This window comes from Plectropomus leopardus, chromosome 15, assembly GCF_008729295.1.
Source record: "Plectropomus leopardus isolate mb chromosome 15, YSFRI_Pleo_2.0, whole genome shotgun sequence".
Lineage (NCBI taxonomy): Eukaryota > Metazoa > Chordata > Actinopteri > Perciformes > Serranidae > Plectropomus > Plectropomus leopardus.
In genome coordinates this window covers 19,960,176-20,102,198 of record NC_056477.1, presented here as the reverse complement: position 1 = coordinate 20,102,198, position 142,023 = coordinate 19,960,176, and the positions used below count along the sequence as shown (strand labels likewise).

At 40.3% G+C, this 142,023-nt stretch overlaps 6 protein-coding genes across 14 annotated transcripts in view; 3 read left to right on the top strand and 3 right to left on the bottom strand.

Moving 5' to 3' along the window:
* Nucleotides 1–3,869: 3,869 nt before the first annotated feature.
* Nucleotides 3,870–11,890, top strand: slc29a3 (solute carrier family 29 member 3). Of its 2 annotated transcripts, XM_042502496.1 has the most exons (7): nt 3,870–3,998; nt 5,505–5,613; nt 5,703–6,142; nt 6,612–6,694; nt 7,002–7,228; nt 9,232–9,394; nt 10,540–11,890. In XM_042502496.1, the coding sequence occupies exons 3-7, from the start codon at nt 5,819–5,821 to the stop codon at nt 11,168–11,170; spliced, it is 1,428 nt and encodes a 475-aa protein (XP_042358430.1). In that variant the 5' UTR covers nt 3,870–3,998; nt 5,505–5,613; nt 5,703–5,818; the 3' UTR covers nt 11,171–11,890. The 2 variants fall into 2 exon arrangements, with proteins under 2 accessions (XP_042358430.1, XP_042358431.1); XM_042502497.1 differs by having other exon boundaries at nt 5,505–6,142.
* Nucleotides 11,891–26,253: 14,363 nt separating this feature from the next.
* On the bottom strand, nt 26,254–40,901 carry LOC121954246 (prosaposin). 2 transcript variants are annotated; one of them, XM_042501596.1, is made up of 15 exons: nt 40,742–40,901; nt 36,982–37,115; nt 36,785–36,859; nt 36,291–36,416; nt 34,846–35,061; nt 34,618–34,758; nt 34,465–34,521; nt 34,100–34,105; nt 33,275–33,460; nt 33,081–33,173; nt 32,769–32,952; nt 31,996–32,159; nt 31,836–31,916; nt 31,512–31,619; nt 26,254–27,077 (listed from the first exon to the last, which is right to left on the bottom strand). In XM_042501596.1, exons 1-15 carry the CDS (start codon nt 40,884–40,886, stop codon nt 27,042–27,044), a joined length of 1,752 nt encoding a protein of 583 aa, XP_042357530.1. In that variant the 5' UTR covers nt 40,887–40,901; the 3' UTR covers nt 26,254–27,041. The 2 variants fall into 2 exon arrangements, with proteins under 2 accessions (XP_042357530.1, XP_042357531.1); XM_042501597.1 differs by lacking the exon at nt 34,100–34,105.
* Nucleotides 40,902–42,732: 1,831 nt separating this feature from the next.
* On the bottom strand, nt 42,733–46,188 carry mrps6 (mitochondrial ribosomal protein S6). 2 transcript variants are annotated; one of them, XM_042501806.1, is made up of 3 exons: nt 46,126–46,188; nt 44,800–45,230; nt 42,733–42,849 (listed from the first exon to the last, which is right to left on the bottom strand). In XM_042501806.1, the coding sequence occupies exon 2, from the start codon at nt 45,156–45,158 to the stop codon at nt 44,826–44,828; it is 333 nt and encodes a 110-aa protein (XP_042357740.1). In that variant the 5' UTR covers nt 45,159–45,230; nt 46,126–46,188; the 3' UTR covers nt 42,733–42,849; nt 44,800–44,825. The 2 variants fall into 2 exon arrangements, with proteins under 2 accessions (XP_042357740.1, XP_042357741.1); XM_042501807.1 differs by lacking the exon at nt 46,126–46,188 and having other exon boundaries at nt 44,820–45,486.
* Nucleotides 46,010–53,102, top strand: nolc1 (nucleolar and coiled-body phosphoprotein 1). Of its 2 annotated transcripts, XM_042501804.1 has the most exons (15): nt 46,010–46,028; nt 46,227–46,353; nt 46,632–46,687; nt 47,419–47,582; nt 47,699–47,814; nt 47,916–48,024; nt 48,139–48,266; nt 48,373–48,493; nt 48,597–48,722; nt 48,801–48,875; nt 48,973–49,308; nt 49,527–51,020; nt 51,198–51,325; nt 51,411–51,494; nt 51,988–53,102. In XM_042501804.1, the coding sequence occupies exons 2-15, from the start codon at nt 46,243–46,245 to the stop codon at nt 52,144–52,146; spliced, it is 3,207 nt and encodes a 1,068-aa protein (XP_042357738.1). In that variant the 5' UTR covers nt 46,010–46,028; nt 46,227–46,242; the 3' UTR covers nt 52,147–53,102. The 2 variants fall into 2 exon arrangements, with proteins under 2 accessions (XP_042357738.1, XP_042357739.1); XM_042501805.1 differs by lacking the exon at nt 46,010–46,028 and having other exon boundaries at nt 46,179–46,353; nt 47,702–47,814.
* Nucleotides 53,103–58,299: 5,197 nt separating this feature from the next.
* micu1 (mitochondrial calcium uptake 1) lies at nt 58,300–98,880 on the bottom strand. Of its 4 annotated transcripts, XM_042502741.1 has the most exons (14): nt 98,769–98,880; nt 92,390–92,554; nt 90,977–91,169; nt 87,899–88,061; nt 83,643–83,686; nt 79,251–79,262; nt 72,419–72,424; nt 71,559–71,673; nt 69,024–69,106; nt 68,273–68,473; nt 65,223–65,360; nt 63,171–63,279; nt 60,178–60,267; nt 58,300–59,192 (listed from the first exon to the last, which is right to left on the bottom strand). In XM_042502741.1, the coding sequence occupies exons 2-14, from the start codon at nt 92,551–92,553 to the stop codon at nt 59,032–59,034; spliced, it is 1,479 nt and encodes a 492-aa protein (XP_042358675.1). In that variant the 5' UTR covers nt 92,554; nt 98,769–98,880; the 3' UTR covers nt 58,300–59,031. The 4 variants fall into 4 exon arrangements, with proteins under 4 accessions (XP_042358675.1, XP_042358676.1, XP_042358677.1 ...); XM_042502742.1 differs by lacking the exon at nt 72,419–72,424; XM_042502743.1 differs by lacking the exon at nt 79,251–79,262.
* A 9,800-nt stretch (nt 98,881–108,680) lies between these two features.
* mcu (mitochondrial calcium uniporter) overlaps nt 108,681–142,023 on the top strand; it is a 72,042-nt gene continuing 38,699 nt past the window's right edge. The window contains exons 1-2 of one of the 2 annotated variants that reach the window (XM_042502823.1): nt 108,681–108,842; nt 141,302–141,412. In XM_042502823.1, the coding sequence (XP_042358757.1) occupies nt 108,726–108,842; nt 141,302–141,412 (228 nt within the window). In that variant the 5' untranslated portion in view covers nt 108,681–108,725. Of the gene's footprint in view, nt 108,843–141,298; nt 141,413–142,023 lie in introns of both variants that reach the window. The other variant, XM_042502822.1, reaches the window with a different exon arrangement.

Here is a 142,023-nt window from a genome sequence, read left to right as displayed (position 1 = left end):
TGCATTATCAATATTGTTCTGTCAGTTACTGTTAGACGGGAATTGAAATGCTTTCATCTGTAACTTTGTCATTACTTAAGTTCTCTGTGTTACTGAATCCTTTTTATCCCTTGAAGCAAAAAAAAAAGTGTTCATATCATTGAAACCACAAAAACCAAAACACAGGCAGTATCCCTCCTCTTCAGCAGTGAGTCATGTCACTGTTTTGTGTGAATGAACTGAAAACATAAGTGTGTGTGTGTGTGTTTGTGTGTGTTGTGCGAGTGGGTATGTGTGGGCAGGTGGATGTGCGCGTACAGTACGTGCACACGCTTAAGATCTGTCATTTCTCTTTGTAAGTGCTATGCAAGTACTAAAGAAAAGCGAAGCATTTTGACTTCTTTTGTTTCCTGGAAGAGTAATTCTATTTTTTCAGATCAGGGCATTGACAGGGTTTTGATTTTGTATCCTAAAGTGGTTTAAGAGAGGTTTAACATTTTTCAGTTCTGGAGGGATGTATGGGAATTCTTTGTCTGGATCGGAAGTATTGGATCACTGACCAAGAAAAAAAAAAGAAAAAAAAGCACATGTGGGAGAACTAAACAAAGTATGGTGCAATGGCTACAAAATAAGTTATGAGTAACATCATGAACTCATGCCCTGCAGGTCTTTGCCCGCGAGGAAATATCTGAACACGACCAGGTCAGAACTTTGGATCCCTGAACACTGCAGGACTATTTTTCTTTCCTCAAATCTTGTTACAGAGACTGGCTGGCTGTAGACTACAGTGTTTATTCGTCCAGATCTCTCGAGTATCTGTTGGATCTTTGGCCATAGCTCTGGATAATTTATGCTGGAGCTGGACTGGATTCCACCTCGCTCCCATCAAAGAGAAAAATTTAGCCTTTGTTCAAGACGTCAGACATTTTTATGAAAAAAAAAAGACAAAACAACAAAATGGATTCAGTGACATTATTTTATCTCTGTAAAGAACCAATTGTAAATAAACGTCTAGCCTTCTTACCTGTAACTAAATATAATTTTTATGCAATAAATTATATTTCTTAGTTTAACAAAAGTGTGTTTTGTTGTTATTGGATTAGAAGTTATCGTAACATGAGAGCAGCTTGCATAAACTCCATATAGAAACTCGCAGGCTTCTTTGGAGCTTCTTGGCACCACGTAAATAAATGGCATCTGTGTTTTTATCAATTACACCCCATTTTCACAGAAAATACAGAGCTACTCAACCTGCCCCTCTTTTCCCTCACACCTCATTGGAAAATTCCCTTTAGGTCCATTTAGCTTTGAAAGCTTTTAACTGGCAGGCTGTCCAGCCCTCAAATTAACAAGGTTTTAGAGACACTAATAGTGTCCTTTAAGGATTGACTCTGGGCGCTCAGATCGAGCTTTCTAACTTCGGCTTTTTTCTTACGAGTGCAGGATATGTGGGGATTTGTCAGATTAGGCTCTTTTATTGAGAACAAATGTCCCAGTGCTAAAGTGAAAGTACACTGCAGTATGGTCTTAATGGTGAGAAACACTTTGCACCTGTTTCATTAGATGCACCGCTAATTGAGGACTGATATGCCACTTTTCAATGCATGACTTAATCGAACCTTTTACAAAGAATTAAGCGGTTGTACAAGTGTAAAAGCTAACTGCGGCTTCAGCCTAATGACTCACCTCTGCACAAGATGTTTTTGTCACTTTGTATGGAGTATATCAGCAGTGAAAATAATGTTATTTTGAAGGTGTCTAAAAGCTATTCTGAGGACATGCTACATTTGATGCCAGTGCATACACATACATTACAACAGACATTCTTCTGCCTTATGAAATGAAAATTGGAATTTTTACACCTTTACAGAAAAAAAATATATATATGTGTGACCACAGACATAAAGTATCTGACGTTTACATTACAACGCTATGGAAGAGTGTTGTGAAAAAATACACAAGTACTAATGAATTTTTAAATAGTAATATGCAGAATACGCGCATGGAGTATTTGATTTTAGAATCATGAAGGAAAAACGACAACAACAAACAAACATTTTTTGATTATATTACATGTCCAGATTGTTCCCGCGCAATTAGATCTTTCGTTGCCAGGGGGAAACAGCAGCTCAGCAGCTGTGAGTTAGACATGCTCCACTTTTAGACAGACTCATTTGATAATGATTAGTTGAATCCAGTGGTGTCCACTTATGTGTCACAGAGAGACAAGAGACTGAGGGCTTTCAGTCCAATCAGAGACACAAAGCCACCTGGTGTCACCCTGGACTGTAAAGTGGATTTTTCGTCTTTTGTCTTCTTGCAGGAGTTAAAATTGTCTTCACTTTCCAAAGAAGTGCTACAAGTGACTAGATTTGCTGCCTGATGGTGCCCTCTCGTGGTAAATATGATGAGTAACCAACACTTCTCAACAAAAGCCAGAACACACACAATTGTACAGTGCCATAAACATAAATTCTTCTTTTTGAATAAGTGGGAAATATTTGTAATATGAACAAAGTTCTAAATGATTATTAGTTTTAATAAACTAATAATAATAATAATAATAATGATGATAATACATTGGATTTATATAGCGACTTTCTTGAACTCAAGGTCGCTTTACAAACAAAACAACAACAAAATGATCAAATGATCAAATTGAAAGAGGGAGTACACAACAACAAATGAGACTGATACCTCTAAATAGCAGCCCTACTCCAGCATATGTACTTTATACTGATATTCATTAATATGCTGTGTCTCTTAAAATAAACATTAATTACATTACAAAGTAGTCTGTTGACAGTGTAATCATTTACATGCGATATCGCAAGGCTAGGTCTACTGTATAAATGAGCACAATTTTTTATGGTTGATCAAGGAAATGCAATTGTTATTTTTGCATTTACTGAGGCATTTATTTAATTCATTTCAACAATGGGCATTAAGTAGACATAATTATAATTTATTTCTAAAAATAATGCCCTATATTACATATGGAACTAATAATTTATTTGGAAGTCATATATAATAATTTTCAGCTTCCACATTTTGTCATCAGATATCAATACAGAGTAAACAAAATATATGCTGTATATGCTACAAATTGTATGCTATAGATTATATGTTTCAATATAATATATATAGAATTATAATGATATATTCAATTAGGCGTAGTTGTTTGTTTGTTATTGTTGTTTTTTTGTTTAATATTATTAATTAGGCTACATCTGTACATTCAAAGCAGAGTTTTTATTGCAACCACGTGGGGTTTTTGTCTTTGGTTTCAAAAAAGTGAACAAGTAACATCTGTTATAAATGATGCGTACTGTAAAATTTGGAATTATTTGGGCAAACCATATCTCCAACTGATTAGATTTGATCTAATTTGATTTGTAGATTGGTCTATGTGTTTTTATTTTAGAATCATATAGGGCCGTCAAATTGTAAAAGGTAATTATTAAAATCTGAATGAGAGAAAATGAAGAATAAAATAAGAAAAAACTAATTAATAAAACTAGAAAATCTGAACACGAATATAATCCTATAACGCTGGAAATCGGATAAAAGAAAAAAAAATAAGAAAAGAAAAGAAAAGGAAAAAAAGTAGCTCTTCAGGTCACTTACGACATGACTTCCGTTATGTGTTTTTGCTTTCAGAACAATAGCGGGTATTACTTTTTACTGTTAAGATCTTATGTAGATTTCAAAATAATTCTTAAACCTTGCCTGGAATTGTGTAATAATGTGTATGTCGTAAATGCATTCAACGATTTTACCAAGAAAATATACGTTTTGAATCAATTTTGTGTAGATATTTGAAGATGGTGCTTTTATTCTGAAGGATTCATACCGGAAGTCTGTCAGTTGTTGCTTTCAGAGGAGGAAGGTTGTTTGTCAGCGGACCAGAAATGAAGTTTGCTGTGAGATGGATGTTTGGGTCAGTGTTACACTGAGTCAGTGTTACAACATGTTGCAGAGAAGATAGAGGCAACAGCCACGGAGTCTCCAACAGTGAGGTATGTTTGTCTTTTGTTTCATGAGCCAAACATTTGGCACAGGTCGAGTTGATTAGCCAACTGCTAAGTTTTTGGAGCTAACCGCTAACGTTTAGCTGCTCACAGCAGTGCCTACACTAAACAAATAAAACTTGACGTATACGAAGACTACGGCAGAATGAGCAAACACAATGTTATGATGAGTAGTGAAAAAAGTTGGGGACACCAGCTGTCTGTAGAGAGGAGTACTTTGAATGAAACTGCTCAGTGTAGTCTGCAGTTCCAGTCCGTGTAATTGCCTTTTCTCGGGTAAGCATCATGTGAATACTGGTTCCTCATTAGTGGCACACATGACGCTTTTTAGGATGCAAGGTCAGCTTTGTTCTGTCGTGTCAGCAGTCTGAATTTAACGTCCTTAAACAGTTTAAGTAATGACTTCGCATTGTGCAAGCAGTAGGCGAAAGCGTGCTTTTCTATTTCTGTCAGTTGCAGCTCTCATCTCATGACTGCTCCTGTATGCGTTATTGACTGCTTATTTCTGTCATGTGAGGTTGTAGTTTGCAGAATACATGCAGGTGTGAGATGAAACTGAAATCATTGGTAAAAAATTGGGTCAAGCATCCACATGCATTAAAGAGTAACTAAACACCTGAACACCTTGTATTCAGGTGAAGAACAATATATTTGGGTATTTAGTTGTGTTGTCGATTGATTTAGGTCCATCACTTGACATTTGAGAGCAAAGTATTAAAATTCTACATATTGTGTTATGTATATGCATAGTGACTGCCCTCCATAAGTTGACACCTGGCTATTGCAATTGCATTTTGTTATTGGCTGATCCTGGAAGCATGGAGCCTGCTTTCATCACCAACCAAGCCGCCCTGTTGCCGCCCTGTCACTGTGATCTTACCAACTTTGTTTGTGTGCCGGGGCAGGGAGGTTCTGTGGATTGAGAGGCGGCACGATTGGGTGACTGGGCGTGTTTTAACCCCCTGCCAGCCATACTTATTTTAGAGACTTTTGTAACATTCCAGGGAGGAAGCACTCAAACCAGAAGTGGGGGTTTAGTTACTCTTTAAGAAAAGAACTGTGATTAATGTTGAGTTACTTAATGTGATGAAGCACTTAACTGAGAGGAATCCCACTTTGTGTGGGAACTGCTGTGCCTGACTCCCGTTATGTAAGTCCAGGACTGATCCCTGGTGTGGGAGAGCAGCAGGTTCACATCCACACACTGCTGCCAAATAGTAAATGATTACAGGGCCCCGATTAATATTGTTGGTGCAGTAGTGGCACAGCGAGAAAAGGACAATGTGTTCATGTCACATTCCACGTCCTCTGAATCATGATGATGAGTCATTTTCAACTTGTTTACCTTTCTGTCCCTATTGAGATAGCAATTTGTCGTGTTTTGTGTTTTGTGCTGCAACAAGCCGCTGTTTTGTGTCCTGCATTTGGAAAATAACTGTCAATATGCCCAGAACTGAAAGATAATCCTCAGGGTTAAATGTGATTGCACTGCAGCATCACAGGATCTGGAAAATTGGACTGATCTCTACCAGCTACAGAGATCTCTCCAGACTATGGATTCACAACAGTCACTCTTTTTCTTTCTTGACAAGCACAAGTAAACGTAAGTGTCATCCAAAACCCCACTCATTGCAATAACTTTATTATTTGGCAGTGATTTAACTTGTTTGTTTTTCTTCTTCTCCTTCACAGCTCTTTATTTATCGCTTCCGTCTTCTGTTTATTTAACACATCTTTTACTGTCATTTCTACTACTACCCTCCCTTTTCTCTCTCTGCCTGTGACTATCCTGTGCTCTGTCTGTGAGCATGGACGGCACAGAGCCTGTGCAGCCCAGTCTCAACTCCTCCTATGTTCCGTCTGCTTTTGGCAACCACCAAGTATCCGAGGATGAGGAGAGCGAGGACCAGAGTCCCTCTTCATCACTCCTACCCAAACATTCCTCAGTGCCTCTGGCTGTGCGTTACAGCCCAGAGGACTCTTACTGTTTTGTGTACATCATCTTCTTTCTGATGGGCATCGGCTCCCTGCTGCCCTGGAACTTCTTCATAACAGCCAAACACTACTGGCTCTACAAACTGAGTAACAACACACATGACAGCAGCAATAAGGAGCAACGTTCAGACCTCAGTGTGAGTGAGAGGGACACTAAATACAACTACTATATGTATTGTGTGTGGGTGTACTCAGGAAGAAGCATATTTGTGCCATTCTGCATGCCTTTCATAGAAGTGTGACGGTCCTGTGACCGATGTGAGAACTGAGTTTTCTTTTGACATGGACAGAAATCCATTGCAGCAAAATTATACATGCCAAAGGCTCAACCAAGATAAAAACAGAGTCAGAGTAGTCACGTAGATCTGCATCCAAATGATTTATTTGTTTCACGAATGGATGAATTCTGTGGATTTCTGCTATTCTGAGATTAATGTGTGATTTGTTTTGACTTAGAAACCATAGCAAAGATAAGGAAGGAGTGTGTTTGACCTTCTTATTTCGTTCCCATCTCCTTTCACTTCCTCTTATTTTGTTTCCTCTTATTTTTGTTTTCTCATATTCAAGTGAATTGAAATGTTTTGTTTTTTCTCCAACTATTTACAGGACTACTTTGAAAGTTATTTGGCCATTGCCTCTACAGTGCCGTCTGTACTGTGTCTGATCCTCAACTATGTCCTAGTTAACAGGTTAATTCCCCACACACACACACACACACACACACACACACACACACACATACACAAAACACTCTTTTCAGATGTTTTTCTTTGTCTCTTTTTCTTTTTCTTATCTTTGGCTTTCTGAGCACCATTGCTGCAGCAGAATACATTTTATATTCATTTATATGGATAATAGATTACTGTTACATTTCTTCAACAGAACAGCACCAAAAGTCTTCTGTTTTGTTGATCAACTGATTTTTGATCAATTGTGTGTGTGTGTGTGTGTGTGTGTGTGTGTGTGTGTGCGCGTGTGCGTGCGCGGTGTTGGCAGGTTGTCTTCAAACGTACGGATCCTGTCGTCTCTTTTTGTGATCCTGGTGGTGTTTGTGGTGACCACGGTGCTGGTGAAGGTAGATGTGTCAGACTGCAGGACTGAGTTCTTTGTTGGCACATTGGCCAGCGTGGCCATCGTCAGCGGAGCCTCCAACCTCTTCTCAGGCAGCGTGTTTGGGATCAGCGGACATTTCCCCATGAGGATTTCTCAGGCACTTATATCAGGTACAGTAGTCATGAAGATCATGAATGTCACATGTTTACAGTATTTGTTGTATTTGTACAGAATCATTTTACAAATACCTTTTTCTGTTGTCTTGAAATGTAACGTGCTATTTAGCAGCTGAAAAATAAGGTTGACAAATGAATTAACTTGTAATCATGACTATTTGTGTCTTACCACCACCGTTAGGTGTGTGTGACATAATGATGGCATCTGTCTGCCTCTGTGTCGGCACACGCTGGTGAACACAAGAACGCACTAAAGAAATGTTGAACTCGATTGACAGGTTCCCCTTGTAGAACAGCTGGTCCCGTTTTTGGATCTTATTTTGGAGCACCTTGTTACATATATTTGCATATTATTAAAAAAAATCCCTGATGTAGCTGAAAATACTTTAGATCCCTATGCTTTAAGATTGACTGCATCACCCTCTGTATTTATATTATGTCAGAACAGTATGGCCAGAGGCATAAATACAGTTTCAAGAAATGAATGGCTTTAATTATATAACTAAAATGGAAGTCCCTGTTAATCTATCTGTCCTTTGATTTTCTCAACAACCATTTACCTGATCAAATTCACACTTTGCTGGACTTATGTAGTAGTTGCACATTATATACACATTGTATAGTGTATCGAGAAGGGACCCCTATTAACTGTTACCCCGTAGAACAGCTTGCTGGGTACAGCTTGCTCTCTGATGCTTGCTACAGTACATTCAATAGCAAATGAACAGATGAAGACGGAGACTGGAGATGTAAGATTGTAGCAAACTCAGTCATGTCAAGCATCAACTTTGTAACACTCAGAATGAACCCTTTCGCACCTGGAAATAGTCTGGTCCCTAATAGCTAGCTGTTTGCAAATGATATGTATCTGTGGGTTTTTTTTAATCTGCTCATATTGGACTCTTTTTTTCCTTTTTTCATAATAGTGTGATCACCACAACTCACATGGAATCTGATACTGTTCCTCATTCATTCATTCATTCATTTGTGGTTGTAAATCAGATACAGGACTGATTTTTTTTTAACAGAACCTCAGTTGGAATAGTCATATCTTAACTCATTCGATATTTACGTCTCTCTAAATCGACATTCTTCACAATTTTGCACTAGCAGGAGTCACAGGTGCAGACAGATATGGTTAAATGTAGCCCCTGACATCCTCAAAATTTGGATGAAATCTCTGTCAGTGAAGCCATTCATGAGCCATTTGTGTCATTATCCAAACCACTCCTGGCTGGGACTCTGCACCTAAAAACACCTCCATACAGAGGTAGCTCTCCTCATCCTTATCTATATTATCATCTGTTCAGGAATTCACCGGCTTCCACTGCACATCAGCTTATAAACGAAACCCCAAACGCTGACTTCAAGTACTTACTTCTGCACGACAGCGTGCTGCACATGTCTTAGCTTTTGTTCTTTTGCACATACAGGTCATTTAAGGACAGTGACCAGTTCACTAGAATCTGATATTGGCCATATGTAACTAGTACTGTGAACAGCCATAATTGTATCTGAGCAATAAATCTGAACTTTGCACGGAGGCTTACGGTGTGAATGTAGCGTATGTCGTGGCAGGTGTATTGCTTAGGTCCCAAGTAAACACAGTGTGGAGTGTGAAGTTGTTTGGAGAGCGGTTCTCAAGAAAGCCGCAAGCAAAGAACCAAAAAGGTACTTTTTGAAGGTTTACTGCACTAGTTGACCTCATTAACACAAGTTGTTATTCTTGTCCTCTGCAGAAAAGGAATAAGCTGGTACTGATATGTATGAACTCATGGGCCTTAAATAAGGGTTGGAAGTTGTTTAATAATATAATATTAAGAGTAAATATTCCGTTACTCGGTCAAGTCTAGGGAAGGTTTGTTGCATGTTGTCTTCATCCCTCCCTCCAAAAAGCAAAACGAGATGGATTTATAGTTATATTTAATATATAGGGGTAAGTGTCTTTTGTTAACTGACTGCACTGACCAAGTGAACCAACCAATTTTTTTTTTCAGGCCAGGCCATGGGAGGCACACTGAGTGCAGTAGCATCAATACTGGACCTGGCACTGGCAAACGATGTGGCAGACAGCGCACTGGCCTATTTCCTCACAGCTGATGTCTTCATCCTGCTCTGCATCATCACGTATCTGCTGCTGCCCAAGCTGGCATACTCAAGGTCAGTAGCAGCCAAAGGTATTCTGTTTCCCATACAGATACTTAGGCTAAACCAGGGCTGTGGTCACCTATTAAACAGTCAGGGAGCACCATTTTCAGTGTATGCCTTCTGCGGCACAACCCTCCAGTAAGATCTGAGATCTTACTGGAGGGTTGTGCCGCAGAAGGCATTTCTCCCGAGGGAAATCTTTTAAAACTTTACAGCTTAACTAACTTTTTATAAAGCATTTTGAAGCATTCTTCGTATTTTTATTACATACTATACTATGATATTTCGATCACATTGCTATGACATACTATACTATGACTTTTTAAAAGACATTTTACTGACATACTATGCAGTGACTTTTTTTAAATCACATTGTTTTGTAATACTTAACCATGACTTTTAACTAACATTTTTTATTACATACTGTACTATGACTTTTTTTAATCACATATTTATGACACACTATAAGATTGCATTTTTAAAAACATTTTAATGACATCCTATACAATGACTTTTTTAATCAAATATTTATGACATACTAAACTAATAAGAAATAAGACATTTAAGAAATACTATCCAATAACTTTTTTAATCACATTTTATGATATATAACCATAGATGACTTGTAGCACATTTGTATGACACACCATTCTATGGTTTTTTTTTAAAACTATTTTACGACGTAAGGTGTTTTGGAATATTTCTATGACATACTATACTATGACGTTTTAAATCCCATTTTTGACATACTTAACTATGCCTTTTTTAATCATATTTCTATGACATACTAAACTATGATTTTTTTGTCACATCTGTATAATAAAAAGGTTATAGTATAGTATGTCATAAAAATGCTTTAAAAATGCATTTGTATGTAGGTGATGGCAACACATTTTCTCATTCTGTAAAATATTCTTTCATGTGAATCTAAATGCCATAGATTACAGTTTAGAAATACACAGTATCTGCTACAGTGTCATTCCTTCTACTACCACTAGATAGTGCCAAAACTATAATAAAATCCAAAACCCATCTCCAACACAGTGGGATTAAATGAATAATTTCTATAAATATTCATAACTTACCTTTTTACTTTACTGTTAGATTCAGGTCGGTTTATTTAAAAGTAATTTTATAGGTTCACCTGTTTTCTCTAGACACTACATGCTGGCAGGAATGTGCACCAGTTCAGGAGTGATGAGTGAGGGCGGATCAGCAGGAGGCACAGGAAGCAGAGTCTCTGTCCCTCCTCTGCAGCCTATCCTTAGGAAGACATGGGTGCTTGGCCTGAGCGTCTTCTACGTCTTCTTCATCTCTATCATGGTGTTCCCTGCAGTATCCTCAGGGATCCAGTCAGTCAACAAAGACAGCGGCAGCCCCTGGACAACCACTTACTTTGTGCCTCTAACCAGTTTCTTCCTATATAACCTAGCAGACTTCTGCGGCAGGCAGGCCACAGCCTGGCTGCAGGTCCCTGGACCCACCAGTCGAGTCCTGCCTGTGCTGGTAGTGTGTCGCTCCGTCATGGTGCCATTTCTGATGTTCTGTAACTACCAGCCAAGGGACCACCTCCACACTGTGTTATTTGCCCATGACGCGTACCCTGTGGTCTTCAACTGCCTGCTCGGCCTCACAAATGGCTACCTAGGCACTCTGCCAATGATCTATGGCCCTAAGGTGGTACCTCGAGAGCTGGCAGAGGCCACAGGAGTGGTCATGTCCTTCTTCCTCACTCTGGGACTGGCTGTGGGATCTGCTTTCTCCGTGCTTATTGTGCACTGCATCTGACCAGACTGTTAAACAACAACCTAGTCACTCACAGTGGTGTACTTGAGCTATACAGCAGACGGCAGCTGGACAGTAAGAAGTATCTACCAGAACCTCAAAGCACTGTGATGCCAAAGCCAGTTGACTGACATGAGGGAAAAGTGCTGATAAGCTTCTTACTTCCACTCTTAACCAAAAAGCCTTAAATACTTCATACCTCACACTAATGTGTATTATGTTTACACTGATGTGGCTGTGTTTGCCATGACTTGTTTTCTACATAAATAAGATGGGGAAGTGGCTTTGGGGAAAACATATCAATCAGTGCAGTCCATAAGAGACACCTCAATTAACTGTTTTCTTTCATATAGCAATATAGCAAATACACATTTTGCACAAATGTATCTGTTTCAAAGGGTAAAAAATTGTGTTACATAAATTGTTATGCAGAGAGTGTGAAATGCATTTTAGTTAAAAGGTTATAAAATAAGCAGATAAAAAGAAGCACCGCATTTCAGTGAGGGACACAGATGGCAAACGGGGCAAACATGTCACTGATTAGTGTTAGCTTTCTCTAGACTTTAACTTTGTAAGCTGAGCATTGCTGGTAACTAATGTAATTTCTGTCATAATTTTTTAAATGCAGATTTCAGCTGCAGTAAATTGAAAGTGATGGACATTAAGTAGCTACTGGAACCTTTCAAACATCTGTTTAAATAAATTAAATCTACAAACTGTAAATGTCTACAAACTGTCTGTAAATTAAGTATTTAGATTTCAAATTGTAAGCTGCATTTTTGCATGTTGGCCTACAAGTATTAATCATTTTATAACAAAGAAATAAATGGCATTAATGACATCGTAGTGTAGTACATTGTAAACATCTGATAAAAATAAAATATAGAATGTCAGAAAAATGTAATTTGAAAAAGTCATACTATAGTATGTCATAAAAATGGGATTAAAAAGTAATAGTATGGTATGTTTTATAAATGACCTTAAAAAGGACACAGCAAAGTGGGTTATAAAAACAAGATAGAGAGTAATATGTCACAAAGATGTCATTCAAAAATGTGAAAAGGTAATTGCAACTGTTATAAAAGTGATGAAAAATTAATAGTATAGTGTCATGAAACATACAATAAAAAGTCAGTATAGTATAGCATAAAACTGATTTAAAGACAGTCATAATTTAGTATGCCATAAAAATGTGATTTTAAAAAGTCAGTGTAATGTGTCAAAAAAATGTTTTAAAATCATTCTGGACGACATACTATACTATGAATTTTTTCATGCCATTTTGGACGACATACTAAACTATTACTTTCTATCACTATCACTAATATTTGATATTTTGAAAAAAAACTAAACTTTGAATTCTACTTTGGACAATATATTATATAATGACAACTAGAACTTTTTGCGCTATTTTGGATGAAATCCCATTGTTATGGAATTCCTTTTGAATGTCAAAAAAAAAACCAAAACACTGGTGAGCTGTAGCCACACTAACTGAAAGTACTGAAAAAAGTTAAAATTACACTCAGTCACACGGTCGAAAAAACAATGTGCTCCCGTGCTTCATGCAGCTCTATGCTCAGCTGTACTGCAAGATTGCAAGAAGTGTCCAATCAAAATTCTACATGCATACATTTTTATCCTTTTACATTTTTATATATAACTATGTTCTATACAATGTATAAAAAATAACTTTTAGGAATTGTAAATTAATTTATTTTCATATTGTGACTCTTACATACCTGGCCCCTAATTCTTAAGGAGGAAGATTAAGCAATTATTAAACTAACTCAAATGTGAAGAACATTCAGGCAAAATATATTACAGTATCAAATTCACTTAAAGTCAGGTAAAGTGACAATTAAAATGTCTTCTGAGTTTGTCACATCACAGAAAGATGTGTTATTAAACACCTGACCAAATTTGAATGACCAAAAACAATCACCAAGTATGTAAAAGAAGGTCTCAAAATCATGAAAAAATGCACAGTATTCCCTGATCTGAAACGCTGGGGATAGCGGAGACCACACCCAATTGCGGGACTATGCTAATGATGCTTCTCATTTTTATACTGCTACATTATCAGGGGTGGGATTATGCTCAGTACAGCTCCACTGCATCATCAAGCTGTGGTTTTAGGCCCGCTCAAAAAATCTTAAAACAAGAAAATGGTGAAAAAACTGTCAACCGTCTAACTCCACAATTCAGTACTATATAGTAAAAAGTCTTTGCAACATGTTTTCAACAATCAGTTTCCAACATTTAGAATGTGCTTTGAAACAAATCTCAGAATTCACTTTTCCCGGACTTTAAACGCCTTTGAATCAATTATCTATTTTAAAGTCTTTATCAGCCCTTTTATCCACATTTTCATCAAGTGGTCCTCTTATGTTCATATTGCTTCTTGCAGCAAGCACAGTTTATTTGCAGGTGTCTCCAGGGTGCTGGTTTTGTTCTGCAGTTTCGCTCGGCGTACCATTCCACTGGAGTCAGGTAAGATTTAGATGATCCCTCCCATTATTTAATTATTTCATGGGGTGCTAGCACCACATCTCCAGGCTTAAGGTTTCTTGTGTAGCTTTGCCATTTTTGGCGTTCCTGGAGGAGAGGCAAATATTCACAAGTCCATCTGGTCCAGAATATATCAACAAGGTACTGCACTTGTCTCAAACGTCTCCTACCATACTAATCATCCTTGTTGAAGGTCCCCAGTGGCATGCTGGGCTGTACTTTCATCAGCAACAAATGGATGGGTGTGAAAGGCCCTATTATCATGTGGACCGTCTGATGGGCTTGTGATCGCTCGGCCGTTAATGAAACTTTCAACCTCACACATGAGAGTTTGAAGGCTGTCGTCTGTGAGGGTCTGTTCTTTCATTAGTGCACCAAAGATCCTCTGTACAATACGGATTTGCCGCTCCCAAACCCCTCCTTGATGGTAAACAGCTGGGCTATTGAAAATCCCTGTTATGCCTTTCTTCTGCAAAGCCTTTTCAATTTGTGAGTGGTTCAGGTTTTTAATAGCCTCTCACAGCTCCTTTTCTGCACCAACAAAATTTTTGCAGTTATCAGAGTGCATGATGGTGTCCTGGTGTTTTCTGCTTATGATGCTCAAGCCGGGAGCTCACCCCTCCTCCCCCTCAAGTGATCATTGAGACAGCCTGATTGGTATGTGTGCCTTATGGCGATTTATGCAATTTGCCCTACCTCGCACTTCTAGTCTGCTAAATTAAGCTATTATGTGAAATGGACATGGACATGGACAGGGACAGTATTTTTGTTACTCTCATATTTAATATTTACTGGGGTTAAATTCCCCACAGTGACATTGTCAGTCATCAACCTTTTCCAAAATTTCCCACCTTCTTTTGTTTTTCCTATCGCAACAACTGTATCAAATGATTTCTGTTTCTGCAGCCATCAACTGTTCCAAAGTAAGTGTTTTGTTTTCCGTAGCAGATTTGTACTTTTCCATGTGTTGTTGTGCGAGTACCCTCTGCTTCTCTGGATCTTTTTCAGACTGACTGATGGAGCATCGTAACTCTTTTCTCTTGTCTTTGAGCTGAATCAGTGTTTCCTTGACTCTCAGCATCCAAGCATCTGTTGTCTGCTCCAACTATAGTAATACTGCAGCAGTTTGTTAACAGGGTCAGACCTTTCTTCAGCTGTGATGGTGTTCACAGTGATGTTCTTGACTTCTGGATCATTTTGTTGATTTTGAGTCATGTTATCTGGTCCCTGTGGCCATTCAGTCTCTGGCTGTAACAGAAACTTATCCATGTTTCACTTTGCATCAAGTACTCAACTTTCATGCCTCTGGTGGCTTAATCTGCAGAATTCTGTGATGTTCTGACATACTTCCACTGCTGTGGTTTAGTTGCCTCTAGTATCAGGTTAATCCTGCTTGCTGCAAAGGTTTTGCAACAAGCTGTCTCGCGATTGGGACTTGTATCTCGCAGCATCTTGTCCACTTTCACTGCAACTAACTGCGGCAGTTAATTCGAGTCCTGGGGCCATTCTCGACTTCCCCATCATGAAGCAACAATGGGTTCTTCCTTGTTCATTCACTGACACAAGGTAAGAAGCTGTGCCATAGGCGTTCTCACTCGCATCAGAAAAATTATGCAACCTTGCTTCGACTGTGCGTCCAAATCCCTCAGGTTTAACACATCTATTTATGCTGAAGCCTGAGTGGTGAGTGAGATCTTCCAGCCACTTACACCATTGATGTGCTTCTCGGCCACTAACTTCTTCATCCCATCCTTGCTTTTCTTTGCACAGGTCCCTCAGAAGAAGCTTGGTGGGAAGCACAATTGGTGCCAGTTGTAGATGGAGTTTACAACAGAAAGCAAACCTCTTCTTGTCATTGTCTTGTCCTAAAGCTTGATACTATATGTGAATGTATCATTCTCTGTGCACCATTGTACGCCAAGGGCTCGTTCAATGTGTAGGGAATCATGAGTGAGATCAAGGTCTTGACTGTTTATTATGTGCCACGGTTCCATCGCCTTTGAGTTGTTGGCTCCTATGAGAAGGCCTACATCAGAGTCAATGTTTTTGTAAGATTACATTGTTCAAATATGGCCATTGTTGACTGGGGATATTTTCTCTCTGAACAGGGATGTTACTGTGTGTCTAGACTTTGTGTGACTGAATGTATGTTGTCTCATCCAGGCCACACACATCCAGATCTGAGAGCATGTAACTGGTTATCAACTTCTTTTTTTCATGATGTTGGACAACATACTATGAAGTTTCTTCGTGATTTTGGATGACATACTATAATATGACGTTTTGGTCATTTTTTCGACATGCTATATTTTGATATTTTGGGCCTTTTTTTTGACAGTCTGTACTATGACGTGTCTTGACATGCTATACTATATGGTTTTTAGCTGTTTTTTGGACATGTCATACTGTGACATTTTTCGCCATACTATACTATAATGTTTTTGGTCATTTTTTCGACACGCTATATTATGATGTTTTTGGCGTTTTTTTCGACATTCTATACTATGTCATGTCTTAACAAGCCATTTTATGTGTTTTTCAGCTTTTTTTTTTTTTTAAAGCATTCTATGCTATGCTATGGTATGTCGCACTTATGTAATTTTTGGTTGTTTTTTCAACATGCTAAATTATTGTTTTGAGGCCATTTTTGCAACATTCTATGCTTTGGTGTGTCTTGGCAGGCTATCTTATGCAGCTGTCATATGTTTTTGAGACATGTCATATTATGACATTTTTTGCCATACTGTAGTATGGCATTTTCGGTTGTTTTTTTGACTTGCTATATTATTGTGTTTTGGCCCATTTTTGCAACATTCCATGCTATGGCATGCCTCGGCAGGCCATTTAGGCAGTTTCAGCTGTTTTTGGGACATGTCATATTTTGAAATTTTTCACCATACTGCAGCCCTGCGTCCACATATGAGGACATTACATTTTGGGTTTCCTGCACCTTATACTTCATTGTACTTATCTTAGACCTGTTGTCATCATTTGTCGTCACTTTTCTGTGCCATCTGGTGGTGGCAAAAGCGAATTACACTGATTAGTTTAAAAACAAGATGGTGGCCATTTCAGCCAAGTCATTCTGCAGTCGGTCGCGACACAAAAGTGGACAAATTTTATGGTTGGAACTTGTTATTTATGCTATAGTGTTTGTACTTTGATATGGCATGCAAATTTGCCAAATGTTTGCAATATTAACCCGCTAGGATGCTGCTAATTACGAAGTACTCATTTGAAGACATTGGGACTTTATTATCATTCATGCAAAGTGAAGTTGTAAAAGTAAGGAAATAGTAGTAGAAAGATTGCTGAATGCAATAGCAGGAGACATCTCTGAGGTGGATGATTTGTCTGATTGTGATACTGATGATCTTGATGTGGATAAAGATTATATTCCACATGATTCACCAGAGTCGGATGAGCAGAGCAGTGATGATAGTGACAGTGAGCCACAACTCCGTCCATGTGCATCTAATTCAGAGAGATCCAGAGGGCGTGCGTGTAAACGTCAGCATGTTGACAATGATGGTGAAGCAGGAGCCAGTGAACATGGTGACCATGATGGTGAATGTGATGACACTGTGTCACTGTGAGAGACCTAGATCTGATGAGCCAAGCCCTTGCAAAGATGGACGTGGAGAGTGCTGGAAGTCTGATACATTTACTCCAGGCTTGAAATGCTGCATGAACGAGAAGATTGGCAGCCGCCTGACTGTATGGCACATTGACACAGAGTTGATTAAATACATTGCTGACTGCACAAATGCTATGTCACTAGCTAACAGAGGTAGCTATCTCAACACTTCAGCTGATTAGATTTTTAATTTTTTTGGAGCATCAATTTTGATGTCTCGCATGCCTTACCCACAAGCAAGGATGTTCTGGTCCAGTTCCTTACGAATCCCTGCCATTTGTGACATCATCACCGGTGACATATTTTTCAAACTGAGGAAAAGTTGGAAAGTAGTTGTTGATGATGACATTTCGGAAGACATGAGGAAAACTGACAGATCCTGGAAGACGAGGCCTTTCATGGATCGCATTCTCAAAGGCTGCTTGCTTCAATTGATGAACAGACAATGCCATTGACAAGAGCCTGTCCATTTCGACAGTATGTGCCACTAAAGCCCAATCCTGTTGGCATGAAGAACTTTGTGCTGGCTTCAGTGGATGGCGTTGTGCTGTACTTGAAGTGTATCAAAGTGCAAATGCATTCACAGGTTCAGGCAGCGGGCAAACTGGGTTTGGGAGCCTTGGTCGTCAATCATCTGACTAAAATGCTGCATCCTGGTACAAAAGTGTATTTTGATCGATTCTTCACAACCATGAAAGCTGTGGATCACATGCAAGAGAAGCAGGTGTACCTGACTGGTACAGTAATGAAGAACGGGGTCACCAAAGCACTGCAGGGGCTACCAAGTGGCCAAACCATGAAACAGCAAGGAAGAGGTGCCATAGCATCAGTTACCAGAGGAGATGGAAAGGTGTGTAGTAAAGCAGTATGACAACAAACCAATCTTGTTGCTTTCCACTGTTCATGCTGAACAGCCAGAAGACACCTGCCAGCGATGGTTCAAGAAAGACAAACAATATGTGACTGTCACACAACCAAGTATTGTGCACGAGTACAACTCCAAGATGGGTGGGATGGACTTAGTAGACAGAATGATGATCAGTTACTACGGAATGAGCAACCGAACCAAGAAGTGGACAATTCTGATGCTGATGCACTTCACTGATCTCGCTCTAGCCAGCAGTTGGTTACTATATCACCACGACAACACTGAATGCGGTACACCAAGAAAGGGCATAATGCAGTTCCTCGAGTTTCTTATGACAGTGGCTCAGGCATTCTTGGCCAAGTGTGACACTGATGCCGAACATGTACAGGAAGAGAATGCACACCTTTCGCCAAAAGGGAAAAAAAAAAATTGGGCAACTCCAGTACCCCATCTCTCAGTCGGCACAACCTTGGTGCACATCTTCCAGAGATGGTCAACCCGAAAAACCCAATGCGTTGCAAAGAAACAAGGCTGCACTGGGAGATCTCATGTGCGGTGTTTGGCACGGTGTGTGTACCTGTGCTTGCAAAGTGAACGCAACTGTTATGCAGCATTTCATACACGCTAGTAAGTGTGACAGACTGTTCCTACAGACGAAAAGGACATTCCTAGTTTTAAGTATGGAAGAAGGAAATGAGTTACAAAACAATGATATGTTGTTTTAGATATGTTAAATTGTTTGCAATTTTCAGGTGGTGAAATGAACAGTTTTATACTTGGTACACTGGTAACTTTGACATGTAATGTGTTCCTATTTTTTCAAACTGAATGCAACTGTTTTGCATCTCTTCACACAGGCCAAAAAATGTGACATACTTCCTGTGTCCAAAGGGACTTTCCTAGTATGGAACAAAAAAATCATATAGTTATAAAATGTTGAACAAATGTTGCATTATTTGCAATGTTCAGGCTTTGAAATAAACAGTTTTATACTTTGTTAAACACTGTTGATTTTATTGTATTACACAAAAATGGATAAAAATGGATAAAAATGATGTCCTCAGATGAGGACATAATTAAAACAAACAAACAAACAAAAAACTTCCTATTCAGAGACAATGCTTAGTTTTTAGACTTATTTGGTCCTACTAATCCCACATGGCTTGGAGAAATTAAAAATGAATATCAAACAAAAGTTTGATTCTCAGGAGGATAGTATTGCATTTTTGGTCGTTTTTTTGACATGCTATAGCATGGTGTTTGGGGACGTTTTTGCAACATTCTATGCTATAGCGTGTCTCGGCATTGCTATTTTGGGCAGTTTTCAGCTGTTTTTGGGACATGCTATATTTGACATTTTTCGCCATACTATAGTATGGCATTTTCGGTTGTTTTTTCGAAATGCTATATTATGGCATTTTTCGCTGATTTTGCAATATTCATGTCTCGGCATGCTATTTAAGGCAGTTTTCAGCTTTTTTCAGCTGTTTTGGGGACATGTCATATTGTGACACTTTTCGCCATACTATACCTTTTTTTTGACATGCTATATAGTGGTGTTTTTGGCCCTTTTTGAGACTTTCTATGCTATGGCGTGTGCCCGCATGCTCTTTTAGGTGGTTTAATGCTGTTTTGAGGTGTTTTTGGTACATGTCATATTTTGACATTTTTAACATTACTATAGCGTGGCATTTTCGGTCGTTTTTCGACGTGCCAAATTGTATTTTTGGCCCTTTTTGCAACTTTCTATGCTATGGCATGTCTGAACAGGATATTCTGGGCAGTTTCCGGCTATTTTTGGGACATGTTAAAGTTTGACATTTTGACAATACTATAGTATGGCATTTTTCGGTTGTCATTTTTTTTTATGTGCCATATTATGGTGTTTTTGGCCCTTTTTGCAACTTTTTATATTATGGTGTGTCTTGGCAGGTTATTCTCGGCAGTTTCCAGCTGTTTTTGGGACGTGTCAAATTTCCCAATTCAATCAGCCACTTTATGAAGCAGTCAAAATTTGACCTCTTTTCGAGTCACTATACTATTGCCTTTTTGGCCATTTTTTTGACATGTTAAATTATGAGGTTTTTGGCCTTTTTTGACCTTTATTCCCACTTTGTATTCTATTACGCAGCTCTACAAGCTTTTCTGTGTCATTTTCAGCTATTTTTTGGAGCAATCAAAATTTGACTTTTTTCGACATACTATACTATTGCCTTCTTGGCCAATTTTTTGACATCCTCATTTATGAGGTTTTTGACTATTTACTGCCTTTGTTCCCACTTTGTATACTATGACACGTCTCTACAAGCTATTCTATGTCGTTTTCAGCCATTTTTAAGAGCGGTCAAAATTTGACTTTTTTCGACATACTATATTATTGCCTTCTTGACCAATTTTTTGACAACCAAAATTATGAGGTTTTTGACCTTTTTCTGCTTTAATTCCCACTTTATATACTATATCGCGTCTCTACAAGCTATTCTATGTTGTTTTCAGCCATTTTTAGGAGCGGTCAAAATTTGATTTTTTTGACATACTATACTATTGCCTTCTTGGCCAATTTTTTGACATCCTAATTCATGAGGTTTTTGACTGTTTACTGCCTTTGTTCCCACTTTATATACTATGATACGTCTCTACAAACTATTCTATGTTGTTTTCAGCCATTTTTAAGAGCGGTCAAAATGTGACCTTTTTCGACATACTATACTATTGCCTTCTTGGCCAATTTTTTGACATCCAAAATTATGAGGTTTTTGACCTTTTTCAGCCTTGATTCCCACTTTGTATACTATGACGCGACTCTAAGAGCGATTGTAGGTCGTTTTCAGCCATTTTCATGGGGCAGTCAAAATTTGCTTTTTTCGACATACTATACTATTGCCTTTATGGCCAATTTTTTGATATCCTGATTTCTGAGGTTTTTGACCATTTTCTGTCTTCGTTCCCACTTTGTACACTATAACGTGTCTCTACAAGCTATCCTATGTTGTTTTCAGCCATTTTTAAGAGCGGTCAAAATTTGATTTTTTTCGACATACTATACTATTGCCTGCTTGACCAATTTTTTGACATCCAAAATTATGAGGTTTTTGACCGTTTTCTGCCTTGATTCCCACTTTATATACTATATTGCGTCTCTACAAGCTATTCTATGTTGTTTTCAGCCATTTTTAGGAGCAGTCAAATTTTGCCTTTTTCAACATACTATACTATTGCCTTCATGGCCAATTATTTGACATCCTAATTTATGAGGTTTTTGATTGTTTTCTGTCTTTGTTCCCACTTTGTACACTATAACGTGTCTCTACAAGCTATCCTATGTTGTTTTCAGCCATTTTCAAGAGCTGTCAAAATTTGACTTTTTTTTCGACATACTATACTATTGCCTTTTTGACCAGTTTTTTGACATCCAAAATTATGGGGTTTTTGACCTTTTTCAGCCTTGATTCCCACTTTGTATACTATGACACGTCTATACAAGCTATTCTATGTCGTTTTCAGCCATTTTTAAGAGCGGTCAAAATTTGACTTTTTTCGACATACTATACTATTGCCTTCTTGGCAAATTTTTTGACATCCAAAATTATGAGGTTTTTGACCTTTTTCAGCCTTGATTCCCACTTTGTATACTATGACGCAACTCTACAAGCGATTCTATGTCGTTTTCAGCCATTGTCACGGGGCAGTCAAAATTTGACTTTTTCGACATACTATACTATTGCCTTCTTGGCCAATTTTTTGACATCCTAATTTATGAGGTTTTTGACCTTTTTCTGCCTTGATTCCCACTTTATATACTATGACGTGTCTCTACAAGCTATTCTATGTCGTTTTCAGCCATTTTTAAGAGTGGTCAAAATTTGACTTTTTTCGACATACTATACTATTGCCTTCTTGGCCAATTTTTTGAAGTCCTGATTTCTGAGGTTTTTGACCATATTCTGTCTTCGTTCCCATTTTGTATACTATGACACGTCTCTACAAGCTATTCTTTGTTGTTTTCAGCCATTTTTAAGAGCGGTCAAAATTTGACTTTTTTCGACATACTATACTATTGCCTTCTTGGCCAATTTTTTGACATCCTAAATTTATGAGGTTTTTGACCGTTTTCTGCCTTGATTCCCACTTTGTATACTATATCACGTCTCTACAAGCTATTCTATGTCGTTTTCAGCCACTTTCATGGGGCAGTCAAAATTTCCCCTTTTCGACATACTATACTATTGCCTTCATGGCCAATTTTTTTAAGTCCCTATTTCTGAGGTTTTTGACCATATTCTGCCTTGATTCCCACTTTATATACTATATCATGTCTCTAAAAGCTATTCTATGTTGTTTTCAGGCATTTTTAGGAGCGGTCAAAATTTGCCTTTTTCGACATACTATACTATTGCCTTCTTGGCCAATTTTTTGACATCCTAATTTATGAGGTTTTTGACCGTTTTCTGCCTTAATTCCCACTTTATTTACTATGACGCGTCTCTACAAGCTATTCTTTGTTGTTTTCAGCCATTTTTAAGAGCGGTCAAAATTTGACTTTTTTCGACATACTATACCATTGCCTTCTTGGCCAATTTTTTGACATCCAAAATTATGAGGTTTTTGACCTTTTTCTGCCTTGATTCCCACTTTATATACTATATCACGTCTCTACAAGCTATACTATGTTGTTTTCAGCCATTTTTAGGAGCAGTCAAAATTTGCCTTTTTCGACATACTATACTATTGCCTTCTTGACCAATTTTTTGACATCCAAAATTATGAGGTTTTTGACTTTTTTCAGCCTTGATTCCCACTTTGTATACTATGACGCAACTCTACAAGCTATTCTATGTCGTTTTCAGCCACTTTTAAGAGCGGTCAAAATTTGACTTTTTTCGACATACTATACTATTGCCTTCTTGACCAATTTTTTGACATCCTAATTTATGAGGTTTTTGACTGTTTACTGCCTTTGTTCCCACTTTGTATACTATGACACGTCTCTTCAAGGTATTCTATGTTGTTTTCAGCCATTTTTAGGAGCGGTCAAAATTTCCCTTTTTCGACATACTATACTATTGCCTTCTTGGCCATTTTTTTGACATCCTAAATTGTTAGGTTTTTGGCCATTTTCGGCCTTTATTCAAACTTTGTATACTATGACGCATCCTTACAAGCTATTCTATGTCGTTTTCAGCCATTTTTAAGAGCGGTCAAAATTTGACTTGTTTCCACACACTGTGCTATTGCCGTCTTGGCCATGTTTTTGACCTGTTATGTTGACAAGAATGAACTAGGAGCTGAATCAAATGCACGACACATGAGATCAAACTATCAAAATATAAATTTATTACAGGCAAAGAAAATAGTCTTTCACAAGAAGGCAAAATCAAAATCATTCTGAAGAGGCTGCAAAAGTAACAACAAAAAATCACTCTGATGAGGAATAAAGAGAACAAGAGTTCAACAAAGTATCAAACAAAACAAGGTACTTGACCTGATCAATACGAAGTAGCGAGCAACAAACAAAAAGTGACTTGAACAGGGAAATTCTCTGATTGACAAGACAAAACGAACTGGCACAGGACAAAGGGAGACGCTGACTATATATACAGAAGGTAAGCGGAAACAGGTGGAGACAATCAGGGTGGGGCCGACAATCACACTGGCGGAAAAACACACAAAGGGAGGAAGTAAGTAACCTGAAATGAGAGGAACGTTAGGATTTCAATGTAAAACAGGACATCACAAGACAATATAAACACATGACAAAAAGCAAATCAATATAACTTCCTTGACATGACATATATTATGAGGTTTTTGACAGTTTTTGGCCTTTATTCCAACTTTGTATACTATGACTCTAGACTGTAGACTTGTAGAGTCTGTTTACTGCCTTAATTCCCACTTTGTATACTATGACACGTCTCTACAAGCTATTGTATGTCGTTTTCAGCCACTTTCATGGGGCAGTCAAAATTTGACTTTTTCGACATACTATACTATTGCCTTCTTGGCCAATTTTTTGACATCCTAAATTATGAGGTTTTTGACCTTTTTCTGCCTTGATTCCCACTTTATATACTATATCACGTCTCTACAAGCTATTCTATGTCGTTTTCAGCCACTTTCATGGGGCAGTCAAAATTTCCCTTTTTCGACATACTATACTATTGCCTTCATGGCCAATTTTTTGACATCCTAAAGCATGAGGTTTTTGACCTTTTTCTGCCTTGATTCCCACTTTATATACTATATCATGTCTCTACAAGTTATTCTTTTTTGTTTTAAGCTATTTTTAAGAGCAGTCAAAATTTGACTTTTTTCGACATACTATACTATTGCCTTCTTGGCCAATTTTTTGACATCCTAAATTATGAGGTTTTTGACCTTTTTCTGCCTTGATTCCCATTTTATATACTATGACGCGTTTCTACAAGCTATTCTATGTCGTTTTCAGCCATTTTTAAGAGCGGTCAAAATTTGACTTTTTTCGACATACTATACTATTGCCTTCTTGGCCAATGTTTTGACATCCTTATTTATGAGGTTTTTGACTGTTTACTGCCTTGATTCCCACTTTATATACTATATCGCGTCTCTACAAGCTATTCTATGTTGTTTTCAACCATTTTTAGGAGCAGTCAAAATTTGACTTTTTTCGACATACTATACTATTGCCTTCTTGGCCAATTTTTTGACATCCTAAATTATGAGGTTTTTGACCGTTTTGTGCCTTGATTCCCACTTTATATACTATATCATGTCTCTACAAGCTATTCTTTGTTGTTTTAAGCTATTTTTAAGAGCGGTCAAAATTTGACTTTTTTCGACATACTATACTATTGCCTTCTTGGCCAATTTTTTGACATCCTAAGTTATGAGGTTTTTGACCTTTTTCTGCCTTGATTCCCACTTTATATACTTTGAAAACAACATAGAATAGCTTGTAGAGACGCGTCAACCATTTTTAGGAGTAGTCAAAATTTGCCTTTTTCGACATAACATACTATTGCCTTCTTGGCCATTTTTTGACATCCTAATTTATGAGGTTTTTGACCATTGTCGGCCTTTATTCCAACTTTTTATACTATGATGCATCTCTACAAGGTATTCTATGTCGTTTTCAGCCATTTTTAGGAGCAGTCAAATTTTGACTTTTTCGACATACTATATTATTGCCTTTGTGGTCAATTTTTTTGACATCCTAAATTATGAGGTTATTCACGTTTTTGCGGCCTTGATTCCCACTTTGTATACTATGACGCGTCTCTACAATCTATTCTATGTCAATTTAAGCCATTTTTAAGAGCGGTCAAAATTTGACTTTTTTCGACATACTATTGCCTTTGTGGCCATTTTTTTGACATCCTTTTTTGTGTTTTTTTTTTTTTTTTTTTTTTTTTTTGCAACTTTCTATGTTATGGCGTGTCTTGGCAGGCCAGTCTCTGCAGTTTCCAGCTGGTTTTGGGACATGCCAAATTTTTGCAATGCTATAGTATTGCTTTTTCGGTCATTTTTTCTAACATGACAAATTATGGTGTTTTTGGTCTTTTTTGCAACTTTCTATGCTATGGCGTGTTTTGGCAGGCTAGTCTAGGCAGTTTCCAGCTGTTTTAGGGGCATGTCAAATTTTGGCAATACTGGCAATACTATAGTATAGCTTTTTTGTCACGTTTTCAACATTCTTTAATATGGTGTTTCTAGCCCTTTTTGCGCCAAGACATGCCATAGCATAGAAAGTTGCAGTTTCCAGCTGTTTTTTGGGACAAATCTGACATGTCAAATTTGACATTTTTTTTGCCATACTATAGCCTTGCATTTCGGTCATTTTTTCGATGTGCCAAATTAACAGATGAAAACACCTTCATATAGCATGTCGAAAAAACAACCAGAAATGCCAGCTTTAGTATGTTGAAAAATGTCGAAATATGACATGTCCCCAAAACAGCTGAAAAACACATAAAATAGTGTGCAACGTTCTATGTTATCACTTGTCTTGGCAGTTTTTAAGTTTTTAATGACAAGCTTGATAAGGATATGGCCCTAAATTCAATTTACAACAAAGGAAAAAAATATACCATGTGGATTGGGATCACTTTAATTGTTAAAAATTTACAGATCAAGTGACAGTTGGCTCAGGGATTGAGGCAGACAACAAATGAATTTAAGATGCTCTCTGTACATTAGAAACAGTGACGTACAAACAGCTGGAAGAGTGCAAACAATTGGAGGCGAGTGGGAGGTACACTCTGAGACCAATTACCTCCATATCAGCTCCTTAAAACTACAACAGATTTTCTCTCTACAAAACAAAGGAAATAGAAGGATCTGACATACTGCTATAAGTAATGGCAGCAATTTTTAAACTGAGCAATTTCTGCTATTTGCAAGTAGTTCCTCCAGGGAGAAGGAATCAAATCCAGGTAGGGGGGTCGGGGGGGATTTATGCTGACACAGCAGCTATCTGATGCCGTGTCAGCATAATACAACATGTGAAACTTTGTGTTCTTACATAAACCACACCTAGCAAGCAACAAAGGTAAGTACAAATCAAATAATGCAAATCTGCACAAAGCCCAATGATGCTTTGTAACTTCTGCTCAGTAAAGCGGTAACAGGCTGAGCTGCAGGCTGAGCTGCAGGCCGCTACACACCTCATCACTCCTCCCCTGCCCCACCCCCCAAGAAAAAAAACAGTCCAGTCCCTTTCCACCATGACATCATTCAAAATATCAATGTTAATTTAAACAAACTGCAGTCATTGAAGTCCATTAAAAAAGGAAACGGGACAAAAATTAAAAGTGGGAAGCAGCACTACAGTATTTTTTTTCTTTTAATTCCCTACAAGTCAGTTTGTGCTTCCTCTTCCTCTATACCCACACATGGCGTCTACAGTGAGTCACAGCCTAAAAATCAGAAACAAGTGGTTAGACAGGTCTCTCAAAGCAAACCTGGACATAAATCAGCTTTAAAGAATCAATCAGTGGAGGGTAATCATCTATTGATGGCAATGCAGACTCACAGCTTTAAAAATGTGAGTCTTTCACCGACAAAATGACTTTATATCAATTTCTTACCCCATGTAATGTTGAATTTGTGAAGGAAATTTGGTTTCTCACATGCATCCATGGTGAACAAACAGTATTTACTATATAACATATATAACATAACATTTACACATATTAGTAGCACGCCTGGGCAAGCGCATACGTTTGAAATATTGCCCGTGCTTTCCATTGAGTTAGCTAAGCACGCTACTCGTCGCTGCATGAAAATGGTTTTGCGGAACCATTTAATAGTTCCGTTTTAGCCAAAACGCAAGTGTTGAGGAGGTATTTAGCATACAACTGGATAAATGAGATTTGGATTATAATTGTAAAGTTATGTGAGAGTTTGCCAATGCATGTTTTGCTGCACAAAACTATTCCATTAGCGGCTAGCATGCACTGGCTCCGATGGCTACCTTGGGTTGTTCACTATACTACTCCAACGTGAGAGCAAGCAAACAATAGTTGCATATTTGTATTAAACAGCCAAATACAATTCGACTGACAATTTTAAAGCAAGTACAGTTTGAATTCTTGGCACAGTTTTGTTGTTGTTAAACGTGACCCCTTTTTACTCCAATTTATAAAGAATTTTCTCAGTTTTTGGACTCTTGGTTCACCATGAAGTCATGCAAGAAAAACAAAGCTTTCCTTAAATATAGCATGACACAGGGGCAGTAACTGATTTACAAATGATCATTTTGTGGATTAAATACTGCTTTTAAAAGATGTTAATATTCTATTAGAGATTTACACTCACCGGCCACTTTATTAGGTACACCTGTTCAACTGCTTGTTAATGCAAATATCTGATCAGTCAATCGCATGGCAGCAACTCAACGCATTTAGGCATGTAGACATGGTCAGGACAATCTGCTCAAGTTCAAACTCGGCATCAGAATCAGGAAGAAAAGGGATTTGAGTGACTTTAAACATGGCATAGTTGTTGGTGCCAGATGGGCTTGTCTGAGTTTTTCAGCAACTGCTGATCTACTGGTATTTTCACGCACAATCATCTCTAGGGGTCACAGAGAAAGGTACGAAAAAGAGAAAATGCGGAAAAATCTGTAATTTTTGGGGCAAAAATGCTGATGCTGAATGCTGAAAATGTTGATGCCAGAGGTCAGAGGAGAACTGGTTCAAGCTGATGGAAAGGCAACAGTAACTCAAATAACCACCCATCACAACCATGTTAGAAACATTTATGAGAAACTGCTTCAACAAAGAGCTGATAACGCAGTTATGCAACATAATGGTTGACAACTCTGAAAGTAAAAGACAGGAGCGGAAGCGAGATTTACAAGACGAAAACTCATGTAGTGAGTGGAGTCACATATGGTTAAAAGGACGTACTCAGACCATCAGCGCTCAACTAAGATTAATACAATTTAATTGGATAATAAGAGCAATGTCCTCAAAGGTTCATTATACCATTGCTTGTGGTGTGAGGAGATTTAAACATTTTGGGAGTCTGGTGTTAAAGTATGTCTCACAGATTACTTCTTGTCCTAATGTCCTAAGATATGTATTTTTGGAATTTACCCAGCCAGCTGTTCTCTAATCTAGTAGAGACAGAAATATGGTTGACCTACATATGTCTCCTACAAGCCAGGTGCTCTATTGCCATGTGCTGGAGGAGTGTAAAATGTCTCACTCTTGGCCACTGGTTAAAAAAAAACTTAACATCAAGTTTGGCTCTTGAGAAACTAACTTATATAGTTAGAAAGAAAGCCCATGAGTTGATAGCATTTGGAAGAGGTTTTTATTATTTGTCAGAAATGGGGATGTTAAAGAGGCATTAGACGAATGAGGTAACGCTGAATATGTCAATTTACTGTGAGGAATATGTAGTGTATAAACCCTGATTGATGGTGTATTCGTGTACTTTTTTTATTTAATTGTACTGCAGTTTCTTTTGTTTGTTTTTTAAGTTATTTATTCATTTATTAATGGCCTTCTGCATGTCAAATTTGTGTTCTCTCTCTCAATAGTTTTTATCATCATTATCATTATCATTATTATTGTTTTTATTTATTTTTTGGTCACTGCCATATATTTCCTTCTGGCAAAGTTCAGTTGTTTGCACATTGTAGAAAGCCAATCATCTCAAGGCCAGTCATCTCAGGTAACGATAGCTTCAGTGAATCAGTTTTTAAATACACTGATTACTTTCTTAAACCTATCTTGTCATCCCTCACAGCCTACATTCAGGATACCACAGCTGTCCTGAATAAAACTGAAGAATTAGGCAACACAGGATCAAATACCATACTGGCTACTATGGATGTCGAGTCACTTTACACTACTATAGAACATAAAGAAGGTCTGACAGCACTTAAATACTAGAGACAGAATATCCTCCTACACATTTTATCCTATCTTTGACGGAGTGAGGATTTTATGAATTGATATTGAATTGGCAAAAAACATATTGCAATGCATTGATGAATCGATTTTTTTACCCAGCCCTACAAGCTAAAGGTTGTGCTATGCAGGCCTGTATATGGGTAAGTGGAAAATGACTTTTGACCGTATGCATCCATTCCTGAGCAAGATAATGTACTGGGGTCGATATATTGATGATATAATTTTACTGTGGACAGGGTCAGAGGAGGAACTGCTGCCTTTCCATCAGTATTTCAGTAGTACAAATAAGAACATCAGACTTTCTCCAGAATACATCAAAAATCTTGACTCACTTCCTGGATTTGGAAATATATAAAGACAAAGATGTTTTTCTGCACTCTACTATCTTTAAGAAAATTACTTCATGTGATACTACAATCCATGCAAAAAGTTGCCATCCTAAAAACCTTAAAGAAAACATGGCCAATGCCAAAGACTTAGGAGAATTTTTGGGGATTAAGGGGACTTTGACCAAAAAACTGAAGAAATGGAGTGTCATTTCATTCAAAGAGGCTATGACAAGAAAGTTGTTCAACGGGCTAAAAGTAAAGCTAAAGGTCTAGAACGACAGACCATACTACAAAAAGGGACATCCAGACAGGCATCAGAGAGTTTTTCTCTACAAAATTTAGCACAGAGGCTAATCAGGTCAAAAAAATTATCAGACAGAACTAGAATATTTTACAGTGTGATACCTCATTGCAAAACATCTTCTCAGAGCCTCCCAATTTTAGCTTTAAACACTCACCTACTCTGAGAGATAAAGCTTGTGCATAGCCATTCGCCTGCTGACCTTAAAACCACCTGGCTCCCCACAAACCCCATTGATGTTTCATTGTTGAAAAATGAAACAGCAATGTTGATGTCCAATGTTATAGCTTCCTTGACACCCATGGTGATAGAAATTATGGAATACGGCACTTCATTAATTGCAAAACGACATTTGTCATTTACAAACTGGAATGTCCTCGTGTTTTTATTTTATTTTATATTGGAAAAACTAAACGTGGACTACAGGATAGACTCTCAGAGCACAAACACGCCATAAGAACAAAAAAATGATGACTATCCTGAGGCGAGACATTTCAAGGAACAAAACAACAACAACATATCCATCCTAAGGCTGTCGGTATTGATCATATCCCGGAAACAATCCGTAGAGGAAACAGGCTCAAACAACTCAAGCAACAGGAAAGCTTTTGGATCTTTAATTTAAGAGCTTCTCACTATCGCACCATCTTGGCCTTAATGAGGATCTTACTTTGTGTGTATATTTAGTATATATATATATTGGAGATTTTTGTATTGATACAAACACATACCGTATGATAAAATATTCATTTTCTCTTTTTTTTTTTTTTTTAAAACCTTTTTCATCTTCACAACCAGTTGCCCCTTGCTGACCTTTGGTATTTTTTTTTAATTTTTCTGAGAGGGAGGAGCGAAGTGAGTACAATCTCAGACTGGTGGACTCTGATTTCTGAATGCTTTCACCTGCCTGATAGATTTACCCTTTCAGTATAAATTTATGTCGTCACAGTTTTGTCTGTAAGTACCTGAAGAAGGCTAGACGCCGAAATGTGTTGGGAGTATCTATTGATTTTAATCTAGTTCTACTTTTAGAACCTGCAAATGCAATACGGGCATTTTAACTTACTGCTTTAAGACGAGTGCCTTGGCTCCTTTCTGTTTTTTCTGTTTGTACATCGTATTGTATGTTCAAATGTATAACCGCTTAAAACTAATAAATACATGTTTAAAAAAAAGAGGGAAAAAAAAGGAGTGGGTCCAACCCGCTACTAGCAAGGTGTACCTAATGAAGTGGCCGAAGAATGTATATTCCCATAATAGAGCACGTCTGGATGTCAAATTGAATGAACTACTCACATCGCATCGAGTTGCTGTCTCCATGTTCTTGCACCAGTATTCAGGCCCCAGGCTGCACTGCTCGGTCCCCAGCAGCCTGTGCACAGCCTCAGGACAGGCTCCCACTTTCTGTTGCACAAAAAAACACAACTTAGATACTAGACTGGACTGCATGCTTGTAGAGAAAACCAAATATCCCAGTTGCTGTTTATGACAAATAATTTATGACAAAAATAAGTGAACTCATGCTTTTTTGCACTACCAAAAAAACTTGAATGTCTTAACAAGATAAAATGTTCACTTAATTTATTTTGCTATTTAATTCAGAATTAATTTACTCCTTACCATGCACACAAAGTCTGGGTCGAGCATCTGGAGAAGAAGCTGGATGAGCATTGGTTCATACTGTTGGACCATCTGGTCACACTGTTGACAGACACACAGAGGTTAATACGAGGCTGAGGAGAGGCAAAAAATTACACAAGGTCAACCTACAACTCCTCACCTCAGTCTGCATAGAGTCAGGCAGGAAGCTGCATGCTTTCCTCACAGCTTCCTCAATCTCTGCCTCTGTTGCGTTCTTCTCAAGCATTTCATCAATGTAATGAACAGCCAGCTTGCACACCTGGCAGAAGCCACCGGCCTTAAAGCGAGCCTGGTCGAGTGCAGCTAGGAAAAAAAACAACGGTATAGTGTGTCATAAGTCACATGTGGATACACATCTTTAGCTTCACAGAAGCAACTAAAACAAGACAATATAAAAGACCTCTCAGCTAACAGAGTAAATTGTACTTTTTAGAAAGTTTGACTTTAGAGATCACACATACATGACATGGCCTGCTTCTTATAAGGTCAACTAAACAATAAGCAGCAGCTGTGAATAGGCAGCTCACATTTAACACCGCAATAAAATGAAACAAAGAGAACATAATTTAATAGCAAAACATAACTGTGGTTAAAGTAAAATGAAGCACATTATGTTGCAAGATTTTGGCTTGAGAGTGCCTCCAATAGTGTGATAGTTTATTTTCTTTATAGAGAAATTCAGCTCACATATTCTGAGCTTTCTGCAGTTTCAACCAGAAATATCTTAGCTTACTTTTACTGCAAACATTCAGGATAAATTCCTGTGTAATCTTGCTCATGTAACCACAAGTTAATGTCAAATTAAACTATAAATTTGTAACATTTCTAATATGACTTTTGCAAGGCATCTTCAGCATGTCTTCAGCAAAGTGATCATTTGCATTCAGTGTGCTTTGAAGGGTACAAACTTACGGACAAATGTACGTCTGGCATCATTGCAGAGTGCCAACACCGTGCAGACGGTCTTGGGGTCAGCCTGCTGCACCAGCAGCTCAATGATGGCCTGGCCGTAGGTCTCAACCAGGTCCTTACACTCGTCACGCACGGAAGATGGCAGATATGTGCACACCTTCTCCACAGCTTTAACCACCTCCTCCTGAGACAGAAACAAATGGATCAGCCTTACATCAGAGCTGACTATCTGCACCAACCGTACGTTGGCAGCAGTTTCGTGGAATGTATTTTTATGGCCATATTGGGTATATCATGAAGTACACATCCCACCTCTGTTGTCTGATCCTCCAACATAGACTCCAACTGTTTCATCACAAACTCACAAATGGTACATTTTGGGGAATCACGGACACGCACCATGGGCTAGAACACAAGAGGCAATGTCTTATGTTTTTGTAAGTACAGTATTGTACATGCACATCACCAGTACTGATGAGAGAACTCAGGGGCCCACTATGACTTACCTTTGCGGACTTGTCAGCGACAGACTCAACCTTAGTGGCAGGGACAAGCTTGAGAGCAGGTACAGCCTTTGCAGCGGGTACAGCCTTGGCAGCGGGTACAGTCTTGGCAGGCAGCAGCTTCAGCATGGGAATGGACTTCTTCATTTCCTTACAGAAGCCAGCGAGGGCACAGATTTGCTTGGGTTGCTGAGAACAGAAACGGACAGTTAATTTAAAACAGCTTATAGTCCACGAAACATGCCACATTGCATGCTGTTAGCATAAACTGTGTGTCTGTAATCTGCATACTATTCCACAACATAGCCACCCATGCAATATGCAGAAGTTTCTAAAAAAAAAGTCATCAAACACAGCTTTCTTTTACAAGAACCAAACACACTGCACCACACGCCCATACTGGCAACAAATGTTCACCTCTGCAGCTCTCAGGCATCTAAAAAGATCAGCTATAGTGTTCAACAGCCATACAAAGCACAATAAAGGTGGTGCTTTTTTGTAGAGGATAGCTACTTCAATGTTAGTAAAGACTGGTAAATCTATTTGTTTAAACTAGCATCCAAGCATACTTTAATAAATGACAGCACTGTATACTCATTTGATGTGAAGAAAGAGGAAATAATCTCAATGTGGCTCTTCACTGAAGTGTTTCAACAGCTATTTAAGTGTCAAGTTATTAGCCACACAAGCAGAGAATTCAATTTAAATAAAATAGTCTCGGTTTTATTTACATTATCATTTACATGCATCTTTGCAGGGTGAGGTGAGCAGCACAAGAAGCAAGAGCTAAGGGTTAGAATGCTACAGGTTGAACACAGAAAGACCTACCTGTTCCTGGGGAGCAGCACACAAAACCCAGAGAAAACAGAGCAGGGATACATGAATGGAGGGAGAAAAGTAAAGGAAGAAATACAGGGCAAAAAAGGAAAACAGAAATTTAAAAATAAATGAAAAGATAGACAGAAAGCAGTTTAAAGATATGAATAAACTGAAGTAAGCAGGCCACGTGGTGCTGCAAGACCAAACATGGGCTTAGCACTAACAGAAACATACAAATTATAAGACTCATTAGTTTTGATGATTAAGCTCGTCATTTAGTATTAGAGGATAATGACCACTGACTATGCAAACACAAAAAAGGTTTTCCTGAACTTCTCTTCAATCAGGCACATGATGACAGAGGTTACACTCACCATGGACATGAGCTGCTGAACGACAACAGAACCGTACTCCCCAACATACTGCTTGCACTGCAAGGAAGGAAAAACAGTTCATATACACCATTTTTGTTTGTTTGTTAAACAAAGAAAAATATGCAACATTCTCCACTCATGTGAGGCTCTCACCAAATCAGCCATGCCCGGTCCCAACAGGTCGCACTCTTTCTCAATAGTCTCAATGAGAGAGTCGACAAATGAGGAGTTTTCCTTGGCTTGTTCTTGAGCATCAGCCAGGAACTTGATACAGTCCTGGCACACATCAATATCCTACAGTGAAAGAAAGATTCAGAGCCAGATGAAGGCAACATTCATCAGATACATGTGGAGGACACAGAGGGGGATTTGACAATATACCTGCTTTGGAGTCTCTTGTTTTAGGCCCTCCTTCTTGGGGATATTCTGAGGATAGAGCAGCTGGGGCACATTAAGGAGGAAGGGAGACACCTGCTGGGTGAGGTCCACCTGAGGGATTTCATTGGACATGAGCTGCTCCCTGGCATGAACCTTAGCCAGGGCTGCCTGCTGAGACTGACACAGCCCCATGGCAGCACAAACCACCGCAGGATCGTCCTAAAAAAACAAACAAACAAAAAAAAAAACAACACACAACTTTAAGTTACTGCCTCATTTTATAGTCACTTTACAGTCAGCGCTTTATTAAAAGTCTTGTGTACATGTTAGCTGTAAGCAGAGGTAAATAGCCCCGACCTTTAAAGCATGGATGACACACACCGTTTAAACCTTTAAGAAATCTAACTTAAACACAACATCTAGAGGTCATGTGCCTTCTAAAGAGCTGTCTCTCTAATTCCCAAAGTCGCTGTAGCAGGTGAGAGTTGAAACAAAGAAAACACCAAACGCTCTCAGTCATGAGGTTTAGTGTTACACAATGATGACTCTGTTCCCATTTAGACTTGGACTCACTTCCCTATCAATAGCGCTTATTCAGCTTGCTGCACTTGGCTCGCAGCCACTTCTCTTTTCCATTTTGACACTGAGGGGCAGATGGACCATTCAGAGACTTGGATGAAGCCGAATGATAAACTGATCAGAAACCAAACTCCAAAATGCTTTAATAAGTTCTTCAGCAAAAGCAATCAATTGGGGTACTAAACGCAAACTGAATAACGGCATCATTAAAATGCAAACGTCTGAAATGCCTGAACAGTTTTTTCCTACTAGGTGGATTTCCATAGCGAATAATATACATGTACGCCTAATGGAGACAAGTCAATTTTAAAAAAAAAACTCCTATTTTACGCTTGTATGAGGTGGTTTTTCAGATGACTTGAAAAAGCATTATTTTGCAAAAAAGCAACGGAAACACTTTTTTGCTTTTGTAGGTCACATTATGCTATGGCTATGTGCTTGTCAGTAGTAATTGGCTCCCTCGGGCATTATACAGCACGCGGTACAAGAAGCGATACAGCGTCGCATAACGCTTCAAAAGCTGAGTGGATCATCCAGAAGTTTTGAAGACATAAATTCTCTGTGAAATTGTGGACTATCAACACCCAGAAATCTCTCATAGGTGGCCACTTCCAAGTATAAGGGGCTCGCCTTTCCATCGCTCGCATAACACGCCTGTCACCTTCGATTGGAAATAATGACAGCTAGCCTGGTGGCTGCAACAGAAATAAACCTGCTAATGTTTTGAACATCACTCAATGGCAACACAGTCATCTCACAAATGTGTTTTATAGACATTTCGAGAATATCTCTTAAGTTTTGGACTTCAGCCACAGCTTTTCAATCTATAACCAGGCTAAGACTTGGACAAACAGGGTGATGGTGCTCACCAGCTCTCCTTTAATGATTCCCATGAGGATGGGGTAGTATTCATCCACCAACTCCTTGCACTCAGCAGTCAAACCTTGATCGGGGATGAGCTGGCAGGCCTTCTCCAGGTACCCAAGAACCTCAGTCTGCAATCAGAGACATACCCGACATCAGTCTTCCAAAAGGAGTGGTGCAAAGTCTGGATTTAGTTTATGGCGAATCATTCAGTTGTCTCAACACACATGAAAATACTAGCTGTGACCAGCAGCTTTAAAGCTCCTTCTTGTAGTTTGGCTGGCCTACAAAAAAATCCCCACCCTTTGGAAGTCAGTTTCCATTGATCCTAGGAAGCTAAAATTTACCATGGAGGTCAGTTAAGTGTGTGTGTGTGTGTGTGTGTGTGTGTGTGTGTGTGTGTGTTAATGCCAATTTGCTAAAAGATGGCATGGCAGTTGGGTATGCATGGCTGTACGTGGTCACGGCTATTGCGAATTTCCACCCTATTTAACCTTACCTCAGTGTCATTGTCCTTCAGTAGTTGGTCCACAACAGTCAACACCTCTTTACACAAGTCGCATGGCACTGATTTCTGAAACCAGACAATTGGACGTGTAAATAAAATGCCCCACCCAAAGTGTAGGGAATCTCTACAACACAAATAAGAAATGTACAAAAGCTTGAGCATGTGCCAAAATGCCAAATGAGTCTCACCATCTGGGGTTGGCTCCAGACGTTCTGCTGGCAGTGAGACACCGCTCCGCACAGAGACGCCGTCTTTACATTCTGACACCAGTAGGGGGGGCCACGAGCACACTGCTCAGTGCCCAGTAGAGGGGTCGCTACAGCTGTAAAATAGACAAAAAGTCAAACGGCATACCTTTTTGAGACCTGAGACCTGAGTTCCAGTGGATGCACAGAAAAAAGGGAAGTGAGTGTGAGTAAGTGCTGCAAGAGTGACTATTATTATCATAGGTTTCACTTCCTTGGCAGAATTCTGGTTTTAATCATCCCACAACAACATTTTTTCAGATGGAGGTCACCAAAATGACATCATATTAAATAGGGGTCTGCGACTAAATGTGTATCCATTAAGGTTCAGAACTGCAGATCTTGAACTAGCTCTTTATCAATAAATTGCAGGCAAGTCTCATCTACCACATGTTCTAATAAACCCTCCTGGTTATGCCAGATGAGGAAACTCAAGACTGACCGACTTCCTTAAAGCACTTAAGGTGGGATTTGTTAGGAATTCACTTTCAGCAGTGACGCTGCCCTGCAAGATTGATTTTAAAAACAACTCTGTGGAAAAGGTCAACCTAAAGCTTGTCAGCTGATATGTAAGATGTTCTGTAGATGTTTTTTGTTTAAAGTGAACCTGTTTTAGTAAAAAAAAAAAAAAAAACTACCCTGAGTAGTCTGGAAGTAGTAGTAGTAAATGTGAACTATTTGGCACTGAAGACCTCAAATATATTGAAACTGACTCAGCATAGTTGGGGTTGAATAGGACTAACAATATCTGTAACTTTCTAGTTTCAGAAAGGTTAACTTTGACCAAAAGTGCACCGACATCAAGGGCCAAGATAATCAGTTAGTATGTTTACATGATGTTAGGAAATTATTGTTAGTCTGACTAAAGCTGTACTAAATACATGTAAACATGTTAGGCAGACTTCGAGAAATTTGATTTAGAACAACTTTTAGTCAGACTAACATACCCAGATTATGGGATTGGAAATCAATTTTCTCTGTCATGTATATGCCTCAGACGGACCTTATACTAGTTTAAACACTCTGAACATTGTGGGTATAAACTTTTCTACTTGTATTACCGCCAAATATGAAGAAAAAAAAAACCATTGGCTCAAATTGCTAAGTCAAATTAAAAAATGCCTCTAAATCTGGCAACATTTCCCACCACCAACCAGCCAAAACCAGCCAAGCAGAGACCAACAGACCGAAAGGGAGAGATGAAGGGGAAATCCCTCAATCAAAACATCAATGCAAAAAATTCAGCTCATGTTTATACTTCTCCATTTTACAGAAGCAGAAAAAATGACATGGGAAAGAACCGAACAGTCAAAAGCACTGTTTCCTGTTTTCACTACCTCTATCTTAAACTCTGCTTGAGAGTGAGACAGACTGTACAGGGGGCTAGAAAATAGTTACATTTAATTGCCATATTTTTGTGAGTGAGAAAAACTGCAGTTGTTATTATGACTAAGATGTTGTTTTGATTAACCTGTTTTAATATGAAATACAAGCACACTTAAACAACAGTTGACTCAGAATATAAACAAGTGCACTGAGTTATCCACAAACTGTGAACCCCTCCTGCTTATCATTCATGGAGTTACAGCGCAGGCAGAACAGTCCCACCCTCCACTTGAGTCACATGAGCAGTCAAACAGAAATAACAAGCTGCCCTCAAGCAGACAGACTGTACCAACAAAGAGGCCTTCTCTGCACATTATTTTTGCACTGCAGTAAACTGTTTACAGCTAACAAGGCAATACGCAGCACGGGAAATTATGTGTTACATATTTGTATTGGCTTTGTACAATATTCACAGCAGAAAAGCAGGTCATCCTTTAGACAACAACGTTTTTGTTTTATGAGATGTCCTCAAAAGCAGGCAGAGACATGTACAGGCCCGTGTTTGCTCCACTTTCTGTGACCGTGATTCTAAAAATGAAAACTTCTCATAATGTCAGTGAAAAACAACACATGACACAGCGAAGCACAAAAGACTTTAAATAAGATTCATATTACATTGCTCAACAGTAAGTGGCCTGCGAAGCAGTTTCAATATAGCAGGCTGCACGTGTATACATAAAACTTAATGAACAATATGCTTGATCAAAGACCCTCTAGTCCAGTATGAACCATCAAGACCACTCAGGTCATCTGGTGCAGGTCTGCTCTGTGTTCCAAAAGTCAGAACTAAACACGGAGAATCAGCATTCAGTTTCTATGCTCCGTATATCTGGAACAAACTACCGCAAAATATCAGGTCTGCTGGAGAGAGTCTGACTTCTTTAAGTCAAGGTTAAAGACTCACCTGTTCACTGCTGCCTTTGACTAAAAGGCTTTTTACTTTTTAAATTTTATATTTTACTTCGAAGCTCTGCACTGCAACTCTTATTTCAATATATGTGTTTTTATATTTTTGGGTTTTATCTGTTGTTTTCCCACTTGCTGTTTTTAATCACCTTTTACATGCTTCTTTTATAATGTTTTAAATATGTTTCCTTTCCCCCTGTTGTTGTATTTCAATGTTCTGTGTGAAGCACCTTGAATTGCCTTGTTGCTGAAACGTGCTATACAAATAAATTTGCCTTGCCTTGATCCTTGAGCTTAAAAGAATGTGGAGGTGCAAAGAGGACACTACATTAGTATTTTTTGACCTCAAGTCAGACTGAAGATAAGCACTAAACACACAAAGCACAAATACCATGACTTGAAGAAACCAATATTGCCAATGGACTGCAGTAAACCACAGCCTGTGCTCTGATAAGAGACAAAGTTGGGCCATTCAGTTCAGATCCATACTTCAAATGCCACAGAGCAAAGACAACAATATGTATGTAGCTGTATAAATAGCCTCGTGGTCTTTAAGTTATACATTGCTTCATGGCACTTAGCTAACTGTTGGATTCACTGACCCAGTTTTGTCTGAACATAAAGATAAGCTAGCCAGGCTGTAAACAGCAAAAGTACATGTGAAGACAATTACAGGAACCACTAACCTACAATGTGAGGATCAAAAACTGAAAGTTGCACTGACCATGAACTAAAAAACGAAATGAAAGTCGCCGCTTTAGAGGCTCCTAACTGAACTTCCTCATGAAAGCACACAAAATGTCAACAAAGCTCCACATAGTTACAGTATTTGGTCAAAACAGGCAAATTAGGGCGGAACAGCTCTGAATAATGAGACATGCGTTTTCATGATTTAAGTCTAAAGCGACATAAACACGCACATTATCTCTACAGTGTTAAGTCAGCTGCTTAAGTAGCCAGCTTTCTGAATCTACAAGAACAAATACTTTTAGCATATGGGCTAGTGTTTTTTAAAATACGACACCAGCTAGCCGACGCTAGCTAGCGTTAGCAGGCTATCTAATTGTGTTAGCCGAATCGTTACGGGCCAACAACAGCGCCCGAAATCTTCAAAGGCGAACAAAAAACACAAACAGGACTCATTTACACATTCAGCACATTCATAGCAAATTAGTGTAACGAGGACACTCAGTTTCTGTTCATAAATTAACATTGTTTAAATCGGCGTTAGCTGCTACAGTTAGCTAATATGTTGCTGTTTACCAAAGCAAACGCCGCTTGAAACGCTTCCGTGTTTTCATGTTGAAACGCTCTTGGTCGGTTACACAACTATAACAGGACCGCTGTCTGAAGCGTGTCACAAACAATATACAAAACACATTTCGTTTATCTCATTGCTTGCTGATATTACCTGAAGACACGAAGAGCAGCGCTAGGAGCAGCATGACTCCGCTGTTTTCAGGTGGCTTTTCGGTCTGTTTGTGTGTGTCGGCGCGGGTGGAGCTGTCTTCACAGCGGCGATCACTGCAATGCAGGCGGAGGAGCTGCTGATGCATTTATCATGTCTCACTGTCAGCTGACAAGACATGTGACTCCGCCTCGGCGTGACTGATGTGATCATAAAGATCAAAACCTACTTGGAAGAAATTCAAATAGACGTATATTACCAGGAGTGTGAAATAGGGGAGATTTTTTTTAATAGTTGTGCATTGGTTAGTGTTCTTTGATACTATAAACTTTGGGTTAACTGTTATGCAGCCCTGCTTTTCCACTGAACACTTTTACCTGTGCTGGTTTACCTATTTTAATGTTTTTTTTTCCTCTCAAGATCTAAATAGAAAGACGAAATCAACAATAACTAATGCTAATTTCTACCCAATGAATGAAAACTGTTTCTTTAAACTGCCCCTGGCCCACAGTGGTGGATGAAGTACCTGAAGGTCATACTTGAGTAATAGTGATCTTTTACCAAAAAATGACCTTGGTAGAAGTTAGAGTGACAAACTAGATTAGTTTAGTAAAAGTGTTAAACTACCCAATACTCACTGTTCTTAAGAATGAAAGGACTTGTATGTAATTCAGTACTGAAAGTAAAAGTAAATGCTGGTAATAAAGAAAGCAGTCTCTAGTTTTTCTTAATATGTATACAGTGTTGGGGAGTATCTAATTACATGTAAGTAGTTACAGCAATAAATTACAAAATAAGTGTAACCAGTTACAGTTACTAAGAAACAAATATTTAATTATATTAGTTACTAATCAAAATGGTGGTGATAACAAAGGGGTTAAAATGACCAAAAAAAATCTTGATTCTGTTGCTTTACACATTTTTGCTGTGCAGGAATGCCTTCTTTTGGCATATTTTTGGATAACACGGGCCAGCAATGGTGTTGACACAAATTCGAGTGTAACATTTTTGCACGTGTGTTTTTAAGTCTTTTCACATTTATCGCTCTGTCTAAAACATTTGATAGAAAAGTAATCAAATGTAATACAACAACATTACTTTGATGAAGTAATTAAAATAGTTATCTAACTAATTACATTTTTAAAAGGGTAACTAGTGATCTGTAACCCATTTCATTTCAAAAGCAACATTCCCAACACTGCATGTACACCACCTTTAAAATGGAGTGCACACTTAGATAAAAACAAGGTCTTCTCCACAACTTAAAGGATTTTAGGAAAACCGTTGAGCTCCAGGGCTGACAACACTGCAGTGGAGCAGTCACCAGACAGTTACCTGTCACACACCTTTATCTCTATGATTAATTACTTGCCCGCTCTGCTGTGAGATACCATTTTTCTGCTTCCAGCATACTTAAATACTTTCACTCCAATACACAGAAATGTATTGGAGTCAAAGTATACAGTTTATGTAAGAAGTGGAGTAAAAGGGAAGTTGACAGAAATATAAAAACCTGCATTAAGCACAGATTGTTCCCAAAATACTTATTTATTACACCGCAGACAGCCCATGAATGCATGTTGTGATTACAGTGAGATTGTGGCCAAAAGAAGGTGGATCAGCTTACACAAATGTCATTTCAGTCAAGAGAAACAAGCCAGAGAAAGTCCCTGAAAAACACTGGCAACCTTGATCCCTTAAAATAATGGAGCAGTTGTTTAATTTGATCCTATGAGGACAACTCACCCCGGTTTAGAAGCTTAGCAGCAATGTATTAGTTCTTTATTACTTACAGCGTTTTCTCAGAGGGCCGCAATCAAGTTTGCATTGTTACTCAACCACAAAAAAAAAATAAAAAATCAGAACTGCGTAAACCGTGCCTGTGTTTGGAAGGAAAATATGAACTGAAACTGCAAACACATGATCAACATCATGTAGAAAAGCACAATGTGTTGAATGTAAAAATAAAAAAGACGTCAAGAAAAAGTTGCAACTAAGACAGAAAAAGTAGTTTATTCATGACATAACATCCAAATGTAGGTTAGAAACTATGGAAAAGGTCAGAGGGGAAGCCTCACACTGTACATCTTCTGGATATGAGCCGTGGAAACCTGTAAAACAAAGAGAACAGCCATTACATGGTGTTAAATTACAGCACAGTCAGCACAGCATGATCTCCATAAACAGAAGGTACAGGACACTGACTGCATAAACACATATACTGAAGTCACTGTAAGGTTACACCATGATCAGCATGACCGATACTGAATTCTTGAGGATGATAACAATATCAATATTTGAGGGTTATTTTTATCATAGGCACATACCAATAACATTTTTGAGAAGAGTTTCTACAGTTGTTTCAGAATGAAATGTGACGAAGATATTAACTCAGCATTACATTTTAAAGTTTCTCAATAAAAAGTGTTTTATAATGGCAACATAAAGTCTAAATTAACATGTTTTTGGCATTTCTGAACTGCAACTTCTTGCTAAATAGCCCATGATTTATCTATGAATCTCTCTTACATTCACCTGATAACTACAATGAGGCCAGCACCTTCAAATCTTACGCTGTTGTGCAAGTTCGTTACATCTAAGGGCTATTTACATAAGCAGTTTACTTCATCTCAAAGGTACCTTTCAGCAGAGACAAGACTGTGCCTTTCACGTCCTATTAAATCCAAGCTGACTTCCAAATAGGTTTTAAGAAGACAAAGGTATGAACCTTAAAAAACCCCTAAATAAAAACAGAATGCAATTGCATGCAAATCCTTGTTGACACTGTTGTAAAAAAACTTGCCTCCAAAAAGTTGGGACAGGAGCATGTTTACCTACATGTTACATCACATTTTCTTTTAACAACAGCATTTGGGAACAAAGGACACTGACTGTTGGAGTTTTGAAAATAATATACTTTCCTATTCTTGATCAATATATGACTTCAGTTTCTCCACACACCGGGATCTCCATTGTCAAATTTGTGTATCGATGCACCACACATTTTTAACAGGAGTAAGGTCTAAATGCAGGCAGGCCAGTCTAGGGCCCGGACTCTTCTACTACGAAGCCACACTGTTGTGAGGTGCAGGATGTGACTTGGCATCATCTTGCTGGGATAAGCGGAACAGACATCGTCTGGATGGCAGCATATTTTGCACCAAAACCTGTGTTTACCTTTCAGCAATCATCATACCTTCACTGATGTGCAAGTTACCCATGATGCCATTGGCACCAGCACCCACCCATACCATCACAGATGCTTTTGAACTTTGAACACAGAGATGACTGGCTACAAAAATTGACAGAAAATTCACAAATTCCAATTAACGTTTGCACGCAGTAGAAACTTGGATGTCACAGCCTCACAGACGTAATGAGTTTTTTGATCATCTTGATTTTATTCAGATTAATGCTGACGCCTTTTTTTTTTCTTTAGGAATTACTTTGAGCTCAGTCTTAACCTGTGAAATTAATGCGTCATTTTACTAAAGATATAATTAATTAGATGATGAAAATAGTCATTAATTTCAGTTTTATAATCTAGGGTCGACAGATTAGCAGCCTGGCTGATTATTGGGGCCGATATTTGTCATTTTGCTGATCATCTGTATCTGCATTTTACTTTAATAATCACAGATAAGATTAATTAATTAAAAAGTGCCAAAAAATATCAGCAAGGGAGAAACTTTTATGATGTAGAACCTTAAGGAGCCATTTTTATTCATATTTTCACTTGACTTTATTTTTAAAAAGTTGCTAGGAACTTGTATATGATGTTGAATATTTCAGTTAAAGGCATTAAAACAATTATTTTAAATTTTTTTTTGTAAATGTATATTGGTTCCACATGTCAGTTATTGGTCTCATTAACTACTCATAATTGGTATCGGCCCTGAAAAACCCTCTATCGGTCGAGCCCTGCTTAAATCCATCCATGGAAAAGTTAAATGTGTAGACCCTACTTTTGGCAACTTGTGCACGAGAACATCGCTCCTGCTCCAGCTGTGGGTTTTCATTTTTAAACAGATACATTGTTGGCATTGATTCATCTGGCTCACCTGCATCATTCATTCCTTACATTCAGTCACTGCTGGGGGCCACAGCAGTTAGTCCTGGAAACCGCGTCGTCCTTCTTGAGCACAGTGGGCCTCACCACGTCCACATCACGGTGCAGATGATCCAGAAAGCCTGTGATGATGCTGGGGGCCGCGTAGAAGTCGAACAGAAAGTAAGTCCCTCGACTGTGTTTCTCATTGTGTTTGTTCATCTTGTAGGGCAGCGTCCTCTCCCCCAGGTTCTCCAGGTCCCTCACCACCGCGCCCCGCTCCATCAGAGTCTCCACCGTCCGCCGGACAGCAGCCGCTGTCTCCGGCCGCTGCATCACCTTCAGGATCAGGGCCAGCTCGTAGCGAGGCATGGCTCCAGAGAAGAAATCCTCTATTCACACTCTTAATTCAGCCGGCGGTGAGTCGATGTCATTGCCAGTCAGCTAAAAGACGACCATGTTATGACACGAGGGACAAGAAAGGTCTTTAGTGATGACGTAAAAAACATGCGCCTATGTTGATAACGATATGGCTGACAAAGTATGAAAAATAAGACCGTAAATAACATGGTGCTACTCAAAAAGTACTACTAAACTAACGACTTTTCATTTTAAACGTATTTTGCCTACTAATAAAATCCGCTGGAGTAAAGCGAGCCTCCATTCCGAAAAAGAGTCTAACTAGCCGCCTTCTTTAGTTGTTCGTGTATATTATAGGCATTACGGTACGAGCGTGTGAGGCCCGACTTCAAAATAAAAGCTCCGTTCTGCTGAATCCCATTTAACTTTTAAGTCCAAATCTGAATTTACGGTGAAGACAGCTCAGATGTGAGGTTTTGATGCGCTGTAATTTTTAAATCCACATCAGAGAGTCCTGTTACACACTGGTGTCATCTGATATCACTCTGAAACAAATTTGTTCCTTGGCAACAGGTTGTTTCCTTATCATTTGAATCTGAATCTATAGTGAAGACTGCACAAACATGAGATTTCAGTGTGCTCTAATGGTTTTTTCTTAAATCCACATCAGATTGTCCTGGAACTGTTTGGGTGACACACCGGGGTGGTGTGCTATGCAGACCGACTTGTTGAATGAATGTCAGCAGAATTAACCTTTTACTTTGAAGGCAGCCCTCACACGCTTTTACCGTAATTCCTATCATACACATAAACCACTAAACACGTCGGCGGCTAGCAATACTTCTACGTCTTCTTCGGAGAGGAGGCTAGCTTGACCGAGAGGTAAATATTTTAACTAACCTCCTAGTGCCACCTGTCGGAATTTTCTTTCAAGCTGTAACTTTCATGTTTGCGTGGACTTATTTTGGGGTAGATTTACCTTTTCTGAAGTGTATCTTCTCAAACACATGTTAACGTCATCTTAATACGCCAGTGCGCATGCCCACAAGTGACGGTTCCGTCCACTTCCTTGTCTTCCAGAAGGAGCGTGGTGAAGATGGCGGCGGAAAAGTCGATGCCGAGTGATCTCTATAAATGCGTTTATTCGTTTCTGCTCGAGAACAAGTTCACCAAAGCGGCTCAGCAGTTTCTGAAACAGACTAAAGTGGTAAGTAGCTCAGCTTGTATGCTCGACAGTCAGTGTGTCGGGCTCTCATGCTCCTGAATTTATGAAGACAGACTGCACAAGGAGTGAGGCTGTTTCCATGTAACGTGCAGGCGCCGGTCAGGTTAGCACGTGTAGGGGTACACGTGTGTCAGCTGCCACTTGTTTATATAATAAATAGTTATCAGCTAATATATTGTGAATGGAGCTCACACGGTGTGTTGCGTCGTAGTAAATTGCAGTTTATTGGTTAAGTTGGCGCTTCGCTTGTTTTTCTACAGACTCCACAAGATGAAAATGAGGAAACCCTCGTCAACATCTACAACTTCTGGGTGAAGTGAGTTGCTTTTTGTTTTTCCCTTTATGCTAAGGCTTGTGTTTATACTGAAGTCAATAAACTTGAATATATAAACAAGGCATATTTTGGGCTGTTTTCCATTTTCAAATAATGTCACTACAAATGTGTTTCTACGTTCTCGATGCCTCAATGCAAAAATGTAAAAATTTACTTAACATTGTTTAGCACGTACTGTAAGCCATTTGTGAAACAGTTTGTTTGCATATATCTAAATAGAAACTCGCAGTTTTCCTCGGCAGATAGATCGGTGCTTTAACTGGCGACACAATCACGTGACAAAACTGATCCGCAAACCCTTAAATTTGTTATTGGCTGTGTGGGCTTACCAAGTTTACAGTTGTTTAAATACAAATAAATGTGTTTTAAAACCCATCTGCCATTTTGGCCAACACTTGCAAGTGTGTGTGTGTGTGTGTGTGTGTGTGTGTGTGTGTGTATGTATGTGGCCAATCAGTGTGCATTTTCCCTGTAACAAGATATATAATTCAGCTCCAGGATCACTACTGTCCAAGTATCTCGGGGTTTATTGCTCTTTCAGCAGCAGTAGCTGCTCTTATAATTGTCTCTTGTTGAAATCAGGACATTTGTCTCTTTAGTTCAGCTTGAGAGGAAATAGTTTAAAAGTAGAATCTTGCTGTTTATTTTGTAAATGACAGGTGAATTGTTTTTAGGGAGTTTTCTCCTTTTAATATCACTTTGGCTCTTCCTAGGTCTCCTGAAGCCAGAAAACGAAAAGTGTCTCCTAACGAGGCTGAAGGTACAAACGGCCCATCAGCCAAGAAAGCAAAAACCAGTACAGAGAGCTCCAGCAGCGAAGAGTCAAGCAGCGAGGATGAAGAGGCTGTTACAAAACCAACTAAGGCAGCCCCTGCAGGTAATATAAATATATTTACCACAGAGAACAGATAAAAGGGGTTGAATTTTATCATTAATGACCTCTCCTGAAACCTTCCACAGCATTATCAGATTACATTTCTCTGTTGTTTTTAGCAGTCAAGGTGGTGCCTGCTAAAGCAGCAGCAGCAGCTCCTAAAGCTGCATCCAGCAGCAGTGAAGACTCCAGTGACTCAGAGGAGGAGAAGGCCCCTACTAAGGCTCCTGCAAAGGTGGAAACATCCAAATGAAATGTTCATCCCAGATCTACTCATTTGGGCAAGGCTTTGTTTGTGGGTTTAAGTCATTATTTAAATGTAGTTTCTGCATATAGGCCCCTGTGAAGTCGCCGGCTGCACCTGCTGCTGGGAGGAAGAAAGACAGCAGCTCTAGCAGTGAAGAGTCTGATTCTGAGGACGAGCAGCCGGCCAAAGCATCTGCAAGTGAGTTTAGAGCCAGAAGGCGTTGATATTCTGTACTGCAACTATCTTTAATTGTTCACTAAAGCTGAGATGAGAATGAAAACGTGTCTTATCTTAATTCCCTCTCAATAATAGAAGCCAAGGCTGGTGCTGTCACAACACCCAAAACAGCTGTTCCTGCCAAAGGTGCAGCTCAGAAAAAGCAAGAGAGCAGCAGTAGTGAAGATAGCTCCTCAGATTCTGAAGACGAAGAACCAGCCAAGGTGAGCAAAATTATCCGGCCACATTTAATATTGATTAAATATCAGTCAAATATTGTTTGTACGAGTAAAAAATGTGCACACTATAATGCGTCACATGTCCTGATAGGCTCCAGCCAAACCAGCTCCAGCCAAAGCTCCCCCAGTAAAGACGGCTGCAGCTGCTGCTGAATCAAGCAGCGAAGACTCATCTGAAGATGAGGCTCCTCCCAGCAAAAAACCCAAAGCAGGTGATGTCAATAGCAAATGATCACCTGATCCCAAGTGGTTAGAATATTATACAGAGGCTCTGTTATATGTTCTGATGCTGATGAGTTTCCTTTGTCTTGACAGGAGCGTACAGCGCAGTCCCACCTCCTGCATCAGTCCAGAAAGCTCCACCTGCACCAGCAGCCAGCAAGGCCCAGGACAGCGAGTCCTCAGACAGCAGTGATGAGGAGGAAGAGAAGAAAGTAGCTGGTAAGGGGTGGCCTCCTTTCTGAATTTGAAGTATCAGTGTTTTTAATGACATGTCTAACAAATTTGGAATCTTCACAGCAAAACCTGCAGCGGCAAAAACTGCTGTCGCCAAACCTGCTGCAAAGAAGCAGGAGTCCAGCTCTGAAAGCTCAGGTAATCATCACAATCCCTGTCTGGATTTTTTTTTTACTCTGCACGATCCAAATGCCAAACGTGACAAATAATTTTCTCCATCTTCATGTCTTGCCAGATTCAAGCTCAGATGAAGAGGAGGCAAAGAAGCCTGCGGTCAAAGCCGCCCCGGTCAAAGCTGCACCAGCCAAGGCTGCACCTGCTAAAGAGGAAGATTCAGACTCATCAAGTTCAGATGACGAAGAGGAGGCAAAGAAACCTGCAGCGAAGGTAAATCCTGCCAAGGCTGCTCCAGCTAAACCTGCTGCCGCTAAAGCCACAGCTGCTAAAGAAGACTCCTCAGAGGAGGACTCCAGTTCAGAAGAAGAAGAGGAGAAGACGACAAAGAAGCCCGCGGCTAAGCCTGCACCTGCTAAGACTGCCCCAGCTAAAAAAGACGAGTCCTCGAGCTCAGGTAAGAGACAACGGATTTTGAGCATGGGATCCCAGCATTTCTGTGAAAGTGATATATTGTATTTTTGCAAAAGCTTGAATTTGCATTAATTTGTGTACATTTTTACTGGATTTACTGCAGTGTTACCTAATGAACTGGCCACTGACCGTACATTAATGTGTCTTTTTGCAAAACTTTCAAAGTCTTTTCTTTTCCGTTGCCATTCTTCTCACATTCAGAAAGCAGCTCTGAAGATGATGCTCCAGCAAAACCTGCCGCTAAAACTGCCCCACCAAAGCCTGCCGCTGCTCCTAAACGCCCAGCTAAGGCAGCAGAGAGCAGCTCGGATTCAGAGGACTCCTCTGAGGACGAGGAAGAACAAGTTAAAGCCAAACCTGCGGCTAAACCAGCTACCCCGGCTTCAAAGCCTGCTACCCCCGCAGCAAAGCCTCCTGCAGCGAAGCCTCCTGCAGCAGCAGAGAGCAGCTCAGACTCTGACTCATCCGAGGATGAGGAGGAACCAGCTAAGGCTAAGCCTACAGCAGCTAAACCAGCCACACCAGCTGCAAAGCCCACTACTCCTGCAGCAAAGCCTGCTGCTGCAGCAGAGAGCAGCTCAGACTCTGACTCGTCTTCTGAAGACGAAGAACCAGCAGTCAAGGCTAAACCTGCTGCAGCTAAGCCAGCTAAGCCAGCCTCAAAGCCTGCTACTCCTGCAGCAAAGCCTGCTGCTGCAGCAGAGAGCAGCTCAGACTCCGACTCGTCCTCTGAGGATGAAGCAGTGAAAGCCAAGCCAGCAGCAGCTAAACCAGCAACCCTGGTCACAAAGCCTGCTGCCAAACCTGCTGCAAAGCCTGCTGCTGCAGCAGAGAGTAGCTCAGACTCCGACTCTTCTGAGGATGAGGAAGAACCAGCGAAGGCTAAGCCAACAGCAGCAGCAAAACCAGCCACACCAGCTGCAAAGCCCACTACTCCTGTTGCAAAGCTTGCTGCTGCAGCAGAGAGCAGCTTAGACTCTGACTCATCTTCTGAAGACGAAGAACCAGCAGTCAAGGCTAAAGCTGCTGCAGCTAAACCAGCTAAGCCAGCCTCAAAGCCTGCTACTCCTGCAGCAAAGCCTGCTGCTGCAGCAGAGAGCAGCTCGGACTCTGACTCGTCCTCTGAGGATGACGACGAACCAGTGAAAGCCAAGCCAGCAGCAGCAGCAGCTAAAGCAGCTACACCAGTTACAAAGCCTGCCGCAAAGGCTGCGGCAGCAGCAGACAGCAGCTCTGACTCGGACAGCTCAGACTCTGAGAGTGAGGCAGCCAAACCTGCAGTCAAGAAACAAGCAGCAGCAGTGACCCCTGCTGGCACACCCACAGCCAAAAAGGCAGCTGCAGCTTCAACAAAGAAGGCTGAGAGCAGCTCCGAGTCTTCAGACAGCTCTGACTCAGAGACCGAAACAAAGTCCACTCCTGCAAAGCCTGCGGTCACCAATGGCAAAGCAGCAACACCCAAAGCAGCAACACCCAAAGCAGCGGCAGCCAAGACTCCAGCAGAGTCGTCATCCAGCGACAGCAGCTCCGACGAGGAAGAGGCCAGTAAAAGCAAACCTGCTACACCTGCCGCAACGCCCAAGGTGACCCCAGCAGCTAAAGCTAAAGAGAGCAGCAGCTCGTCAGACAGTTCATCAGATGAGGAGGAAGCACCAAAAAAAGCAGCCACAGCGCCCACCACCCCTGTCACAAACGGTAAGTCTTAAATACCGAACATGATCCGTCCAACAGCTGATATACAAGAGAAGTTTATACCCAACCTTTATCGGTCTTTTAAATGCGGTGTAGTTTCATGCATATTAGGTTTATAGAATACTCTCATTGTTTACTTATATCAGCACACTTAACTGTTTTTCCCTGTGATTCATGCAGGCACAATCAGAAAGAGAAAAAGAGATGAGGAGTCGTCAGAAAGTGAAGAGGAAGAGGCAGCAGATAAGACACCGAAAAACAAGAAAGCAGTTAAGACGCCACAGACATTTCCTAAAGCCAATAAGAAGGTAAGACACTGGAACTTTGTCTTAAGCCTGAGTTTTGTGAGGAGAAAAGAGACAACATTTAACAGGAATTACTTGTGTGTTTCAGTCCTCCAACATACCGTTCCGTAGAATAAGAGAGGAGGAAGTAGCAGTGGATCCCCGTCTTGCAGATAACTCTTTTGAGGCGAAGGTAAGTTCAGAATCCACTGCAGGCTTCCTGCAGATCCTTCTATGGTCTTACGAGGCATTGCATCCTTTAATCTAAAAATAAAGCCTTAATTGGTATTAAAATATCTTGTCTTAAAAAAATGCTGAGACATTGGAAGAAGGATTTTTTTTTCTGACTTTGCAGTGTTAAATCTAAAAATAATTGACCAAATCCCTTTTCCAAAACATTTCATGATGAGAATTAAAGCAGTTGAATAATCCACATACAGAGTGAGATACACAAAATCAGTCATAAAAATCATCAGTAGTTAAAGTATTTCCTAACTTTTTCACTGAATGTTACAATAAACATTTGGACAAAATCATTCTTAACTGGATGTAAAAAATGTTGATTCATGTTTTTTTTTTTGTTTTTTTTTTTCAGTTTGGGTCTTGTAAAATTGGTCCTAAATTTATCCTTTGCCGAGGTGACACAAAACACTCTCTGACGTGCTCATTTGTCTTTGATATTTCAGTTCGGAGCCGAGGGGGACTGGGGCCAGAAAGCCAACGACGTGCTCAAGTTCACAAAAGGTAAATCATTCCGCCACGAAAAGACGAAGAAGAAGAGGGGAAGCTACCGCGGCGGAGCCATCTCCACCACAATCAACTCTATTAAGTTTGACAGTGACTGAGGACATTCCCTCTCTGGTCCCTCCCTCCTGAACTTTACTGCACCTGTGTGATCAGGACTACCGGTTGTCTGCATCCTCCCCCTGTAAACAGTTTCTCTATCACCACGACTCAGCAGCAGCAGCACGCTGACAGAGGAATTTGACCCATAGAGCTGAGCTGGCACGTTTTAGTTAGCTGCCCTTAGTTTGTAATGGAGAGCATTCGTTTGATCTGTGATCTGAAGCAGCAGTTTGTGACGCTGTGGCAGCAGGAGAGAGATGTTCCCAAACTGCGAAAGGTTGACATCCATTACCACTTATAGCCACTAGGTGGCTGCAGGTCACCTGTTAATGGTAAAACGCCAATGTGTATTAGGCCCCCTTTTTCTTGGTCTTTTTTTACTTGTGCTCTACTCTCAAATGACAAAGGTGTCGTCATTTCTTTCTAATCCTTTTTCCCTCATTTATCTATGTATGTATGGCAACCATCCATCCCTGCAGGGTCTTTATAATGCATTAAAAAGGCTGATTCTTTTTTTTTCTTTTTATGCATAACATGGATTCTTCAAGTCTGTTTGGTTTGTCGATTTTTATTTGGCCACAATTAAAAGTGGGGAGGGTGTGTACTCTGTTTTTTTCTCTTTACATTACATAAACATCTGGAGGGTAGAACTGAGTTTTATACTGTGTATTTATTAAGTTTTATTCCATATCAATGTTTAGGACCTCAGATGGGTTATTTTTGTCCTGCGATCCTGAAGCCATCTTGCTTTAATAAAATCATTGTTTCTTCTGCTGTGAGGATAGCCCTGTCACACCCTAATGCTCATTAGTGGTGTTGAATTTATTAATCACCAATAGAACTAAGAGCCATGTTTGTTTCAGTTGTTTGAATTTACTGTACAAACTTTGTTATTTTGTATTAATTCTTGTCACTGTAATTAAAGGCCTAAAAGATTAAATGTGGGTGTGATGAATCACTGCTTTGCGGCTGTTTTTTTTTTTTTGTTTTGGTCTTATTTTTAAATGATACCGACAGATACTCTTAATTTGTCCTCAGTTTCTCATTGAGCTGTGTTTGACTTATGGATGAAGGAGGAGGAGAACCACTGGCTTTTTCCTACTATTGTAACGAACATGCATATCTGCAGGCATTAACTCTAAATATGGAACAATAGCCCAGGAAAGATGTAAAGTCCATCATGTACCAGGGTTTTTTTTCCTGAAAAAAGGTCCAGTGTGAAGCACTGATGGTGCAGAGCTGGAACTTCTCCTGCATGCCAAGTGTATAGCAGAACTACAGTGACCAATGTGAATGACCCAATCTAGAGACAGTGTTTGATATGTGGGCTCTGACAAACAACATGGACGAGGACTTGCTCCATAGGTAGACAGTCTAAGGTAACAAAAACATAATTCCTATTTTCAGGTGATTTTGAATAAAGAAATAGTAATATCATATTCCATTTCTGCCAATAGATGTCCCTAAATCTTACACACTTGACTTAAAATACATTAGGAAATCAGTCTGTCTATGGAACCGAGCTCTTCCTCTGGAGGGGTATGCAGACAATGATTTGAGCACTCTTGAAACTCTCATCACAACCACTAGATGGCAGTCAGGTATCTCTGCACTGACCCTCGGTTGTAAATGTGAAACTCACTGTACAGCATGTGAACTGACAGCATATTGCTTGCCATGGGACAGTTCTGAGGGCGGCTGCTATGTCTAGGAATTACACTCTACCCACTGTGACGGATCTTCTGTCTCACAATAAACAAGAGAGAAACGAGGCCTGTCAAGAGTCGCAGGTGGAGCAATGACAGCCGAAGGTCAATCTTTTAAAGTAACACTCCACAGCTGCACTCGCATGAAATTGGTAAACGTGGCCAGACATTACAAACAGAATGGTCAAAATGCAACAGATGCTGAGATCCTGACTTTTTGCCAAAAAACTGCATCCTGCACTTTGCATTATGCAAGCTCAAGGAGTGATAAGCCTGATGACATCACTATGACATCACCACAGCTATTTTGTCAGATTTTAGAAAATTGATCTAGAACTACAGAAGACAGATATCTTCTCTGATCAGGCAGCGCTCACTGTGATGGGTAAATTGATAATTATGTGTCCGTCTAACTCCAGTCACTGTCCATTAGCTTCTACATGCTCTCAGCTCCGAATTATCAGGCTTTTCCCTTTATCTTTCCATAATGTTGAGTGTAACTGCCCATACTAAGAAGCCTTTCCAGAGAAATGAAAGACGTTTTAATGTCTGGATACATGGATGGATTACATAATGGGTCAACTGGACACAGACCCGGAGGCCTGAAAATGTCAATTCAGTTAACACATACTGATCAGGATGAGACCTTTAGAGACACAAAATAACTACTCAAATGGCAAAAACAACTAAAAGTGAGACAATGCAACCAAAATGATGCAAAAAAAAATCACTAACAACAAACAAAATAATCTCAGAAAACCAAAACAACTGCAGACACAGAACGCCTACGATGCAGAAATCGATAAAAAAAAAACACAAAATGGCTACAAGACAGAGAGCGACCAAAAAAGACTAACATAAAAAGAGGAAAAATCACCACAGATTCTGTGTGATTTTTACAGTCCTATGCAGGAGAGGTTTTGGGACCTTTTACATGTCTGTGCCCAGCAGGAGACATACTTTCTCATAATCTGCTCATGTCTGGTCTGCTGCATCAGGCAACAACGACCAACAGCAATCAATAGGAGTCTTTACCCAATATCTGACCAGCTTAAGAATGAAAAGAGTAAAAAAAGACAAAGAGAAAGGTCAGGTTACAGTGGAAGAAAGAAACATCCCAGAGCAAGCGAGCATCTGACTCCACATCTTCTGTTAGAGTGAGAGCTGATGATCACATAAAACGCTCCACTTGTCAACTGGCAGCTTTATAATATGAGTCTGATCAGTTGATGTCACCTTTGAGCGTAATCTCTTCAATACTGCCCCAATCAAGTTTGGTCTTTTGTACAGTCATTGCTTGTATTTTATGAATTATGAAAAGCTTTCTTGCAACTGGTACTTTTCCTCAAACATTCACTGGAAGAAAACGAACCCCAATTCCTCCAGTGTTCAGACTCATCTTTTAGAACAAGTGATCTTTATTTTAAACAGCAACAGTCTATTTTATTGATTTTAGAGACATAACTTCCCTCAGTAACCGCCTTCTTTAAGCAGCATTGATAATGGTAATCTCTGTTTTAAAAGAGACGCATAATTAGTACGCCCCATCTGGATGGGTTCGCCTCTTAACTTGTGTAAAATAGTCTGTGTAACTATAGATATGATTACATATCATAAATATTCATGATCACATTAATCACAGCTTTGCCAACTATACACCATAACATTCAGCCTCGATCGCCCGTAAACACGTTTTGCCATTACGTCGATGACACTGAGTTATGGTTCCCACAAAAACCAGTCCAACCAGCTTTGCCTCTCAAAAACTGAATCCCGAATGTCCTCAGAACATTTTTCTGTGGTGAGCCTGAAATGACTCCCAGCTCTTACAAAGCAAGGATAGGCAGTTTTCCATGCAGTCAGTAACACCTGATGGTTCTTGACAGTGACCGTAGCAAATTGCTGGACTGAATCAGAAAAGTCAGTTAGAAAAGTCAGCCTCTTGCTTTCAGTGTGTACTCATTGTAGCAGATTGGATCTACAAATATTACTCAAGCTTCAGCAACTGAAACCTGTTCCCCATAGCCCTCCTCTTAAAACCGTATGGAGAAACAACTAACTTGATCAACTCTGTCCTTACGTTGCTGCAATAAGATTTATTATTTTTGCATTAACTTATTATACATGACAGATGGCACATGACATATGGCCTAATTGAGCAAACAGTCGCTGCATTCAGTGTGAAGAAAAAGCTTAATTCCTATGCACACCCAACGAACAGCGCATGCCTTGTCCATATTGTTTATGTATCTGCACTCTGAGGAAATGTTGTGTACATTTCTGTGCCTACACATAAAGAGCTGTTGACATTGGAGGGAGGTCTGCAGTCACTCCAAATATAGCCCCCTTTCCAAAGTCTGACAACAGTTAACCATTGGGCGTTGCTTCAGTGCTCACCAAGCAGGGGGATTTGACAGAGCGTGCTTGCTTGGGGTTTATACGGCTGAGTTGATGAGAAGGGGGGGCTGCAGTGCAGCTACTGAAGAGCTGTTACCGGGCAATTTTTCAGTGCAGATGGAACTGTTGTTGAGAGACTCGATGCAGTTGGAGGCGATGTTGCTGGCAGCGTGTTGGATTCTACAAAGACACTACAAACCGCAGGAGCCTTTAGGACGTGAGAGCAGAGGAAACCAGTGCTTTGCTTTGCTGCTTTTAGTGCTGAATTAAATAGTTGAGTGATCAACTGAGAGAAAATGAATCAACATTGTTTAGAAAGCTGAGGAACATTGACTGGTTTCAACCACTTCCTCCATTTTATATCACTGAAAATGTGTTTTCTTTGGGTTTTGGAGTGTTAATTGAATATAACCACGGGTGGATTATGAGATTGCGAGCCCATGCCTACGTAGGAGAAAGACACAGACTTCATGGTGATTTTGCCTTATTTTGTGTGTCTGTCTTTATCTCAGGGTCATTGGGGTCCTTTTTAGGGTTGTTTTATGTGTGCTTGTAGTTATTTTGTGTCATTTTGAGGTCATATGTGTCTTTTTTTGGGCTGTGTATTGTGTCTTTTATGTCATTTTATCTTTTTGATGACATTTTGTGATCTTAGTTGTCTTTTCTGATTATTTTGTGTGTCTTTGTAGTTAGTTTGTGTCTTTTTGAGGTTATTTGTTGTTATTTTGTGATTGTATTGTGTCTTTGTGGTCATTTTAAGCCTTTTTGGGGTCGTTTTTGGTGCCTTTGTAGTCATTTTGTATCTTTTTATGGTTGTTTTGTTTCTAGTTTCTAGTTTAATTTGTTTTTTAATGTTCATTTTGTGTCTTTTTGATGAAATTTGGTGTCTTTTGTTTTGTTTTTCTGTGTCTGCATAGACATTTTGTCTGTTTGAGGTCATTTTTTAGGTCCACAAGTAATCAATGCAATACACAACTGTGACATTTTGAAGGCAGGCCTTGGACCAGTGCCCAGAAGACCCGTTGGTGATACATCTATGATTATAACAAAAGATTTGGCTGTGTTTTTCACAATTTTCTATCTGTGAGCAACTATTAAACAATTAATCAGTTAATAAAAAAGTAATCAACAGGTTCACGTCAGTGAACATGCCTGTTAATGTAGTGATGGAACCGCTGGTGGACAAGGGCCCTAAAGCCTCCTCAGTCAAAGTATTGAGAATGAGTCACCTGTCCAAAGAAAACCATGAGTCTCAATTTTGGTCATCTTTAATTTTTCTGAGAAGCCAAATGATTAGCTGTTTCATTATGGGACATCATAACATGCATAAACATTTAAACCCCATTGGATTAGTTTAAAGAAATTCGTTTTCACAAATATGACAAGGTTGTTTTTAGCTCACAATGTTTTGTGAATGCAGGGTCAGTTTAAAGGTGAGTGTTGTGAGGTTAATACAACAGGGAGGATATTCTGTTAATCATTTGACGATTCATGTGATTGCAACTACAGACGTAAGCTCTGAAACAAACATGCCAGTAAGGAATACTGATGAGAAGCCCTTCAACCTAATCTCCTGCCTAGCAATCACTTCAGAGTACCACCTCCGTCTGTCAGTGGCAGCGTGTGGAAGAGAGCAAGCCAGCTCGTTTCAGGCCAATGCAGCACAGTGTGTGTACCAAGAGGCTGCAGGACAATCTTTTAATGGCCAGCAGAGGCCGAGCGCTGCCCATCCTGTCCATTTCAATTAGACAAAACTGCTGACCACTCTTGCAAACACACACACACGCACACACACATTAGCATCTTCTTCCTTTGGCACGCACTCAAAGCAGCTGCATACAATCAGCCTGTGCAGTTTTGATTCGAAATGTTAGAACCCATTTTCATTACACACGACAAATGACTTCCTTGGTGCCCCATAGATTAGTCTCGCTAATCCCCCGCTGTGCTTTTCTCCGAGTCAAAGAGTGAAAATGAGAACATGGCAGGACAACAATCCAACTTATGAGTCAAGCAGAACACAGGCGCGCATAAATAAAGCTTAATCAGTTTTACGTTATTAAAAACATCTTTAATAGAGCATTTCTTTTAACATCCATCTTATATAAAGTGTTTCAGTGGGCAAAAATAATTAGGAGAATACACACTTTGAAGAGAACATTGTAGGGCAAGACAAGCATCACTGATCTTTCACGGGACAAAGCAGTAAAGACGCAGCTAGGGCTTGCAGAATGAATGAAGAGGTGCTAACAAGATCACACTCTTGCTCGCTGTTCCACTAAAAGAAATAACTAAAGGTCTGTTATCAGTATAGAACAGACATATTGCGGCATTGCTTCAGCTGCAGGTCAGATAAGATTGATTTTGCTTCTTTTCTTGCCTTTTGCACTAAAACATGTTAAATGCAGGTATAACTTGCTGTTTTTTAGCATTTGAAAAAGTTACCAGCTGCATTCCTCTACAGAATATGGCAAAATAAACTTGTGCATTTTAAAATATACAAACACCCATCATGCCTTGGACAGGCAGGCTAAAGAAGCCTTTCAGGCCCAATGCGCTGCGTCAGCATGCTTCAGTCGCTATATCGACAGTTTGAGTTACAGCGACATGCGTTAATGAATGATGATGCCCCTCAGAGCTGCAGTCCTAATGAGTTTATTGCATTAATTGCCTCTTTAAATTGTCGAGACCTGTTGAAGGAGAACGTCTTTGATGCTACTGGTGTTGTTGCTTTATTCACACTGTCTTTCTCTCTAGCTCACACGTCACCTCCTGTCTGTATTATGTCTTTGGTGTGGCAAAGTCCCAAGCGGTATCCTGGGCACACTTCCACATGGCGCGCACCAGCCGAGTGAAACCCATGTCCTTGGGTTTCTCCAGCCCACGCATGAGCCGCTGCTTCATAATGGCTATGAATTCCCGATTACTGAGCTCTCCGTTCCCTGAGGGAGACAGATATGGGGGGAGGAAGGAGAGAATGGGCAACGGACAGGAGAAAGATGACGAAATAATAGAGGAAGAGTGAGTAAGAGGAGATGACTTCTATTTATTTATGATTTGCGCCTGTCACTTAAACAGATAGTTCTGATTTTTTTTTTAAATTGGCTTATATGGGGTCTTTATGCATCTTCAGCTTATTACATATAGTAGATGTCAGTCAGCATGTCCTGAGTTTGGAGAAGCAGGCAGGAGTCCGACATGGAAGCTAAGCAATGTACCGTTGTGAAGGGGTAAGCAGCAAAACATATTTTAGCCACCTAAAAATGTCCAATCTAAAACAATATCAGTTTAAATGTACGCTATACCGAGAGTATCCCCACCTCTTTATCTTTCTGGAGGACAGCACATTGCAACTGGGAAACCATTAACAGCCTAATTTCCCTATGTATGCTCTTTTCAAAGCCAGACTCAACTGATCAAAACAGTCTTTTTAACTCGCCGGACACAGAAGCTGCCGGTCTACCGCTGCTTCAGTCAGTAAGTTAGTTTGTGTTATTGTGTGACTTTGGCCTTTAAAAGTCTTAGTTCATTTTCACCAAAGTCACATAATAACACAAATTAACTAACTGATTGAAGTAGCTGTAGACCAGCAGCTCCTGTGTTCAGCGATGTTAAATCACTGATTTTATCAATGGAGTCTGCCTTTGAAGAGAGTGATATAACAGCCTTATCTTCCATTGGAAATTACTGTCTGACGTTAATGTAAAGCAGTGAAAATACTCTCAACATAGTGTACACTTAAACTGATTTTGATATTTTTATGTTGGACTTTTCCTCATAGGCTAAAATACATTTAGTTGCTGACCCCTTCACAGCAGTAGATTGTTAAGCCTTCATTTTAGACTCCATGCAGACAGACATCTACTGTACAACCCCACTTAAGGCGTTATTTGTATTTTCCATAAATATAGTAAGCCAGGTAATTACCATCGCAGTCGAACAGAGCGAACACCACATCACACACGTGATCCGACAGCTCCACTTTGGCCACAGTGCGAGCCACCTGCCTCATGGTAACTGAGAGACAGAGGGAGGGAACCACAGAGAGAGAAATTCACCTTTTATGGAAGAGAGTAACAGAGGTGCGAGTCACACGGGCCAGCTCATAAATGGCTCATGTGGAGGACACTGTGCGAGTCAAACTGCTTGGGATCGATAGCAGTCAGGACTCCCATTCACCAGGCGAGACTATCTGATAGAGAAAGAGAAAGAGCGGGGCCGAGAGGAGGAGGAGCAGACGGCATCAGTCTAACCAGCTGAAAGGAATGAGAAAAAGATGGAAGGTGGGAGCCTCAGGGGTCATTTTGGAAAACAAATAGATAATAAAAGGATGAAAACCTCCAAAGTCTCAACCACAATGATTGATTATCAGGCTTCAAAGAGGCACACAAGCAGAGGAGCAAAGTTACAGAAAAACAGAGGAGAATGAGAAAGAGGAGAGAGCACAGATGAAAAGAATAATATCTCGAAAAATCTCCCTGCAAATGGCAACGGAGAGAAAAAAAACCAGATGAATCACTCCACCAAGAATCTCATTAGTGGTCTTCTTTTCTACCTTTAACAATGTGCAGCTCTAGATAACACACCCACATATGAGAAACTGCACTAAAGGGTGTGAAATCATCAGATTTGAGAGCGAGATGAAAGAGATGAGAGACAGACAAAAAAAAATGTAAGAGAAGAAAAGAATACATGTGCTCCTTAAGGCTTGAAGAGGAGGGAGATGGATTCACTGCACTGGACAACAGGAGGATGGAGATAATTTGCAGACGCATGCCTGGCAACTCTCCACGAACCCACAGCAGCCTGATGTTTCCAAAACCCCTCCACAACACACTCACAAACACACCAACACACATGCATGGCTTGTTACTGTTATTGCCGCTTAAACCGTACGCTAGAAACAAGCACCTTGGGGTAGATCCTGCGCTCCCTTACAGCAGGAGCCGTTTCATCAGTGAATCAGAACTAATGGATGTGCTGACAGAAAACATATGGAGGCCTACTGAAGGGATGAATCATAGCGATAAATGAAGAAAATATTGACTCATCAAACAATTTGCCATATCATAAAAGCTACAGGTCCTAGCGGCTTTTGCTGCACTCACATTAAATTGACTTTCATTGTTGGGATCTGACAGACAAATTAATTCAGTAAGAACGAATGTGTTGAGGACGATAAAGAAAATGGGTCAATTTAATGAATGATTTGACGCTACCTAATTGGTCTCTTTTGAATAATAATTCTTGAAGAGCGAGCCTGCAGGGTCAAACACAGTCAACTGTCTGTCTAAAATCGTAATGCTTAAGACTTTTTCATGAAATCAAACCCCATTTATGATACCATTAATGGTCGGCATATTTCTTACAATAGTCATACAAATTATTTACATTTAGTAATCGCCTCTTCATACAGAGAAACTTATCTGACGTGAACTTTGATCATTAAGTTTAGCCCATGTCTCATCTGCTAAAATGATGGGAACAGAGTTTAGAAACCTATACTGCAGCCGGCCACCAGGACGCGATTGAGATATTCTGTCTTCATTTTTGAGACACTGGAATGTCGTTGATCTGTATTATACAATATATGTGAAGAATCCACAGTGTCTTGAAAAAATATCAAACAGGGACATATGTGAATGTCACCATGCAAATTAATAGTAATTGTACGAATGTATGACTCATGGCTGGTGATGTTTTTGTATTTTTGAAGACCTTTAGGGCTTTAACTGTCTGCGTGCAGGCATGTAAAGAAGCTCCGGGGTGTCTGAAGGTTTACATTCTGTAAGACGAAGACCTTGTATTTGTGTAGACTCCAGTGTTTTACAGGTTGCACAAAGACTTACACAACAATTGTTTAGACTCATCCAGGATACTGTGATTACACACGCTTCTGTATGACAAATGTAGTCATGTATTGTATTATTTAATCAAAATGAAGAGTGACTAAGGTTAGGTTAGCGTTAACTGTGATTAGTTATCAACAACAGATCTATAAACTTTTTTTCCTTTTTTTTTTTTTTTTACATTTTTAGACAGCAGATCAGTTTTTGATGTAACAAGGGAGTAAGGGAACAAGACAGAGCAGCCACGGTGAGCTGTTAGATGAAAAACTGCAGGTGACCTGCTGAGCACCTCCAGCTCCTCAGCACAATAATCAGCTTTAACAGGGTTGCATGGAAAATTGCTACTGCATAGTGTGCAGCATGAAACAGATGATGGAAAAAGGCAGATTATTAGCTGACGTCTTATTTAAACAGCAGGAGTTTGTTTAGCTGTACTGTAAACAGTTCCAGCTCCTCTGCTGTATTTCTGACAAAGTGGCTGCTCAGTGTGTGTTTGCTGTAGCATTACATCGCACTTGCTGTTACCACGATAATCACAGGTGTTCCCACATCAACAGGACTAAAATCATACGGATTACAAGTTTAACGTCTTCCATTAGGCTACTTAGGAAGTGTTGGTTAAACCTTCCAGTCACCAGCTTACAGACGATATATACACTTCTGATGCTTCAAAAGAAAAAAGAGCAACCATGTAATGATGGGTCAGCCCAGTCCCAAATTTACACTCCCTCCCCCTGTGATGATGCTGCCATGTGTCAGTGAGCATCAGTAGCCAGCAAAGTGAGCTCTCCTGTGTGCATGATCATGGTTCTTGGATTTAAGCATGCATTCTCCTGCTGGCCTGGAGGAAGAGGCAGTAGATACATGGGTGGATGGACAAATAGATGATGAATGGCTTAAGCAAGGTTTGGGAGCAAAGCCAGGCAAAAGGAGATGTGGGAAGTGAATCTGGCTGGCAGAGTGTTAACAGCTCTGAGAGACAGAGGATCAAAGTGACAGCAGTTGAGTCTACAGGGGAGTAATTAACAGGAAACAGAGAGCATCAGAGGAAAAGGGCAAATGTGGGTGTACCTTTGTCTATGGAGGCTCCAGCCATGTGGTAGAAACTTAGCGCCGTGTCCACGTCATTCACGTTCTTTAGGAAAGTAAAGAAATTCTCAACCTCTTCAAAGGTGATGCCCTGCACAGGATGGGGAAATTCACAAAATGAGTCAGGGTGAGAAACTCTGACAAATCGGAAACAAATCATTCCTGCAGGCTTTACCTGAGCCGTCAGAGCACCGCAATCGTGAAAAATAAGCCAAACATTGTCATGACAAGAGCTGCGATTTCACAATGACATTTTTAGAGCAGCTCAACAGAGAGGGAGGGCAGAAGCAGTCGACATACACGAATGAACAGTATGCTGAGGACGGACAGAGGAACAGACGGTCTAAGACACACATGCACATATGAACAGACTCACAGTCAGACAGCTGCCACACCGCTGATGAGCTCATTTGCAAAGAAAAGTGAGCAGCTGGTCCCAGGCTGTAAATAACACTTTTCTCATTTACATTGCAGGTTATGCCAATGCTGAGAGACAGACAGCAGCATGGAAAAAGAGGCGCTAAACAGCAAAAGGGGGAAAGAGAAAGAGAGATGCTTACTGCGGTTCAATTCCTCAGAGAGACACAACTCAGCAGCACCAGTCTCATCTTTTTCTCATGCCTGGGAGGAACAGCAGCTTCCCTGCTTTTTCTTTTCTTTTCTTTTCTCTGCTAAACACTGCATTTAACCATCAAATGTGCCTCATCATAGCTCACGTGATGCTTACTTTCTTTGAAGGGGAGAAAAAGGGTAACTGTATTTTTGCTGTGACACTTCTAGGTATATGATATGCAGGGCTGTGACTTCAGTCAGCTGACTGATGGGGGTTATTACAGTGAAGTACAACCTGCACGAAACCACAGCTCAAGCAAAACACTGGAAATGGAAAAAATACGGGCATATACTGAAGAGCCCTTTTAAATCTTGAATATTTTTACATTTTTCCTCTGTTTGTCTGTCCCAGCAGGGCTGTTTTACTTGCTGAGAGCAAGGTGGTGGTGTTGGCTGAAAGGATGTCTACAGGAATGAAAGTCAAAACTGTTTTTGTAAAACTAGATAAACCACCACACGGTTGTATGCCTCCACGCACCAGTCAAGTTGCACTTACAGTTTACATCAAATTTTGTGAAAACATGGCTGCTTCATACGCAGGAGATCTATACAATCAACAGTTTTAAGATGGAAACCAAAGATTCTTGAGTTATGGCCAAAACACTGAAGTCAGTGTAACCTTGACCTTTGACCACCAAAAATAAATCAGTACATCCTCGGGTCTATTTGAACACTGCTGCCAAATCTGAAGTAATTCCTTCAAGGTGTTCTTGACATATCACATTCACAAGAATGAGACTGATGAGGTCACAGTGACCTTCACCTCCAACCACAAAAATCTAATCAGCTCATTGGTAAGTCCTAGTGAAAGTTTGTGTCAAATATGAAGAATTTCCCACTAGGTTTTCTTGTTTACTGCTATTGCCAGTGCAGAGGCATAAAAAAAAGAACATGCATCTGCAGTAAACTAAAAAAAGTATACAGAGTAAAATATATGAACTGTATAAGGAGTTGTGTATTGAAAGATGAGCTACTGAGAAGGACAAAGCCTGAAACAATCAGAGTATGAAGCTGTCGAGACACTGACAGGAAAGAGGTTTATCAAAGAAGCTCAAAGAGAGTTGGAGTAATTATGCCCTCCTGCTGAGCACTGGCCGCTCTGTATTTGGTCACCACAAACAGAGATAATGGAAGGTAAAAGAGTCGGAGAGAGTGAGCTTCTGTCAGGTGGATAACGTCAGGCTCTGAATGTGCCGTCCTCTCCCAGTGATGTATTACCTCTCATCCAGTCTCTCTCACACACTTGCAACATCCCAGCACAATCTCCTTTCCCCTGAGGCACACACCGTCTGTCACACGTTCTCGCATGTAGGTCAATTAGTTAAAACACTCCACGCCAACAAATCTAGCACCATATATAACCACAGAGCACCAATCACTTATGTCAGAGTTCTATGAATAAGTGCACTCAGATTTATCTACCTGTGCATCCTTAAACATCTTCTTCAAACCCTTCTGCATCTGCTTGAGTTTACGAGACTGGACGCCGCTATAGGCCAGCAGCATGCCCCCAAACTGTCGCTCGGTGATTCTGTCGTTCACAGGGTCGTTCCTTTCGAACTGCAGGGAGGAGAGAGACACATAAACATTGAGTGCTGCGCAGAGGGACAAACAAATGAATAAGAGAAGGAGGGCATGGGCAGATGAGAAACAGTAAATACTGGCGCCGAGCTTCAAGTTGAATCATGCTTGGAGCTGACGTTTGTGACATTAAATTTGCATGTGCATTTTTTTACAATGTTCCACTACAGCATGCCTCAACAGCAGTGGGCCTTGGCTGTGTCAGGTCAATCCAGTCGATTTATGTCTGTGGCTGTTCTGACAGCCATGCAGCTCCCTCCCTCCTTTCTCTCTGAACGCGCCTACGTCTCAAAATGTTCATTAATCGTACTTGTGAGAGGCAGCTCATGACTAAGCCAAAATAAGCCTGTAGTTAAGAATTCAGGGGTGACCTGACCATTCATGCACCCGTGGAGGATCTACCTTTTGTGAGGTGAAGTTGCATTTAATTTGGCAATGTGCAGGTAGCATACAGTAGGTTTTCTAGGTTTTTTTTCTGCTGAAAACAGCTGCCTACTGCTGCCAGAAACAACTCTCAGGGTTCCCACACTTCAGGGACCTGACAATTCACAATGTAGAACATGAAAAGAACTGTATAGTACTTAACTCCAATTGTTCATTTAGTCGTTATCAGCAGACACGAAGCAGTAGAGCTCCCAGAGTGTGAAAGCCAATAGTTTGGTTGGCCCTTTGGTTAAGAATGCTCCATACCTTCAAGCTACCATGCTCTACTTTCAGAGCAGTTTGACAAAACCAAAGTGCACATTAGTGCTCCAAGTAAAAATGGAGCAAAGCCCATTTTAATTGCTCAAATTAAAAAATGCAGTAGAATTTAAATGTTTTAGTGGGGCATAGGTATAGAAACTTACAGATTCCTGACAATACATGTTAAATCACAGTGCCAAACTCATTTTCTTGCCCCATTTACCAGGTGTTTTTCACACACATAAGACTGAAACTCTATACGAACCTGAGACTAAACATGGGCAGAAAATGAAGAAACATACATTATGGCATTGACGCATAACTACACAGAGCAGAGCTACATTACTTTAACAGCTACAGAAATAAATTTGCAGTTATGTTACATTATTACATTACTTGGAAGGTTATTTATAGAAGATCACTATAGGATTTTTTTCTAACAAGATTGTAGTTTTCCATGACCACAGGAACCCTGAATACCATGAGAGTGATGAGAGTCAACCAAGAGATTTAAGTTTTGGGCTGGACACGCTTTAAGACAATAGCTCTGGTTCTATTCTAACATTTCTGTAACCATACATTGACAAACAGGCTTGATAGGGACAAGTATCATGCATTCCTGTGTTCTTAAAATGTATACATAATGCTCTAAAACCAGAGAGATATTCATCAAAAAAGAAGTATAAATGAGTTACAGAGAAAGTAAGTGAGCATCCTGCAAAAAGAAATAGCTACAGCTGGTAGAATGTGGCCTGGGGTGAGATGCAGGCTCAGCAAACAAAGAGAGGACTGAGGGCAAGCACATGAGACTTCAGGAATTGAATTACCCATGTTGGTGTCAGCCTTATCTGTGGTGTTATGATTTCCCTCTCTGAGCATGGTGGTATCATTAAGACCTGACAGATAGCGTTTTCTTTCTGGCAGATGCTCTGACTCTGAGTCCTATTCTTGGAGCCTCAGACGACGGCACCCATTAAGGTTCAGTGTATCAGCGAGACATTGCCCACGATAATTAAATAGATTAGAATAACCATATGCTCAACAACACTGATCAGTTGCCTCTAATGTAGAGGCATGGAGATGGGAGAGGGGGCTGGTGTCATTCGGAGGAGATAGAAGATGGCTTTTATGCTTAACTGTCACAGGTTTCAGACAGTGACACTGACCAACGCTGACAGACAATCCACACAGCGCTTTTGTCATCCTCTGCTCTTGTTTTCCTTGTATTGTGCATAACGCTCGCCATCACTCACATCCTCTTTTCCCCTGGCTCGAGAACATTTTTGGTTTATTTGTATGTGGGACTCAATGGAGCAGGGACAGTAATATTTACTTCCTCAGAGTCTGCTGTCTATCGTCCCTGAATAGGTGTAGCAGAGAATGAGATATACAAGTTACAGCAAAACCATAGCGTCCAAATTAATCTACCATAACTGTACATAATAGTACAGTTAAGATATATCAATATCAATATAGCAATATATTGATAATATATCTATATTGTGATATGAGACTACATGTTGTCTTAGATTTTGGATATACGCCTTTACCTATTAGCACCTGGGCCACACTGCATGCATGAACAGCGCGTGACGGCTATTTCATTGATCTGCTCCGGCTCGCAAACTTTCAGTGTTCACACTGTTGTTGCTGCCAGAGCTGCCTGCTGCTGTAACTACTGTATTTTTCACTAATAAAGCTGATACTTGACATATTAAGCCGTGCAACCACTGTATTGTTGATGCAAGTCATCATGCAAATATTTCACAAAAAAAAACTCTTGTATTAACAACTGAAGGGATTCTGTTGATATAAACGTTATCAGAGGGCTTTTGCTTTGAAATGGTAACAGGGAAGGTTTAGTAAAACAATATATATATATTCAATATATCTTCATGTCAGTGACAGATAAAAATATTAAAAACTGCAGTACAAGGTGGTACAACGTCAATATAATGATCAAAAGACCAATTTCATAGTCCATTCCTGGGTTTCCATAATTATATCCACCTTACTGATGATTAATTCTGTTAAATATTGTTAAAGCACCAAGAGTCAACCGTGCAATATCGTTGCACTATCAATATCAAACTATTTGGTCAAAAATATTGTGTTGTTTCATTTTCTCCTCATTGCCCAGTACAATAAACCAGTAGATGAAAATTCTCACACTCTTCCTCCGCTCATTCACTTTCCTCTTTTATTACCTCTAGTTTGAGCACATCATGCTGCAGTTTCCTCTGAAACTCCAGAAAGCTGCCAATGGTGAGTTTTCCCTTTAGGTCTTCTCCAAAGAAGTAGGTGGTGAGAGCAGAGCTGCAGCCGGCTGTCTTTAGGGTGTTTCCTGTGGTGGAGCGGTCACGGTGTCGCATGCCCATACTGGTCTGGGAGCGAATGATGCTCTGGACCTGAGGATGGAGAGGGTCCCATGTCAGCCAGGAGACTAGGCATCAGAAGTAGTTGTGACTATTTATTCTATTGAGTATGTAAATCAATTAAAAGTCTAGTAAAAAAAATAAAATACAGAGCAATTTACTTGGTTACTTTATTTTACAATTAAATACAAGAAGGATCTTAATTTGTTATCTTACTTACAAGATTTTTATTTAAACCTCTATCCGAATAAAACTGTATGTAATACTGTATATTATTAACCTTATCAGATCCAGTGGTGAAGAAAATGATATATCACAGAGTGCAGAGTACAGCACTTATATGTTCCCGCTGAGAAAATGTCACAGTAGTGTACATCAACTCAGGGACCTACCTTTAGTGCCTGCCAGTACGTGTTACTTACTGGTTACTGTAATGCAATCAGTCGCTACTGTAGATGCAGCATGGTTCAAATGTGTGGGCTGGCTGTTTTAACCTTATGTCTCCTTCAATATGTCGACTGTGGGCGTTTTTGTGAGTGACTTCTGTATGCAGAAACGTGCTGCTGACAGATCTCAGTCTTACTTGTTCAAACTCCTCCAGATCCACCTCTCCATCACCGTTCAGATCAAACATCTTGAAAGCAATCTCAAAGTTCCTCTGGGGGGCTGGACACCACAGGAAACAAAAAAACACATTCTGAAATCAATACAACACAATATGGAAACGACGCGTCACACTGGATCGACCCCGCTTTCATCTTGCCCACCAGTGGTGCAACACAGGACACATAAGATGATCTTTTTGCCATCAAACTGCACAATGATCAGAGCCTGCACTGTCTAATGAGATCTACTGCGATGCTACATTTGCATTAATGATTTTTTAAACCTGTGTACACTTTCTGCAAATGGCCTTTGCTGTACATCTGTTCAAAACACCCACTTCACTTTAATGGCCACATGACCAGAGTCAGTGACATTTGTTCTTGGTACAGCAGGATAACGAGGGTCAGTTCACAGTGTCAGCACCCACAGTCTGATGATGACAGAATGAAGATGGGAAACGGCTGGTAAAACAGTGCCTACATTCAGAGCTTTACATACAAACACAATCTGTCTTTAGTTAATAGGAACATATTGACATTTTTTTTCCTCACTATACAATATGCATACTTACAGAAGAAACATATGGCTTCTGTTCAGTTCTTAATGCAAATGCATGTTTTGCATATCAGATATATGGGCTATACATTCATAAAATTACATTATTGAAAATCCTGCATACCCTTCATATTGATACACATGTCTACATCTCAAGTGTAGCACTTATAAATTAATGTAACCATTTGTGCCATTATATTTAAGTTTTTTGGTACATTTTCCATCATGCATGCTCTCAGCTAACTATCACACAGCTGCTGAAATCTATAGTTTCTATCTGGACTGTGTAATTTATCAAAATATTATCTGAATCATAATATGGTCAAGTGCTATATCCAAAACACAGGAAATTCATTTTCTTGACAAAGGTAAAATGTATTGACCATTAGAAATGAATCATTGTTCAAAAATTATGGTGCAGGATACACAATAATCTTTGAGAGATGTCCACTGAGCCCTAGATTATTTGTTTTAAGCAATGGATCAGTCTTAATAGGAGGAGACAAACACATTAGAAGTTGTGTAAAAACTACTTTCATGATCAGCAGACAGATTCTTCTCAGAGGATGGAAGTCTGAAGGGGTTCTCTCAGTCCTAGACTGGGCTATAAATATGGCGAGAGTGGCAGCATTTTAAAAGGTGTCACAAAAAAGATGTGGAGATCGCACGCTAGTATTTAGTGTCTTAATCTATGCATTGACAAATGTGTATTTGTTTTGCAGGAGTTTATTTTTGGAATTTTGATTCTTTTTAAATATCCGTGTCCACTGCATACAGTAGAATGTGTTTATTTCGACAACTATGGCCAATTGTGCATGTAACGATAATCTGAGTGGTTCTCTCATACATTCTCTTTTGAAAAAAAAACACATATCCATCATTTTATCATTATCTTTTTCAGTAAAAAGGAAATGCAAAAATAACCATCCCCGCTAAAAAAAAAAAAAAAGCATAATACAATCACAATACCCGTCAAAAATAGTCCAGATATAATTGTTTTTCACATACTGTGCAGCCCTAGCTTCTACATGTCGCACCTTTTTGGACAGAGGCAATTGTTTGTGTACAAGAGACTAAAATTCCTACACTGTTTATGTGATGAAAAACTGAGCCAGCAATAATATTTACATTCTTCATTATAGTATAACCTATAGTTTGTTTTCAATGCTTCATTTTTACTATTGCATACTACTATGAACATTTATTTCTTTGGAAACCCAACTCCTTTCAGGGAAATATTAAAGATTAATCTAGTGTTATCTGACAAAGGATTCAAAATGTACAAAAACAGTAAATATGCACAACTATGAGGCCCTGAACCAATGTGTGCGTCTGTTAGGCAAAATATGTCCTCCTTTGTACTATTTTTGCCGTGTTAAATGGATTGAAACCAACCATAAGGCATGCTGCCCTGTCTGCTTAAAAATGACTTGTCCTTGAAAACGTCCCCCAGAGACTTTCTCCATATGAACGGATTATAATAAATGGTCGCGCTAAGCTTGGGGATATGAATTTACTAGGCACTGGAGAGGAAAGAGTCAAGAGTTTCATTATCATGAACTCTGACACATTTAGAAGGAAGAATTTTGTGTGAGATTTACTCCCTGTATCCACCACCAATGCCAGATCCAGCGAAAGCAAACTGATTCTGTGAAACATCTCAGAGGCTGCTAGCTTGTAAGACACACAATATTAACTTTGACAGTACTGGAGATCATTCTGAACAGACTGCAAGCAACACAACCTGGCTAATAATAATAATATCATATTGGAAAATCACTTTGTGACTTAACTGATGCAGTAAAAAAAATCTGTGAGCAGAGAAGACAAGAAGAGATCTTTTTTGGGGATTTGATTTATGATCAGTGTGTATGATTTGGGATTGAATGGGGTGATATTATTATTATAAGATCCATTAGGTTTCTGTAGAGTCTGTACAGGTCAAGGATGTACTTACTAGACAGCACAGTGGTGAGGAAGATGTAGTCGGAGAAGGAGATAAGGCCACATTCTCCCAGTGTGTAAAATATGCTGTCCTCATCTGCAAACTTCTCCCTCTCCTGGGCAATCTTCTGCTCATTTAGGTCACAACAATAGAGGGAAGATGTTATGTTAAAACATTTCACATGAGTCAACAAAAGCCTTATGGCTTCTACAGCTGTCCCAGGTGTGGCTTTGTGTGTGTGCAAGCAAGTAGGTGTGTGTGTGTGTGGGTGTAACTCAATCAGAGACTGGCTGTGCTCAAATACAGTACACACATACTGTACTTCCACACACACGTTAAAAATAGTCCTGGTACATAAGGATGACTATGGATAGACGGTTTATCACAATAACAGTCATGCAAATGCTGCATACACATGAAGCCGTACAGGCAGGTGAGGGTGGTAGTGACAAGCAATTAGTGGGTAGTCAGTTCTAGTACAAAACACATTTTCCACCAGAGGCCGTACTCACAGTGTGAAATTGACAGAAAGAGAAGAAAAACATCACCAGAGACTGTAGCACAAACACACACTATTGATTAACCATGTCTGTAACACAGCCTGAATGTATTAATCGTTTTAAAACAAAGTGAATTTAGCTCTCCCTTTCATACACACAAACACACACTTAACTGACAGTTTTCTGTTAGCATGTGTATATTCACAGCATTGCATGAAAGAGTGACTTTATCACATGCACACTACACACTCAGTGATAGAGACTTGAAAGACAGCGCCCGCAGGACGCTCCACCAAACAGAGTGGACAGACGGACAGAGCATGCCTAGAGAGGGGAGGGGGGCTGGGCCACACTGAGCCCACGCTGAGTTACCTCCGTCTGTAAGAGGTCCAATTCAGAGGAGGAAGGAGGAGAAACAACTGTTAGAGAACAGCGTGGCCTCTGCTGTCTTTAGCAGGGCCTTGAACAACAAAGACACACATGTGCATTCATATTTTTGCACGCACACACACACACACAAACAGAAAGGATCTTTCTCAGAACAAGATCACTGGGGGATACCACTCAAATTAAGAATTCAATTATGTCTTACTGTCTCTGCAGTCTGTAAGCAACGGCTGTGATTTCACTCAAATACAAAATGATGAAGCTCCAAAACAAGACTGTTTTAACAATCTTTTATACCTTTTGTCTGTATTGTGACTGGAGCGGTATGCTGAGTGCACACTGCAAATTAAAGCGTATCCCTTATTCTTGCTTACAAGAGAAACAGACTTGAAATAATAATAATTGAAACTGAAATTTGGTGGCACCCCCCTACATAGCATAACATTACACAATTCTTTCAAGTTCTTTCCCCATAAACCGACTCCCTCCTCATGATAAACAGATGGCTGTTCAAGTCAATTGGTATAAGCTTATGAAATATATCACTGTCCCCAATTCGTGTCTGTCTTGACTCTTACACATCACTGATGCAAGTGTAGAAAATAGTGGTTTCTACTGTAACATTTATTATTGATGGCATCTACATTTACAGTATAAGGGGAGAAGGGAGTGGGAGAGAGAGGGGGAGGTGAAAGAGAGAAAAAAGGTTATTTTTGGAGCAGTGCTGCTGGTTCAGAGACAGAGATAACAGAAGGCAAACTTTTCATTCTTGGTGCCATAAGCATTAAGGTGTTTGCGTGTGTATAAGCGTAAGTAAATACCAACAAGGAAAAGGTGTATAGAAAGAATAAAGAGTAAAGAGGGCAAGTGAGAGTGGGCTACAGTAACAGAGGCTGGTATTTGCCATCGAGTTTGAAACTGTGACACATGCAGAAAGCCCTCTAAGCATGATGAGGTGAGCCAGAGTCCCAATGCCAGTCCACAAAACAGAAAACACACAAAACTGCACAAGTGTGTATTTCAACGGGCAGGCACATACTCACACCCACACACAGGCAGCTACACAACTACACACAGGAGAGACATAAACACACTGGGCCTCATTATAATGATCAGAACAGAGGCACAGAGCACATTAGGCATAATAACTCTTTTTTTTCCAGTGTCCTGAGTCAAGGACAAAAAACACCCCCTCAGAATGCCAAAATGACATTCAAGGAAAACAGTGGTCAAAGAGTTGAAACAAACAGCATTTCTGACTGATAAAAGAGGGGATCTCAGAGTGTGTCTTGGCATAATAACCAATAAACTCCCAAACATGGAGCTTTTAGTCGACTCTGATGCAACGTGTCCCCGTCAGGAGAGAACAAGGTCCTCTCTTTTCGGATTCCTCTCTGCAGCCACAGACTCCTCTGCTGAACTGATAGTATAGCTTTCGCTCTCTCACATACACAATGTGCTATCATACTGTACATCTTTCCAACAAATGTATGATGTAACAGTGTGCACTCTCTCAAGCAGACACAGAGGGATAGCAGTGTGTATATCGAGCTGTGCTGTGGGTTTCACCTCGGCTTTTAAGCCCTCTCTGTGGAGCCTGTGGCTCTGCTGTAAAACCATGTCCTATCTATCCCTTCTTCCTCCATTTTTCCGTCAGTGGTGCAAGCCTCAGCTTTCTACTGAAGCTGTGCATCAGATGTTCTAGCGACAAGCCATTCAACAGCTCAAAAATGCATATGATTCAGATTAGTGGTAAAAAAAAAAAAACAAAAACATTTCACCTACAAAAGATTCCTATTAGATTACTCAATTTCCCAAACTCTGAGTCTCATCAGTTACGTCTTTCATCAGTTTTTATTCATCCACCCAGAGGACATTATGCCTATAAAATATGCTGCTGCAATCACTAAAAGGATCTCAACTTCATTGGACTCTGTATTTTACACCCATCCTAGATTTTTCCCAAAGCACTGATCTTCAAATGACTGTAAATCTAATTGCTGCAGCACTCAAGTTAATTAACAGCTAACTCCTCGTCTGTCAGCGTGTGTCTGTTGATCAGTGTCAACTTCATAGCTGTCTCTGTATGTGAGCATGATTTCTCTTTAAATCTCTGCCTTGAGCCTGCTCATGTGTTCATACATGTCTGCATGTGTCAGCTACGCTATGGCTAAGTCCGCAGGCTGTGTCCAGATGATGGACTGAACAACCCAACTAGCCTGTGAGCTGAGGCAGAAACACGGTCCTGACAGAGCTGCTGGCTGAACGGCGCTGACGGCGGAGCGGTCAAATGTACTGCTGTCATATACACACACAGACAGGGTTAAGGGGTTTGGTCGGGGCTAATCTCTCTAGTGCACCAGGCGAAAGAGCAGCCCAATAGCTACCCTGGCCAAATTTAAACTAGCCGAGGCTTAAAGAGTCCAACAAATGAGACCCATACAAGTCTAGCACAGCCAGCGGCATGCATGCAAAGGGGCTGAATCTCTCTCTGCTCATTTCACACGAGTGCCTAAGAGAGACTTTCTAAGCACACCATTAAGAAATGACACACTTAAAAACTTGGACTGCATAAATAGCTCTTTAGGATTATGAAGCAACTGATGCCAGATGTATGCAGCACTGCTGAGGTACAGCTACCCGGCTAACCTTGGCTAGGTTGCTCATTAACGTTATTGCTAGAAAAATACTATATGGGCTTAGCTGACCAACTGGGGCCTTGGTGGGGCAGATGTGGGATCAGCAGCACGTCCACTTATCATGAGTGCATGTGAATGGTTGACTGAGTAGCAGGTGGCACCTTGTATGGTTGCCACGACCACCAATGAATGAAAGTGTGTGTGAATGGGTGATTGTGACATGTAAAGTACAAGCACTTTGAGTGGCCGGAAGACTAGAAAGGCACTCCTGAAATGCAAGTCCATTTATTACAACCATTTACAAAATTCACTAGTGCACATGATCCATGATACTAACCAAATTATTATGACAAATGGTATTGATTTAGCCAACAATAACTGATGTAACAGTGTAAAGCAAAGGTGTATAACTAACGATTGCTTTGTATCGTCACGAACAATGCAAGGCGACGGCGGCTAACTAATTTACTAATTGTAACATCAGCTAAGATTAGCCAGCTGACCTAAAAATATGCTGCATGGATCAGTTGCTTTGTCACATCAGCTAATACAGACATTTTAGAATGAAAAAGCTAGTGTGTATTATAGATCCAAAAAAAGAATTTTTGTGTTGGCTGTCTTCTACTTCAAAAACAGATATAGAGTATGATCAGCTTCACATGATTACATCCCCCAAATGACACTGATGGACTGATCATGAGAAGTTATACATTTCCAGCATCAATTTAACAAACTATGATGCAATCTTATGACATAGATACTAAAATATGTCATGTGCCACCCCTCCGTTTTCACTTCGTTATTTATGCTGCTCCGCCAGCACTTTGTGTGGCCATAAGGCTTGGCGTAGGAGCTGAGGGCAGCTTAGACTTGGCCCTATAATTCCACTGTACCAGCTGCAGTGCTTTGTTATTGATTAGATCTGTGACCCTGTCCAACACTGCAGCTGCAGACACCCTGATAACAGCAGAGAGGAAAAGAAGAGGGAAGCGGATGATGAAAGAAGGGGATATAAGCCAAATAGATTGCGTTAAACCTTTAAAATATTAATTATCACACAAAAGACACAATGACTCCTCTCAGATAATGTCATATGACTCTCCTCTGAGTGCCACAACAAAGTGATGAATTTATGGGTCCAGGCTGAGTACTGCCACTGAAGATGAAAAGCTCAAGCTGGAGAGAGAGGAAATTTGCCCCTACTCTCTTTGTCTAGGTATTCATGTGAGTGGCGAGTGTGTTTTTGCTTGAGCGATGCCCATCCCCAAGCGACCTCTCATCTTTTGCACAGGTGAGTCTCGCTAGAACTCGGTGTACTGGAGCGCTACACCAGTGGGGATATACTGATTTGAAAAAGAGAGATGTGCACAGTGTGACAGACGGACAGCGCAGAGTCAGTAAAAGAGCGGGGGGAAGGGGGCGAGACAAATGCATTAAAAATGGATCAGTACCTTTATGCCGCTTTGTGTGATGGGGTAGCTCTGGGGTTATTGTCACTTTGACAGGTACAATGAAAGACATGGGTTTCAGGGGAAAGGGAATTCAGAGTGACCTGCTTGAGGGTAAAGTCAACCCGGGTCTGCACCTGACATTTCTGAATGGTGGCTGAAAGCTCTCAAAGTGTGCAAGTACAGAAAACCAAACACACACAACATGATTCAACACAACCTCTTTCCTTCTCTGCTTTGAACACCTCAGAAAACAAACACATAACCAAAATGACCACCATATTGGTCAAGAGTGAGCATTTTTCTCCTTGTATATTGCTGATACCTTGGGACCAAAAAAAAAAACATCTAGGTGGGCAGGCGGGTGTGTGGGTGGAGAGAACACTGATGTATTAGCTTTCCACCTCTAGTCCCAGGGGTAACTGCAGAGCAGGTGTACTGTTAATAACTTGTAATTATTCTGAGAGCGCCATCAGAATAATGGACCCTGGTGTGGAACGCTCAATAAACAAATTTCAGTCGCCGAGGACTGGCAGCTGTCTCACAAGAGTCGAGGAGAAAAGGAATTAGCTGACCACACGTGCAGACAGCCCAACCTCAAATACTGTAGGTTAGGAAAGAAGAGAGAGAGAGAGAAAGTGTGTGTGAGCTTTTATAGAGCAAATATTGACAGAAATGGCACAGAAAGCATGTGAGAATTGAAGACAGTGTGAAAAGATAGAGAAATAGAGCAGTGACAGTCCAAACAGCGTCCCCTCTGAGTTTCCTGTGAAATAAAAGAGTGAACATGACAACAGTTGGTGTGACAAGAGGCTCGTTTCCACCGCAGCAGCCCCTTCCGCACTCCCTCTGAGTGACAGGTGTGTCACTTGAGGCTGGTCACACGGCAGATGCTGCTGCTGTGGAGGGCATGTAGGCACAGTTTGGATACATTTTTAGATGTCCTGCCTTCATTGACTCTGAACCATGCTCTACAGAAAATCATGCAGCACTGACATCCGAACATCCAGAGGATGGATTTGTGAAGGCTATCAAGCACATCAATACAGCCTCGATGTTAGCTAACAGAGCCATTTCTTGGGTCCAAAACCACCCTGTGAGGCCACCATGCGCAGAGAGGGGGCGCCACCACCAGCTACTTTCTCCGTGAGACACAGGCAAAAGAGCAGTGCATGCTGGGAAAAACGCCAGAGTGCCAAAGCATGTGGAAAGCTAGAGCTGATATTTCTTAGAAGGGATGAAGGAGAAAAGGTGTGTTTAGAAAGCAAGACAGAGGGAGTGCAGGGGAACAGCACTGCTATGATTTGGCATTGACCAATACAAGTTCCGTATAAATGACACATTTTAACTGCTCTTTGCATCTCAGCTTTGCAAGACTTGACTCTTAAAATGCAACTACAAATTTATTTGAACTTTACTTTGAGGCACTGACTAGTGTGTAAATTATGTAGCAGTGCTGCAGTGTTTAATAATCCCTGTAGAGGCAAAGTATAAAGTCTCCACTTTCAATAATTCAGCAGGTAAGGCATGGCACGCAGCTGCCTCCATCAAAACTATACAAAGGGCAGTTGGGAGGTCTTTAAAATAATGTCCAATAACAATACAGAGTTCAAGTTTGCATAAGAGTGCACACAAAATGGGGTGCGTGCCTACTTCGGTTTCTGACACTCCCAGCCATCATTATGTGCTCAGGTTGTAACCTGCCCTTTGCTGCGCTTGGCTTATCTTCACGTCATCCTGACTGATGGAGGCATTCAGACCTGTTTAAAGGCCAAATCATTTAGTAGATAAAGCTTATAGGTCAAGGCTCGTTTATCATCAACATAAATGTGTATATCAGAAGCATTTGAATCGCAAAAGGTTTCTCCAGTGCAGTCTGGTGAAACATTTTGGAGCATTACTGGGAACTAGGAAATGCTCAAATGAACAAAGTCATACACATTTATGTAACTGATGTAAGTGTCCTTGTATATGAAATTGACAGATAAGGCAGAGTGGCGTTTACTCCTCCAAATCTGTTATTTTCCATATAAGGACATCTTAGAGTGTATTATTGTGCTTATAGCATGGCCACTTTACCACAGGCAATAAAAGAAGTTGTACAAAAATCATTAACTTCCTCTAAAATTTGTTCAAAAATGGCTGACAATGAAAGTGCACCTTTGCACTGTGGTAAAACTGTTCACCAGCCAATCAGAAACTCTCCATGGCCATGATATTTTCCTCCCTAGTATATGAGTAAAAACAGTGATGGTGCCTTATTGCACTTCCATCCCCATACTGCTCGACTTCCCCCATCAGGCTGTGTTCATCACCTACTGCACGTATACCCTGTGAGAAAAAAGCTCGATGTAAATTCAATATTTTATCACCAGTCTACTGATTTCTTATTAGAAATAATACATTTTAATGCACACTTTGGCTACTGTCCTACCCGCAGTGGTCGCAAACTTAACTGAGGCCGTGACTCCACTTTCACACTTGCGGAAGCTGAGATGTGGTAAATACAGGAAAACTACTTACGAAGCTGTTCCCCTGGACTAACAACAGTGAATAGCTATGCCCTCCATATTACTAAAGAGAAGTGAGAGAGTGAGTAATAGAGAGATAGAAAGCAAGTAAGAGACAGAATAAAGAGGAGAAATGAGAAGGAGGGAGGAGGTAAAGGCTACCAAGTGCAGTTTTTTTTTCATTCAGGTGCACACATGCTGCTCGGCACACACCCCATACCTGCCAGAAGTCCTGCAGAGAGGGAGGGGCAGAACGGGAAGGAGAGGAGGAGAGAAAGAGGAAGAGGGACGGGGAAGATGTGGGTGAAGAATAGGGATCAGAATATGGAATGATTGGGGGAAGGAGACAGAGAGAAAGTAGGGATTTTGGGAGAAGGGGAGTTGAGGATGATGATTATTCACGAGGAAGGGAAGAGAGAGAAAATGGAGGGATTACTCCTTATGAGAATGAGAGAGGATGGCTGATAAATGCACGAAAGAATAATCAACAGTTCACAATGGCAACGTCAGGTCACATCAACATAAGATTACGGCAGCAGAGAGCACATGATCAGGGTAGGAGAAGAAAACACAGAAAGGGAGAGAGGTGTAATGAAACAATTGCTTGAGCAAACAAACAATGCCATTTAAGGGCATCTAAAATAACTGTGTTCCCGTGGACAGGAAAATTAAAATAAAACAAACAGAGTGAGTCAACATGAACAACAGTTGTAAAACAACCCTACATAGCATGTAATGCTTACATACAGACTGAACCTGGAACAAATTAGTGTCAGCAGGAGGGGGCAGGGATAGGGAATAGTGAGAGGTCTATAACACTTTAAAACACTCTTCCATTTAACTGTCTGTATTGATATGTTTCTTTGTTTTGTAATGTGTGAGTTTATGTGTTTATTCAATGACCTGTTCTTGTTTTGTCCTTAATTTCGTTTGATATGTTCTAGGTGTGTATGGTGAATATTATGACAGAAATTGGGAATATTCATGTGGAAAATGAAGTTTTTTTGATAAAATTGAAAAATAGGGGATAGGATTTGATGAGTATTCACTTCCTCCTCCTTCTTTTTGGACACGAAACACTTGCGTTGTTGACTGAATATGTCTGATGGGCATTCTGGTGTTGTTTTTCTTACATTTATTTTATTCTCACATTTTATTTGGAATATTTAAAAATAAAGATCCACCTATACATGTGTGACAAGTCTCTGTTGGCTTGGCTATTTTTAAATAAAACTATGGTCAGTGAGACAGAGAGGTCTTTTAAGAGAGCTCTCATGTTACTCTCACACAATACTGTACACCTCTCTGCTATTGACCTTCATTGCAGTTTACCACCCAACCCCCACCTAAAATGATCCCCTTGTACTCCACCATAACCTCCATAAACTTCATGATTTACACACTACATGTGCAGGTATTGCACTACTATACTTGCAGTGGCCATTTTATCTAGCTTTAATTATATGCAGGTTTCATGAGAACTGGATTTCATGGCTTCTTGACAGGACACAATTATGGTTTATTCCTCCTCCAACGAGCAAGGGGTGCCCATTAATCCAATGAGGAGAAGGCACGTGTCTCTGGGCAAAAAAACGGGTTGGGTAGAGCTAGGGAGGGAGGGGAGCTCTCAGGTCGCTCTGGCCAATGCAGGGAAATCTCAAGGGACAATGAAAGCTAAATACAGTATCAGAGAAAAGCATGTGTCCAGAGATTTGCCTGGTAAATAAAGGAAGCATGTGGCCTGCAGATAGGGACGACATTTACATAAGTAAACAAGGGGCCATAAAGGAAGAGTGTTCCATTTTGATTTTAGGTCGCCACCGAATTTCATATTTACTCTTGATTAATGTATAGCCCAAGCACTTTTGGTTAATATGCTTCTGAAATATGGATGAATAAAAGTTCTGGGGACTCTCACAAAACATAAGGCTTAGAAAAATCACTACGGAGTTGCTGAAGGCAGTAAAAACGGGAAGTTATGACAAAGCCTCAATGACTTACAAAATGGAGACGAGGTACAGACTTACTCATCATCATACCAGCCTGAGGGCTGATGGATTTTTCTAATGAGGTTAGAGATGACAATCATCACACTTACGATTAGCTAATTCTAAATGAATGAGGTTGGTTGGCTACTGGGCGTGAGAGATGCTCTCTGGGATCATTGAGAGGGCAGTAATGGTCACAAATCAATAGCAAGGAAAGCAGTAATGAAAATAATGATGGCGGTGATTTATTTTGATGGTCTCTGTTTTCCTGACTGTGAGCAGAGAAGTGTTAACATTTAGAGCACAGAGACCAGCTCCTTTTAAAGTCCGTTTTTGGCTGGGGATTACTGCTTTCCTTAATGAAAATAATGATGGCGGTGATTTATTTTGATGGTCTCTGTTTTCCTGACTGTGAGCAGAGAAGTGTTAACATTTAGAGCACAGAGACCAGCTCCTTTTAAAGTCCGTTTTTTGGCTATGTACATGTCCCTCTTAATGATTAAGTGTGGAGCTGCTCTGTTAAAGAGCAAAACAACTCTGAGCTGGGTTGCGTAGGTTGAAATAAATATATTTAAACCTTATTTCAGAACTTTTAGGGCTCGAACAATATTTGTAAGCAAGGTATTCAAATAATCTGCTTTAGCCTCAATTACTGTGACTGTAAAACAATATGATTTGCCAGTCAAGACAGAAAGCAGGAGCTACTGCGTATACATGAGAAAACAAAAACAGTAAAAAAAAAAAAAAAAAAAAATCTTTTCAACTCAATTTTTTCATCTTTGGGCTTCAATTTTTTCAAAACATGCACTGTAGATGTTTTGAGTCATTCATAATTTTTTTTCCTAAAACTAGTGCCTGCAATGGAAGTATCTCAGTGTGACACCAGCTTGTGCACAAGATAACAACAAAAATGCACCGACAAACTACAAAGTGGACCCAGAAATACCAGCTAGCTCTCACAGCTGTGTTTCTGACAGTTTCATTTGGATTTTTCTATTAATTTTCTGAACCCTTTGCTGACAGAATGTAATGGTATTTTTTATTTGCTCCATCATCTCTTCCCATATGCCATTTATTTATAATACTGTAACCTCTATGCCCCTGATGAGTATTTGTTTATGTCTGTGACACTGAGTTATCATCTCAGTTTATACATCATTCCAGTTCTATTTATCCATTTCTTCGATGTAATTTCAGCCTGAAAGATGAGTGAATATGGCAGGTTTTTTTTTAATTTATATTGCATTTCACAGATGTTATTCATAGATATTTATTTTATAGATATTATTCAGTGCTGCTACATAATGTTACAAGAATTGATGTTCAGCAAAAGATACTACTACAATAAACAAAAGCAGAAGCTGCATAATATTTATTACCTATATTTGGATAATTTACATGAGAGTATACATATAAAGTTAAGTCAGTTTACATCAGTTTATGTTTTTTTTAGAGATATTATTTCTGACTTTTATTTTCACCTCCAGTTCCGTCGCTACTGCACTGAATTTAAATCATACCTTTCAAAACCTCACTTATAATTCCTTCTCTGTGTGTGAATATTTAAAATCCAAAGCATGACCAGATAAAACCTTTACTGTATTCTGGGGATTATAAGGCCTAATTATCAAGTGCAGACCGTCGTTTGCTTAAAGGTGGATTTTAACTGAATGTTAAGCTTTTACTTGGGACAACTTCCTGATGAAAAAAAGTCCATCTGTGTACTCTGGAAGAGTAAGTAGTAACTGGAATATTATAATATTATTGCTGCAAAAACATGTTATTGTTTTTCTAATGTCATTTTTGTCATTTAAACGGAGCAATGTGTAGGACTTGGAAAAATGTACTGACAGAAATGGAATATAAAATTCATAATGATGTTTTTATTAGTGTATTATCCCCTGAAACTATAAACCACTGTGCTTTTGTTAGCTTACAATGAGCCCTTCATATCTGGGGAGCAGGTCCTCTTCCAGTACCACAGAATGAACAAACCAAACACTGGCTCTAGAAAGGGCATTTGGCATTTTTACATTAAAAGAAGGCTACTGTAGGCTCTACTACAAGTTTTGAAAGGGAGGGTTGAGGGTAGGGTTATTCACTTGTTTGCAGTCTCCAGCCTCACTGCTACATGCCAGCAAATCCTACACACTGGTCCTTTAAGGTGCACAAACATATTCCTGTTCACCTCTGTGGTATTGGGTTAGTGGCAAAAGTTTCTAAGGTAGTTATATTAAAACTTTGGCACATAAAACTTAAATTGTCTTCATGGTTGGACACCTCTATGAGTAATTTGAGTGGTAAGTGAGAAAATGTGTTGGGGTGTATGTTGTATTTTGGTTAAAATTATTCTTTATTGGCACTGGTCATTCTGAGGAATAAGCCCCTCTGGTAGACTGGGAAAAGAAATTAGTTCTAATAATGTTATTAAAATGCTTTTGGGGGATGTGTGATCTTCATTTTTTACAGAATATTTATGAAATCCAACAGTTACTTTAAACTAAATTTATGAACCAGGGATGAAACATTTCTAAAATATAATTATAAAAACTCCCTGCAGCTGACCTCCATGATTGCTAAATTGACCCTCTATCCTCTTTACCACCCAGACGCCCACTTCTTACCTTCCCATCATAGCGCTTCAGGATAAACTGATCCAGGCCAAGATCTGAAAAAGAAAAAGGAGAAAGACAATAAGGATACAGAGACAACCAGATCAGGAGACAAATGTTATAACAAATGAGAAGTGAGGCAGACTAGTTGCACAGCAGGGGCATCAAGATTTATGCCTTGCATGAAGCACAGCAAATGTATTTACTTGGTGTTATTACTGAACCTTTCATAATCACTGACATATGCTCAAGATTAATAATAGTCATTAATAACTAATTTCCATTTTGCAAATTCTTTCAAATAAACAATCATCAGCTTTCAGCTTCGACTCTTCTGATCATCAGTTAGATACAAGTTCCCACCATCAGAGGATGATCAACGATACACAGTGTTTATATCTGTATACATGGCTGCCTGACATGAGTATCTTAAAGTGTTGGGTTGGTTACTTACACATTAAGTTCTGACTCTGAGTTAAGGACACGTATGGATAAGCTGAAAATAAATAGTCTTCACTGTGCACTTGTCTATTGTCCCCATCTGTCTTGCTGTTATTTCTGTGCAACTTTTGTTCATACAAAAAGGCATCAGTTCATTTTGCGGCTGAATACAATTGGGCTCCCTGCCAAAATGATATGAAATGGTATGAAATTACATAAAATATGATTTTCCCCACTTTCTGCTCGACTTAATCAAATATGCTTCAAACATGAGTTATGAGTTTTGCGTGACAAAGACGATCCCACCACCAAACCAATGTAATTCAAAATAATAAACTGTTTCTGTCATTATTTTGCAAACTCTTGTATGAGGCAGTTCTAATCTGTTACCTGAAGCATGATGCGATAAAACACAATATGAAATACTCCCAGAGTTGCGCAGGCTCTTGATATCGCATTCAATGACTAGTAGCACTGACCTCCTGTAGCAGTCTCATTAAATCAGATTAACTTTGAGGGTGATGGTTAGAGTTTAATCTCATTAAACTGACCATGGCTTCATCAGCATTACAGAAAACCTCATCACCTCAGACCTCTGAAAATAGCCTACCACCTTCTTCTGCTGAGTCAATAATCCTTTAACTAACACAATCAGCTGAGATTCCTGATTCAGGGGCTGGACTGCTGGGCTAAAGCTCACATCTCTGAATCAAATACCAGGCAAACAAGGTCAATCCCATCATAAATGCACCTGGAAAAGGCAACCTTGTATTAACCAAATTTGAAAGGACACAACTAGTCTATCCAGTGTACTTTACTATTCCACATTTTCTTTTAAAGGTAATATCATGAAATTAAAATTCAACTTAACGAGTGTAAAATGAAGGACCACTTGAAATCACCATAAGTATTTGTCTCTTACCACGTTTCCATCAAAATTAGCATGTGTAGACTGTTTTTTTAAACGCAGGTGAACCTGCTAAATATGTCCTTTCTCATTGCCAGTAGACCAGGGCTGTGTTAACGGCTCTGCAGCAGACAAATATTGCTTTCTGTGTGTGTGTGTGTGTGTGTGTGTGTGTGTGTGTGTGTGTGTGTGTTTTCTGTGTCACATTCAATGTTAACGTTACAGCTCAGTAAACAGCAGGAGGCAGCAAGGAGGACAGTGAAAACTTTACGGTAGTTACTGCAAACAAAATACCATAAACTTGAATATTAAAATATGTAAGTACTCTCTGATGGACAAAATATGTTATTACGTCACAGTTTCTAAATTACCTCAGATTTTACTTGACATTTCTTTACCGATATACCTTGATTTTATAGCCCTCACTTATTGAGCGTGTCTTTCAAACTCAGTGCAGACTAATTTGGAACAACATTTGAGCGCTGCTTGGGCAGAGACAGATGGTATTTTGTGTCAACCTGTCAAAACATCTCACCTGTAAAGGAGCTAAAATTAACACAACACCGAGTGTTGTGTTTCTATCAATGCCGATTGGAGCTTGATCCGATAAATACCCCTGCCTACTGCAGAATCATTTGTGTACGCGTCATTGTTGAATGCCAATTGTAAGCTTTCCCATTACATAAAAAAGCCAGATGTTAGCAGGTCTTTAGAGAAGTGGGAAAGGAGCATCTGTGAGGCTGAACAGTCGGATTTGGAGATGGTATGTTGCCAGGATCCAGCATATGACGTGGGATGCTGTTCACTTGTACTATCTATGTTTCTATATATTCACCTAACCTGTCAAAGCAGACAATTCTAAAAAAAAAAAAAAAGGTAGGCTTAAACAATCTTATGACTTTTTTATCAGGTCCATAGCTTATTCATCGTTTGTACAGAGCATCAAAACAACAAAAGCAGACTAATCAGCAGCTGAGACTTCCTCATTATTTTTTAATTGACCAGGGAGTCTGTTAGTTAACCCTTTGGAAGAGAAAGTGAAGTGGCTGCCTGTGAAGCAAATTGCAGTTTCTTTTGTCTTTTTCATCCACTTTGCTGAACCTTCTCTTATCCAACAGAGCTCAGCTCATCATTACTTAAACTCCAGTTTGGAGCAGCTAAAGGCGGGATAAAGAAAGGAAGAGATGGGGAATCATGAAGTGGGTAGGAGAGGTACTGGGTCTAAGAATGGAAGGTTAGCAGGGGCCAAGACAGGGCAAGTCCAGAGCAAGGTTAACAGATTGAAGTGCTGAGGTGAGCAGAAAAGGCAGCGCGGACGTGACAGGCCCAGCTAAGTCCTTATTAAGAATTAACTGCAGGCTTGCCTCCTTTACTGTGGATGAATGTGCAGGATGTAATAGTGTGTCCTTACACACAATAGTGTTTCCTTATACACTTAGCATTCAACCACAAGTATGCTAATATACTTGTGATACAATAAAATGTCACACAAATTTAAACAAATTTACCGTTGATTGACAGATATAGACGAGACGGGTGCTGAAACATGTCTATGCCAAGTTAAGCTCAGAGCTTTCCAAACCCTCCCATTGGCTGAAGATCAAATATCTCTCACTGGCTCCATGTGTGACGCCTGAGATCTGCTCTGGTTTGAACCTGTTAATTGATGCGCCAACTGCTGTGTCGCACATCTCCCAGCTCAGCGTGATCGGGCAGTCACACACACACCCCCTGACTGCCTCCCCGCCTCCCCTCATACTTGCGAACATAGTCAGGGGGATCATTATGCCATGGCTGTCATAAGTCCGGAGCTGCCGAGCGTGTGCTAAGTGTCCCTGTAGCTGGATGGAGCACGGAGTGGGGGTTTATGTTAAGTAATGCTCTACCAGTGGAGTAATATGATCTCAGCAAGGTTGCTAGAGAGTATTTGGGGTCAAAATCCTGAAGGAAAAGCAGAATTGCTGCCCCTAGCAGTTGTATGCCTCTGACAACCAGTCACATTATACTTATAGTTTTGCATCCTTGTGTGTGAAAAAAAATGTGTGCTTCCCAAACATCCCCCCCCAGCAGCACAGAAAATCTATATAATCAGCACAGTTTCAAGATGGACACCCAAGATTAATGTCACCAAATAAAAATATCTGGCAATTTGTCTCCCCTTCTGTTCCTGAGCTATGGAATTGTATAATGGCCTGAAAAGTGTTTTTTGGAGAACATAATTATCTCACAGTGAGGCTGACCTTTGACCTTTTCCTATTAGACATTTGTATGATATTTTTTCATAGTTAGCATATGAATTCTTGAGTTATGGCCAAAACATGTTTATGAGGTCACAGTGACCTTGACCTTCAACCTCAGAACTCTAATCAGTTCATTCTTGAATCAAAGTGGACGTCTGTGCCAAATTTGAGGAAACTCTCTTGAGGCCTTCTTGAGATAATGCATTCACGAAAATGAGACAGATGCAAGGTCACGATGACTTCATCATTTTACCACCAAAATCAAATCAGTTCACTATTGAATCCAAGTGAACATTTGTGACAGATTAAAAAAAATGCTTCTAGGTTTTCTTATGTTTACAAGAATAAGACAGCAAAGGTCACACTGAGCTTGACCTTTGACTTCCAAATTCTAACTAGTTTATTCTTGAATACGAGTGGACGTTTGTGCCAAATTTGAAGAAATTTCTTCAAGGCCTTTTTGAGATATCACGTTAACAAGAATGAACAGACGTAGGATGGACATCAGAAAACATATTGCCTCCAGCCATGGTTATCACCGGCGGAGAGGCATAATTACTTGACTCTAGAGAAGCAGACTCAAGGAATAAAGAAAACCGAGTGAAAATCATAAATAAAGAACTGGAGCATGCCAGAAGAAGACTAAACAAAGGTGCTGGAAGGAAAGACAAGAGACTCACTCTCAGGCTGCTTCTCGTTAGGTGTGATGGAGCGGATGAAGTCCTGGGGCGTCATGTAAACCTCAGCGTCTCCGTGCTCACCGATGACTTTCAGCGTGGCAAAGTAGCGAAAGATCTTGTCTGGAGTCGAGTAGGCTCTAATCCTGTTCTCGTACTCCATCACCTGCCGACCAGACAGGAACCAAAATTAATGACACAAAATTTCACGAATTAGGCACAAGCACCACTAACATACCTAAACATCTACCAAATCAAAGACCCATTGATACTACAACCCTGTGTGAAGCAAGGTAAGTGATCTGAGGGAGAGTTAAGAGAGTGCGGAGAGGGCGAAGGAGTGACCAGAATAAAGAAGCAGGTGGTGGCAGGAAAACAAGTTGACGAGCCTGATGGGGAAGTATATTAACCTCCTGACTCAACTGTCACATAATCAAAACAGGAAATAGTGTATCAGCATCAGTCTGACTGGCTGGTTAACATGAAGGAAAAGCGTAAGGCTGACAGCATGGCTTCAATGACTTACCGAGGTCCAACATTTTTTTAAAACGACAAAAAAATTTAATTTATTCAACTCTGTTACACACATTAGTCACGTCAATGTTTGTCTTGACACTTTTCACCATTTGCTTTTCAGCAGAAAGTTTCAAACAGATGCAGCATAACTGGGAAATTGACAGAGCGGTGTCTGTTTGGGAGCTGTGCTCAACCGCACACTAATCCACACAGACTGTTATTCCATGTGACACTGACGAATTGTGTACACTGCACAAACTCCCTGTGGAAAAAGTAAAATGTGTTTTACAGCCTCAACTTTTTGAAGCCGTTATCCACTTCAATCTGACAACACAAAGTAAGAGAGAGATGCACAGACTTTGATCAAAGTGGATTCTCTTTTTGGGCCTGTAGCTATGTTTATGTGCCTCTGTGTTGGTTCCCTCTCTTTAGCAATCCTTATTGATCTTTAGGGAAATCACCAGGAGCAGATCCCCCCCAGAGGAGGCAACCATCAGTATATGGATGAGAGGTTATAGGACAGCTGCGTTGAAATGCCGTGGAGCCTGACTGATGTAAAGCCCGGGATACACCGTCATCTCTCTCCAGATCTCATCACCTCAGATTTACAGGCTACTGATCTCAGCATCACCCACACTGATGGAGACTCAAGCCCATTCTTCTGAGCTTTCAGCCGTTTATGCCCTGTCTTTCCATTACAAAAATTGCACATATACAACCAGGAGGGTGAAATTCAAGTCACATTAGTTATTTATTCTTTTTTTTTCCCTCAGGTTTTCAAAGATTGTTGTGCAACATCTGAGACAAGAGTGGGAAATCACTTTAAAAGTAAGAAGGTGAAGGCACTGAATTTTAAAGCACACATTAGGGTGAAAATTCCCTCTTGCTGCATAATTTTGAGTTATTATTCAGACAGCCCCCATCAACTCTGAAAAAAAGTAATGACAAAACATATGAAAGGACCAAAAACTAAAATAAATGTCATAAAGCAGGCTTGGCTTTTCAGTACTGTCCAAAAATACAAACACTCTTCTTTCTATTAAACTGATAAGGGGATGCTGAATTGAGGCGAGGTCAGTCTCTGCTGGTGGAACAGGCAGCTGAGCTGAGAAAGATGGAGACTGGGATGGGTGGGGCTAACTTAACAGGACTGTAACAGTTCACCAGCAATGGCAGAGAGAGACTGCAGGAAAGAAACAGCATATTTTCCACATATAACTTGGTAAATGGAGGGTTTATTTCAACCAAACCAGAGTTGCTGATTGTTGGACAGTGCAAGACTAACCAAGACGGTTTTGGAAGGTTTTATTTTGTTTCTGTCATGTTTGAATGATGTGTCTTTTATGATGAGTTAACAAGACAAGTTCAGTCTTAGTTCAGTGACTGAGGAAAACGCAGATTCAGAAGATGCATGTTGTAGTTTTCTTCTAAGTAAGGACAATATCTGTAATATTTCCCCTTATTAACATTTTTGTTAATTTACTGGACTAAGAGCTGTTGGAACATAGAAAAGTCACAACTTAAAAACACATCTCCCAGTTGAAACTACGAGGAGGGGGGACGCCACCACCAGGGTTGGAAATTAACCAGCCACTGTTGAGCCACTGAAAAGATCAAATCTAACTGCCACTTATATATTTTACCAGCATTGGAATGGTGGCAGGCTAATTTCCAATCCTGGCCACCACACACACCTGTGCCAGTTATATGCAATCGCTGGTTGTTGGGTACATTGTAGGTGAGACAATGTTGTACCTGCTACAATGACCTCTATTGCCAGCTCATCCTTTTATTTACCATGTACCGTCATATACTGTATGCCCAAGTGAAATGTCAGGAAGGTATGAAAAACCACCTAAGTCCAAATCTTCACCAACATTAAACCATCAATATTTCAGGGCAGTCACAGTCCAAAGCAGTGATGCACAAACTTGGACATTTGCACACATACACACACAATATTTACTTCAGACAGCACGCTTTATCAAACGTAGACTTTATTTGTCATAGTGAGTCAGCTGGCACAAACAACCTATTTTTACCAACGCACTAGTGAATCCTGTGCTGCTAAAAACGGTTTGCTCCCTAGACGTCTATATGCTTTCAGCAGACAGAGGCTGCTGCTGAGTTAAGAGTAACTGCACAATTTTTAAATCTTCACCCAAAAGTCAGATGTACTATTGCATCACATTTTCTTTATAAAAAAATTACATTGAACATTCAAACGTCCTCCTCTTTCCTCCTCCCTGGTCCTCCAACAAAATATATTCAGAACTACAAACTGTGCTGGCATCGCATCAGATATCCTTTGGTCTTCCTCTGCTTGTTCTTTTGTCATCTGCTGCCTAATTAACACCAATAAAATCTTAGAGGTGGTGCATTTTGTTTATGACAACAGTAATGCATGCTGATTACCTCTGTGTGACTCAGTAAAATATTCTGTCAAAAATATACTTGCGTTTGCATATTGGACATTGATTGGGAGGGCGTTCAAAACACCATTCTGGGGGTGAATTAAAATACTGGACTCACTGAACGGCTGAATGTTTATTGCTTATTGATTACCTTGCGGTCACGGAATCCAGAGCGCGGCTTCTTTTTTTTCCCCTCACCACCTTCACTTGCTTCTTCGTCTCCACTGCTGGCCTCCACAGACTTTTCTGACTCTGTCTCAGAATCTGCATCCTTCACGAAATCTGCCCCCTCTCCGGCTGGCTGCTCAGAGTGTCGAACGGAAGGCCCTGCATCCGCATATGCTCTAATTTGCAACAAAGAAACAGATTAGAAACAGATTTACACCTGAGAGTCATTTCTATGTTATTTATAAAGCAGGTTAAGAATTGCAATATCTCTCTGTGCTCTGCTCTAGCATCAAGTAGAACTGGGGAAGTGTGTAGCTGACTATGATTTAGATTGTATGGACTGTGGCTATGATGCTAAACAGTCTAAACAGAGAAAAAGAATGAGAGAGATTATGTACTGTGCTGTGCTTTGCTTGTCTGTGCAATGCGGAGAGGTTCACCGAGGCAAACCCCCACTTGACCATTTTTCTGACTAAATTGAAAATTGGAATAATAATAATAAATAGCTGGGTCTGTCTAGAGCAGGCTGAATAATTCAGTTTAACGAGACACAAGGAGAATGAAGCCTGGGGTGAAGGCCTGGAACAGTCTCGTCCCATCAGTCTCAAATACCCTGAGGCACCATCCATCACTCTGCCTCCTGCAGCACAGTCACTCTGTCCCCATAGAGCCCTCACGTCAACACCCTCTCCAGCACTTCACCCTAACTAAACAACAGCCTCCTTAGTAATGGATAGCGATAAAAACATTGCAACACCCTTGGGGTGGTGGCTTGGCATGTCAACAGAAATGCAGGTAAGCAACTTCATGGGGTGGTTTCCCTTACAGTTGTGTAATGTTGTAGAATTGAAGTTGGCGTGCGCTCAAAAGTCGAACTGCCGTCAAATTCTGCACCGCAAGCAATTCTTAGTTTACTGAATGTAGATCAATGCCTGTCCATTTAATGGGGACCACGCCAGACAAACCAGCTTGCAAGTCATTGTGTTAAAAGAAGCTATCGTCTAAAGAGAGACACAAGTCATCATGTGCCGCTCAAGGGGGATCATCTTTGATGTGGTAGGAAAACAAGAAAAATATAGATGAAAAGAAACGTGGAAAATGAAAACCCAGACTGATAAAAGCAAAACCGTGTTTGGGGGTGGTGAACAATTTGTGTGATACTTTGAAATGTTTCATGGCAAGCAATCAAAGACAAACTTCTCTTTGAAAATTAGACTAACATGTTTTGCAGTTGATGGTTATTTTTATGTGTATGACTGAATTCTTTGTGTTTTCATGTTTGCAAACCAGCTTGCCTTAAAATGCCCCTTGACAAACAAAATCAAGTATTTTTAAATTCAAACAGAAGACCATTATCATGTTTTAGGAGCACACTGGTGCACTACTGGGCCCTTACCTTTTCCAGAGCAGCCCAGTAGTAGCAGACACACCAGTTACTCCAGCCAGGGCTGCCAACATCAGCCTCCTCCGGCCAGACCCTCGCACTGCTCCACTGTGGTAGCGCCGGGACAACTGCACTAGCCCCACAGAAACTGCGGACAATTGCCGCAAGCGGAACATCCTGCAGAGACAAAAGGAATAAAGATGTGGTGAAACAGCTGAGACTCTTATGGTGGCCTACACAGGGCTTTATTGCACAAAGGAGCACATATCGTCTGAATGTAACATAGAGGCATGCACACTGCTACCACTGTATTAAGCACATTCCTTTTCCAGTCATAAGCCATGGATTTCTTAGGTAAGGATTTGGAGAATCTGACCAAAAAACTAATTAACACTCATCTCAAGAGGCAAAGCTTAGAACAATAGCAGTGCACCTTTGGGATCTGTCCTCATACTGCACTGCAGGCAAGCTGTACCTTCAACAGCCAATGCAGAAATGTCCTGGAATCCTCACACACCTCAATTAATAAACAACAGAGAGCAAGGCTAAAACTAATTGCCACCAGCAAAGCTAAGCTCCAGAACTTCATTTTCAACCAGACTGTTGCTTCGTTCATCTGTGTCATGGAAAGATGATTAACAATTAAGCAAGGGGCTACTGGTGTGTATCCGTAGCTCCCGTGTGTGCAGAAAGCATGGGACAGAGGAGTTCATCCCACTGAGGCCTGACGCTGCCACCTGTCGATATCCTATTAACAATTCAGACACCGATTGTCAAACTGATTGAGTAGATTGACAGAAGAAGAAATGGCATATGCTAATTTGGTGTGTTCGGGAGCCCATGACTGTTGGGACTGAGGGCAACAGCAAGCCTGCGTGCGCATTATTTCTATGGAGACTGGTGCTAAAAGACTGGTGCCAAAGATATTATTGACATCAGTAAGAGACAAGCCTATCCAGTGCAACAGAACAACCTGAGCTTCAACTTGAATGAAAGTCGATGATAGCAGAAAAAATCTTCAAGAGGAAAAACCCACTAAATTAAGAATTCCAATACGTTATTTTTATTGCCTAGGAAAGTTCAATCAATATTTGTGAACATGAGCTACTCTCTCTCAAAGGCAGAGAGGAGAGAAGTCTCCAACTTGTGATGTAAACAAGTTTGAGGTCTGCAGCTGCTCTGTAGACAATGAATAAGAACCTGATTTTTTAGACCCACAGTTTTTTTTCTCATTTATACCCTAATGAGCTTTATTCTATCCTAGTGTTAAAAGCGTTAAAACTGAAAATCTACTTAAATACTTAGCACATTCACCCTGGCTGCTCTCAATGTCATCTATAACATCTTTCCCAAATCACTGTCTATAGAGCAGCTCTTTACTTTATACTTGATGGCATCACCAATTTGAGTTTTATAGCACTCTATTCTTTGGATTTGGGAGAGTTGTTAATGTTTACATATATTTTTGGATTGTCTTGGACCATAGGAATAAAATACATGAATTTTAAAAGTGGACATTGTTCCCTTTTATGCCATTGTACTGTGCCAATGACTGCGCTCATATGCTTAAAAGGAATACATTCCACATTTTGTTTGACCTCTACTTCATGCTCTTATGTGGTCTAAACACACTTGTAAGTTGCTTGGATAAGAGCCTCTGCCAAATGAGTGTGATATAAAGTACCAAACAATTTGAACAAGACGTCCCATCTGTAAATAACTAAAAGAAAAATGATAAGAATTGAAGCCATGAAATAATTTCTCAAATACTGACCATAGATGTAAAATAGATGTAAAAGAAATGTATTTTGAGGTTTTATGTTCACCTGTAAAGACCTTTTCCTCTAAATACAGCTTAAATATACAAGAAGCAAACGGGCAAACAAAAAGCACAGATTTGTTTTTCTTGGTTTGTTTGAGTCCAAGCTGCCAGCTGAGGACCGCCCATCTAGGCTAGTATAATTCATGTCTTCCCGAGCCTTCAAAATATGTCAACTGTGCTGAAATTAATCATTTTCAAAGTGAGAGTTACCCATGATCTGTAAAATCCCCAGTTGGGGGGCTTGGAGCTTGTACAGAAAATAGATTTTTCACAGCTGAGACACACCAATGCTCTCTTTCTTCTCATCAGCCTGTGAGGACTTTTTTTGGCTGAGAAGGGGACACTGGGAATCTAAAAGCTATCTTGAATCAAAAGTAGTATGCCACACCATAGCTACAACTCCCTTATCTGTATCCCTTTGCAGAGTACTGAAAGGGACCTTTTTGGTACAGTTTGGCACCCCAGTACCTTTGGTGGAGACTCTTTTGAATACCTTACATTTAGGGTTTGGCTATGTGGAGACTATCAAATATTGCAAAATTTTTTATATTGAGTCTCATATCACCATTACGAATCTTCCCAACAACCAACAGGGATCTACGATATCTGATTTCTTGCCGATATCCCATATATAACAACTCATTTTGCCTATAACCAGTATTAATATGTCTTTGCCAATTCCAATACTTCATTTTAAAGCCAATATCCGCCGATATCGACTACATGCAGATAATTTTGTGCATCCTACTAATTTCCCTGACATTCAAATAGAAAAAAAAATTTGGGTTGGTTGACTGGTCTAAAAGTAAGAAAACATTCAGAAAACAGTTAGAATTGAGCACAAATTATTCTAAAACGATAAAACAAAAGTCCTTAAATGCTCGGTATATTACTTGAGCCATTTAAATCATATTTTAAATGCTGCTGAAATCTGTATCACTTTACGCCCAACTTTATGCAAACAATAACAACTCAAATAACATTTTTTAAAACAATATCCTTTACAAAAAAGTTGTTGTTTTTTTTAAAAACGTGCCTGATTATTACCACAACATTTTCAATAGGTGAATGAAATCACACAAAAATCACACAGACTGGCATTTCTGGAGCTGACTACCAAGGGCAGCAACGTTCAATCAACTAATTGCGCACATCCCTATTCAGGGTATCGATATAACATCAGTATATTACAAAGCTCTACTTGCATTCAAAAACTTACAAATGCAGGAACACACACTCCAATCGACAATGGTTTAAGGAAATTTAGGAACTAGTATGTGATGCTATTACAACAACAAAAGCAAACATTAACAAAGCATTGATGTAAGTGTGATGGAGCTCTTGACTACTGAGGTTTTAGCAATGAGAACAGTACACAACAAAGTACAGAACATTTTGTCACTGCTGGGTAATGGACAGAGAAAATATCACTGGTGATTTTAAGGTCACTGATGGACATCGTTTTGTTCATTTAGGTGTGTTTGGTAAAAGCTTTCCCAAGCTGCTTGTGAGAGATGTGCCCTTTAAAAACAGTTATCATCAAGTCATTTGCAGCTACGTTTTCTTGCCTTTGTTCTACATCCATAAAGCAAGGTGCTACGTTATAAGTAGTAACACTGACAAATTTAAAACATCATCCAGCAGTTTATACGTATAATGCCTTGTGGTTGTCAGGGTCTTCTGATCTAACTCTCTTGACAGGTTTTTAGTCATTGTTATCAAGATGAATGATAAATGATTGTCCAAAATTAATCAGCTCGCTGAACGCTACAAAGCATACATCAACCACTACATCAAACCCCTGCCAATTATATTTACCATCCGGTGCTGCCTCCATGTTTGAATAAAACATGAAAGCTGCATCAGCACGTCTCAGGTTGTATCCTTTCACAGTGAGCCAAGTGTTTAGAGACATTCATTTTTCTTATTTTAAAGCATTCAGTCCAGCCAGTCCCACAGCACAATCCAGAATTACATTCAGTCCTTTTAAATCTGGTGACAAGGCACACTGGGACCTGAAACTGACCTGGGACCTGGTAAATCAATATTGCCTCTGGTCATCAACATTGTCCATCACCTGAAAAGTGACATGTTGAGATGCCCACAAGAGAAACGCAAGTATTTATGTTTTGTGACCACTACTCAATACTTGAATGATCCCATCCTATAAAAACAAAAGGGGACAGAAAAGGAGTGGGCAGTGTCACCTCCACAGCCTGGGGCACTAAAAATAATGTTTAATGCCCTCAGTTGAAACTTGAGATGCGTTCCTCTCAAACAATAGTAAACTCAGCAGTTTCAAAGTGCTAAACTTTGCAGGTCCTCTGTTGCTCAGGGATGTTTTCTGCCTCTGAGCAGTAAATATAAACAGGGAGGATTACTGTCAGGAGTACCAGGAGCACAGATGAAGAAAAGTCTGCATGTCCACTAGGGATGAGGGGAAAAAATTGTTTCAGTATATTGTATCCCAATATGTTGCACGGCAATATTGTATTGATACATGGAAAACATATCAATTATCATTTTATTGCAGATACAAATTAAACTTTTGGTAGACTACTAGCATATCGAAATTAATTTTTTTTTCAATCCACGACATATATGTAGCTACAGTAAAAATGATTAAAGTGGGATGGACAGACTGAAAAATGCATCTTATTAGATAAAAGCACATGTTGAAGTTTTTTTTGTTAATTTGCAATTGAAAAAAGGTAATAAATCCCAGTATATTGTAATATATGTTATCGGAATACTCAGCAATTCCAAAACATTTAAAATCATAAAAGTATTGTATTAGGACCTAAGTACTGTTAGTTTCTGAACTGGGGGGCTTTGGTGATTCATAATCCTCATGTCCACCCCTTGGTTTCCCATGAAAACAACAGCCACCAATTTGTTAAAAAGGGTTGAAAAAACTACCAGTTTCATTTAAAAATGCTTTTAAAATTATCATTAAAAACCATGTTTTACTAGCACACTTTTAAGAACTCACTGTATATACTACACATTAACCAAAGTTAACAAAATTCTTGCAGATGCAGGAGCAGCAGCGTAGGTTTGTTTGCTATTTTGTTTAAAGAGTGATGTGCAGCAAGCAAATCCAGTGATGTATACTCATTTCTTGTCCCCATGCAGTGATACAAACACTGAAGCATTTCAAAGACATGCTATATTTAATTTAAATGCACATTTGATATGGCTATTACATTTTTAAATAAGGTATTGGCTATGTCAGTATTTTAATTTTTGTTTACGCAAATAAAAAGTCTATTGGGCCGCTCATATTATTTGCAGTTTTCAAACTTTGTGAAATGATTTCAGCTTGTCTATCAATACATTTTAGACATTTTTGTAACATTTTAACAATATTGTGATAACAATGTGATAATTTTGGTTACTATAATCGTGATATGACAATTTCATACCATCAGATTGAATAGATTTTTAAGCTGGTCTATAAATGGCTTTTGACTTATGACAGCTTTCTTATGAGTTGAATCATTACTTTGAGGTACCATTTTAAAAAAAATAAGCAATGTTCATTTAACCATTCTTTGTGATTATTCACAAAAGATTAATCAGAAAGACACCATAAACACTTTATAGACAGAGAATGTACTAATAACCAAAGGTTGGGCAAATTTGCCAGTGTGGTGACTCAAAGGTTACTTAGCCATTCCTCAGTGCCCAACTGGAATATCAAGTGCACACAATGTTAAGACTGTGTTTACTGCAAGTAATTTTGTCAAAAACTAAAGGAATTTTAGCAAACACATACACATAGTAAACTACCATAATTATGACTTGAAAACTTAATTTAATGAGATCCAACAATTCCCTAAAACTGAGGTCCAGAGACACCCAAGGGTCCATCTGCAAAGTTGATAACATTGCCAAGTAAAATGAAGAAAAGTTTAACTTCAGCATAACTGAGAACTACACTAGCATGTCAGAGGGCGATATCATATGATTTATTCCACATAGGTACCCATACAATGTTTAAGAAATATCTTTTCAGACAGACACTACACAAGGACATAAACATTAGTCTTCCGTGTGGGGTGTGGCTGATATGGTCCCCATCAGTTCGTCTGACATCAAAATTTAAGAAGGCAAACATACGTTACAGCTAAACTAGCTAAAAATTAACGTGGCAAACACACAGTGGTTAAAAACACAATATTCATGGGAACATTAGTGCCAAGTTTGACATGTCAGAACAGAAACCTGAACCCCAAAAGTTATTCTCATGACTGACAAGGACCCCAATGTTTGTTTTAAAGCTTAAGTTGACCTCCTCGACAACAGCCGCCTGTGATAAGTGACTGCTAACGAGTTCGTTTTCAACACCAGTCCTCATTTATTTATTTTTTTTTATCAGTTGTTACTGTTAACATGACATGCTCAGCTATCGAGCCCTGCAGTGAGATAATTGTTTCGTAGCGAAGCTAACGCTAGCTAGCAAGCTAACAGTAAACGTTAGCATAAATATCTACCATTAGCTCAGGGAGCCCTTCACACAGCTTCGTTAGAGAGCTGTCTTAGCACACAGGCAGCACGGTTACTCACGTTATTGGCAACACAAACGTCAGTCAGTCCAAAATGATAGTGTCTTCGGCGTTACAGGGGGACGTTTTCCCCTCTTGTGTCTGCAGAGATGGAGCGCAGCATAAACAGCAGTTCCGTGTTCACCAACAACCGTGCGGACAGCGGGGTGGGGCGTCATATACACACCCCGCCCCATGCAGTGTGGACGGGCTCCGTCCCACCACAGCTGGGGATGCATTAACTGTGGAAGCTGTTTAAAATCAAATGAACAGGACGCATTTTACCGAAGGTCGTAAACAGCTGCATGATATGCTCCTATTCAGCACAGTCTCGTAATACACGAGAAATGCTATCTTAAATTGGACACTGGCAAACAGCTATGTGAGGAAATTTACAATTAAATGTTGGGAAAATGCCCCTTGTTCTCTAGCCTTTATGACTCCAATCTGACTACAAACTGAAATCAAAATAAGAAATGGGAGCAAACTATAAATCAAAGGCTATGGTGATGGCATCAAAGGTCCTTATAGCCTGCTATAAGGCCTGTTACAGGGATGGTATGCCCATTTAAAAAATACAAATGTTATTCCCATTGTCTAAAGCAGTTCAAAAAGATTATGAACAACTCACTCCCAAATAAAAAACTTAATTACTAAAAAAAGAGGGGGAAAAAAGTGATTTCAAAGGGAACCGAGAACCCCATTCATGAGTCCTAAAACCCCCAAATAGATAAACAAATCAGCACCTCTGGTTCACTCATCTCAAAGTCAATGGGTTTTTTAATTGGTAATTGGTTAAAGGCCTGAAATAAGGTCTGTGATTAACAAAAGCTTAAAAGACTTTAACATTATTTTATAAAATATGTCAATTTATACTCCACTTGTGAACTTTGAAGCTTATAAAAAAAAGCTTATTAAAAAAAGACGTTAAATCATGAGACAGTAGTGTAGTATGTTTATATCCTAACATTAGCTTTTCACTTCTGGAGATTACATTTAGGCTTAAAAAATAAGAAAAGGGGCATATATTTGTGAAGATTATCTTGCTGAAGAAAACGTGTAAGTATCAAGCATTTCCTTGCCACGGAGCTTATTATCTACAATGATCCAAAAATCCAATGGAAAAATCCCAAAGGACCAGGGCAAATATAACTTCTGCATTGGCAACCATCATCCCTGGGGCACTCTATAAAGTCTGGAGCTGCTCCATAAACAATAAATTGGGAAAGATGGTCTAGATAACACTATGAGCACCCACTCAGGGTAATGGCATCACAAGTTTAAGACACATTCTGCCCTCAAACGGGGTCATGTTTACTGTGTTCACCAGAAGTGAACATATGAATGCCCCTGTAGCAGATTAATATTAACAGCTTGTGAAAAATACCCCCCTTTTTGTCGGATCCTGTGATTTTCTTTTTTTTTATTATTATCTCCTGCTTGTGTTTAACATGAGTTGCGTTTGTGTGAGTGTAATGACGTAAAATGACGTAGGCACGTCCGTGCGCGCTCCGATCAAAGTCTTTCCTGAATGGCCGGAGGTGAGCTATCATTAAGCAGAGCTCTGTTAAAATAAATTGATAAAATATAGTACGTATGATTATAATGTGACCAAACTGTTGTAACTTGTGTTATGTAACATCCGACACGTCTCGCGAGAGTCCTGTTGAGTTTTGTATTCGCTAATTTACGTTTTAACCAGTTTAGTGTTGTGACGAGAAAGCTAACGCTAGCATTTTAAGTTCGCTAGTTTGTTTCGTTTTCACTGTTTGATGTCGCCATTCTGTTTCTTATCAGGAGGTTTGAGCTCAGCCGCCGCCACTGTGCACACACAGCTCATTGATGTCATTCTATTGTACCACAGGTATGGAGCTATTTTTATAATTAATGGTGTTGTATTAATATATTGTAGAAAATGTTAAGCTATTATACCTAGCTTAACATTTTCTACAGTTATACCTTAAATGTTACGAAACGTTTGTTATTTTTTTGAAAGAATCAGTTTCACATGTTTAATATGAAATTCTGTTTCCTTAATGGAAATTGACAAAATTTGGGTTTTCTGGTTATTTAAATGATTTATGACATTGCCGGAGGAGGTGTGAGCTAAACCACCTTCACTGCACTCTCACTGCTCATTGATGTCATTCTATTGTACCACAGTAAAGAGCCAGAGACCCAGTGCTGCTCCCTGTCGCATTATTCTACCAACCCAGAACACAACGCAGAGAGCGAGAGAGGGAAAAGTCACACCCCTGATGTGGCATTAACAACCTCGTGAGTTGACATTTTCTTAAGAGTTCCAAATTCACAACATGACTTGCCATACCGTAAACACAAGCTCACAAGATCCATTTGAAAGCAGTATTATTTCACTGGTCTCTGGCTTTGAGAGAGATAGCTGGTGTTTACCTTTAAATGCCATAGTATTTGTGTCATTTTTTTTTTCAGATCAGATGATTTTTATAGATGAAATAGGAGAAATATTATAAGAAATTTAAAGTATAGCACATGTAGAGTATTTAGCCTCTCAACGTGGTTTGAACGAATAAGCAGTTTATGTGATAAGTTTTGAAATACACCTTGAATAAAGCTTTGGCAGTACTATTTCTGATTAAGAAAACATGCATTTCAATAACATAACTGAATTGAACTGGGAGATAGGAAGTCTCTGCTGTCAGTCATGCGTGCCTTGGCAGAGCTCCACTTTAAAAATGTATCAAAACTAAATGAATAGCATCTTCCCAGTGTGCCAGCTATAATTGTTGCCTTGAATACATATTTGCTGGACTGAATACATAATTTGAGAGGAAAAGCTGGGGGGCTGCTGAGCCGACAGGGGGATAGAAGACTGCAGGTTGCAGGGACTTGTCACAACCCATGAAAGTGCAGGTCAAATTTCTGCTTGATTTGACTGTACATCAGCATTAATGAGGTTGTGATGAATAAAGTAAAGACAGAATACAGTGCTACACAGAGGTGACTGTTGGGTTGAGTCCAAACAGTGGCTGGTTCCTTTGAGAAATGTCAGAATAGTTTATCTCAAACCTCTAGACATCAACACAATGTAATGACTTTGTCACTTATATTTTATCTTATTCATACTTACATCCCAAAACTTAAAAGCAGTTTAACCAAATAGCTCTGTGTAAAGGGCACAACGTCTCTGATAGATTTCTGGCTTAATGGTTTTTCATTAAGTGCCATTGACAAGAAACATTTTGAGAAAGCTCAGTTGCCACTTCAAAGTTGTATTCTCATCAGTCAAACCCAACCTGATAGCGCTTAGCTCTTGGCTAAGTGGAATGCCGGGACACACCTTTACACATACATAAATCTCAGTTAACTCATGCAATCAGACCTGTAAATGCACATTTATGCAGTTTGAAATGGAGGAGGAATGTTGGTAACAGCCATATAACTACTACGCTCAATGTGCCTGGGACTCATCTTGTAGCATGCTGTTTATAACACCACATATCTTTTTATGTCATCCCACTTTGGTAGATTAACCTCTCTAAAACTACAGAATGTAAATACACAAATCCTGCTTTACTCTGCTGTATCAGATCATCAAATTCTCGTGACATTTTTCTTGGTATGCTGCACAATGCCAGGAAGTTTAATGCCTTTAAATTGATTCAAGTTATGAGTAAAAAGGAGCTAAATGTTTCTCCTTTGAGAATTCATGATATATAAGAAGATGATTTAATGCATTTAGTATTCCTGCCCAGAAAGTGGGACCAGAATCTAAGCATTCTGTCAATATATTGCTTAATCAATACAACTATTGTACAATAACAAATTGATTTGTGCTCAGACAGGTCAGGGGGCATCAGCAGTTCTCTGTGAATGTTTTCTGTAAGCTTGTTTGCAATTTTATACTTGCCTCATGAAGCCCAGAACACTAATGTTACTTTTTTTTTGGATACCTTATCAGGGAACTTGAGGTATTGTCTTGATAGAACAGCACTATGATATAAAATACGCACATTGCAACAAACATCAGCCATATTACAAGTTATTATCTATACTAATCTCTTTGTCTTTTCCCACCATCTTCTTTTAAAGTAAATTTCAATACCTCCTCTCTCTCTTTCTCTCTCTCTCTCTCTCCCTCCATCTTTTTTTAATAAGGGAGGCTACTTGCTTTAACTGTGCCTGCAGCCCTTCAGTGCAGGGTTCATTAATGCGAGCAATTTATCACAAGAACCACACAATATGTAATTGTCAACTATTGAAATTTCATATTGAATTTGAATGGCTTTACGACAGTAATAACCTCAGCTAGGTGTCCACAGTGGCAGTGCATATTTTATCAATTGAAAGCCATTCATCTCGCTCACAAATGCTATGTCAGTCTTTTTATTAACCTCATAAATATGCACAACACAATGCAAATCAGTTCTTTAAATTGTTCAAAATACCTACATGCTTGGAGATCGGATCCAGGGGTGTTGCAAGGGGGGGTGGAGCTACAAAAAGCCAAATGAAAAATTTGATTTTTTTGCATTTTTTTCAGAGTAATTTGTGCCTTAACTAAATTAAAATTGGTTGAATACATCAGTTGAAACTCTCTAAGTCCCCTCTCACCTATTAAAGGTGCAAAATGGTTTAGTACGCACCTGCACCATGATTTTTGGCTTAAACAGTAAGAGCCAAATGAGCGATTGCTTATGCTACACTGTCATGTCTTTTCTTAAGAAAGGGAAATCAGGGTTTCAAAACAGGAAAGAAAGAAAACTGACTGTTAAAAAAAAATGTGCGTGAGAGATACATGGATCAAGAGAGGAGTCTACAAGGGGTGCTGTGCCACTGATCAGAGCTATATCGGCTCATCACAGGCCCTCTGTAGGTACATGCCTAAAAATATTCATATGCATGACACGTTCAAATGTCATGCAAAATATGTACATACACAAATAGTCAGTTTAAGCATGTTGGAAAGGAATAGCTGCTAAATAACTCCTGACCAGAGTGTTTTTTATATCTGTCACCATGCCTGGGGTATAGGGTTCCTGGCCCGTTAGAAGTGAGATATCAGCTAACAGTCAGGTAAACCTTAAACGAAACGACACGTCAAGTTTCCACTTTCTGACTCCAACACATTTGTTCAACTTAATTCGGGTTGAAGGTTATGCATAGCTGTTTACCCTGCAGTCCTTGTGTTACATTGCAATAGTAACTGCACTGCATGCTGATCACATCCATCCTGCTATTGTGGTAGTGCAAAGGTGGAGCAGGAGATAAGACAGGTCTGCAGAACAGCTCTGCTCAACTGTTTTTAGTACATAATGCCAAAACTGCACTGTGGCTTGTGTTTGGTGTCTCACTCTTGAGTGCTACATTACATTTGTAAATCCATAGGGGACTGCTGGCTTTCCGTGTTTCTGTACGCCCATGACATGTCCCAGCTGAGCTGCCGTGTAGAATGGAGCGATGGTGAAACTTGATCCACATGCTGTACCTCTTTTTAATGGTGAACGATGACTCAGGTGAAGTCCTGCAGACGAAAGCAGGCTCCGGTTTCAGCAGTCATTGTACTGTGTGGTGTCTGTGAGCCATCGTGTGTAAGACTAAGCAAGAAAAGACAGGCACTGCCTGGTTATGTCTGTGTTTACATGATGTGCTCTATCTGAATGGTTGTGTAATGAAATAGAAGTTACACACTCACACATGCTTGCTTTGGGCAATACCTTTTACACAGACACATGGGAGGGGCTATGTCATGCTGCAAGGAGACATTTCAGTCATGCACAGACATGCACGCACACACACATGTGCACACAGGCATGAATACACACCTATTCTTGCAGACTTCTCAATTCATCATCTCTGACCTTGAGATATGGGTGCAGTTCTGTCTCTCTTGCAGTTTTTTTTTTACAAGTGGTGGACAACTGTGAAAAAGGATTAGTAGAGATTATACTTGAATAACATAAATGTAGAACCGTTTAAATTTGACATGCTCATATTGAAACCCTGAATTCAGAACATTAATGTGTGTGAAATGTATGGGGTGCAATTTGAAATGACAATCAGTGTGTGTCAGAAAATGACCAAGAAGTGGCCACCACTCTTAGTCTTGTTGTCTTTTATCTGCACTATCATCTATCTGTCTTTATGGTGGGGAACTCCTGATTTCCTGTTTTACATTTCATATTCCAAACGTTCTGCAGTTGAAACTGTATTTGGATAGATCTTTTGTGAAATTACTTTTTTTTTTTTAAATACTTACAGTATATTAGTTTTTGTTTTTCCATGAATCTTGATGAAATGTGGTAAGATGAGCAGATATGGAGTAGATAAGATAAATCCAATTGTGGACTGTACTCATGTAGCATATCCTCACATTAGGATCCAAAAAACTCAGATACTGAGGTCTGAACTAAGTAATTACCCTTTGTCTTGCTTCTATTTACGAGCTGATTACACATTGTAAACACGATGCGGAGAACAAACAAAATTTTTTGCAAAAAGTCAACGTTCTTTCCCCCCTTACATTTCTTTTGTTTATACTGCTGACACGTGTCATGTGCATATGTACACTGTCATGGTACATTTACAGCAGCACTGTAAAGGTTTTTGTAAACCAGTTTTGGTAGTGTTTGGCACCGCACGAAGATTGGCTTTGTGAATCGATGTAGCCTCGAGGCCTTGAGCAGGTCCTTGTCCATGGCAGAGAATTTACATTTATATTGCATCACCCACATAGCCTGATGCACTGCACCTGAGGAAGTACAGAAGGGACTGGGATGAGATCTGGAGTAATGACATATAACTACTGCATCTCAGAGGACAAGCACAATCAACAACAAAACAACCACATCTCTACTTGCTTTTTATCTGATTTGTTATTTGACTATGTCATATTTCCAAAGGCCTCAGCCATTATATGAAGCCATTTAATTACTACAGTGAAAGTTACAAAATGTCTTTGCCCTAGTGTATCAATAATTGAAGAGTTACTGTATGTTATCTGGTTTCTCCCTTGACCAACACAGGTGTGGCAGGTGGTATTATATAACAGACTTGGATGGTCAAAGTTTACAGAGAACATGTGAGCCTACATACTGCTGAGGGGAGTCTCCTTAGCATTCATTTACCAGACAGACCCATTACCACTCCTATTACCAACATTTGTAGTAGTTGAGTGATTCTTAAGAGATTCATTCTTGACTGTTCACCCTCATGTTCAGCCATTTGGGGACAGAAGCCCTAAAATGCATCTAAATGCCTGTACGTGAGGACATGCTGTTTTAAAGTCACTGAAGATCAGTGCAATTAGATTTCCTGTGGGCTGCTCTTTCGGGACATAGTCACAAGAGTGACTGAAGGGCAAGCTAATATTAGACACAGTTATAGAGGAATAGATGGTGTGGCCAGTGACAGCAAGTCTGCCAAGATGTAGTCTAACACAAAGACATTGAGACAAGTTATATTGTGTCTGTCTCTTTCAAGATCGCTGGGAAGCTTTGAAGTGCAAGTCAGTGCTATAAATGAGAAGCTTTGTTTTTGTAGTGGTTGAGAAAGTGGCATACAGCCACCAACAGGCAAATATGTAGATTTCCAGATGGACGCAGGGGACCCATACCCTTCAATATTAAGAACACGTGCATTTGTACTCCTCAATAAAAACATGAAAGTGGCAGAAGACTTTTACTTTGACAAAATTAAAGACCATTACACAATGAATTGTTTCAGAAAAAGCATAAACTTGTGCACAAAAATTCATTGTTTATGTGCACAAAAACAATCATCGAAATAATCCCTACTCCCATGCCAGCAGGTATGGACACAGTCCTCTATATCATATACCTATACCCATTAAATTATTTCGTTTATACAATGACAACAGAAAGAAACAAACATTGACTGCAGTTCTATTGCTGAGGACTCCAAGTTTGTATATATTCATTTTCTTACAGCAATCCCTGCAACAATTCAGAAGGGACTTTAAAAAATAAGTTAAAAAGTACTCAATATTGACTTTATAGAAGTGTGTTTTAATCTCCCATATTTCTTTGTGCCTACTATTGAAGGTGGCAGCTGTGTGTGGGCTATCCAGTACTGAGAGAAAGCCTGTTTTTTTGTCTTAAATCTTCCACTGTGTCACTATAATACCTACTATCACAGACCTGTAGGTATCACCTCATTTATCTTTCAGTACTCTGCCACTGAGATAATGTTAATAGAGATTATAGTGGAGATAGTGTTGAAAGACGAAACCCTCATCTAATTTTTCTTTTACTGCATTTAAGATCAGTCTAGTGAACTTAAATGTACCGAAATTCATAGGTGTAGATTTTTTTTCAATAGAAGATGATTGATCATCATTATCAAAAGATTTTGTCTACAATGGGCCTTCGAAAACTAACGGTTTCTTCTTCTTGTTTTTGTTTTGATGTCTCCCTAAATATTAAGAACATGTGCATTTATTCTCCTCAATAAAAAACCTGAAAGTAGCAGAGACTTTTATTTGACAAAATTTAGGACAATTTCACCATAAATGGATGCATGAAAGGCAGAGATAGGTACGTAAAAAAATCACCAGAATGCAGTGTTGAGAATCATGGATGTATTAAGAGAGCTGGATACAGTATTTGAGGTGGGGCCCCGTTCATTCCTATGAGAGCTGCTCATTGGTTGCGTTAAGCAAAAAATGCTCTATTTCTGCGGAATGAAAATGCCAAGATCTTCCACATTATGGGGTCCATAAGGCATGTGCACTGGAGACTTACAGTGGCCGAGTGCGGGTGAATGTGTCCGAGTGGGTAACTTCTGCCAGCAGAGCAGCTGACGGTTCAGTGCGTCGCTAGTGTGAATGGTGATCAAATAACTTAATGTTGTGGCTCTTTTAGACTTTCCAAATGTTATTGAACTGAATAGATGAAATCTTGATACATAAATGGATGACTCTTTTTGTGATGGTATTGAGGCTCACAAAAATATATCCACTGATGTACACGTTTCTTTTCCAATGTAAGTCAATGGGAAAAATTTCTTCCCAGGCCCCATGGCATCAGGTGATGGATCTGGACGATGTAATACTAATTTTAGGCATTGACAGGAACACAACATCCAGGTGAACGAGGTAATTTCACCTCCTCAAGTGGCGAGATGCAATGACGCATCGCAACTAATTACCCTCTGTCTTCTCTAAAGCAAAAACACAGATCCAAATACATCTGCACCGACTTTGAAAATGAGGCAGAGAAGAAACCGCTGAAAAGTTTTCAAAGACCTGTGTTCCTGCTGCTGTCTACTATTTACCTGTTCTCCTGCCTTTCTGTGACGTTGCATAGACACACCATCAAAACAACCTACACACACACACACACATACACACGACAGCTGACAGAAAGGCAGACTCAGGCAGTGTTCACTGGTAGTGGGAATACAGCATTTAGCGATTTTACCGTGTTGGAAAAACCCACATGCATATGATAATTTGGGTGGAAAATAAGTATATGTAAAATTTGTTTAAAAGTCTGGTCCTCTTCCTGGGTTTTAGTGTAAAATTTGCTTCAAATGCCAGCACTGCTACTGGGGACTTGCAGTAGAAGCCCCCCTTACATATGTGCCCACCTCATAGTTGAAACGAGACCCACGCCCCTGGCGAAATTACTCTTTTATTTTCAAATACACCCCTGTGCTATCACAGCGTTTACCGCCACATTTGCACACACTTGTAATAAACGTATTATAGCTACATGTATGTATGATAATCACACTTTTGTTTGCTTCAATAGAGTAGCTGCTCTGTTGTTGCGACAAATGACACGCAGTCTGTGCATGTTTGTTTTGAATAAACCAGCCAGTACAAAAGTGGTTTATCTTTGCATACTGGTGCAACACTGGGCATGTGTATGAAGCCGTAGTCCAGCCCCGCAAACCCGCCCACCACCCTCCCTCTTCCCTTCGGTGCGTCTCGGTCCGCCCGCAGCAGTCTCCTTCCCGGCGAGCTTTCACTACAGAGATGGCTGCGAAAGTGTGCAGATCAGTACTCCTGTTGTCCCGGAGCAGCGGAGCGGTGGCCGGCAGCCTCCCCGCACTTGTTGTCTCTTCACAGCGACATCATCAGCACATAAGACCGGTAAGTCCCAGGACGCGCAGGGGGGAGAGAGGTGTAGGACCGGGCGGGCAGGCTGGACCGGAGAGAAAGCGGCAGTGGCGGCTGGGCTGGCTAAGGAAGTAAAGCTAACTAGCCTCAAGATTTTTCCGCTCATGTCTTTTCTTCAGATTGCGCTTCACGGAGAGGTGAGGCTCTAGATGAGTCATGATATGTAACCCAACCCGGTGTCGTGTGGTTGTTTTAATCCACAGCGGGACGGAGAGCTTTGACAGAGGCAATGCAGTTTTTTTTTTTGGAGTGGTGGTTGAAGCCCATCAACACCCCACTGGCGCTGCCCCGCCGTTTACTGTAACCAGCCTTAAGACTTCGCTCTGCGTTCAAATCATACCTCTCATCTCTCGTGTCCTTCAACTTTGCTGGCATGTTTTTTGCAGTCTGTGCGGTTTTGGTATGTGAATTTGAATGCGATCCCATTTAAGGTGGTGTTTCTGCAGTAGATGATGGTTTGATCACCGGCGGAGAGGAAAGGGTGTCTTATTTTTGTGCTGTTGCAATAAGGATGTGTGCAGCTTTGAGGCTGCAGCTTAGGGAAAGGTTTGGCTGTCAGTCCATGACCGATGGTTCCCCTCATCTCTGTGTTCCTGCATGGTGTGTGAGCTGCAGCGTCTGTCTGGTGGTGCAGCAACAGAAACTCAGAATAATGAACCAGAGCTACAGAGGAAAACTACAGTTGTGCTGAGAGGGAGTGACAGAAATACTCACTGTTTATTCATGCAAACACACACACACACACACACACACACACACACACACACGAGACTCAGCAAGAAACATGGAAGCACACACTTAGATGATGTCAGACTCTCCAGCAGCCTGCCTGCTGTTTATCCCCTCCCCGCGGGTGTTTCCCCATTTGGATGGGAGATCCTGGGTTTTCCTGCAATCTGGTGCAGGTCCTTTTCAAGGCCACAGTGCATGAAGCCTCAAAAAAATGCTCCAGATAAGAAGAAGGTAATTGTGTTTACAAAACTGTCACCACAGTGCAATAGTTGCACATCTTGTTCCCGCCTCTGTGACCCACTCCCTCTGCTGAAACTGAGCCTTTACAGCAGCTGCCTGAGGAGGGAGGTGAGGCACAGGATGGACTTGAATACGAAAGAATGAGGAAGTCATTGCAGCCCAGGCCCTCACTGAAGCTATAGAAATACTGCTGCGATGTATATATGTTCTTGGACCACCTTCTTATTCTCACTCTATTTTCTTGTGATCACCTTTCACTCTCTTGTTTTTCCTGTCTCACTCCCCCCTTATACAAACACTGGCACACTTGCCTCAGGCCATGTGAAATTAAATGAGGCTCCCCTTCCTGTGAAACAAGCCGGCCTGGAGGTTAAGTAGCTGTCAGAGCAGACTCACTTGGTCCACACATATCCACACACTCCCCCAGTGCTGTCGCCCACTGTGAACTATTACAATAGAGCACATTTACCCCTGTGGTGAGGTTATATTCTCCCCTCTTCAGAAATGTAAGCAGCCCTTTTTAAACCACTAAATGATTTAAACGGGTGAGTTGTGTCACAGCAGAGTTGGCCCTAATAAGTTTTCATCTTCATTTCAGCCAGCACAGGTTGTAGTTTTGTTTGCCTGTCATGTGTCTTCGTCCATCGAAGCGATGCTGCCGCAGCTCCTAACACGGGCCTGTCACTGTGTGACAGCCAAGCTTCTGTATTCATTTGTGACTGCTTCACTGCAGTGTGGGAACTCTCACTCTAGACCTGTGTCTATAAAGCTGCAGTGGGACACATGCTTATGAGTTGCCATTAAGCACGTAGTGTCTGTAAGCGGGGCACCTCAAAAGACACAAATATTCTGTCTAGAGTTCAATTTCAAGCAGCGGCTCTGACTGCTGCTTCAATAACGTGGTGCAGACATGATGGGTCAACTCTCCAGGGATGCAACGCAGACTGTGGGCTCCAAGGCTCACACTTAACCTGCACCGGATTACTATTGAGTCAGCTGTCATATAAAATGCTGCTGTCTTGAAGTGTGGCAGGGGAGTTGAGTCATGCAAAAACACAGTCCTTGTAACGGATTTGTAAATCACCGGGTGAAGTTGAGTTTTCTATAGCACGAGTTAACATTTCCATATGTTGTGTCTAAAATATAGGTTTTAGTGGTGAACTACAAAAAAAGTAAAATCGCATATTCTTTAGTTATTTATTTCCATTTAAGCCGACATGTTCATTAAAGCTGAGCAGTCTGTGGCTGTAGTCTTTGAGGCCGTGGGGTCGAGGCCCGCTCCTGGCTTTTAATCCAATCAGTGTAGGAGTAAACTAATTTATCCCTGCCGCCTTTACAGGCTCAGGACTGAAGTTATCCGGATTAGTGTGATAAGAGAGTGACTGTCAGCTTGTGGCTGTTGTCTGTTTAGAAACATGATAAGATGCTTGAATGATTGATAAATCTGTCAACACAGGCAGTCTCATTAATTTAATCCCGTGATTTATAAACAAGTTCTTCTCCGAATCGATTTATGATCTCACATTTTTTAAGTTTCAGGTTATTATGAAATGCCTTACAATTATAGCCGCTGTCTTTGAAAATCATGGGTCTCAGGCTAGCTCCAATAGTGCTCATTAGATATGTATAGAGAGTTCAGAAGTCTTATGGCCTGCAGGAAAAGCTGTCCCTGAGCACGGTGGTGCAGGACCGGATGCTGCGGTAGTGTCTGCCTGACGGTGGCACTCAGAACAGTTTGTGGCTCGGGTGGTCGGGGTCTTTGATAATCCTTTTGGCTTTCTTCCCGCACCGCTGCGTGTAAAAAGGTCCTCCATGGATGGCAGCTCTGTCCTCATGATGTGTTGAGCAGTTTCCATGTGACTGAAAGTAAACAGGCGTATTGTATGGAGGACCAAAGACTCTGACGTGATGTGATGAATGGACTGTCATATTTGCTGTCATTTATGGGGGTCAAGATTAATGAACAATTTCATTCTTCACTTTCGATTGTGATGATTGACAGGTGTATGGCCCTCTGCTCTCCTACAGTGAAAGTAATTGATGGCATTTTAGTGCTAAAGCTAGACTGTCTGTTTATGATATTAGAGGTCTATGATGACAACCTGCATGTCTGTTCTCAGATCTTATAATATAGTGTCTGGTCTGTCTGCTGGAGAGGAACCGTAATAATCTTTGATCAGCAGCAGCTGCACTGTTCCATCTTTTCATTGATATTGGATTACTATCTGTACACATAGGCAGTTCTAATGGGCATGAAGTGCAATTTAGCGAGTTTTCTTTAGTGGGTGAGAAAATTGATCGGAGTTTTCCTGTGGGGTTTCATAGACTGTTGTGAGGCTATATGAGACAAAGTGATACGATAGAATTTCAGTCAGTCAAAAGGTATTGTTACAAAAATCATAGATTTGTTAATTGGATATTCCATTCCCATATACCATGTCATGTTCCTGCTACTGGTTTTTACATGCCAACATTTTCCACATTTAGCGGATTAAAGAGTCCTTGGGAAAGATCAGATCGGAAGCAATTTGGGATTGCAATTTGGTTCAGCCTTGTAAAATAGTCTGCCTCGGCCACCAGTGTATGAATTTATGTGTGAATGGGTGAATGTGACAAGTAATGCGAAAGTGGCTTGAGTGGTCGAACAACTAGAAAAGGGTTATACAAGTGCAAGTCAATTTACAAACAATGAAATCAGTGAATCTATCTCAAGTTGTTTAGACAAAGAAAAAAATACTGGATTTTCAGGGAAGGGTCACATAAAAGGGACTGTTATCAAGTAACAGCATATGATGCTATACAATAGACATGGGCGATATCACGGTATTACGGTATACCATGGTATTTAGACATTCTGAAGGTGTGTTTTTTAATATCATCATAAATACAAGCACTCTTCTTTCTATTAAAATCATTGTAAGTAGTGCACAGCACGCACCACCAGAGCTCAGTCTCAGGTCTCAACTGGTGAAACAGCCAGCTGAGCTGAAAGACACTGTGGTACCTGGTGTTGGAGGGATAAGTTTAACCCCTAACTTGATGAATTAAGGAATTATTTTGACCAAACCGGAGCTGGTGATTGTTGAAAAAGTTGATTACTAACTAGATTACCAGCAAGAGTAACCAAGAAGGTTTGGGTGAGTTTTATTTTGTGTCCTTCGAGTTTGAATGAAATGTGTCTTATGATGATTTAATGAGGCATTTAAGGCTCATCAGACCTCTGACCAAGAAAAAGCAGAATTCAAAAGGTGTACAGGGTGACTAACCTAACCCTAACCCTACCATCATATACTATATACCCATGTGAAATTTCAGGAGGGTATGAATATGAAATATTACATACCGCCCAAGCCTACTACACAACAGAAATAGTGTATAGGTTATTGCTTTTTAGGAGGTTGACATCCCCACTTTGAACACTGATTGGCTATGTCTTGTATTGGTCTTGGACCAATAATCATTCAGAAATGAAATCAGAAACATTACAGTGTAACTGTGCTGTAAGACATCTATCTCAGCTATCTTGAACAACTTAGTAGCCTAGTCCACTACTGACTGGCCACCTCTTCAGTGTTTGGATTGGTTTTAAAAAGTGGGCTAGAGAGCAATGAACAGGAAATAGAGGAGAGACAACCAATCTTATATTGCCAGACAGGGCATGTTAGCTCACTCTGCTTCAGTGGCAACCTATCTTTGTTAGACCAATGTCCAGATACAGAGTGACAGCATTTCCCTTGATGCATTTGCCCTTGTGGAGGACTTCAGTGTGCCCGGTAAAATATCAAATTTGTGAAAAGCTGTGACCCCTGTGTGTTTGTGTTGGGGAACAGTTCCCCTCAAATGAGGCCATGTTGCTACATCATAATATCCTTTGTTTTGTTAGTAAAGCAGTTTGTCCTTAGTACTGCTGTTTACTATCATCCGTGTGTGGGTAGGCAAAGGAGGATAGTAAAGGGGTTAAAGGTGGATAGTAAACATGCAGCAGTTAATCATTTGATCACCAAATGAGCAACACAAGATACTGATAGATAAAACATTGAAAGATATTATAAGGAGTGCACACTGAATAATATAATATCAGTCTGATGTTGTGTAATCCACCATTCTTGTTATTTCTAATCCCCAAAAAACAAACAGTGGAGAGTTGTGAGGAAACAGAAGCTTGGAAAATATGCTGCAGTGACAGAAAAGGTTCCCCAGATAATAGAATATTATCTGGAAACATTAACATTTACTATCTAGTTGAAACAAAACTCCTCTCTTTTAGGTAAACTAAAAGTCCTGTAACAACTTGGCTGTGACGTTAAAAGGGATAGTACAGTTTTTTAAAACTGGGGTTGTATGGTGTACATATCCATAGTCAGTGTGTTACAAACAGTAGATTTCAGTCGGCAGACCCCTAGTGTGGAGAGTCTGACATGAAAAGTAAGCAACGTACTGCTGTGGAGGGGTCAGCAACAAAACATATTCTCATGGCGATGTAGAGAAAACGTGATGCATTGTCTTGACATCAAACAAAATGACAAGTATGCATTGTCATCTTAGTACAGTGATGAAATGCTGATGGCTTTAGTGGCTGCGTGTCTGACAGAACTCCTGTCAGCTCAAGTGGCGATCACCCTGGCGAGCAGCAGCCAGAGTAATTTCCAATGTCAGCTTTGGTCTGAGAGTTGTATGGCTGACCTGGCAGGCGTTCTGCACTGAAACTGAGAGAGCTGCATTTGTTCTTCTGACAGTTTTAACAGTTTTCATCATCTGTCTTACTGTTTCCAATACAATTAGGTTGCCAGGTCTTTGAGATCGTAGAGCTAAAAGCTGGGCTCCATCAGCATATGGTGTTAGTTCTTAGTGAAAAAAACAGTACAAATATCAGGCAACTGTCTTGATATTTCAAAATGATAAACCATATACAACAGTGGTACTCAAGTGGCCCCTAATAGTGGACCAGGTGGCCCCCCAATTATATTCTAATTCACAATAAAGATATAGTGTTTCACAATGGGAACTGTTTTTGTACTTTTAGTATACATAAGGTGCCAGATTGCATAAAATGGCATTAAAATAGAGCTTGTCTGTTAAAAAGAGCCAGTCGAGGATCCCTGCACCACCTGCTGAAAGAGGTTTAAGCTAAGCCTGGAATGTCCGTAAAATCCTAGAAATGTGTTAAAGCCTAGAAATCTTAGAAATGTCCCAAAATCCTAAAAATGTCCTAAAATCCTGAAAATGTCCTAAAATTCTAGAAACGTTCTAAAATCCTAGAAATGTCCTAATATCTGAGAAATGTTCTAAAATCAGAGAAATGTCTTAAAATCTAAGCAATGTCCTGAAATTGGAGAAATGTCCTAAAATCCTAGACATATGTATGGGGCGGATGTGTCCTGGTCTCCTGTCATTTTGCAAAGTGACCACCAAGCAAAGCATGTTGAGTATCCCTGCGATACATCATCTCATGCAAAACAGCTTCTGCTGCAGGTATTTTTACACATGCCCCATAAACAGCTGTGACTTTTGTAACTATGACTGCATCTTTTCAGCTGATTCATAGGCAAAGGGAGAAAAACGCTTTGCTGCTTCTCTCTGCTAGATCTCCAGACATATGCTAGTGCGTGTCCTGTTTCCCCGGTGCCTTCTTTTTCTAATTTCCCTGTGCTCTCCAAGTCCATCACAGTACAGCACCTGCTCAGCACTGTAACCTTTCTCATGCTCACCAGCTGTTTGCCCTGGAGTCAAAAAGAACTGTCCTGGAAGGTTAAAAGGTTTACTATTTTATATTTGTATTTAGCTGCTGCAGCCCCAGCTGTCTGGTTGTTTGTATATATATGTATATGTTCATTTAATACTTCTGCTCCTTACTGGACTTAAGGGCCACACATGTAATCTCCTGCTCATTATAGATGCTGCAGCACTGTAATGGATGAGACTATTGTGATGGACAAAGTCCTCATTAGTACTCTGGTAGGGATTTCACCCTTGAAGTGGTAAATGACTGGTGCACTTCTGCTGTTGGCGTGGACTAATTAGCTGCATCCCATGTTTCTGTGTGGCCCAGCGTGTCTCCACTCAAGTCTGAAAAGGACATTAAACTAGGCCAACGTGTGTAATGTGATGATGGATGGAGGCGACGCTTGGTTACTCCCTCTCATCTCTGGGACGTCGCGCTGGTGGCGTCCTCTGCCAGGAGGGCAGGTGAGGCTGCTGCTAGCACCTGAAGGTCACCGGCAGCACAGCCTTTCATGCCATTAGATGTGAGATCGGGCTCATTATTGTGACATCCAAACTAATGTGTGGCAGTGCTGGGGTCCAAATGAGCGGTGTAAATTAGACTGGGCAGATTTGGCTTGTATGAAGGTCAGCTGTGGCCAGATCCGTCAAAGAACGTGCGACAGTTATGGGAAGGCAGATTGAGCTGTTCTGTAGTCACTTTATGTGGGTCACTGGGTCTGGACCGGTTTGTCTCCGCCACACCTAGACGAGCACTGCAACTATTAAGTATTGCAGTACTAATGACTGCATTTCTGCTGCCAGAACAGTTTCATATAATGAGGTCATCTGAAGTCTGCAGTTTATACTATGTACTACTTTGTTTTGTTGTGGCCTTAAAAAGCATGTTTTATTCATTTGTTACATTTTGATTTACATAAAACCATGGCAAACTAAAAATTACACCGGAGCAACAAAACTATAATGGAGGAACAATACGAGGGGCAGAGAGTCGGTTATATCTTTAGGCCAGAAAACAATAAAAACAGGACGACCTTGAATGCAAATGACTATTATGTGAGTATGTTAATATCTTACCTGAGTGCACTCATGCACGGTTGTCTACCTTTCTTTTCCTGAAGGTGTTTCCCTCTCGGGTCACATCAAGATAATCTCATTGTTCATTTCATAAAGAAAGGGGGACAAGATGCAATTGCTTCCTGTCCGGAACTGATCCCACCTTGTTTTCTTTGCAGAGTTCAATTTGACAGAACATCGCCCTGCAAAATATCAAGACTCTCCAATATGCAGCTAATTAGCCGGGGGGGGGGGGGGGGGTCTGACCTGTCCTTCAGGAGGTATTGATTGTTTGTACCCTTGTTTGTAGTTCTTGGTGAATTAATACAAGCAGCAGAGGAGGACGGATGCTGGCTGAGTGCAGAACATTGACTGCAGAAGTGACAATTAAGATTTGATAAAATAGGGGAGTCTTTTTAAACGTGAAGGCTTGCTCCATTGACGGTTGTGTCCATCTCCTTATTGCTTGCTAATAATATTTCTTGTCCCCAACTGCTTTTTCCCCAGAGTGTACAAGTAAATGTTATCTCGCTAATTCAGGTCTACCCGCACCTTAATGCTGTGTTCACACTATGATTACAGACCAGCAATGTGGCCATGTTCATTATTGTTGAGTCTCTGTTGAGGTGTTGCTCAAGCTCTGGTTAAGGTAGTTATGTTGTTGTGGGTTTGTGTGTCTCTGCTACCTGCAACAAAGCACTTCGATTGAACGTCATCTAAAGTATGTAATCTTTAAAAAAAACATCTGTGCGTGTGATCACTGTCTGAGCCCCATTTTTACATCGAATTTCGTTGACCTGTTGCATGCCCATGTGCGACACAGTGCACTGAAAACTAGCAGTGTGTCAGCTAACGTAGATAAATAATTTATCCTGCACTCACCTGGTGTCAGAATAATTGGGAAAATAAGTTCCTCAATAGGAAAATTCACATTGATGAGCAGTCAACACCCTCTCAAGTCGAACAACAGTTACATTATGCAGGAACATGTTGGGCTAAATGTTTGTTTGATGTTAAAAAATATTTTATTAATTCACATACTAATATATAGTACTAGGTTCTAAGTGTTATTGTCCATGTAGAGTGACCTAGATAAGTTAGAAAGGGTATTTATTAGTATTAACCCTAATAACAAATCAGGTAAACAGATATTTTAGTGATTTTAGGAAATGTAGGCTACTGTGACAAAATTGTTTCACCATACAGGGATGACACAACATGAATCTTGATTGGACATTTAACACTCTGAGCAATAACAGACAGTGCATCTTCTTTGTTGCAATGTTGTTTCCACATTACGACTTAAAAACTTATGAACACATCAAAGTTGGAAGAAAAACTACCCAACTCAGGAAATGGGACCATTTGAGGAGCACTACAGTACCACAGCTAGAAATAAATACTTGATGCGTTATTATGTTATTGGAGCACTGAAAAAAGTTGAGGTCAGCTCAGATTAAATGTGTAGCGCATCATAACATGATGCAGGAACAAGTGATGGGTGCAGTTTATAGATTCATGTCACCGACCTACATCAAATATGGTGTGTAGCCTGTTGCTGTGTCGCTGTGTTGCTCTTTGTGTGAACACAGAGTTACTTAAGGTAAGACCGCCCCTCCCATTGAAACCCCTCTGAGATGCAGATATCCATATTTGGGGAAAGCACATTTCACATAAAGATATACAAATGAAAGTAAAAGCCATAATCAGATTATTGTGTGTCAGGCTCCTTGTATCAGCCTTGTGATAGAGCTGCATTCTCTGAACCCACTCTGCTCCCACTTATCTACATTGTGCCACTTTATTGAATTGAACAATACGGTATATGGAATCTGACAGATCCATAAATTACAATTGTGCCGTTTAAAGCAGAAAAACAATCATATCATGGCAGGGCAGCAAGAGGAGAATCATCACTGTGGGCAGGAGAGAAGAAACCAGCTCAGCTGTCAACAGTAAGGCAACTCTTAATTGGAATTGGTACCATTATGTATGAATGAGTCCTGTTTTACTGATGGCCGATGGCAATGGCTGGGAAGTTTTTCAGAGGAATGTTGAGATTCGGTTGTGAGTGTTCCCTCGGCCTCATCTCACCTTCTTCTCTAAAGAGGAAGTAGCTGAAAACGGCTGCTGCTTATTACAGCTTCCCCATCTCACCGCCAGCACAACTGAAAGGATTATTGCAAATGTCCAACTACAAACACAGTGTGCTTTGAAGACCATCACCCTGTTTAAATTAGTAGGTATAAATGCTAAATCAAGTGTTTAACTTTTTTTCTCTTGGTTGAACTGCTGCTGCCGATTTCAGATTAGCTGTAAATATCAGCACCCTCGAAAGTATAATGAGTGCCATTTTTAGAAGAACACATCTAAATGAGAACTATCATATATGATGGTGAGACAGAAGCATGCAAGATCCCTGACAACTGATTTGAGCATAATTGCTTTGTAAATTATTTATGCATGCATATAAGTCACTTAGAAACTCTGCTGGAGGAATAAGTAATACATTACAGGCATTTGGGGACATAATTGTGCTCCATTAGGTTACAGTTTGACCAAAATAGAATACAACACTATTGCAGGCAAACCTTAAAAGCCAAATAAAATGCGCAAATTACTCAGTAGTTCACTTTCAAAGGGGACCCCTGCAAACTTAAACAAGGCTAATGGCACTCTAATCGCTTGGATGCGCCCTCCCCACACACACAAGCTCATAAGCAGTCCTTTTGTTCCTGCTGGATCGATTTACCGAGTTAATGGCAGGGGGGGCTTGACATTTTCAAGTTCGTTACACCTTTTTTTTGCCTGCTGATTTGAGAGTACAGGCCAGTGTCTCCTCTGATAATGCCGGTTGATCTCCGGGGAGTGATGAGGCTCCTCGGCTGGAAAGAAGTCTGCATGCTTTTCAGAGTTTATCTACATAGTGAAACATACGGGTGTTAGGTTACTAGTGAAATGAGGGCTTTGCTGGTCATGGTTAAACAGGATGTATGGACGACTGTGACATCATCCTTGTGTCGAGGTCATTGTGGCTAGTGGGAGTGTGTGTCGGTTCGAGAAGAATTCTCTCTCCATGGCGGCTTAGTGAGGCAGGGTGCCAAGCAGACTGCTGTTTTTTGTTTCTTTTTAGCATCGGTTCACTTTGCTACTCTGGGTGGTTGGCAGGCATTCGTTACAGCCGTCATTTAAAGGCTTGTGTAAACTTGCATATATATGACAACTCCACGCTTTGTGCCGAGAGCAAATCAAAGAAGCGTGCAGCTTTGACATGTCTCCCTAAAGGGTAGAGGGGTATTTTAGTGGATATTGAATTTGTCATCACTTGTCCTCCTGATCAAAGCAAATCCAAAAGATGTAGAATCACTAAAAAAAGTATGTTTGTTGATACAAATATGGTAGCATAATAGTGTTTTTTCCTCTCCACAACTTCTAGAAATGCGGTTTAAAATTGCGCTGAATTTTTTGACCATTAATGGCACTAAAGAACAGTGTTTTTCTCAGTGGGCCCGATTTTGGTAGTATTTTGTGCAGGATGCACATGAAAAACATTCTTTGCTATAGTTTCATGTCATTTAACGTTCAAGAGTAGGTGGCAGTAATGCTACAAGAGATGTAGTATTACACCATTGAAGACAGGGAAGAAGATTGCAGCTAACAAACGGGGGTAAAATACTGATGTTGGGTTTTTTAAAAAAAAAAAGGCTATACAAATATTTAATCATGAGGGAAATGCATATGCTTGAATATAATTAAGAAATCATTACAAGAAATGGGATTTTCCTTTTCCAGTAATTCTGAACAATCAATACTGTTCACAGGTACACAATGCCCATGAACCACAGGGAAATGCTACATGCCGGTTGTTTGTTTTAATAAAAGTCAGGTTATTACTTGGTGGTGTTGATGTTAAAATGACAATCACATATATAACTATGGTTATAGGAATCATGGCTGAACATCAGATGCAACATTAAGGAGTGGCAAACATGGCTCCTTACTCTGCAAACCCATGCTGCATACCCTTAACAATTACAATTTAGCCCTCAAACAGTTGGAGGGGTCCTTCAAAACTGAAACAGTTGGATATCTCACAGGGCACACACAGACAAGTGGTTGCTTGGCAGCTGCTAAGAGACAACATGTGGTCTGAAAGGTCATGACAGGAAATGAAATTTCTGCCCGTCTAATACCAGTATTCTTACGACTCATAATTCTGAAGCACCAATAGTCTGAAAAATGTCCCACTGGACAAACATTTGTTTAATGCACACTCTGAAGGGTAGTTTCTCAAAAAATAGGCTATACCCTCTCCCAAATGAAGCACATGGCTAATTGTTATGCAGAACAAAGGCATTGGACCTTTCTACTTAAGCGAAGGCATGACTCATCCTACTCTGCCTCTGATTGGCTCACCCTGATATTATTACCCTAATTCCAACTAATCTCGCTCATTATGACTGAAACTAACAAACCCAACCAACAAAGGAAAGAGTGTTGGCCGGTCAGAGGCAGAGTAAGGCAGGGTATGCCTTCACCATAGTAGCAAGGTCTTATGACATCATTCTGTAATAATTAGACTTGGGCCCTTCAGAGCACGTGTTTGTGGGATACCAGGCTCTCGGTCCGATGGCACATTTTTCAGACTTTAAGGGTTTTGGAATTATGGGCTGTCAGAACAATAGGCAGTCCCCCACCTGCCACCCACAAACAACATAGTACACTGGACTGAAATAGGCTCTGCTATGTTTTCCCCAAGAGCTTTGAGGCCCCTTTATGCTGACTTAAAACTTTTTTTTTTTTGTTGTGTTGTCCTTCTTCAATTTTCCATCACCACTCTGCTCTCTGCCTGAAACAAGCTGTCTGTGTTTTCTGAATGATGCTTGTAACAATCTCATTACACAACCAGAAGTCAAGAACTGAGATTGATCAGACTCTGAGCACATCCAGGGAGTCAATGAGCCCCACAAAGCAAGACTCTCTGTTCGGCCTGGCGCCCAGTTTGTTTGCACTGTAATTACCCAGGTTGTAGCAGTGCCATGGTAGACACAAGCACACACAGGGGATTCACCATGGAGAAAACAAACAAAGATGCATACCGCGGCCAAACAATGGACTCTAAGCGCTCAAGTCCAATTGTTTTGTTTGTAATGATTAGCTGGACTTGAGAGGACAGCCGAGCCCAACTACCTCAGGTCATGACAAACCTGACCATAACCCAAGCTTTTGATTTTTAGCATGCATGCACAGTGTTTTGCCACTCCACCAGGTGGATTTTCTAATAGCTTTCCTGATGATAGGAACCCTTCTTCCTCTGACTACTTAACTGCTAGTTTTCAATGAATCAGGGGTCTGAGCTGTAAGCCTCGTCTCTTTTAATTAACTCCTATATCAGCGCAAGTGGATCAATATCTGGAGACACACGTGGAATAGGCATGCCTGTTCTAGAGAGCTCAGCTGAGGCTGTATGGAAGAGGTGGGGAGAGGTCAGATATATGCGATAGGGTGGTGATGGTGGTGGGGGTTAAGGCTGTCTTTGCTGCCTCAGCACTTTGGAGCCTCGTTTACACCAACCAGTCATTTTAATAGTGCTCTATATATCTGTGTGGATTGGAGGTTTTGACTAGATAATCCTATTAGAAGTAGAACTTGGCAATATATCCATATTATATTGACATCGTTTTTGGTGTAGTGGTAGTTGATGAGGTGGGTGTACTACTAGGTAAATGGATACATTAACAAGAAAGAAGTGGGTATATTCGTCTGTATATTGCAATGACTTTTTGGCTAATAAGATAAACTAGATAAAGAGGTGGGTATACCCTTCACTACACAACTAGACATTTTGATATGAAAAAAACAAAACAAAACTGCAGTATTTGATTTTCTCCATATTGCTCACGCCTAATAAGAAGAGTATTATACTGCAAATGATGATATTGCAGTTTTGACTATTTCGGAGGCAGGACAGTATTTAAGGATAGTATTACTGTTGACTGACTGTACTGCAGTATATTTGATTTATTTTTTCATTCACATACACTGTGTGCTATGTATTCTGAGATAATTTTTGGTAATCAAACAAACAAACATACAAAAAAACCTTTACATACTGATCGCAAAATGATGTTTAGTGTTGTCCATTTTCCGTGTCTACTATGCTTTCCATATCCAAATACTACAATATGTACAGTTACTTACTGCCAACTGCTATTGAACAAACCCAATGAATTTTATTGAAAACAGACAAGTGACAACAATTCTCCAACTCCCCAACAGATTCAGCACGGGGCAATGTGGATAAAATCTATCACCGTATGAGTAATTACATACTGTCATAAATTCCAATGAAGTTGAAAAACCTACCTGAAAAAATAGTCCTCAGTATAATATTGGCATAAAGCATTAACCACAAAAACTTTGTGCAATCAGGGATACTGTATTAAAGGGATTGCCTCCTTGTTATGAACTGTATATTTGTATCTACATTACAACTATAAAGCTGAAAAATGTATGATATCTTCCTGTCATTTCCCCCAGCTCTACAATGGGCCAATAAATCATGTCCTATTCTAAAACACTGCGTCCTGCGTTATAAAGTGCTGTTCTGCCTTGTTGTACGTGAAAGTCAGCGAGGACTTGGAGGGGACGATGTGTGAAAGATGCAATCTTGTCTCTGCACAAAGGCACCTCCGGGAAGCAGGGCAGTAAGTAAATTGCTTATGTAAATAGCTCTGCTGCCGTAATCGTTTGTTGATGAGGTCTCCTGACGAGGCGCGGAAGATTTTGAAATTCTTTTGTTCTTTGGATTAAAAGAGCATTTAACTCTTGACTCACAGCGGCATCAGGGCATCAAGTTAAGAAGGGATATCCAGTTATAATACCCACAGCAGCATTATAGACATGGTGGTGTTTGATTAAAATTATGGCGACTCACAGTCTTGTTAGTGGTCATTGAGAGTGAGTGTTTTTGTTAATGAAAGCTGACAGCCATAATTGTTGTTCTCGGTCATTGAGTTAATGCCATGCTGTTTGTAGGAACTCATCTTTATGGTGCAATTGCAGCGTGGTATTCATAAGCATGACATTCATGTAGGCTAATGCTAATTAGCACTATCTGCATGACTGCGGAGGACTTTTCCCTTGAGCTCTGACAGCGTTTTCAGACTGGGACTGTTTCTTTAACGGCACTGAGATGGAGGTCTTTTTGTTTCACACTTAATAGGCTGAAGCTGCTGCAGGTGTGTTGTAGCTCTGCCAGTCCAGCTCTTTGTTGTATGATAGACCTGTGAGGGAACTGAGGAATATTGTCTTTGTTTATCCATTTTTTTTGTGCATGCACACACTTCTCTGACACTCTTTTCACGACGGAGATTGAGGAAGAAGCCGTTGACCTCGAAAAGCGCCTGTGGTTTTCTCATCCTCATTCTGCACACGGAGGTCAAAAAGCAATGGACCACAGAGTCCCACGACCTTTTGCCAGAGAGGGTTAGCGATGACCCTGCTGCCTGCTGTCTTCACGCTGCTGTCTGGCATGGATGTGTGTGCGTACCCTGCAGGCCTTGCATCAGCTTGAAAGGCACACAAGCTTCTCCCCAACTTCAAACACATAAAACCTGCCTTTTTTTGTGAGGCCGGGGATTGTTAGTCAGCTGTTTGTGTGAATGCTTGTTCAAAGCCTTTGGTTTGAAATGAAGCTGCGACTGAAAAAGACGAGAGGCATGGAGAGGTGGAGATACTAGATATTTCCTTTCTACTATATTGTTACTCATCCTTTGCCAGCTAGCTAGTGCCCCACCGTTCTATAAATAGGATTGAGGAGATGGTGGAGAGGAGACTTTGGTGGAGAATGCATTTCCATGGAGACGGTCGTCATTGGGCCTTGGCTGTATGATCAGAGAAACATTGTGGAGGACAGGATTCTGGGCTAGTTTAGTTAAAATTATGTATTTACATTCTGTGAAGTTGTCAGAGCAGTGTTGCTATAGCAGTCTGGGAAAGCCAACAAGTTTGTTCCGTCCTGCTGGTTGCAGATGTCTGAGTCGACTCCAAATACTGCAGCAGCAGCTTCCCCATTTTCCCCGGAAACAACATGTCATGGGCTCCTGCAAAACTGTTGTGATTGTAGGGCTGTATTCAACCAAAGGAAATCGTCATTAACTTAAATTCTACCTACTCTTCAACCAATTGTTTGGCAAAAAGGGGGGAAAAAATCTGCACATTATCGCTTGGGTAACTAAATCGCCACAATGCACTGAGTGCACTCTACTGTCCACTGAAGTTTTTTTTTTCCTGTCACAGGGCTTGAGATAAACACTTCTCCAGGGCAATATATTGTGTTCAGACAAGTGGTATGCCTCAAATGAAAAATAGATGTAAACGCCGATGTAGTATTATCAGAAAATAAACTCTGAGCTCTCTTTCCACCTGAGCTGTGCGCTCGAGTCCATCTCCAAGCGTTGAACAAAAATCTGACACACTGGGGTTGACGATGCCATTACACATTAGCGTTAACTAACGTTGAATATCTCTGTAATGTTGCATGAGAGAGACAGAATTAGTCTTTATAGCCCAGAAGCTAATGTTAGCCATCTTGCCACTCCAACAAGGGCTCCAATATGATTGAATCCCTTTCAGAAGCTTTAGTGTCTTTTTGGGGACTTTGTGAAATAAATCCTTAAGAACAAATCTGACACTGAATGTCCTCTGTAATTTTTTTTTTTTTTTTTTTTTTTTTGCTGTTTTCTGATTAAAAATGAGAGTTGAAAACCGTTCAACTTCTGGTCAAATGCTTGTCACTGTTACCAGCTGTCCAATCACAGTGGAGGAGGAGCGGGACAAGTAACACAAACCGTCCATCACAGAGGACAAATACAAGTGCTGAAGAACAACTGCTGTTTTCCGCTGGGAAAAGAGACACTCTGGTGGAGACATGGCCTTAATAAGGTCACGCCAGCGATTGTCCGAACGCCAATGAAATCATATCACTCAACCATCCAAAAGTTTACAGCCCTGTGAGTTTGTAAAGTTAACATCACTCTGCCTTGTTTATTACAGCACACATGCACAGACAGTCAGACTCACAAATGCAGATTGAAATCTTATTTTCATAGATCACGGTCTGAGAGTTGGACCATCTCGAGCTCTTTTATTGCATTAGAATCTCATGACCCACTGGCAGCCAGTGTGAATCACGTGAGTCACTATTACTGTGCTCCATGAGGTTGCTCTTGAGGTATGTCAAAGTGGCCACATGTCCAGCACATGGCAGCTATATTAAATTGTTTGAATGTTTTTGCTTTAGTTGTTTCCATGTTTTACTGATATGGGTAACAGAGTGTAACCGTTGTCTCTGGAGTATTGATCTGGGTGGGGTTTTCCGTCCTTCTTGTGGTATTGGAGTGAAAAAATAGTGCTGTTTCCACTGTGAATATGGAACAACTCAGCCGATACACATCTCTCTGACCCAGTTATTTGTGTCTCTTCTGTGCTGTTTTGCCTGCTGTGTAGCCCATCTGCAGCAGAGCCCTGTAACTTCCCTGTTAGGCGCAGAGAGAAGACAATTATCTGCTTGTCAGAGAAAGGTTACCGACTTATTCCTCCATACAGCCGCTGCATCAAAATCAAATACTTGTCATTCAGCCAAACAGTAACCAGGTATCAGCCTGGTTGTTGTTTTCCCAGGAAAAATAGCTGAGCTGAGCTTAGCATCAGAGCGGATCAGTGATGTACCTCCAGCTGAGCTTTCAACTCGCACTGTCAGAGCTTTTACCAACCCCTGTCCTGAGGGGGAACCCTGGGGAAATCCCAACCTGGACATGAACTGGATGGGTGACGGGGGGAAAAGTAGGGGCACCGCGAGGTTAGAGGGGGAGATTTGGGAGTTGAAGAGGTTTTTTTTTCAGCCTGAGGCAACGTTTTTAGAGTTACCATGTATTGAGCTGTCTTTGTAAATCCAGGTATTTTACAGCGGCATCAGGAAGACGTGAGAAATTCTTCTTGCCAAAAATCAAGGCCACAAAGTGCATGTGGAGGTGACTAACAGAGGCTGATTTTGAGGCAAGCAGAGAAGTAAATAGGCACAGGAGCTTTTTAAAAGTCTTCTTGCTGCTGTTGCCTGGGTAACACACTGCACACTGAAAATGTCGTATTTTTTCCATCGGAGAATTGAAGGTTATCCATCTCATTGTCTCCTGGCTCTCTGCTTCTTATGCAAAAATGCCCTCTTCATTCTTGGCATCATCTCACCTAGCTGGATTCAGTGCAAAATGTCTCTGTGCAGACAGACATGCACTCAGTTAAAAGGCTTCTTCACAACTCGGCTATTGGGTGACTGCACTGGCCCCTGTTCTCTTCACTTGCTTCCATTCAGTCGCCTCCTTGGAATAACTGTAACGCTACATTGCACAGGCAGTGGCAGTTTGCATTCCAGTCTTGAATTATTGAATTGCCTACGAGGCTCTCTTTCAAATTTATACTTCCTTTGATGCAAAATTGAATATAAATCATTATTTTGTCAAATGTAATTTGAAGAGAGTTGTTGCTGCTCAGCTTGTATCTGTTTTTGCGATTGTCGCAAAAATCCACGAGGATGAATGCATCAGGTCTCATTTCTGCAGTGTGTTGCTTTACTGCCATTTAATTCATAAGTCTCTGAACCATGTGTTCAGCTGACATCTTCCTAGACACCAAAATACATTTTGTATGTCTAAGTCAGTGGAAGTGTCAGAGTAGGAGCAGTCTGTTCCCTCACAAAGCCTCGTACAAACGCACTGGAATGGATTGGTCAGAATAACGGCCTTCCAGATAGTGGTGGAGCAAAAGCTATGAAGCTGCTGCTGTATTGAAAAACAGAACAAGATGGGAGCTGTGTCACACTTTTGTCATGATCGCAATACCTGTCCTGGCAACTGTGATCAGGACCTGTGATGGGAGCGTGAAGGTCAGTGGTTAAACATACAGCAGGAAGGAGCAGTATAAGGGCTTGTTTGCCGTCTTAGAGGTTTGAGGTTCACCCAAACTGCAATAAGAAAGCAAGTCTTTGAAGGTGACACTGATCAGTCAGCGCTAGGTATGGGAATTGATTTTATTGATACCAATGCCATTTTTGATTCTGCTGATCTATCCAATTCTTTATAGATTCCCATGTTAATTCCCAATCAATTTAATTGGTTGAGAAAAAAGCATTCAGTGTCAGTGCAGCTGTTTTATTTTGTATCTGTGCTGGCAGGAGTTGTGGCCGGAGGGTTTTCCTCCGCCTGTCTGGAAATTCTTCAAATTTGGCTCAAATGTCCACTTGGACTCAGCAATCATAGATCAAAGGTCAGGGTCACTATGACATTGTCTCTTTCGTTCTTGTGAATATCTCAATCAGCTGATTAGTGTTAAGTATCTGAAACTGTGGTTAACTGGCATGAATTTAATATGTTACGAAATTAAAAATAGGCCGGTGGTAGGCTGTGTCACCTACCACCACCGCTCTATTTAGAGAATATTGTACAACATTCATTTAATTAGGTTTTCTTAGCCAAAGCAAAAAGTCTGCCATGGCTGCTTGCATGGTGCTAATGTTATTATAACAGGAGCTTTACCGTCAGTCACATGAAGTTTGATTTGAAAGCAGTGGCACTCCTGCAGAGTGTCACACACATGGCATCCAGGAATTTCTGCTCATGTTACATAGAGATATGTTTCTGCATGTTGTTGGTGTTTCCAGTGTTACTTGAAATGATTATTTTACAGAGATAACAAGCAGCAGTGTTGTATTTTTTCTTCATGAAATGAAGCCAGGCTTCCTTCTCTTCACCCTGTCTCATTTCAGGTTTCAGCCGTTTAGCATATGCGTTTGACGACATTGTTTTGCAGTGTGCTACCAGCAGAAAAGCATGCCAACATCAACAAAAAGAAGTGATATGCTCAGAGGCATATAATTTTGGACAATTTTTAACCGGTTTTCGATTCCCATCCTTGTCAACGCCCTTGGCGATATTTTACAAGAAATGCCGCGTGGTGTTTTGCTGATGGAAAACTTTTGAAGGAGGAGAACAGTGTGTTCCATTTGCATTAATAATATCTGATATATATTAGCTCTTAAAGTAGGGTCATGATATTGCAGGTCGGTGCAGTTACTTCCTGATACGTGCAGTGGAAAGGATACACAGGCTCACCTCACAATGACTCAAGTGTGCAGCATTTAGCCGGTTGAAGAAGGACACACTTGAGGTGAGAGGTCAAGCCCTTCAGTCAAGTGGTGTAGGTGGAAGTGTAGATAAGGCTGCAGTCCTCAACCCACCAAATCAGTAAAGTGTTTGAAATGTAAATATGATTCTTGTCAGCTTATAATCAGTATAATACCTGATTTAAAAAGATTATAACTGTAGTTTTATATGCGCCTTGCCTTGCTCTTATCGGCAAATCCTCACCTCAGCTCCCCTAAACACTAATGACAGCCCCATAAAATTTGATTGATGTGGTTGACTAGAGTTACAGTACCAGGCTCAACTTGTAGCCAAAGCTGATCTGCAGTATTGGGAAACCAGCCTCCAAATTCCTTATCGGGAGGCCAGAACAAGTAGGAAGAGTCTGAGCTGATGGTTGTGTAGCCTCAGTTAGACAAACATGCAGAGACACAGCCTGTGGTCGCAGCAGCTGACTCTTGTAAGCAAACTACTTCCTATTCTGAGATGCAAAGTGTGTGAACGCATGAAAAAATTGCTTTCTCAGCTGGCTGAGAATTAAAGCCACTTAGTTTGGGAATCCACCAGTGCTCGGTGTAAGCCATATTTTACTTTATACAACATTTGTCTGTGTTGCTTGATTTTATACCCAATTGTGAATATGAAGATTGAAAGTGAGCCCTTCTCTTTTCCAATATCAGAATTTATCGCCGCTATTCACATAGCATTATTGTTGTTGCTATTTATGTCTTTCACTGATGTTAAGGAGTTGCTTTGTAATGACTACTCACACACACACACACACACACACACACACACACACACACACACACACACACACACACACACACAGAGACCTGCAGACATGCCGAGACGCACACACTCAGACAGAATTTTTTTCATGTACAGTCCTTCTCTCTGGTGCTTGTTCACTCTCTCTCTCTCTCTCTCTCTCTCTCTCACTCACTCACTCACTCACTCACTCACTCACTCACTCACTCACTCTCACTCACTCACTCTCTCTCTCTCTCACTCACTCACTCACTCACTCACTCACTCTCACTCTCTCACACTCACTCTCTCTCTCTCTCTCTCACTCACTCACTCACTCACTCACTCTCACTCACTCACTCACTCACTCACTCTCTCTCTCTCTCTCTCTCTCTCTCTCTCTCTCTCTCTCTCTCTCTCTCTCTCTCACTCACTCTCTCTCGTATGCCTGTGCTTTCTCCCCCTCACGCCCACGCTTCTTCTCTCAGCGCTGCTCATCATCCGCTTTATCTCCACAGCTCGGTAGGATGCGTATGTGTCTTTTCTATAAGAAAAAGCAAACAACCGCACAACCTTTTTGGCTTCCCCGTCTATCCAATCGGCTCCAAACTTGTCACCGCAGTCTGTTTCCAAAGCTTTACTCCTTTCTGCTTACTCTAAATCCTTTTTGTCCTCCTTCACTTGCACTTACTCAGTTCATTTTTGTTTACAGGACCTTAAGTCCTCCCTTTTAAGAGCTCGATGGAACAGTAAGGTCTTTTAAAAGTGTGATAAAGTAAGCAATGTTTGTTCTGACATTTCCAGGCCATTCCAGGCTTTCCAACAATACCAGCAATGTTATGCTGCTGCTCTTGCCGCCCTTCTAAGCTTTATTTGGGTAACACCTGGGGCAATAAATCAGAAAAATATTTTTATAGTAGATGTAGGACTTGTTTCTAGTGTGTATCAGCCTTTGTGCTGCTTGCACAGCCCTCATATTCTGCCCTATAGTCTCCCTCTGCTTACCTTTCTTTGTCTGTTCTCCTCCTCTTATAGTCCCCGAGACACCTGGGGATGAAGCTGCTTTGTTGCCGTATTCCATTATGAATGAAGGCAGTTTTCAGCCCGCCCATTCATCTCTGCTGCAGCAGGAGACGCTAAGCTGTCAACCTCACTCTCTGCACAACCCGCCTTCATGACCCTGTTTGCCTATACGTGTGTATATTCCACGTGAATGGTGAATAAATGTTTCTCCGGTGATAAATGGCGAAGGGGGTCACTGACTGTGCAGCCCTCTCCGCCTCCTGTCCGGTTTATATTGGTTTGCAGGAATCCTGCAGCATGTCTCTGGTAATTTCTTTGTCCAGCTCTTGCAGCAGAGCTCACACACTTAAATGTCTACATGTCCTTGAGAAAGGAGGGCAACCGTTGGGTTCACTGGGAGTCTGACTGTATCTGTGATGTGGTTAGTTTGAGTCCTTTATGTCCCTACGGCTTACCTGGACAGGTTATTGCTATCTATCCCTAAGCTCCTGTCTTTATGTGTCTGCCTATCATCTGGGAACCCCTGTAACTGGATCAGTTTTCCTTAGCTATTAAAGGCTTTCATTGGACAGTGGTCACTCAGTGGCCCCCCCTCACCCCTCTTCACCCTGTGTGTGCAGGCACTGGGTAACAGGGTGTGCTTAATGTGTTGGAAATTTCATTTAACTCTCCTCTTCCCCTTTTCCTATCTCGCCGTCTTCATCTTTGCTCTCAGTGGCCAGTGATTGCCTGCAGCCTCCCCACTTTCTCCTTCCCCTACCCCTCCTTCTCCGTCCCCCGATCTCCCTGGGGCTGACTGCTTTTCTCCTACCAGTGAGGGAGATGCAGAGAAGGGTGAATGAGCAAGGCAGGAAAAAGAACTGAGAAAGGAAGATAAGGGAATGCAGAGATAGCCGGATCAGAATGTGAATCACTTAAATTGTACAATAAATGTTGGTCACTTTGGTGCAGAGTCACTGAAAAGTTGCAGCTTTGCAGAGCCAGCTGACAACAGGGCTTCAAAGACAAAGACACAGAGACAACAGACATGTCATTCTCTCAGTGTACTGATCATGCAGTATTAAATAGCCATGTGCATTTGAATGCATATGAGGACAAAAGGATGTAGGTAAAAAAAATGGCTGTCACGCATCAGTACTGGCTCCTTTCTCTACAGCATGCCTGCCATTTACCATCTGCTGTACGGGTTAAATTGCCTAACTGGGAACAAATAGCATTCCCATTACTTTGTTCACTATTATCTCTGTGCAGCTCAGCACACACGCCCTGTTCTGTCACCTTCCTGACCCCTTTGTCATGTTATTTCTATAAATGAGGAGCTTGTTAAAGCCCTGCCCAGGATCCAGTGTTCATTATTTCACCTTAAAAGCTGTTTTTTTTGCCACTCTCCATGTACAAGATGGCTTATGTGTCAGGATAAAGTGAAAGGAGATGAGAAAATAAGAAGGGATGGGTCACTTTTTTAATCATTCTTTGCCCCTTCTCTAAATTTGGATTTTCTTGTTGGTCCATGAATGCAGCGTAAGTGAACTCGCCAGGAGTTCTTTTTTCCACTTAGTAGCAGTTTAAAGAGTTTGACTGGCGGGGTGGATAACTGATCTGTCAGTCTGATCAGAGGTGATCAGATTGATGGATAGAATGAGGAGCAGCTGCTGCCCAGTAAGGGTGGGAATCACCAGAGGCCCCACGATAAGAAATAATCATGATACTTAGGTCACAATACAATATGATTGCGATTTTAAACGTTTTGCAATATGTCAAGTGTTGTGATAGCATGTGCTGCAATTTATTGCAATTTCTGATCTTTTTTCATCTTCTAATTAAGGAGAAACTTTTTAACCATCTATTTTTATTTAATAACATAATGTTTTTATCTTACTTCAGTCATTTTTATTGCAGCAAAATGTATCTAGTGGACTAAAAAAGCAATTGATTTTATTTTTCTAGTAGGCTACCAAAAGTTTTACTTGAATTTTCAGTACTAATAATTTATAAAATGAAAAAAATCAATACTTTGTGTGTGTATTGATACAATATTGCCACACAAAATATTGTGATACTATGTTGTATCGATTTTTCCCCCACCCCTACTGCCCAGGGCAATAAACTGTCAAGTTTCACTTTCACTGCACCCGACATTCTGTTGCTCCTTCTGCATTTTGTGCTCTGACAGTGTGAAGCAAGCATTAACCAAACAGGTATTTTAATTACAGCAGGTTATCACAAATAAATGATTGTGTGGGAAACCCTGGGTGAGAAATTTTTTAAATAGCGATTAAGGTATTTGTAGAATATTGTATTTATTGGTTTTTTTGGTGGTGTGTTGAATTAATTTTACGCATTATTTTTAGACTTCTGTAAAGGAAATATCAGATGCTTGATATTCCTCCTCTCTCTGGTACATTAACAGTTGAGTTGGTAGTTTTATTTGCTGGATCAGCAGAGTTGTCAAGGGTATACAAGACATTATCAACTGTTTCCATGCAGGGAATAATTTTCAAAATCGACTAGGCTAGGCTAATCGACTCTTGGGTAGACGGAGCTGAAAACACACAGTCTGGTGCCGCCTTTTGCGAAGCACACCCACAGGCCTATTCGACTGCACAATCTTCCACTGAGGCCCATTTAACTTAGCATCTGTGACATCTAAGATTAGCCATTAGCCAATCTGAGTTGTGAGATATCTTGCATCAGGAGACATCTGAGTATTCTGGCTGCTTGCTGATGAGTCGTTTCCAGTAATTAAAGCTACTGGGGATCATGTCAGTCCAGGCAAGGTGAATGTGCAGAGGTGACAAAATGCTGGAGTCTGGCCCTGGCTCGGAGCTCCAGTATGTGTTGCTGCGGATCAGGCGGCTCTCAGGTGTCAAACACATCAGGCTGACAACATGTGAAGCATGACGGATAAAAAGTTGGTATGAATTTAGTTACCTGAGAGGACTGCGGGTTGTGCACCATGCGGAGTTTAGGTTCGATGCATCTGTGAACGTTGGAGATTGGTCCCCGAGCTGCAGCAACACTGTGCCATAAGTCAACTAGTAAATCAATATGTTTCAGCCAGTGGTCACTTATTTTCTCACTGTGACAAGGAGTATGAAGCATGTTCTGAATGTGTCACACGCGAAGTGGATGACTGATACGTGGTATTTCTTTAAAAGAAACAGACAAGTTCTTTAACCTATCATTATGAAGTAAATGTTGATTGCACAATGTAATGGCTTTAGAATAATGACACCATCTGGCATCTGCATTTAGATTGGTTTCCTATAAGCCTCGCTTTCACCATGAAATTCTGTCTGCCAACAAGCATAATCCCCTGGGAAAATGAAGGCTTGATTTATGGCATATACACTTCAACCATTTTCCAAAACAGGGAGAGGATGGCACTTTTGTTTTACCAATTTTTTATCGGTATCAGTATTAGTTCTTTGCTGATACAATCCACATTAGCAGAAGTTGGAAAAACCTAAATATCTGTAGAAAACAAAATTCAGTGTGTTCTGTGTAGGGTTGCAGCATTGTACTGGTTTTAAGGCATACTGTGTTATGACAGTTGACGGTTATCATACCATGCACATTTGCTTGTCTGACATATTAAAAAAAAAGGTACTTGGCCGGGGATATCACCATTATTTTAGTTATTTTCAAAAGGGCGACTTTTTGCATGCACTTACATTCAAAAAAAGCTTAAAGTTTCAGTCATAGCAACGAAATATTTGATAAAACCAAAACTAACCCTGCTTTTTTCATTCTGACTGATAATAATATTTCTGTAATACTGTGATATTTTCTGAGACGGTTATTTTACCATGAGAATCTCATACCAATGCAACCACAGTTCAGTGCTGTTCGTAGTTGACTGAATAGAGACAAAGTGCATTAAAGTCTTGCTCCCACCGGAGGGGAAAACAATTCATCGCTCTCTACTGACTTTATATTGTGTGAAGATACCCTCTTGTCATTATTGTCTGCTAGCAAACAACACACAAATACCTAAAATCAGCCATGTGGTTGGATACACTACCAACATGGTAAATAATCCCCAATTTAAACCTAATGTTTTTACAAGCTGCCAAACCTGAAAAACTGAGCTTTTAAGCAATTTCTTCTTTATAATGTGAGGCATCAGAAGGAAGATATGGGAAAATAGCTGGATCCAGACACTCACTAAGCCCTGTGCAGGAAGTGTTTTGTTAATTAAGCCAGAAAAAGTGTAGAGGTTGAAGCTAACTAAGCTACATAATGCCTGGTTTTGACATTTAAATGATGATGTTACCTGTTGATTCGATCTAACAGTTGTAAATATCAAAGAATGTCATAACCGAACATTCAGTGGTTTGATTTTTCTAAGATAGGCAAACTAAGGACATATAGACCTAAAATATTGAGTTTGTCCATGTAACTTTTCCTCTATGGTAGACATAAGGTGCTAACATGATCCTTTGACATGCTAATATCTAAGGTTTTTAGCTTTTGTTAGTGCTTCAGCCCTTGGTTGCATATTGTGGCGTTGATAGATTTCCCCTCCGGTGAGCGTAGTTATCAGAGTATGATTTGTTGTGCTCTGTCTGTATTGGAAATGCTAAAAAAAAAGTTGAAAAGTTTTCTGTTTCCACTTTAAAAATGCCACTCAGTGTTTGTTTTGAAGTGTGTCACTTGTCTCTGAAAACAGACATTTTTCAGAGCAGAGTCTTTAGTGTGCTCTTCCTTTGGGCAAGTGCTGGGCAATCTGACTGAGAATGTCCTCATGATAATAACAGAGTTTACACAATAAGAGAAAAAGCACAGAGGCATTGTTGCAGAGTCAATTTCAGTGGAGCAGGTGTGACAATAATAAAACTGCAACAACACCTTTGTCTTTTTATGGAGTAAATCTGCTTTTATATGATTTTAATATCAGTAGCTCTCTTGTTGTCATATCATTGAAAAACATTAAAAAGAAGTTCTTTTTTTCTTCTAAATTCCTACGTTTTGTCATTGAGAAAGACTGTCTGGCTGCTCTGAAAAGAAGAGCTGTATGTATATTGACTTTGTTATCCATCTTTGTTGACATATAGCCTGGATCTAGGTTTATGGACCTTGGGCAGATTTTTTCATTGATTCGTATAAATTGGAAAATGACAATGGCAATGGCAGGTCCCTATGATTATCAGGCTACGGACATGCAGGGACCCTCAACAGGCCTTCATCCTACACCTTGGCTTCACAGTCTTCTTACCCTCCTTTTCTCCTCAGTATGTCCCCATGTGTACACTGGTCCATGTGGACAAAATATCACTATGTGCTCTGTAGATGCTGTGAAAACATCATGCTGATTAGATTTTGTAATTGGGAAAATATATAGTGCTAATTATTGTCACCAGTTTATTGCCTGGTAATTTCTAGGAGCTATTAGAAGCTACCTAGTGTATGTCTTACCCTGCTCAGCAGTGAATGCTTTAAAATGTACTTTCCTGCTGACTGGGTAACAATATGGGATGTTTTTCTTTTTGTTGCATTGGAGTTGCCACTTTGCAAGTAGAAAATAAGTCCCTCTCTTCACCTGTTTGTTGCATATTGTTACTTTTCCACAAAGAAAAGGCGTTGTCAGTATAGGGACTTAAGCAGCTGGTATTTCTCGTATCAGGAGAATAGTGTGGTGTGTTTTGAGTGCGTATACATTCTGTATGATTGTTCTTGCAGTGTTGCAGTCGGTATCTAGAGAGAGCAGCTGTTGTCCTCTGTGGCAATCTAATCAACAGAAATAGACAGGGACCTCCCCTCACTGGTGATGCAAAGAGGTCACAGCAGCTTCTTTGAGCAACAACTCATTTATGCAGGCAGGAGCACATAGCAGTATACTTTTCACATCTTTAATTACATTAATGCCTGTGGGAATTAATAATTTGCTTGTAAAGCGGTATTCTTAACTTTCAGCTTTGTTTTTGAATCTTTGTTGTGTTTTGTAACTTTTTTTAGATAATGACATACATTGCATATTAATTTATGTGTGACTGAGGCGTTGGAAGGGCTAGTCAGTAGGATCAGTTCACCTGTCTCCATTCAAACACAAGGGACTTGCAGAACAATGGCTTAAACTATTTCCTTTAGTCTATGGAGATCTCATTATTTTGCTCAGTGGTCCAACATAAAGCCCTCAAAATATTTAATTATTCTCATAAATATCTGAAAAATATAACAGGATTTTGTTTGTATATTATTTAAGCAATATCACATAAGAGGGAGTGCTATTGTACTGTATATCATCATGGCTGTGTTATGGTCGTAGGCATGAGGTTCAGGCAGTTAATGTCACTCACTGTTAATGTTTGCCTAAGTAATGGTTTAAGCCAGCTGTTATGACAAAATCTCCCACAAATGTCTAATAGGATGAAAGTATTTATTCAAAAGGTCAACTTCACCATTACATCATAATGTTCTGCTCTGTTCAAAAACACTTTTTCTAACCCTTATTCAGCATCATAACTTGGCAACAGAGGGGCGGCATTAAGTCAGATACTGAATTGGTGACACTAATCTTGGGTGCCCACCTTGAAGCTGCCAGGGGGAAGATGTTTGTGAAGCATTGTTGTTTTCACATACAGGGATGAAAGCTGTAAGTGCAACTTGAGTGGTTCACTGAGGCATACAATAATTCTAGTTATTACACTTTGTTGTAAACCTGTAGTGTTTTTTGAGCGGGAGCGTATTGACCCATACAGCCATGTTATTCTGTAACTATTGCTGCAGCGTGAAATCACTGCCGGCATTAAAATGAGTCAGTTTGGTTGCTTGGCAGGAAATATCCCACATCACAGCATCAACAATTCAACAAATGCTATCCCTCCTCCGCAGTAACAGACCGGAGGAGACTCTCTTGGCAGTTCATGGACACTTTTTATAGTTGCTGGAGTCTTGACTACTGGCCCCTCCTATGAGTTGTATGCCTGACTTGACGTAGATAAGGAGGAGGCAATAATTCTTCTGCAACATGCTATCTTAGTACCAAGGTCCGTGGCCTATCTTAATATTTAGGACACTCTGTTTGAAAGTTTGTATTGAAAAGTCAATGTAAAATGCAATAATTAACAATTGAAAGTGTGTTTCATTAACTGTCCTCAACAATTGTTTCAAGAATTAATTCTGCTTGTTTGCAGAGCTGCAGGAAAAAAAAATGTCATCAATGCTGGTTATCACAGCTGCTCTCCAGGCTAGCTGGTGTTTGAGCTTGACTGCTCCTGAACCTTGCATACTGAGACACAGAATCACATTTTCAGTCTTTTATGGAATATATTAATCTGAGAGAAACCACTGATCTAATTTACCAAAGTGTTCCTTATATATTCATAATTGTTGCTTCTGGCAAAAACTCAAATGGGCATAATACAAGCTCTGTCCTTTCTTGTCAAATGTAATTTACTGGGCTGAAAGTCATTAAAAGAAAGGTAATTCTGTGTGTAATAACATGTAGAGAGAGAAGGTACTAAGCAGACACCACTTCATTGATTGGAGCTCTGATAGCGGAAAGGACACGCAGCAGATACGCCATTCGACAGTTACTGTTAAACCAAGGCTTCTTGTGCAGCCTTATTATAGGCTGTTTTGGTGATTGCTGTTCATTAATTAATGAATAGCTTACATTTAATGTCTGGGTGGTGGCTTAGTGGTTAGCTCTGTCACATCACAGCTGTCCTTGGTGAACAAAGCCTCTTGGTCAATGCATGCTGGGATATCCTTCAGCCCCCTGTAGCCCTGAAATAGTGTAGAGAGTGGACTGATGAATGGAAAGCTTATTTTTTAATTTGCATTTTAGGACTGCAATTCACTCACTCTATTTGAAGGAATAATTTTATTCCTGTTGTCTTTCTTGCAGAGTTTTAGTTGAGAAACTCTCTCATGTTTCTAAATATAACACTACCGCCAGCAGCCAAACTAATATTGCCATCACCAGGCAACCAGCAAAGACTCCAGGAAGTCGTTGCATCCAGCCAAGATATGATCTGGCACATCACCCTTCATAAACCAACAATGCATCATTTTTGTGCAAAACATGTTTATTAGTGAGCAGATACCAAACCAACATCAAAGAACTGGTGGTGATGGAAGCCGACTGTTGCGTCGGCTTACATTGCTTGTGTCTCGGCCAAAAAAAGTCCACTTAAACACAACATAAAGACCACAGTCAGTTGCCAACTACTGTCTAAGTTGTGCGTCTATGTGAGAGGAAAAACCTCTCCTTTTAACGGCAGGTGGATTAAGGCTATATTTGACATTCAAAAAGGGAAACTGGAAGACTGACAGGATGGACTTAAGATGTTAGTTAGAAACAAATAATATTAACAGTGTGCTAGCAAAAAGTAAACAATTCCCAACCGTTTCTGCTAAAGAGCTCAGTGGCTAAAAAAAACATTCTTACCTAATACAGCACGTTTGTTTGATCCCACGCTTTTGGCTTTTGCTTTTGTTTGCTTTGCTCACTTCCATTTCTCTTGAGCAGAGAGCTGAACTGTATTTGAAGTGATTTCATTCACCAGCTCCCATGCTGATTCGGCCCAAAAAAGTTGACAAGGGCAGAATTGTGTGAACCATGTGTGATACGCCGCAAAAACCAGGGCAACGGTCACTGACACCCTGACATTGACCAACTGCTGAAACTCAACTTGGTGTGTCAGGGCCCTAAGTGATCTGTACGCCTTGTTCCCACATAGCTCTGTGTGCATATGTGAGTCAACCAGAAGCCAATCTATTCCTATGGGGAGCTCTGTTATCTCTAATATGACTCAAAGTCTCTTTTTTTTTTTACTATGTACCTTCGCTGTGAGTATGTTGAAAAATTTTTACTTTTGCAGAAGATGTTGTACAGACTGTATACGCTGTGTGCCACAGGAAGTTATCGTTAAATTAGCTAACATGCTGCTTTATTTAGTTCAGTTCACTCAGTTCAGTTAGTTAGTTCACCATGTCTAAATGAAAAGTTCAATAGCACTTTTAGCCAGCATTGGTACCATACTAGCTGTGTAAACATATAGAGCATGTGTATTGGTTCATACGTCTTTTAACAAAATATTTCACAAAACTGCCTACACACTTCCTCATTTATTTGCTGACATGCATTATTGGTCCTCTTTTTGTCTCAATAGTGCTACTTTTTTTTGTTGAACACTAGGGGTAGTCCAGAATTATGGAAACAAGGCGTTAGAGTTGCTGGTAGGCATATTTTGTTGCCTAGGCTAGCTGTTTCCCCCTGGTTACAGTTAGTGCTATGCTAAGCTAACTGACTGCTGGCTGAAGCTGGCTGAATGTTATCTATCCCCTCCATGAGATAGCAAATAACAATAGTATATTTTTTTTTCCAAATGTCAACCAATTCCTTTACATAATACATTTAATCGCAGCTTTCCTCAAAACATGATTCAACGGATTTCACCTGCTTGTAAACACTGATGCAAGAAGATCTTTTTTTCAATTATGAACATTATGCAGATGTGCAGGTTTATGAGTAAAACAAATTAAGCCCGAGCCCTCAATTAGCCGACATACTGTATGTGATTTCAGCGCAAACATTGTGAGAAAAACCAGGTGGTTAAGAGCAATCCAAACACAAAATAATGCAGGTGAGAAAAAAAAAGAAGACATTTTTACATGTTTTATTGTTTGCACCTGTCGTCTTCCACACATTTCAATCTCAATTTAGCATGTCTTGTTTGGGATTTAAATCAAGTCCCAACCGTTCATTTTTGACAGCATTGCCTTTTAAATGCACTGGTGGTGATGGTGGATGGTTTTGAAAATGTAATCATGTCTGACCTTTCTGGCTGTTATTACTCACGGTAGAAAGCCCAGAGCAGTTTTGTGGAGTGTTAAAGTATTGAGCGGCTTGCATTGTAAAAGTGTCTGTGATCAGACCCCCCCAGAGGCTAAACCAGCCCACATGCATGGGTCTAATATGACTGTTTTATGGGGTGCGCTAGTTGTTGCTCAGTGTGTGCAGTCAAGGTGCTCTTGAGTGTTTATAATAGAAGAGTATCTCCATCTTATCTTTCCTCAGTGCTGGGAGGCAGGGGAACATCTGAGTGCATACACTAACTTGAAGGTGAAAGTATTTTAGTCAATCCAGCCTACCGTGACCCTCTGTCATACACCTGCCTGCATGCATGCGCGTGCACACACACACACACACCTTAAAATCTGTCTCTCCACCCAAGCAAACTTACAAGATCTTACATCCAAACATCAAAGCAGCTTTATTTTTTGCTTTTCCTCTCATACGATAAACAGCCAGCTTGTAATCAGCCTAATTGAAAGATAGTGAATAAATAACGCACTGCTAATCGTGGTTTAGGTGTGCAGCAGCAGCAGGCCTGTCAGCTCTTTCATCTCGGATTGACAGTCGCTGCAGCACTTTTCCCCCAGCGTACACAAGTTTCACATGATAGCTCTACTGTCTTGCACGCACAGTTCCGACCACACGTTGCGTTCAAATTGCAGCAAAACAGCAAATTGCCCTGGCCTGTGACGGGAATAGAAAATAAAACTACCACTTTCACGCCTCATTATTTTAAGCCTCTTTTTAGCTCATTGTAAAATACTGCGGGTCCTGGCGGTGGCTGTTTGAAAATAGCATGAGGTTTGCTATTTTCTATTTTTATTGTGATTATCCAGAACACTTTGTTTCCACTTTGCGCAAACGATGATGCCCCTCAACTTGTTATTTTTCTGTGTTTCCTTCAGCAGGAGGTACTGTCTTCTCCTTTCGCCCGTCAGACTGTCAGGAGAGCACATGGCCTACGATCTGCAGCCAACTCCACACTCTTCACCCAGCCTCCCACTGCCCTGTCTCCACAGGTTAGTGTTTCTGCATGCATGTATGTGCACATCGTAAAGGAATCATTGTGGACATGATTGATATCTGGGCCTCCAGAGCAAATCCATATTTATAAGAGCTAGTTGTGTGCCTGTGTCTGGCTCATTGATGTGGACAGCACATCAATCCAGAGCTTCCTAATGTATTGACTGCAGCTAGCATCAGCATCGTCGGCACTATCTGATGCCTTTGTCAGTCTGTTATAGTTTTTAAAGTAATTTAAGGTCAGTCAGGATATTGTTGTCATTTTTTGCTGATTGTTTTAGGTATCTGAAAAATATTAATTTATTGGATATCTTCAGTTATTCTGCATCAGGAAGCTACCAACTACCCTTAGAATTCAGTAGCAATGTATGGTTTTATGCTCTTGTGACTTTTTAAATGCGGAAAGAATGAAACTCTGCTAAACCACACATTCAGCACCAAATTTTTCCTGTTGGCAGCCTCAGCCCACATGTATTTTTGGATTGATATAAACTACTAAAAAACCTGTCATCCAGATCCCGATAATCCTTCAACACTTGTTCCTGTTTTGACTAGGGATAATCTGTTGTTGTTTCCATTATGTTCAGTTTTACCAGTGATTAGCATG

Bases quoted from the DNA above. Each gene is read 5' to 3' on its own strand.
- LOC121954246 (XM_042501596.1), bottom strand. From the start codon at position 40,886: ATGCATCAGCAGCTCCTCCGCCTGCATTGCAGTGATCGCCGCTGTGAA. The intron at 37,116-40,741 runs GTAATATCAGCA...TCTATTTTACAG, and splicing joins GCTGCTCTTCGTGTCTTCAG to CTGTAGCGACCCCTCTACTG. The intron at 31,620-31,835 runs GTAAGGAGTAAA...TTTGTGCAACAG, and splicing joins ACCCAGACTTTGTGTGCATG to AAAGTGGGAGCCTGTCCTGA.
- slc29a3 (XM_042502496.1), top strand. From the start codon at position 5,819: ATGGACGGCACAGAGCCTGTGCAGCCCAGTCTCAACTCCTCCTATGTT. The intron at 7,229-9,231 runs GTACAGTAGTCA...TTTTTTTTTCAG, and splicing joins TTCTCAGGCACTTATATCAG to GCCAGGCCATGGGAGGCACA. The intron at 9,395-10,539 runs GTCAGTAGCAGC...TGTTTTCTCTAG, and splicing joins CCCAAGCTGGCATACTCAAG to ACACTACATGCTGGCAGGAA.
- nolc1 (XM_042501804.1), top strand. From the start codon at position 46,243: ATGGCGGCGGAAAAGTCGATGCCGAGTGATCTCTATAAATGCGTTTAT. The intron at 48,025-48,138 runs GTGAGTTTAGAG...TCTCAATAATAG, and splicing joins GCCGGCCAAAGCATCTGCAA to AAGCCAAGGCTGGTGCTGTC. The intron at 48,494-48,596 runs GTGATGTCAATA...TTGTCTTGACAG, and splicing joins CAGCAAAAAACCCAAAGCAG to GAGCGTACAGCGCAGTCCCA.
- mrps6 (XM_042501806.1), bottom strand. From the start codon at position 45,158: ATGCCTCGCTACGAGCTGGCCCTGATCCTGAAGGTGATGCAGCGGCCG.
- micu1 (XM_042502741.1), bottom strand. From the start codon at position 92,553: ATGTTCCGCTTGCGGCAATTGTCCGCAGTTTCTGTGGGGCTAGTGCAG. The intron at 91,170-92,389 runs GTAAGGGCCCAG...GTTGCAAATTAG, and splicing joins ACTGGGCTGCTCTGGAAAAG to AGCATATGCGGATGCAGGGC. The intron at 63,280-65,222 runs GTAGATAAATCT...CATCCTGTGCAG, and splicing joins AGATGTTTAAGGATGCACAG to GGCATCACCTTTGAAGAGGT.